The following is a 142,506-nucleotide window of genomic DNA, read 5'->3' on the forward strand; positions in this document are numbered from 1 at the left end:
TAGGGTTGGAAGGGGTTAGGCAGTAGGGATGGAAGGGGTTAGGCAGTAGGGATGGAAGGGGTTAGGCAGTAGGGATGGAAGGGGTTAGGTAGTAGGGATGGAAGGGGTTAGGCAGTAGGGATGGAAGGGGCTTTAGGTAGTAGGGATGGAAGGGGTTAGGCAGTAGGGATGGAAGGGGTTTAGGTAGTAGGGATGGAAGGGGTTAGGCAGTAGGGATGGAAGGGGTTAGGTAGTAGGGGTGGAAGGGTTAGGCAGTAGGGATGGAAGGGGTTAGGCAGTAGGGATGGAAGGGGTTAGGTAGTAGGGGGGACTAGACATTGGGATGGAAGGGGTTAGGCAGTAGGGATGGAAGGGGTTAGGCAGTAGGGATGGAAGGTGTTAGGCAGTAGGGATGGAAGGGGTTAGGCAGTAGGGATGGAAGGGGTTAGGTAGTAGGGGTGGAAGGGGTTAGGCAGTAGGGATGGAAGGGGTTAGGCAGTAGGGATGGAAGGGGTTAGGTAGTAGGGGTGGAAGGGGTTAGGTAGTAGGGATGGAAGGGGTTAGGCAGTAGGGATGGAAGGGGTTAGGTAGTAGGGATGGAAGGGGTTAGGCAGTAGGGATGGAAGGGGTTAGGTAGTAGGGATGGAAGGGGTTAGGTAGTAGGGATGGAAGGGGTTAGGCAGTAGGGATGGAGGGGTAGACATTGGGATGGAAGGGGTTAGGCAGTAGGGATGGAAGGGGTTAGGTAGTTAGGTAGTAGGGATGGAAGGGGTTAGGTAGTAGGGGGGTAGACATTGGGATGGAAGGGGTTAGGCAGTAGGGATGGAAGGGGTTAGGTAGTAGGGAGGGGAGGGGTAGACATGGGGGTGGAAGGGGTTAGGTAGTAGGGATGGAAGGGGTTAGGCAGTAGGGATGGAAGGGGTTAGGTAGTAGGGATGGAAGGGGTTAGGTAGTAGGGATGGAAGGGGTTAGGTACTAGGGACGGGAGGGATAGACATGGGGGTGGAAGGGGTTAGGTAGTAGGGATGGAAGGGGTTAGGCAGTAGGGATGGAAGGGGTTAGGTAGTAGGGATGGAAGGGGTTAGGTAGTAGGGATGGAAGGGGTTAGGTAGTAGGGAGGGAGGGGTAGACATGGGGGTGGAAGGGGTTAGGTAGTAGGGATGGAAGGGGTTAGGTAGTAGGGATGGAAGGGGTTAGGTAGTAGGGAGGGGGAGGGGTAGACATGGGGGTGGAAGGGGTTAGGTAGTAGGGATGGAAGGGGTTAGGCAGTAGGTATGGAAGGGGTTAGGTAGTAGGGATGGAAGGGGTTAGGTAGTAGGGATGGAAGGGGTTAGGTAGGGATGGAAGGGGTTAGGTAGTAGGGAGGGAGGGGTAGACATGGGGGTGGAAGGGGTTAGGTAGTAGGGAGGGAGGGGTAGACATGGGGATGGAAGGGGTTAGGCAGTAGGGAGGGAGGTGCATGGCAGGGAACAGACTGAGACCCAGCAAGACCAGGGCAGAAGCAGAAAAAAATTACCAGACTTCTTCTGTCGGCCACTCTGTGGTCAGGGGGAATAGAAAGGGAGAAGGAGACAGTGGGGGAACCAGAGAGGTCTCTGTGGTCAGAGGGGAATAGAAAGGGAGAAGGAGACAGTGGGGGAACCAGAGAGGTCTCTGTGGTCAGGGGGAATAGAAAGGGAGAAGGGGACAGTGGGGGAACCAGAGAGGTCTCTGTGGTCAGGGGGAATAGAAAGGGAGAAGGAGACAGTGTGGGAACCAGAGAGGTATCTGTGGTCAGGGGGAATAGAAAGGAAGAAGGAGACAGTGGGGGAACCAGAGAGGTCTCTGTGGTCAGGGGGAATAGAAAGGAAGAAGGAGACAGTGGGGGAACCAGAGAGGTATCTGTGGGTCAGGGGGAATAGAAAGGGTAAGGAGAAGGAGACAGTGGGGGAACCAGAGAGGTCTCTGTGGTCAGGGGAATAGAAAGGATAGAAGTGAGGAGGAAGGGATGGGGGACCATTTCAAACACAGACCCTGATGTTCTCTCCCATTGCTGTATTGAAACTCTCCACTGAGATGAAGAGGATTTAAACACTTCACATGACAAGGGGTTCAGGATAGGATAGGGGTTACCCAATTAATTTATCATACTCCAGGGATGACCCAAAACAACTGGTTAAACGGTGAACTTAGTCTCACTTTTACTCTCTCCATTTAGTGTTTTTGATACTGGGAAGATGACTCCATCTAAGGCCATGGGGTTCTTTCTAGAGTCTGGGAATGTTTGTTTCTGCTTCTCCATGAAACAACCCTCCTCCTCCCCAGAGTTCAAGGCACTGCATTCACCCGAACCGGTCAGCGTAGATGGACCGACATTAGTACAAGATCTAGATGAAGAGACCTGAGTAGTAGCGCTCACCAGTAGCCCTCCGCTTACTGATGGGCTCTGGCCTCTTACTGGACATGAATTAACAAAATGTCCAGCAACTCCGGGAGGCTTTCGGTTTCTTCCTCCGTTCCCTCTCCTTAGTCGAGATCGAATCCCTCCCAGCTGCATGGGCTCAGTCTCAAAGCCAGAGGAGGGAGATGGTTGTGATGCGGAGCAGGGAAACAGTTGATGAGCTCTCTTCCACGAGCCCGGTGACGAAGATCTACCCGTCTTCTATGCGGATGGCGAGAGCAATCAAAGGGTCCACATCTGAAGGAACCTCCCGGGAGAGAATCTCATCCTTAACCACTGCGTGGAGTCCCTCCAGAAAACGTTCTTTCCACTCACTAGAGGCAGCAAGAGTGGTTCCTCAATAGAATAATCCGTTATGGACCGTTCACCTTGGCATAATGAAGCCAGGGCCCTAGAAGCCTCCCTACCAAAAACTGAACGGTCAAAAACCCGAATCATCTCCTCTTTAAAGTTCTGGAACTTGTTAGAGCAATCAGCCCTTGCCTCCCAGATAGCTGTTTCTCGAGCCCGGCCAGTAAGGAGTGAAATGGCGTAAGCAACCCGAGCTCTCTCTCTAGAGTATGTGTTGGGTTGGAGAGAGAACACAATCTCACACTGCGTGAGAAAGGAGCGGCACTCAGTGGGCTGCCCGGAGTAGCAAGGTGGGTTATTAACCCTAGGTTCTGGAGACTCGGCAGGCCAGGAAGTAACAGGTGGCACGAGGCGTTGTCCAGAGGGTCGGAAACCTGAGCGGCCAGGTTCTCCACGGCATGGCGAGCAGCAGACAATTCCTGCTCGTGTCTGCCGAGCATAGCTCCTTGGATCTTGACGGGAGTGTAACCGTCTGAAGTCTGGGATTCCTTGGTCGGTTCCTTCTGTCATGCAGGTGAAAGAGGACCCAAAAGTTTTTAACAGAGTTTATTTTATTTAAGTCCAAACAGGGAATAACAGAAATTCTAGACTGTAGAGGGGAAATAACTGGAGAAGCGGCCACAGACTGCAGGTGTAGGGAGGGGAGGCATGCAGGCCAGAAGAGACACCTGCTCACAGCATCTGATGAAGGCAAAAAACACGACAGGACTGGGGGATACACAATCACAGCAAAAACACGACAGGACAGGGGGAAAGAATCACAGCATGGTGAATACAATGGGGGAACCAGGGACAGGAACGGATCACAAAGGAATTAGGGACTCTAATCAGGGGAAAGGATCGGGAACAGGTGTGGGAGACTAAATGATGATTAGGGGAATAGGAACAGCTGGGAGCAGGAACGGAACGATAGAGAGAGAGAGAGAGAGAGGGGGGGGGAGAGAGAGGGATAGAAAAACGAACCTAATAAGACCAGCCGAACAGAAGGAAAAGCAAAAGACAAGATGATATAAGACAAAACATGACAGAGACAGTGGGGGAACCAGAGAGGTCTCTGTGGTCAGGGGGAATAGAAAGGAAGAAGGAGACAGTGGGGGAACCATTTCAAACACAGACCCTGCTGTTCTCTCCCATTGCTGTATTGAAACTCTCCACTGAGATGAAAGGATTTCCCCTCTACCCAGGAGGCCCCACCCCTTTTTCTCTCCTGCTCTCCTGTTTCGCTTTCTTTTTTTTCTCCTCTCCATTTCTGTTTTTCCTCCTCTCCATGTCTTTCTTTCTTTCTCTCTTTCTTTCTTTCTTTCTCTCTTCCTTTCCTCCTCTCCCTTTCTTTCTTTCTTTCTTTCTTTCTTTCTTTCTCTTTCTTTCTTCCTTTCCTCCTCTCCCTTTCTTTCTTTCTTTCTCTTTCTTTCTTTCTTTCTCTTTCCTTTCCTCCTCTCCCTTTCTTTCTTTCTCTCTTTCTTTCTTTCTCTCTTCCTTTCCTCCTCTCCCTTTCTTTCTTTCTCTTTCTTCCTTTCCTCCTCTCCTTTCTTTTTCTTTCTTTCTCTCTTTCTTTCCTCCTCTCCCTTTCTTTCTTTCTTTCTTTCTTTCTATCTTTCTTTCTTTCTTTCTTTCCCTCTGCTTCAAATTCAAAGTGCTTTATTTGCATGACAAGTGCACTTGTGTTGTCAAAGCACCATACATAGACACACTGTTCCTGTTACCGTCTCTCTGTCCCCTGGCTAGTTTTACTCTCCTTCTTCAAGTTCTAGCCCTCTGTTTTGCATGGCTTGGGGGTTAGAGGGGTAGGATGGGAGGAGAGCTTGTATATGACTTAGCCAGAAAGAGGACCACTTCAGTGGGTAGAGACTGAAAATCAGCCAGTCCCTGCCTGGGGGTGAGCTATGGGGGAGTAGACAATGGTGCTTCCAGGCCATGCTACTTCAGAGACATGAAAGCCTCCGTCATGCAGCACTATTGTTGAACATACCAGCATGCCAGCCATGAGTCAGTGTTGCCCAGATAGCCAGGCTATTTAGCACAGCCCGGGCCCCTCTGAGTGAAGACTGGTGTTGAACAAGACTCTCACAGCCAGGCCGACAGTGAAGACTGGGGTTGAATAAGGTGCCCACAGCCAGGCCAACAGTGAAGACTGGGGTTGAATAAGACTCCCACAGCCAGGCCAACAGTGAAGACTGGGGTTGAATAAGACTCCCACAGCTAGGCCAACAGGTAAGACTGGGGTTGAATAAGACTCCCACAGCCAGGCCAACAGTGAAGACTGGGGTTGAATAAGACTCCCACAGCCAGGCCAACAGGTAAGACTGGGGTTGAACAAGACCTCACAGCCAGGCCAACAGGTAAGACTGGGGTTGAATAAGACTCCCACAGCCAGGCCAACAGGTAAGACTGGGGTTGAATAAGACTCCCACAGCCATGCCAACAGGTAAGACTGGGGTTGAACAAGACTCCCACAGCCAGACCAACAGGTAAGACTGGGGTTGAATAAGACTCCCACAGCCAGGCCAACAGTGAAGACTGGGGTTGAATAAGACTCCCACAGCCAGGCCAACAGTGAAGACCTACCAAGGGATTGTTGGTGTGTGTGTGTGTGTGTGTGTGTGTGTGTGTGTGTGTGTGTGTGTGTGTGTGTGTGTGTGTGTGTGTGTGTGTGTGTGTGTGTGTGCGTGCGTGCGTGCGTGCGTGCGTGCGTGCGTGCGTGCGTGCGTGTGTGTGTGTGTGAGGAGAACAACAGGGACCCCCGGGTCAGCATAACAAGGGCTGGGGTTGACCATAATGACGGGTCCTATTCACTAACCCCTGTCTGAGTAGCCCAGTGCTCCTTTCACCGTGCCGGGTAAAGTGCGTCACTAGCCATCATTAGCATCGAGTTCCGTCATAATCACACATTCCTCTGCCCATAACCTCTCTGGTGAAACACTCAGTCACTGTGTTTAGTAGTCACCCTGCCCCCTCGTCTTCTCTCTTGACAAAGTGCATCACACTGATGCCTGTGGGGATCATCCATTCACTCAACAATAGAGTTGAAAAGTCTCCTGAAATGTTTTACACAGATCATGGAACATAAGAGTATGACACACAGAGTATGTTTGACAACAGCGTTTGTATTCCATACTGGGGGGAAAAGGCATTTACAGTAAATAAATAAATGTTGCTTTATTTTTGCCAAATTGATGACATAATGTGTCATTTCCATGTGGATATAGCTATAATGTTATGAAGGGAATGACATACTGTTAAACCATTAGAACCATTTAAACCAAAAATATAGGCACAGTTTCACGAGAGGAGTGTGCTGTCAACATTTGTCATCTTCAACACAGCTGTGCTAGCGCTGCTAATTAGACTAACATGTGTTTTATTGCCACAACTGGTAGCCGGGCTCTGGGGTCCTCCTGATGTTGTTGGCTTCTCTCCCTGGAGAGATGGAACTGTTGAGGTGATGCCTGCAGATAGACAGACAGACTCTACAGACTGACAGACCCTACAGACTGACAGACCCTACAGACAAGACAAGACAGACAGACAGACAGACAGACAGACAGACAGACAGACAGACAGACAGACAGACAGACAGACAGACAGACAGACAGACAGACAGACAGACAGACAGACAGACAGACAGACAGACAGACAGACAGACAGACAGACAGACAGACAGACAGACAGACAGACAGACAGACAGACAGACAGACAGACAGACAGACAGACAGACAGACAGACAGACAGGGGAATACACCTTCTTGCCTGAGGCAAAGGTGATTGTAGATGAGGGTAGAAAGTGCTCAACTATATTTTCTTCAAATGGAGAAGCAAGCCTATATGAAAATCAAATCAAATCAAATCAAATTTATTTATATAGCCCTTCGTACATCAGCTGATATCTCAAAGTGCTGTACAGAAACCCAGCCTAAAACCCCAAACAGCAAGCAATGCAGGTGTAGAAGCACGGTGGCTAGGAAAAACTCCCTAGAAAGGCCAAAACCTAGGAAGAAACCTAGAGAGGAACCAGGCTATGTGGGGTGGCCAGTCCTCTTCTGGCTGTGCCAGGTGGAGATTATAACAGAACATGGCCAAGATGTTCAAATGTTCATAAATGACCAGCATGGTCGAATAATAATAAGGCAGAACAGTTGAAACTGGAGCAGCAGCACAGTCAGGTGGACTGGGGACAGCAAGGAGTCATCATGTCAGGTAGTCCTGGGGCACGGTCCTAGGGCTCAGGTCCTCCAAGAGAGAGAAAGAAAGAGAGAATTAGAGAGAGCATATGTGGGGTGGCCAGTCCTCTTCTGGCTGTGCTGGGTGGAAATTATAACAGAACATGGCCAAGATGTTCAAATGTTCATAAATGACCAGCATGGTCGAATAATAATAAGGCAGAACAGTTGAAACTGGAGCAGCAGCACAGTCAGGTGGACTGGGGACAGCAAGGAGTCATCATGTCAGGTAGTCCTGGGGCATGGTCCTAGGGCTCAGGTCAGAAAAGGAGGCCATCACTCCATTGACAGGGGGGAAACCACGGTAAGATAGAGGGGAGACAGGGGTATGATAGGGGGGAGACCACAGTAAGATAGAGGGGAGACCACAGTAAGATAGAGGGGAGACAGGGGTATGATAGGGGGGAGACAGGAGTTTATAAAAATGGCCGGTAAGTGATCTGGTAATCCAGGCTTTTCAGGCCCGTGTGTGTGTGTGTGTGTGTGTGTGTGTGTGTGTGTGTGTGTGTGTGTGTGTGTGTGTGTGTGTGTGTGTGTGTGTGTGTGTGTGTGTGTGTGTGTGTGTGTGTGTGTGTGTGTGTGTGTGTGTGTGTGTGTGTGTGTGTATTGAGACTCCACGCGGGCACCCAGTCATTGATCCAGGCCATTACAGTATGTGGGTCTTTCTGTCCAGGGTCCTAAATGAGGATGTTCGATACGTCTGAGAATGGTGGCATTGGGAATGTAATGTCCAGTGGATATAAAAGATAATAGCTTTTACAGTGTCTCCAGTGGCAGTCCAGATGAGTCGATATTCAACTGAGTAGAGCTCGCAGACTCTACAGGACAGAGGTTGTCAAAGAGATAGCTGGTGTTTTCCAAGCTAACATTTAGGGGAACTTGTATATTACATGTTTAGATTTTCATCAATTTTAGCAACAAGATCAGTCTATGTGGAAACCTTAGCGATGTTTGTCCTACCGCTGACCTGTGACATCCTGTAACATGTGACCTCTCTAAGTTGCTGTTTACTTACCAACCGTGAGAGGTCACATGTTGCTGTCATAGGTCTCTGCTATAGCTTAATAAGATCAGCTCTTTAGTGGAAGACAGAGCTGGCATCTGCTTACTGACTCTCAGTTCAAGGGTCTTCACCATTAGGTCTATAAGGACAGCATGTGTACTGAACCATTAGGTCTATAAGGACAGCATGTCTACTGAGCCATTAGGTCTATAAGGACAGCATGTCTTCTGAACCATTAGGCCTATAACCACAGCATGTCTACTGAACCATTAGGTCTATAAGGGCAGCATGTCTACTGAACCATTAGGTCTATAACCACAGCATGTCTACTGAACCATTAGGTCTATAAGGACAGCATGTCTACTGAACCATTAGGTCTATAAGGAAGGACAGCATGTCTACTGAACCATTAGGCCTATAACCACAGCATGTCTACTGAACCATTAGGTCTATAAGGACAGCATGTGTACTGAACCATTAGGTCTATAAGGACAGCATGTCTACTGAACCATTAGGTCTATAACTACAGCAAGTCTACTGAACCATTAGGCCTATAACCACAGCATGTCTACTGAACCATTAGGTCTATAAGGACAGCATGTCTACTGAACCATTAGGTCTATAAGGACGGCATGTCTACTGAACCATTAGGCCTATAACCACAGCAAGTATACTGAACCATTAGGCCTATAACCACAGCATGTCTACTGAACCATTAGGTCTATAAGGACAGCATGTGTACTGAACCATTAGGTCTATAAGGACAGCATGTCTACTGAACCATTAGGTCTATAAGGACAGCATGTCTTCTGAACCATTAGGCCTATAACCACAGCATGTCTACTGAACCATTAGGTCTATAAGGAAGGACAGCATGTCTACTGAACCATTAGGTCTATAAAGACAGCATGTCTACTGAACCATTAGGTCTATCAGGACAGCATGGCTACTGAACCATTAGGTCTATAACCACAGCATGTCTACTGAACCATTAGGTCTATAAGGACAGCATGTATACTGAACGATTAGGTATATAAGGACAGCATGTCTACTGAACCATTAGGTCTATAAAGACAGCATGTCTACTGAACCATTAGGTCTATAAGGAAGGACAGCATGTCTACTGAACCATTAGGTCTATAAAGACAGCATGTATACTGAACCATTAGGTCTATAAGGACAGCATGTCTACTGAATCATTAGGTCTATAAAGACAGCATGTCTACTGAACCATTAGGTCTATAAGGACAGCATGTCTACTGAATCATTAGGTCTATAAGGACAGCATGTCTACTGAACCATTAGGTCTATAAGGACAGCATGTCTACTGACTACTAACATTATTCCAAACCCTTACAGTAGAGTATATTAGACACTATGTATGTCATATACTTATGGTGGTATAGTGTGTGTCTCAGCTTCTTTATTTCAAAGAACTTGTTGTAAAATAATTTCTCTGACACTGATATTTTTAGACAACTATAGCTTATGAAATGAACCCCGTTTCCCACAATACAAAACAATTTCACACTTTTTATGGGTCTCTGGATGTGAACTGTTTGGAACGATATTGGCTATTGACAAATTATATTTGAGAGGTTGTCACCATTGTAAAAAATATGATTCATTGGTAACATGAAAGAATTCAGTTCCTGCTCAGTATCGGCCATCCTGGAAAGAGGCTGTAGAGTGCTGACTGCGTGGTAAGTGGACCACGCTGCTCTCTAGTGGCTCAGTTATAATGGACACATTACCCTCTGATGGTTACTCCTGCTCACTGCATGTCAGAAAACCTTACAGATAGAATAAGAGAATCACATTTATACAGTTTGATGCGAAACACATTTTTGTTATTCAAATGAAGGTAACAACAGAAATAAAGCTTACATTTTATTTGAGATCGTCATTGTTGCTACTTTGCAAAATGACCTTGAAGATGATCCTTCCTTGAAAAACAGAATGACCATCAGTAGTTTCCCATTTCAGGAGTGAATTCCAAAAGACAACTACTCTTTACAGAGAACATTTAGTATAAACATGCTTTTACAGTGTCCTCAGGAAATAACCAGGTGAATACTTGGCAATAATTACCTGCAATCTCTAATGATGAAATATACTATTTACCTGCTTATTTCATAAAAATGACACTCTAAAGTGTTAAACTGCAGTAAATGCATGATCACCAGTGTAATATTCATCCCAATGTACTAAGCTATCATGTACAACACTCTCAACTGACATTCATATGATCAGGCAGAGGCATAATGCCCATAGGGGGCGCAGGGGCACGTGCCCCCTCAGATGTGTCCTGTTTTTACAATTAAAAAAATAAATAGCCTCCTAGCAATTTTATGAAGTTGGCTTTAGCTAGCCCAGATTGGTTCCCAATCTCCCAACCTCATAACTAGCTATAAAGAAGGCTCTCAAACAAGTTAGAGTAGCTAGCTTGTCTAACTATCTTAGCTGGCATGTGTGCTGGCAAGGTTGGTAGACTTTAGAAAAGTGAGGAATTATTCAATGTACTGAATAAGACTCACATTCCTTTCAATCTTTTACCCAGATTTTTAGCAGAGATGTAGAGATTAATATTTAGTTTATTGAAAAAAAGAACCACCAATCAGGTGGATACAGACAGTTCAAAAAGTATGCTTAAATATGCAGAAAAATATACATATGTTTCACATAAAATTAAGCATAATGATCATGGCTCTAGATTGCAGGAAAAAGCTTTTTCAGGTGTTTGAAAATTGCTAAATTATCCATAATTTTATATTGAGAGGTCAGAGAAGAGAGGCTTGAGGATTCCTTGGTACCAGTCGTCCAATCTGTTGATGCTGTTTGTCAGAGAGGGTTGGGGCTGTCCTTAGTTCATGAGTTCCCAGTTTTCAGATGGAGGGGGTTGTTCAGTCTTTCTCTATGGTTTGAAGGTGGAGGGGGGTTGTTCTGTCTTTTTCTATAGTTTTCAGATGTAGGGGGTTGTTCAGTCTTTCTCTATGGTTTGAAGGTGGAGGGGGTTGTTCAGTCTTTCTCTATGGTTTTCAGATGGAAGGGGTTGTTCAGTCTTTCTCTATAGTTTTCAGATGGAGGGGGTTGTTCAGTCTTTCTCTATGGTTTTCAGATGGAGGGGGTTGTTCAGTCTTTCTCTATAGTTTTCAGATGGAGGGGGTTGTTCAGTCTTTCTCTATAGTTTTTCAGTTTTCATGGAAGGGGTTGTTCAGTCTTTCTCTATAGTTTTCAGATGGAGGGGTTGTTCAGTCTTTCTCTATGGTTTTCAGATGGAGGGGTTTGTTCAGTCTTTCTCTATAGTTTTCAGATGGAGGGGGTTGTTCAGTCTTTCTCTATGGTTTTCAGATGGAGGGGTTGTTCAGTCTTTCTCTATAGTTTTCAGATGGAGGGGGTTGTTCAGTCTTTCTCTATGGTTTTCAGATGGAGGGGGTTGTTCAGTCTCTCTCTATGGTTTGAAGGTGGAGGGGTTGTACAGTCTTTCTCTATGGTTTGAAGGTGGAGGGGTTGTTCAGTCTTTCTCTATAGTTTTCAGATGGAGGGGGTTGTTCAGTCTTTCTCTATGGTTTTCAGATGGAGGGGTTGTTCAGTCTTTCTCTATGGTTTGAAGGTGGAGGGGTTGTTCAGTCTTTCTCTATGGTTTGAAGGTGGGGGGTTGTTCAGTCTTTTTCTATAGTTTGAAGGTGGAGGGGTTGTTCAGTCTTTCTCTGTGGTTTTCAGATGGAGGGGGTTGGTCTTTCTCTATGGTTTTCAGGTCTTTCTCTATAGTTTTCAGATGGAGGGGTTGTTCATGTTTTCAGATGGAGGGGTTGTTCAGTCTTTCTCTGGTTTTCAGATGGAGGGGTTGTTCAGTCTTCTCTATGGTTTGAAGGTGGAGGGGGTTGTTCACAGTCTTTCTCTATGGTTTGAAGGTGGAGGGGGTTGTACAGTCTTTTTTCTCCATAGTTTGAAGGTGGGGGGGGTTGTTCAGTCTTTCTCTATAGTTTGAAGGTGGAGGGGTTGTACAGTCTTTCTCTATAGTTTGAAAGTGGAGGGGTTGTAAAGTCTTTCTCTATAGTTTGAAGGTGGAGGGGTTGTTCAGTCTTTCTCTATAGTTTTCAGATGGAGGGGGTTGTTCAGTGTTTTCAGATGGAGGGGTTGTTCAGTCTTTCTCTATAGTTTTCAGATGGAGGGGTTGTTCAGTCTTTTCTCTATAGTTTGAAGGTGGAGGGGTTGTACAGTTTTCTTTTGTTCTCTTTCTCTATAATTTTCAGATGGAGGGGGTTGTTCAGTCTTTCTCTATGGTTTTCAGATGGAGGGGGTTGTTCAGTCTTTCTCTCTGGATGGTTTGAAGGTGGAGGGGTTGTACAGTCTTTCTCTATGGTTTGAAGGTGGAGGGGGTTGTTCAGTCTTTCTCTATAGTTTTCAGATGGAGGGGGTTGTTCAGTCTTTCTCTATGGTTTGAAGATGGAGGGGGTTGTTCAGTCTTTCTCTATGGTTTGAAGGTGGAGGGGCTTGTTCAGTCTTTCTCTATGGTTTGAAGGTGGGGGGTTGCACAGTCTTTTTCTATAGTTTATAGTTTGAAGGTGGAGGGGTTGTTCAGTCTTTCTCTGTGGTTTTCAGATGGAGGGGGTTGTACAGTCTTTCTCTATAGTTTTCTGGAGGGGTTGTTCAGTCTTTCTCTATGGTTTTCAGATGGAGGGGTTGTTCAGTCTCTCTCTATGGTTTGAAGGTGGAGGGGTTGTACAGTCTTTCTCTATGGTTTGAAGGTGGAGGGGTTGTACAGTCTTTCTCCATAGTTTGAAGATGGGGGGTTGTACAGTCTTTCTCTATAGTTTGAAGGTGGAGGGGTTGTACAGTCTTTCTCTATAGTTTGAAAGTGGAGGGGTTGTAAAGTCTTTCTTTTTCTATAGTTTGAAGGTGGAGGGGTTGTTCAGTCTTTCTCTATAGTTTTCAGATGGAGGGGTTGTTCAGTCTTTCTCTATAGTTTGAAGATGGAGGGGTTGTACAGTCTTTCTCTATAGTTTTGGAGGGGTTGTACAGGAGGGGTTGTTGTCTTTCTCTATAGTTTGAAGGTGGAGGGGTTGTTCAGTCTTTCTCTATAGTTTTCAGATGGAGGGGGGTTGTACAGTCTTTCTCTATAGTTTGAAGGTGGAGGGGGTTGTACAGTCTTTCTCTATAGTTTTCAGATGGAGGGGGTTGTACAGTCTTTCTCTATAGTTTTCAGATGGAGGGGTTGTACAGTCTTTCTCTATAGTTTTCAGGTGGAGGGGTTGTTCAGTCTTTCTCTATGGTTTGCAGATGTAGGGGTTGTTCAGTCTTTCTCTATAGTTTTAAGGTGGAGGGGGTTGCTCAGTCTTTCTCTATAGTTTTCAGATGGAGGGGTTGTTCAGTCTTTCTCTATAGTTTGAAGGTGGAGGGGTTGCTCAGTCTTTCTCTATAGTTTGAAGGTGGAGGGGTTGTACAGTCTTTCTCTATAGTTTTCAGATGGAGGGGGTTGTTCAGTCTTTCTCTATAGTTTTCAGATGGAGGGGGTTGTTCAGTCTTTCTCTATAGTTTGCAGATGTAGGGGGTTGTACAGTCTTTCTCTATAGTTTGAAGGTGGAGGGGGTTGTACAGTCTTTCTCTATAGTTTTCAGATGGAGGGGGTTGTTCAGTCTTTCTCTATGTAACCCACCAGACGGGCACTCTCCTTCCAAAGCCTCTTGGCCACCGCATCATCCCTCCCCACTGGGGCGGTCTCCGTCATGGCACAGTCACTGAGACGCACACACACACACACACACACACACACACACACACACACACACACACACACACACACACACACACACACACACACACACACACACACACACACACACACACACACACACACACACACACACACACACACACACACACACCAATAACACTTTACAAACCGGAGCTAAACAACCTTAACAACAATCGAAAACAATTAAATACAGTGACTTGATGTCCATGTCCTGTCCAGCACTACTTTCACCACAGAGCTTACCTGAAGTAGCTGCCAGACTTGTGCTCAAGTCCTGGGGTGACAGCACAGTAGATGGAGGTCTGGGCACCCTGGGTGGGGGTCTTCATGAGGAGCACGGAGGGGGCTGACAGGATGGCCCTCAGCATGGGGAACCAGGTCTCCACGTGACGAGTCAGCTCTGTCCTGATCACCCCGGGATGCAGGCTGTAGGATGTCACCCCCGTACCTACCAGGGGATCAGATCCCAGTGTTTCACACCTCTACACCGTGTCTGGGAAAAGTCCTATCTGACAGTCAATTAAAACTCTTATTGGTGACAATATTGTTGTTGTAATAAATGTGCACAAGGCCAAAGACAACCGAGGGTATTTCTGTTTACCTTTCAGCCTTCTGGCCAGCTCTCTGGAGAATAGCACGTTGGCCAGCTTGCTCTGCCTGTAACTGACCAGGGAGTTGTATGGCCTCTTGGCAAAGAAAAGATCATCAAACTGGATCTTACCTAGATGTAGGGAAATAGACTTTGTTTTTTACAGTGCATGGCACCTATGTTATGGAAAGGCAGATAAAAGTCCAATAGGCCGGTTTACCCCCTTTGTGGGCAATGCTAGACACATTGACCACACGGCTAGGGGCGGAGCTCTTGAGCTTCCCCAGAAGGAGATTGGTCAGTAGAAAGTGTCCGAGGTGATTGACAGCCAGTTGTGTCTCGAAGCCGTCCTCTGTTAGCCACTTAGGGCACATCATCACACCTGATGAAGACAACCATCATGATGAAGCGCTATACAACTGGAATCAACCATCCTTATCAGTCATAATGCCATAGAGCCTGCTTCCCATTCTAGGCCCGTATTAACAAAGGGTCTCAGAGTAAGAGTGTTAATCTAGGATCAGATCCCCCCGGTCCATGTAATCTTATTCCTTATAATCTAAAAGGAGGAAAAAAAATTCTAGATCAGCACTTTTCCCTCTGAGACGTTTTGTAAATCTGGACCCAGACATGGCTGTTCCAGTGGTTGCTGATGCTCACCAGCGTTGTTGATGAGTATATCTAGGCGATCCTCACTGGCAATGAACTCTTTGGCCAACTCTCTGACAGAGTACATAGAGGCCAGGTCCAGGTGCCGCACTACGATGTTGCTGTTCCCTGTGGCCTGACGAATCTCATCCGCCGCCCTCGCAGCCCGTGTCAGGTCCCGGCATGCCATCACCACCCGCGCCCCTGCAGCTCCCCAAAGTCAGTTAGAGAAGGCACAAACACACAACACACGCCATCCCCCCACAGAGCACATCCTGTCCAAAGAGGAGGGTACCCTGCTCCCAATATTGCAACCATTTCCTGGGAAGGGATGGTCGAAGGCAGCAATTTAACACCCTGCCTTAAAGTAGGTCAAATTGTGTCTTTACAGTATGACACACACATATTTGTGACATTGTGTACATAGCTACATAATGTGATTGTGCCATACCTCTACGTGCCATGTCATGGCACGTTTCCTTGCCAATGCCGGTGTTGGCACCGGTGACCAACACCGTCTTGCCACGTAATTGGACTGAAGATTGACACACACCCCCAGCAATCCATTTCCTCAACAGAACAACGCCTGTCGGTGCAACAAACAACATAGAGAGAATTGATACCCTCCCACATTATTGCTTGAAAGCTGTACACTTAGAAAAAAGGTGCTATCTAAAACCGAAAAGGGTTCTTCGGTTCTTCTTACTGGTAGAACACTTTGGGTTCCATTTAGAACCCTTTCCACAGAGGGTTCTACATGGAACCCAAAAGTGTTCTAACTAAAACCTAAAAGGGTTCTTTCTACATGGAACCCAAAAGAGTTATCCCATGGGGACAGCCGAAGAACTCCATTTAGAACCCTTTCCACAGAGGGTTCTACATGGAACCCAAAAGAGTTATCCCATGGGGACAGCCGAAGAACTCCATTTAGAACCCTTTCCACAGAGGGTTCTACATGGAACCCAAAAGAGTTATCCCATGGGGACAGCCGAAGAACTCCATTTAGAACCCTTTCCACAGAGGGTTCTACATGGAACCCAAAAGAGTTATCCCATGGGGACAGCCGAAGAACTCCTTTGGAACCTTTTTTTCTAAGAGTGTAGTGGGTTCATTTTAGAGCAACATATTATGGTGACCAGGAATATGGACTAGAACTCTGACAGTGAAGCTCTGATGTCTGAGCTGATGATGTGTTTTTGGAGGAGGCAATGTAGGACACATTTTTCTGGGTAGACTGACAGAAACTCTGAGCATTTTAACATGCTCCTGGAATGTATGAATAGGAGTTAACTGTGCACTTGATATTAAGAGCTGGGATATGTTTGTGATAAATAACTGTTAAAAAAACATTTAATAAGATCAAGATAACATCTTAATAACAGATGTCTGCAAAGAGAGCATAAACATATGCTGGCAAATGTAGTAAGTGTTCTTCACAAATTACAATTAACACAACCAATTTTGTTATTGCCTGTTTAATATTCAATATCACAACTAAGTTATCGCTCTCTCTAATAAAACAATGATAAGAGAGACAAAAAGACAAAACCAAGTTGAATGATAATAGAGAATGAAAATTATCTTTAGAGACTTTTCTTAAAACCGTTAAATCGATTTCATATTCTGAGTGATTTCCTTGCCCCGCCTTCAAATTTAATTCAAAGTCTATTATATATTTTTTTACTTGGTTATTTCATTGTAACAAACACGTTTCAAATAGTACAATGAAAAACAAAGGCCATGACTTACAGATCACTGTGACCGCTATGACAGCGCCATACTTAACCGGCGCAGAAAGAGCAACTTCATCCCACATTTTATCCGTAGCCTTGGTCAAAAACCTGCCAGACCATAGGTGGACGGACCGAATACCGTTCGCCTTGGGAGTCACCTCACTCTAATCGAGGAATATTACGATGTTTTTGTCGGCTATGATGCTCTCATCTGAGAGCGAGGCTATTAATAGGTTTAAAGCAATTTAAATAGAGGGATTTAGCGTCTGTCTTCAGATTACGAAGAGATTACAAACGTATTCTCTAATGTATCATGGGCAATACGAGAGCAGCAGTGGTGTCGAAATGCAAAGTGTTATGTTACATCTCTAGGTGTGAACTGAGTGAGCCCAGTCCAGCGAATGAAAACGCTGCAAACAGATGTAAACATACCAATGCAAATGAATAGGCAGAATGGTATAACAATGCATTTTACTAGAATACAATTCCTAGAACATGATCTGCCATGAAGACTATATCCATGACATGCAATTTAGGCTAATCTGCTGCCTACAATGATACACGTTGACATCACAATGTCGGGCTAATATCTGTGTGTTTATAGGCTGCTGTGATAGTTGCTTGGTTAGGCTATTTGAGGTAAGACCTATTGCTGCATAACCCATGTCCTTTATCAAATGTATAGGGACCAGAGGGAGATAGCACGCCGTATGTGCTGCACTGATGGGTTATGTTGGCTACCTCACAGTAATATTACTGGTCAATCCAGCGTTACAATAGCCTAAACCTATAACCTAAGAGAATCAAATAAAACATATATATACACATTTCCAAATACAGTACCAGTCAAAAGTTTGGACACACCTAGTCATTCCAGGGTTTATTTTTTATTTTTTACTATTTTCTACATTGTAGAATAATAGTGAAGGCATCAAAACTATGAAATGGCACATGTGGAATCATGTAGTAACCAAAAAAAGTTAACCAAATCAAAATATATTTTATATTTGAGATTCTTTAAAGTAGCCACCATGTGCCTTGTTGACAGTCTAGGCCTATAGCCTATAAGCAGTCTTTTTGTAACATTGTTTTGTGGAGTGGACTACATGTACATGAATCCCAAAGTGAATAAATGATCCTGGATGATGACCCCTTCTCTCTTTCTTTTACACACACACACACACACACACACACACACACACACACACACACACACACACACACACACACACACACACACACACACACACACACACACACACACACACACACACACACACACACACACACACACACACACACACACACACACACACACACACACACATTACATTGTTAAGGCATTTTCTTGTGTTACTTTTAGATTTTTATGATTTTTTTTCTCCAATTTAGTTAATTTAGTAAATATTTCCTTAACTCTATTTTTTGAACTGCATTGTTGGTAAATGACCATTTCACACTTGTATTCGGCGAATGTGACAAATATATATATTTTTTATTTGACACGCGCGCACACACATTTCACTCTGTAAAATTGTAATGTGAGAACATAAAATTTCAATGTGAGTATGTAACATTAATCAGCACATCAATAGTTAGTTCTCGAGAACCCAGCCCTTTAGTTCTCAATTGAAAGTATGGAACACAGCTGGATCAAGGAACTACAATCCTGTCACTGTTTTAAAGTTTAGAAACGTTAATAATCTTCACTTCTGATAGGCCTACAGTTTTTTTTATTTCACATCAGGGTGGGAGAATCTTTCAAATACAAAATATACACTTACTGTATGCATTTTTAGCAAAGTTGCATCATTGTTGCAGCCTGCAGAATTTACAAAAACACAGCCCCCAGCCAAAGTACAAAACTTCATCCACAGTTCCGCGCCATTGGAAATTGGAGGGGAGGAAGTGTAGTCTCGGTTTGAGGCAATGTTCTTTCCTAAACTGCACAGTAAATGTAGCTTTTGTATTTCAACAATTATTTCTTGCTTATATGAAAGTACAATTCTCGCGTGTGAGGTGTATTTGCATTTAGACAGCATTTTGTTAGGGACAGAGCGTCTGGGCATTTTTCTCACAAGGCGAAAGAGGAGGTCAAATGGCTCAATGTAATGCAATGGAATTTGAGTCATTGAATAAGGGCTAATAAATAGCATCATGATATAACAAAATGGCTGCTTGCAGCTTCAATGAATTTGCCTTTAGTGGGTGTATGGATATTAGTATTGACACAAATTTGGTTGAAATTAATACTATTTCATGTATTTGAGTATTAATTACCATGTTATAAATTAATTGCATTGAATTAACTACGTTTTTAATTAAATTTATTAAAACAACGCAATTTTAGGACAACCCTACTTCCTGAAACGCTTTGCTCCGCCTCTCTTCTTTACATTGATGGAAGCCAATCACAGTGCAGATTTTTAAAGCGGAAATGACGCAAACTTTGTTTTGACCAATGTCATTTGCTGAAAGAGGTAAACGTCTGCCTACTTCATGCGGATTAATATGCCTCCAATGGGGAACATGTAGCCCGAGAAGAATTTACGTGTGTTCTAGTTTATTAGCGTTCTGTCTTCGTATTGGAAAGGGTAAGAATTTAACTGTAATAGTTTATGGTTTACCTGTAGTTTGTGTGTCACAAATAATATATATATATATTTTGTGCCGTAAATATACCTAATGTGCACGCGAAACGTTACAGTGGAAAGGCATCAATAGCGTAGCCTACACGTTGTGAGTCATTAGTAACATTACGCCGACGCAGAATGTATTTTCCACAAAATGTGAGGGGGGGTTCTTATCTCTTTGGAATGCGACTATTGCATTACGAGATCATCTCTTCTGCAATACATGTATATGACTTGTAAGACTCACGGAACGAACAGCTGTTTTATTTGAGTCATGCACCTCAAATCTGTCATGCATGTAGAGAACTATTTTTGTCCCCCGCCCCTTTCGTAAATTTTCTAGTGGTTGCCAGGGACATTTAGCGAGAAATTCTATCACAATGAGCCAGAGAAGAATAATAGATTAACTCAATTGCGTATATATATTTAAAACAATTGGCCCCCAAAAATTATCATAGAAGCAATGTTTTCATTCAATAGTTTAATATGTATTTTTATATCTTTAGAAATTCAATTTCACAAGATTATTTAAATCCCAATTTTCTATATCTCTGAACCCAAGTCTCTGAGTCACATTGCCAACATTAAATCAATAGGTGTTTTTCCCTTCTTCAATAGTGTAGTTTACGGCAGGTAGCCGGTAGATAGCCTATATTGGTTAGAGCGTTGGACTAGTAACCGAAAGGTTGCAAGATTGAATCCCCGAGCTGACAAGGTAAAAATCTGCTGTCCTGCTCCACTGTTCCTAGGCCGTGTTCTTAACTAACTTGCCTAGTTAAATAAAGGTTACAATATAATAAATGTTTGAAATAAAATACATTTATAGTTTCATACAAACACGTGACACTGATATATACTCAAGCAACAATGGTGTGTTTTCATGTACTGTATGGTGTTCTGACACTGTTCGTAGTTCTCTAGCGATAGATCTACACTTATGAGTTTACACTTACTAGACATTTTAACCGTTCAGTGTGTCTTAGTTGTTTATTAGACATTTGATCCGTTCAGCAATATGGACGGCGATTTATTCATGGAGTGTGAGGAGGAGGAGCTGGAGCCATGGCAACAGATGTATGATGACGTGGAGGAGGAGTTGGAATTCATAGAGGGCGACAACGACAACGGTGAGCATGCCCATTGGCCAACTATTGCCACAGAGACAGACTGACACACCCTTTTGACTGTCATCTTGGTGACGGACTGATCACTGCGTCCCTTATCATGGTCTGAACATGTATGAATGGTCAATGACCCAGTCATATAGTCTGGTAGCATAAGACACGCGTCAAACTCATTCCACGGAGAGCCGAGAATCTGCAGGTTTTCGCTCCTCCCTTGTACTTGATTGATCAAATCAAATTGTATTTGTCACATGCGCCGAATACAACATGTGTAGTAGACCTTACAGTTAAATACTTACTTACAAGCCCTTAACCAACAATGCAGTTTTTTAAAAATAACTGAAAAATAAAAAATAAGAAAAACAAATATTTAAAGAGCAGCAGTGAATAACAATAGCGGGGCGATATACAGGGGGTACCTGTACAGAGTCATTGTGGAGGCTATATACAGGGGGTACCTGTACAGAGTCATTGTGGAGGCTATATACAGGGGGTACCTGTACAGAGTCATTGTGGAGGCTATGTACAGGGGATACCAGTACAGAGTCAATGTGGAGGCTATATACAGGGGGTACCAGTACAGAGTCAATGTGGAGGCTATATACAGGGGGTACCGGTACAGAGTCAATGTGGAGGCTATATACAGGGGGTACCGGTACAGAGTCAATGTGGAGGCTATATACAGGGGGAACCGGTACTGTGTCAATGTGGCTATATACATGGGGTACCAGTACAGAGTCAATGTGTCAATGTGGAGGCTATATTCAGGGGGTACTGGTACAGAGTCTATGTGGAGGCTATATACAGGGGGTACCGGTACTGTGTCAATGTGGAGGCTATATACAGGGGGTACCAGTACAGAGTCAATGTGTCAATGTGGAGGCTATATACAGGGGGTACCGGTACTGTGTCAATGTGGAGGCTATATACAGGGGGTACCAGTACAGAGTCAATGTGTCAATGTGGAGGCTATATTCAGGGGGTACTGGTACAGAGTCAATGTGGAGGCTATATACAGGGGGTACCGGTACAGAGTCAATGTGGAGGCTATATACAGGGGGTACCGGTACAGAGTCAATGTGGAGGCTATATACAGGGGGTACCAGTACAGAGTCAATGTGGAGGCTATATACAGGGGGTATCGGTACAGAGTCAATGTGGAGGCTATATACAGGGGGTATCGGTACAGAGTCAATGTGGAGGCTATATACAGGGGGAACCGGTACTGTGTCAATGTGGCTATATACATGGGGTACCATGTGTCAATGTGGAGGCTATATTCAGGGGGTACTGGTACAGAGTCAATGTGGAGGCTATATGTGTCAATGTGGAGGCTATATACAGGGGGTACCAGTACAGAGTCAATGTGTCAATGTGGAGGCTATATACAGGGGGTACCGGTACTGTGTCAATGTGGAGGCTATATACAGGGGGTACCAGTACAGAGTCAATGTGTCAATGTCAATGTGGAGGCTATATTCAGGGGATACTGGTACAGAGTCAATGTGGAGGCTATATACAGGGGGTACCGGTACAGAGCCAATGTGGAGGCTATATACAGGGGGAGGCTATATACAGGGGGTACAGAGTCAATGTGGAGGCTATATACAGGGGTACCGGTACAGAGTCAATGTGGAGGCTATATACAGGGGGTACCGGTACAGAGTCAATGTGTCAATGTGGAGGCTATATACAGGTGGTCAATGTGGAGGCTATATACAGGGGTACAGTCAGTCAATGTGGAGGCTCAATGTGGAGAGGCTATATACAGGGGTACCGGTACAGTAGAGTCACTGTCAATGTGTGAGCTATATACAGGGGGTACCGGTACAGAGTCAATGTGGAGGCTATATACAGGGGGGTACAGAGTCAATGTGGAGGCTACAGAGTCAATGTGGTGGCTATATACAGGGGGTACCGGTACAGAGTCAATGTGGAGGCTATATACAGGGGGTACCGGTACAGAGTCAATGTGGAGGCTATATGCAGGGGGTACCGGTACAGAGTCAATGTGGAGGCTATATACAGGGGGTACCGGTACAGAGTCAATGTGGAGGCTATATACAGGGGGTACCGGTACAGAGTCAATGTGGAGGCTATATACAGGGGGTACCGGTACAATGTGTCAATGTGCTGGGGCACCGGTGTTGAGGTAATTGACATAATTATGTACATGCAGGTAGGGTTGTTAAGTGGCTATGCATAGATAATAACAGAGTAGTAGCGGGGGTATCTGGGTAGCCATTTGATTAGCTGTTCAGGAGTCTTATGGCTTGGGGGTAGAAGCTGTTTAGAAGCCTCTTGGACCTAGACTTGGCGCTCCGGTACCACTTGCTGTGCTGTAGCAGAGAGAACAGTCTATGACTAGGGTGGGTGGAGTTTTTGACGATTTTTAGGGCCTTCTTCTGACACCGCCTGGTATAGAGATGCTTTCCTGGGCCATACGCACTACCCTCTGAAGTGCCTTGCGGTCGGAGGCCAAGCAGTTGCCATACCAGGCAGTGATGCAATGTTGAGGATCAGCGTGGTGGATGTGTAATCTACCCTTACCACCTGGGGGTGGCCTGTCAGGAAGTCTAGGATCCAGTTGCAGGGGGAGCTGTTTAGTCCCAGGGTCCTTAGCTTAGTGATGAGTTTTGAGGGCACTATGGTGTTGAATGCTGGGCTGTAGTCAATGAACAGCATTCTCACATACGTGTTCCTTTTGTCCAGGTGGGAATGGGCAGTGTGGAGTGCAATAGAGATTGCATCATCTGTGGATCTGTTGGTGCGGTATGCAAATTGGAGTAGGTCTAGGGTTTCTGGGATGATGGTGTTGATGTGAGCCATGACCAACTTTCAAAGCATTTAATGGCTACAGACATGAGTGCTACGGGTCGGTAGTCATTTAGGCAGGTTACCTTAGTCCCTGTGCCCAAGAACACTATGGTGGTCTGCATGAAACATGTTGGTATTACAGACTCAGTCAGGGAGAGTTTGAAAATGTCAGTCAAGACACTTGCCAGTTGGTCAGCTCATGCTCAGAGTACACATCCTGGTAATCGTCTGGCCCAGCGGCCTTGTGAATGTTGACCTGTTTGTAGGTCTTACTCACATTGGCTGCGGAGAGCGTGATCACACAGTCATCCGGAACAGTTGATGCTCTCAAGCATGTTTCAGTGTTATTTGCCTCGAAGCGAGCATAGAAGTTATTTAGCTCGTCTGGTAGGCTCATGTCACTGGGCAGCTCTCGGCTGTGCTTCCCTTTGTTGTCTGTAATGGTTTGCAAGCCAGGCCACATACGACGAGTGTCGGAACAGTCGGTGTAGTTCGATTCGATTGATGAATTAGGGTCAGTAATTAGTAAGGAACTCCCCTCACCTGGTTGTCTAGGTCTTAATTGAAAGGAAACACAAAAAACCAGCAGACACTAGGCCCTCCATGGAGTGAGTTTGACACCCCTGGCATAGGACTATGCTGTGAAGGTGAATAAAATCAAAGTTTATTTGTCCTGTGCACAGGATACAACAAGGGTAAATAGTACAGTGAAATGCTTATTTGCAAGCTTTTCCTCAACAATGGAATATTCAATATCAATGGTCAAGAAGTAAGAAATACAGAATAAGAAACTGAAAAAAACAGCTCAGAATCAATACTAGGTCAGATCAAATAAAAACACAGGAGAATGGATGCTAATTCTCATGTAGTTTAACTGTACCTTGCTGTTCATGCCATTGTGTGTTTCCTGCAGTCTGTGAAGCCTCCTTTTTCTCCTCGACATCCCGAGAGACTCCAATTCCCAGCATACCCTCCCTCACTGCCTCAGCTGCACAACGTGTCCCGGCAACGGTTTCCAACACAATCCTGTCCTCCTCTGTCTTGCAGCGCACCACTAGAGCACGTGAGTTGATGTTTTGGGGGGAAGGATGGTGTCTCAAACGCACACTGCCCAAAGGTTAAAACAGCTGTCGTTACTTTCAGAAACACGGGAAAAGCTCAGGAATTGATTTTCATTATTTGATTGTACAGGAGTATTTATAAATGTGTTATACACCTCAGAGTCGGAAACTAAAGAGAATGCACAAACTGCTCCTTTTTAAAGTGGCAACACTGATTATAATATAGAACCGAGGACTGAAGCTGTTGTAGCAGACATGAGTGGCTCATGGTCTTGTGATGAGGTAGCCCCTGCCTACGACATCAAAATCAGTATTATTCTCAGCAAAGGGGGAACGTCCTCTTGGTCTAACAGTCAAGACATTGGTTTCTCCCTTGGTAGACCTGAGTTCAGATCCCGCCCTGGACACTAACCACTAGGTTGTCCCCCTTCCTCTGTGTCCCTCAGCTCCTGTGTCGTCATCGGTGTTACCTCAATTTCTGGTCCCCACGGGAGTCCCTGGTATGCCCTCTCTGGTACCATCTGGCATGGTCCAGGGACAACAGCTGATCCAGATCCAAACCCCTACAGGTCTGAGCACCATGCTACTGCCCACAGCTGTTAACCCTGGTGCCGGCCCGGCCAATGCCCAGCAGATCTACTTCACCCAGGTACGGACTGCATCAGTGCTCACGGATCTTCTCTGACCTGCTTTGGTTCAGCTCAGCGAGGTGGAATGCATTTAAGATTGTATTTAACTTAATCTCATTACTATATCTACTATATCTCACAGGGTTTCCCGGTCCGAAACGTCAGGCCTGGGCAGAACCCTATGGGGATAGTTCTGAATTTACAGCAAGGCCAGATGATTCGACCCATCACCCTACTCTCTGGTAATTTATATCTTTAATTTCAGCATCTTTATCCAGTGCTGTTTTCACAGAGCTACAATAGAAATACAGGGGTCCCAATGGTATAGTAACACCATTTTGTTAACAGTCCTCTCTCTCCCATGGTAGGACCTGGAGGGCAGTTCTTTGCTCCGTCTATGGGGATGCCTCAGGTTGTGACCCAGCCTGCACAGATTAGGCCCACTGCTGGCCCCAGTGGTGCTTTACGGCAGGCGGTGCCCAGCTCCTTTGCCACTATGCAAATCCCTGCCACCCTCACCATCCGCGGTTCCAGTCACGCCCCCCTCACCACCACGGCTAGCACCATGGGCACCCGGCCCACTCTACTCAACACTTCCTCACAGCCTCAGATTTGTAAATTCTTATTTTATGGGTGGGTCTAAATTCAATGAAGTACAGCTTTTGTCTCTATAGTGACATCTGTTGAACATCCCCTGCTTTCCTTTGTGCTATAGTGAAATGGAACCAAGTCCCAGTCGCTCTCCAATCGCAGCTTCTGCAGATCGTCAAGAGCAACAGCCAGGCCAATGTACCCGTGGCCACGCCCCTGACACAGGGCAACACCAAAGGTACAGTGATTACATCCATATCAGATCTATTGCTCATTATCATATTCCCTCGCTGGTTCTAAGTGTAAAAATGTCGCTGAACAGAACATCGGGCAAATGTTTCCCTGTTCTGTTTGTTTTACAGTTGATCGGGAGGTAAAGATATGCCCCCGATGTGGAGCCCAATTCAAAATGCAAGAAGCACTTCAAGGACATATGTGTGTAAGAAGCTTAATCATATGCACCATAGAACATTCCAGATATTAAACAATGAACATTCACCACTAGTAATGATGAGAATGATGGCAATTTAAACTGTATTGAATTCCCCTTCCCAGTTCTGCTGTCCAGACCTGGTCATTACTGCTGGGCCTTCCAGCAGCAGTGGCACTCAGAACCCCCTGCCAGAACTGGCTCCCAGCTCCAACCCAGACCCTCCGCCTAAGGTGGTTATGCTAGTGGATGATTTCTACTATGGCCACTTCGCGGGCCAACAATCCCTGGTCGACAGCCAGCCCACAAAGCTGAACTATTCCTTCAAATGTGTCATCTGTCCCAAGAGGTCCAATAGCAACATTAGGTGAGGATGGGGTCCCCTGCTCCAGATACACACACACAGTATGTACACATACAGGCTGACCATAAATTGATTTGAAATGACAACATTTAGGGGTAGAAGTATCAATCAAATGTTTGCGTGTGATATATTGCCACAAAAGTATCTGGACCACTTATTCAAGTGTTAGAACTATGCAAATGCATATCTCAATTGATGGAAGGATGTTAACTGTGTGTGCGTGCTCTGCAGGCTGATGGACCACATGAAGCAGCACCCAGAGATGACTAAATGGGTGGACCAGCTGACCTCCTGCCAGCACTGCTTCCGCCAGTTCTCTACCAGCGCCCAGCTCCAGTACCATGTGGAGAATGCCCACGGGCCCACTCAGTCTTCCAGTACACCCTCACATTACCATACTTACATATTCACCTGTTGTTAAATATGCATCCTGTGAGATATATTTTCTTATGATTAAACTAAGTTGCATTTGATGGAGGATTTGTGATTTGTTTTCTCTATTGACCGTGCAGCTTGTTGTAAGATCTGTGAGTGGGCGTTTGAGAGTGAGCCAGTGTTCCTGCATCACATGAAGAACACCCACAAACCAGGAGAGATGCCCTATATTTGTCAGGTTGGTAACCTTTCACCTCCAGTTAAACAGGATAGAATAAATGCTGGCCTTTCCGTTTCCTCTCAGAACCACACCTTCCTGAAGTCCCATCCCTTCTTCTTTTCAAGGTGTGTCGGTACCGGTCTTCTTTCTTTTCTGATGTGTACAACCACTTCTGTACCAATCATGCAAAGACGTGCAACCAGCTGTGTGTCTACTGCCTGAAGGTGTTCAAGAGCCCCAACTCCTACCAGCAGCATTACATACGACACCAGGTAGAGGAACAACCCAGGGCCATTACATTTTATGTCATTTAGCAGACGCTCTTATCCAGAACAATTTACAGTAGTGAGTGCATACATTTTCTCGTACTGGTCCCCCGTGGGAATCAAACCCACAACCCTGGTGTTGCAAGTCCCATGCTCTACCATCTAAGCCACACAGGACCATAAAAAAGTAAGCATCGTTCCCATTTAAAACTGTTGTAAAGAATTTACTTAAAGGAAGGTATTTTCTTAAAGTGCAAAAAATTATTTATGGCCTGGTTTCCCACACTCATATTATACCTAGTCTTAGATTAAACACCAATCTCAACAGAGAATCTTCATTGTAAGTGTGTATTTAGTCCAGGACTAGGATTAATCTGGGTCTGGGAAACCGGTCCCATATGTTTTATAAAGGCAGTGATACTGCAAAGTAGGCGTTGCAAGAAAAAGTGTTTTGTAAACTCTTGTACAAAGACAAAACGAGATCACAATTTCTTCTGCAGTTTATGTATATCCCTGAAACGCTGAACCCAACTCTTGATTTTTCAGGCCAGTAGAGCGAGTCACTGCAACAAGTGCCGTTTGCAGTTCCTCTCTGCCACGGACAGGATGGAGCACAAAACCCACAGCCACAGGACCTTCCGCAAACCCAAGCAGCTGGAGGGGCTCCAAGCTGGGACTAAAGTGAGTTGATGAACAGCTTCATTTCACTGATTAGACCTTCTCTTACTTGTGCCACAAAGTGACATCATCCACAGAAAAATGTCTTGCCACTTTATCTACACTCTTAGTAGAAAAGGTGCTTTCTGCTATTCCCATAGGAGAACCTTTGAAGAACCTTTTTTGGTTCCATGTAGAATCCTTACAGGGGAGGGGGTTCAACATTGGAACCCAAAATAAGGGTTCTACAAGGAACCAAAAGGGTTCTCCTATGGGGATAGCCGAAAAACCCTTTTGGAACCCTTTTTTCTAAGAGCGTAGAGATTCAGGCAATTTACTTGTTGGACAAGGTTAACCAAAAAGAAATGCATGTCCTATATCAAGAAGAGTTATATTAGTATAGGTATAGTATTCATAAGTAGAATGGGGTTAAACACTGTGTTCTGTTCTTGTCTGTGTACTTAGGTGACCATCAGGGCATATTCCCACCACAAGGGACAGTTGCCCAAGAATGTACCTATGGACTATAAGACGACAGGCCCCACTCCTCAGGCGGGCCAGACCTACACAAACATACAACATCAACTCCAAACCACCTCCACAAACAACCAGAACCACCATGAGGAAATCCATCAAGCAGTTGGACCTGCTCACCAAGTTTCAGAAACGGAGGTGAGTAATAGTCATATTGTTGTACATGGAGCGACTACAAATCCCAGGAGCTCTTCTATCATTAATCTCAGACTTAGTTTTTGATTGAGAAGTGTGACAGTAGCGCTAGCTTGCCCTCTGAGAGCATGTATAAACATAATCATCATTTGGTGGGTGTTTGTTATTTTTCACACATGTACACGTGTGTATTAATACGTGTGTGTGAGTTGGAAATATGTTATTTTTTGCATATCCCAACTCACCCTGAAACACCCTTGGAGGGTTGGCTCACGGCCAGGGTGATGTTTAAATGCATATATTGTGGCTGAAGTGTCTGACCTCTGTGTGACCTCTACAGTGTGTCTCTAGTCAAGCAGCGGTGCATGGAGTGCAGCTCAGACGTACCCAGCTTCCCCGACCACTACCCCACCTTCGTCCACTGTGCTGTGTGCCCCTACAGCACCTGCTGTTCGCGCTCCTACGCAGACCACATGATTACGTGAGTCAAGCTTCAATATAGATCATGTTTTATTAGTCAAAGAAACAATGGTTCATTCATTGATCATAGATGACTTGGACAGTTTGATAGTGTTAATTTCTCTTGTTGCAGAAATCATGCACCACGTATGAAACCCAACCGGGTCCCCCTGCACAAGCAGCCTCCTCCTTGGTAATGGACACCTTTTCCGCTGTGTGTTTCGTCTTTTTGGCCTTGCCAGTTACTAGGGACACGTTCCAACCTTCTTTCCCTCTGTTCCACACAGCTATTTGAAGCTGCGGTGTGAGCTCTGTGACTTCAGTTCTCAGACAGGGGACCTTATGGCCAAGCACCTGGCCCAGGACCCAAGTCACGGCTCCAGCACCTGTACACCAAACGGTAGGTGTCTTCAAGCTCCCCACAGAACTCCAAACCGATAGCCTTTGCATGTCAGTTTTACCATGGAAGGAGAAAGATGCTTTATATTTGCAGTTTAGAAAATGTTTTGAAATTGCTAGCACAATGTCTAAAGTGTATACTACTACGTACAATGCATAAGCATTTAGACATCATTTATACACCATTAATCTTATTCATGAAATGTACTATAACGTAGAACCAGGATGGCAACACCCTAACAAAATGTATCTATTCATGGTGACATTTTGTGCAAAATGTGCCAGCAAAAGAGCCCCAAGATTTGACATCTAGTTGTGGTGGGTTGGAGTCGTTATTTGCTTCGTTGTTTAACTTGGCCTGATGCCAAATGTTTTGTTGCACAAGGTGTTGAGCTTATCTCCCCTTGTGAACACTGAAAGACATGGTAGGATTATTGAACAGTGAGACATGGTTCACACCAGATATTGTACAGTGAGACATGGTTCACACCAGATATTGTACAGTGAGAGACAGTACACACCAGATATTGTACAGTGAGACATGGTTCACACCAGATATTGTACAGTGAGAGACAGTACACACCAGATATTGTACAGTGAGAGACATGGTACACACCAGATATTGTACAGTGAGATATGGTTCACACCAGATATTGCACAGTGAGAGACAGTACACACCAGATATTGTACAGTGAGACATGGTTCACACCAGATATTGTACAGTGAGAGACTGTACACACCAGATATTGTACAGTGAGACATGGTTCACACCAGATATTGTACAGTGAGAGACAGTACACACCAGATATTGTACAGTGAGAGACAGTACACACCAGGTATTGTACAGTGAGACATAGTACACATCAGATATTTTACAGTGAGACATGGTTCACACCAGATATTGTACAGTGAGACATGGTTCACACCAGATATTGTACAGTGAGACATGGTTCACACCAGATATTGTACAGTGAGAGATGGTTCACACCAGATATTGTACAGTGAGAGACAGTACACACCAGATATTGTACAGTGAGACATGGTTCACACCAGATATTGTACAGTGAGAGACAGTACACACCAGATATTGTACAGTGAGACATGGTTCACACCAGATATTGTACAGTGAGAGATGGTTCACACCAGATATTGTACAGTGAGAGACAGTACACACCAGATATTGTACAGTGAGAGACATGGTTCACACCAGATATTGTACAGTGAGACATGGTTCACACCAGATATTGTACAGTGAGAGACATGGTTCACACCAGATATTGTACAGTGAGAGATGGTTCACACCAGATATTGTACAGTGAGAGACATGGTTCACACCAGATATTGTGGAGTGCCCATAAAATCCCCTCATATAGGACACCAGAGGTGGCCTTCAATCATAAATATTTGTACATCTATATTCCTTAGAACAAGGCCTTATGTTCTGGTCATGCGGTCGCACTAAAGCTATTGGCCCTACCTAATGTAAAACTATTTTTACAAACTTGTAAACACAAAAAAAATGAAATGGTGAGTGAGTATAGGCCGTGTGTGTGTGTGTGTGTGTGTGTGTGTGTGTGTGTGTGTGTGTGTGTGTGTGTGTGTGTGTGTGTGTGTGTGTGTGTGTGTGTGTGTGTGTGTGTGTGTGTGTGTGTGTGTGTTCTACAAAAAGTAATGTGGCAAAAGATGAACCACACACTTATTCAAAACCACACACAACAGGTGTTTGTTACCACACATTCCCCTTCTCTTCATTAATGAGGTCAAAGAACTCTACATGGCTGCATCCCATGTTGCTCGTTCACACACTATCATCAACTAGATTCAGCCACGGCACCATTTTAGTTTTTCTTGAGGGGATGGTTAGGGGGCCAAAACAAATAATTTGTAGACTGCAAATTGACCTCAAAGCCCAAACAGATATAATATCTAAAACATAATTTCAAACCTTGCTTACATTTGTATAAGATCACATATCTCTCTATTATGCGTGGGAATACGTTGGAACAGGAAATGTAAATCACCTGGCCCTGATTTGCTGGTGTGTTTACAGTCTTATGTCCAACAAAGAGGCCTGCGGGCTGCCACTTGTGGGACCCTGCATTACAGGAACTGACAGATTGTTGTACATCAAGACACACTCCAAAGCATGTTTTGTGCCAAAGTAAATAGGAAAATGTGTGGAGTCTAAAAATGACCCAAGTGCAGAGGAGTAATGTGTTACCAAGGAGACCGTCTGCATACCAATCTGTTTTCCTCTGCCGTTTATGTTGCCTTCAGACTACTGGCCAGTTGAGAAGGTGTTATATTTTACCCTCGTTCCAAACACATGGTGTTGTAAAAGTGGACTTGCGCTGACATAAGAAATGGCCCAGGGTGTTTATAAAAGTAAAGTTGTCAACGTGGCTCTGTGGAGCAGAAGACTAACTGTTGTTCCTGTGATCCCCTTCCCTCCCCCACAGAGTCTCTGGAGTCTGACATTGAGTTCTGCCAAGAGGAGGAGGACAAATCCGGGGGGGGTGTGGAAGTGGGGAGGTCTGAATGGGCGTTAATGGAGAACTGGAGAGAACCTCTGCTGAGAGGCACCAACTCCGCAAACATCCTCGACTTCACAGAGAGCTGCGGTCCTCACCAGTCCTTAAACAAAAACAGCGACGCTGTCGACTACTTCAACCTGCTCTTCCCGTACTCGCTCATGGAGCTCATCGCCAACGAGACCAACGCCAAGGCCAAGACCTGCCAGTTTCTTGGGCAACGTGACCCGGACTGGGTCCCTGTTGCCGCTCACGAGATCAAGGGCTTCATAGGTCTCAGTATCCTCATGGGCCTTCAGAGCCTCCCAGAGCCTGCCAACTACTGGTCCTGGCAGCACTACGACAACTGCCACACCTTCTTCAGGGCCATGTCCATCAAGCGCTTCCAGCAGATCTCCAACAACATCTGGATGGGTAGTCTGCTCACCTCCATGGAGGAGGAGGAGGAGGGGGAGGGCAGTGGCAGCGACAGGCTGCGTCTCTTTAGACCTATGCTGAGCATCCTTGGCGACTCCATGTGGGAAGCCTACCAACCCAACCGGTGCCTTGCCATCGACCGGGCCCTGCTGCCCAGTCTGGAGACGGAGGCTGGCCAAGCCAAAGGGAACCCCAAGGCCCAACCAGGGGTGTGGCTGCTGTGTGACTCCAAGTCGGGCTACTGCCACCGACTGCTCATCCACATGGGGAGGGAGAAGGAGAATGAGCTGGGGTTCAGTGTCGTTCCCCCCTTAGTGGAGGGACTCCAGCAGAAACACCACCAGCTCTTCCTGGGTAGCTCACTGGCCTCTGCCCCTCTCATGCAGAAGCTCTTGGACCAGGGCATTTATGCCTCTAGCTCCTTCCCTCCACCAAGCCCCATCCTCCCCAGGGAGCTGTGGGAGCAGGGTAAGTTGGAGAAGCCTGGGGACTTCCTGCAGAGGCAGTTGGGTCCCCTGCTGGCCACCCGCTGGAAAGACACCAAGGAGATGGGCTGCCTGTCCACCAACGCCAGGCCGGGGCAGCCAGACACAGTGTGGAGGAAGTCTCAAACCAAAGTGGGCGAACTCAGCCCCATCGAGCGGCCCTTAGCCTTCCGACTTCTGCAGGAGAATATGCGAGGAGTTGACATCTGCAAACAGCTGCTTGCCTGCAACCCTCTAGGAGGGCTGCCACTAGACAAGCACTGGCGCAGTCTCTTCTGGTTCCTGGTCAACCTGAGCATAGTCAACGCCTTCATAGTGCTGCGGGAGAGCCGCAAAGAGAACCCACCGTCATGGGTGCAGGGCGGACTCTTTACCCAGGCAAACTTTCGAAAGCGCTTAGGGCATCAGCTAGCCAAGTGTGCAGAGAGACAAGCACGCATCCACTCTGAGAATAAAGAGGGACTAGCGAGCGTGCGAGAAGTTGCCCTGCAAGGCAATCCAAATAAACTAAGGCACAGATTGGTTAAACTCACCGCCAAGACCAAGAGATGCAAGAACTGCAATCTGAAGAACCTGCGCCATGAGAGCGTGTTTGGATGCATCGTTTGCAAAGCCAACCTGTGCAAGCAGCCCAGCTGCTTCTGGGAGTATCATGGCTTCTCACCCCACCACTCAGGTCAATCATTTATTTGATGTTTTGTAGATGCAAACACAATAATGTCATCTCTTGTGATACCAAAACACATACAGTATATAATAAATTCAAGACTAGCTTCATCTCTATGAGTATACAAGCATCAAAGACATTGTCTGTGACTGCTTGACAGGGGAACTGTGAAGGATGATATTAATAATACATTATAACAGGGAAAACAAAGTCTACATAGTTCAACCTGAAACAGAAATGTTTGTAACACTTACATTTGGCTGCGTGCTCTTTCTTTTCAAATCTAAATCTCTTTATCCTCTCTCTCTTTCTTTTTTTAACAGGCTCCCCTAATGTTGGATTCATCATGGAGGACATGAGGTACTTTACGAGACACACTCCAGCCGTTTCACACAATTTACTCCCCCCAAAATATTGTGATTAATTGAGATGTTTTATCTGTCATGCCTCAAATACCACTCATCTTTCTTTCCTGCAGAAACACCATGGGAGCAGACCGCTTTGACGACAGCAGCGAGTGGGGTCCCTTAGGGCCGGAGAGTGACCTGGACGAGGCAATGGCCCCAGTGGAGGACATGGGCTCAGACACAGACAATGAAGAAATGGAGGTTGAAGGTCTTGGCAAGGACGTTGATGAAATTGTTAATGAAGGGGAGTCTAAACAGCAGCCTGCCATATCTGACCCTCCCGTCACCCCTCCGACAGTACGCCCGGTGGTAAAAGAACGAGAGGACACCCTCTCTGTGCGTCTGCTGAGGATAGTGCTGTTCGCTCTGTGCTGCGGGGAACGTCAAGCCGCCAAGCAGCTATCCACCCAGTCTAATCTCATCCGGGCCTGTCTGAAGAACAAGGAGAAGCAGCTGGAACGTGATGGCCGGGGACCCGGCAAGGGAGAGGCGGTGGAGCGCATGGTGGAGTGGGTCATGGCCCAGCGAGAGCAGCAGCTGCCGCTCAACGAGAAGAACCTTTTTCAGAGGGCTTCTGAGATCCACAGCCAGGACGGTCACAGCAGCGCCTTCCGCATCTCTTATGACTGGGCTGTGAGCTTCATGCTGCAGCATAGCCTTGGCTGGCAGGCTGTTGGGCGGACTGCCACGGTCAGCTGCCGCTTGCCACGCTCCATGGAGGACAACGCTAACTCCTTCACCAAGTTCACCCGCAAGCACATCCAGGCCCACAATCTGCCCCACACAGGCATAGCTGCCATGGACGAGTTGTCTGTCTTTGTAGACATTGAGGCGCTTTCGGATCCAGCCAAAGTGGATAAAGAAGAGGCTCTCCAGCTGGTGGGAACCAGGGAACCTCTGGTCACCATCTATCTTTCAGCGCTGGCCGATGGCACCATGCTACGCACCCTGGTCCTAATCAAGGGGCAGCTCCCCAAGATGCAGGGCACAGGCCTCCCCAACTCTGTCCTGCTGGAGGCCAAGGTGGAGGGATTCACCAGGGACGAGGAGTTGGCACTGTGGGAGTCTCAGGTGTGGCGCCAACATATGCTGGACCAGAACAGGAGTGCCAAAGGCATGCTGATCCTGGACGGCCACCGTGGACACGTGTCTAAGGACTTCTTGACCACCCTTGGTGCCACTGGCACCCTTCCAGCCGTGGTCCCCGCTGGCTGCACCTGCCGCCTCCAGCCCTTGGAGATGTGCCTGCGGCCCGTGCTGCAGAGTTTCTTGCTGGCCCGCTGGGCCCGGCTGGCAGCCGAGGGTGGGGCAGCAGGGGCCACACACAAAGACCTAGTGCAGCTGCTAGTGGCCTGGCTAGTGGAGGCTTTGTCCTACCTAGAGGAACAGCCTGATCTGCTGCGACAGTCCTTCCACCTTACTGACTTGGTCCCTGGGCAGCGGGACCAGGAAATGACCAAGACTCTGGCAGAGACCCAGTCAGAGCTGATGAGTACTCTCAGAGAGGCCCTGCTAGGTCCTGAGGTTCTGGAGCCAGAGTCACCAGCAGAGCTTGAGCAGGAAGACAGCAGGGGTACAGAGGACATGGAGGCTGGAGAAGAGAGGGTAGATGAGAAGCAAGAGACTGGAGAAGAGAGGGTAGATGAGGAGCAAGAGGCTGGAGAAGAGAGGGTAGATGAGGAGCAAGAGGCTGGAGAAGAGAGGGTAGATGAGGAGCAAGAGGTTAAAGAAGGGAAGGTAGATGAAGAGCAGGAAAGTGAAGAAGGGACATTAGATGAGAATTACAAGGTAGCTATAGAAATGGACACAAGAAAGGATAACATATTGGAAAAGGGAGAAGAAGAGATGGAGCCGCTGCCAGAGAGCCAGGAGGGCCCCATGAGGATGTCTCCCCCTCTTAGTCCTTCCCTTTCACAAACTCTGAGTTGAATACTTCGGTCCTACTCAAGAACATCTGCCGTGTTGCCTTAGGCCACACAACCTGTAGTTCTTCCCTGCAAATGGCCACAGAAGATTACAGTGCATACTGTTAAAGTACAATTGGTCAACCTTTTTTTTATGTCATCAGTGTGGGGAAACTGAGTGGGGATCCCTTGTTTGACTTGACAGGTTCTATGTTTTGCTTTAATGAACACTATGACGCACAACAGACTGGATCGAAACTCCATCAACCGTAAGGCATGTTCTTGTGGTGTTAGAAATCAAATCTAAACAGTTCATCAACTGAACACAAGACATTTTAAGGTGCTATACTGTACATTAATGCATTCTTAATTCAGTTTGAGAATATTTACTATGCATTGTTTAGTCTTTTCTAAAAGTTCAATGCCTTTTTGACAGATTGGTGTTGGTTTACAAATTTCGCCCCCAACTTTTTCTTCCTTATCTCTTATTGCACTCGAATGACTTTACATATTCTTTCCTTACCTTGAAAGTAGCCTAATCTATGGGCTAGAGAGACTCAGCCATATTGCTAGAAGGCTAGTAATGACGGCCTACAGCTATATAGAGTATTCTATTTATCTTAAGGACTTATAAACAAATGTGATTTGGGTGAACTACCATGTTCTCTTGCCTGTGTCTGTCAGATTGTAGTACTGAGGAAGGGTTGACAAGCTTGAGAAATGTTGGGAATGTTGAATTCCTTATGGAGTTACATAATATCTAATGCATTTCGCAGATGTCCAATATGTTATTTAACAAGTATCTGAACTGTACCTCATTTGTCACAGTCATGGACACACAGAGATGAAATTAAATTCATCCTTTCTTTTCTGACTTGTCTTTGGTCTGCTCAATACTTCCAAAGGGACATGGGGGATATTGAAATCGTGACAAATCCTGAAGATTCTGAATCTCTTGTAAGAAAAACATTTCCTGCATTTGATTAGGCGTGAGAGGCACAATCTGGGATATTTCCTGCAGCTCAGTGGTCATTTTGATTAATGACATAGCCTACCCTTACAATTCTTGATCAAATAGAACTTTAAAAAATGTTTTATGGGTTTGTACAAATATCATAAGGCCTAAATTCAAAATATAAGTTTTTAAAACTACTGTTTCTGTTTTTGATGTCATTTCCGTCTGTAATGTATATCTTCAAAATATGATTTTAAAAAGCAGTCAATATTTTATAGATTTGAAATAGGTTTTTTTTGTCTACGGATTGAAACACAATATTGGTAAAACTCCAGATTGTGGCTTTAATCTCACATGTCCTCATGTCGAGTTACGCAAGAGATGACCCCTTGACTCAGTCTAAGTAGGAAGGTAGCACGAGTTTTACCGTATATCTAATCAGTATGGACCATAGGAAATAAACTAAAACAACACTTTAAACTGCATGTTTATTTTATAGTGCAGAACATGTTACCTTGCTTTGCGCCAGAAACGTGTCAGCTAAATGTTATGTTGCCATCAAAGCAAGTCTTATCAAACTATAACAGAGGACAGGACAATCGCGCGGGGTATCTCTTCTTTCATAAATTAATGGATGAGTTCGTTTGGCATCGCCCTGTGCCCCTGTTGGGTGGGGTTTACATATTTTAGATCATGCCATTGTCTATTGGTCGCAAAACGGAATCTCCACCGCCGGGGCACCGGGCCATGCAAAACGAAATGCACTCAATACTTATTTCTACGTGCAACGTTTTGCTGCCATAAACACTCCCCTTTTTTCCCTCAAGTCATTTACCCTACAAAACCTGCCCAACCATTCCTCCACTCTCATATCAGCTGAAATAATTTATAGAAAGGCCGGATCCCTGTGGATACCTTGGACGAATAAAGTCTGCAGGATGGGTTTGTCCAATCTTCATGCTTTTTCACTCATTTTCGTAGCTTTTAGGAAATCTGTCAAAACACGTTGAAATGGGTAATGACGAAGTTAATGATTGAACGTGGACTAGAACATAATGCTAACCACCTCCATAGTGTCAACTTTTCATTAGTAATTTAACTTCGAGCTGAATGTGTTATTGTGTTATATAAATGCATATTTGAGTAAGACAACCAATGAAATATGTCCAAAACGAAAATAAGTGTGAGTAATTGCGCACGTCCGTGCGGCAGTTCTTATTGAAAATATGTGAATCCGAATTCCATTGCGGAGTAGTCAGTTTAACGGAATTACGTATACAAATGTGTTTACATATTGGCACTCGTGCATTGCCTTACAAATGCAAAAGGACTGGATGAAATGGAAGTTACAGCGACGTCTCAATTAGATTTAATCATGTAATGTTTCCCGTATTAATGCTATGTTTTACTATAGGATACTTTGTTTTTCTCACACCATTATGAATGAATAAAGTAAAAAGTGTTTTCAGCATGGACCTAAACACCTGGTCACACAATTGCATAGGTTTGGTGGTTTAAACCAGTGGTTCCTAGTACCCCTGGTTGGGAAACACTGGTTTAAATGATGCAGCCACCAGACTGCCTGCTTCACATTGCGTAAGTAGCTGTTTATTCTCGTGTGCAGTGACGGGAAATTGGGGTTTGGAGTTCAGTGTGAAAGGTTTCTTACTCTTGTGCTTGTTGCCTTGTTCATCTTAAATTATCCACTTTATCATGATGCTTCAGCAGAACTACAAACAAACTTCTATGCATTATTACATTTTAATTTCTACAATTAAATGAAAATGTCATTTTGACAGTTAGACTAGCCTATTTTCATAACAGAATTTGGTAGATCCATCAATGATGCAAGAGGCTCATCCACGTTTCTTTGGACCTGCAACAGTCAAACCCATTAAATGAACGGAAGCTGAACTTGTGGGCTTGTCTCTTCGAATGAATTATGTTGGGAAATGTTGGACTGGAGACTAGTTTCCTGGAAGATTGTTTGATATCTGACATCTGCTGTGGTTTCCACATGTTTTTTTTTCTTCATTATTGTTTCTCAGCTGCAACAATGGTTTAGGCCAAAACCATTGTTTGTCATGTGTAAGGAAAAAGGCACAGCTTTCATCATGACAAAAGCAATGGTTTATTCCAAGTAAAGGCAGCACTAAATTATGGCAGGATTTGGTACAATGCCAAAGACAACCAGCACTCTGGATCAGAGTCCTAAGTTCCACAGTTATACATAGATATGTCATTATCTCACTTTGCTTTAGCAACAGTAGCCTTACCATTCATGCTAATGAAGCTTATCTGAATTTTTTATTTTTTATTTCACCTTTATTTAACCAGGTAGGCAAGTTGAGAACAAGTTCTCATTTACAATTGCGACCTGGCCAAGATAAAGCAAAGCAGTTCGACAGATACAACGACAGAGTTACACATGGAGTAAAACAAACATACAGTATAAACGAGTCTATATACAATGTGAGCAAATGAGGTGAGAAGGGAGGTAAAGGCAAAAAAGGCCATGGTGGCAAAATAAATACAATATAGCAAGTAGAACACTGGAATGGTAGTTTTGCAATGGAAGAATGTGCAAAGTAGAAATAAAAATAATGGGGTGCAAAGGAGCAAAAGAAATAAAATACAGTTGGGAAAGTGGTGCTTAAAGCTAGTGAGGGAGATAAGTGTTTCCAGTTTCAGAGATTTTTGTAGTTCATTCCAGTCATTTGCAGCAGAGAACTGGAAGGAGAGGCGGCCAAAGAAAGAATTGGTTTTGGGGGTGAATAGAGAGATGTACCTGCTGGAGCGTGTGCTACAGGTGGGAGATGCTATGGTGACCAGCGAGCTGAGATGAGGGGGGGACTTTACCTAACAGGGTCTTGTAGATGACATGGAGACAGTGGGTTTGGCGACGAGTATGAAGCGAGGGCCAGCCAACGAGAGCGTACAGGTCGCAATGGTGGGTAGTATATGGGGCTTTGGTGACAAAACGGATTGCACTGTGATAGACTGCATCCAATTTGTTGAGTAGGGTATTGGAGGCTATTTTGTAAATGACATTGCCAATGTCGAGGATTGGTAGGATGGTATGTTTGGCAGCATGAGTGAAGGATGCTTTGTTGCGAAATAGGAAGCCAATTCTAGATTTAACTTTGGATTGGAGATGTTTGATATGGGTCTGGAAGGAGAGTTTACAGTCTAACCAGACACCTAAGTATTTGTAGTTGTCCACGTATTTGAAGTCAGAGCCGTCCAGAGTAGTGATGTTGGACAGGCGGGTAGGTGCAGGTAGCGATCGGTTGAAGAGCATGCATTTAGTTTTACTTGTATTTAAGAGCAATTGGAGGCCATGGAAGGAGAGTTGTATGGCATTGAAGCTTGCCTGGAGGGTTGTTAACAGTGTCCAAAGAAGGGCCGGAAGTATACAGAATGGTGTCGTCTGCGTAGAGGTGGATCAGGGACTCATCAGCAGCAAGAGTGACCTCATTGATGTATACAGAGAAGAGAGTCGGTCCAAGAATTGAACCCTGTGGCACCCCCATAGAGACTGCCAGAGGTCCGGACAGCAGACCCTCCGATTTGACACACTGAACTCTATCAGAGAAGTAGTTGGTGAAACAGGCGAGGCAATCATTTGAGAAACCAAGGCTGTCGAGTCTGCCGATGAGGATGTGGTGATTGACAGAGTCGAAAGCCTTGGCCAGATCAATGAATACGGCTGCACAGTAATGTTTGCTATCGATGGCAGTTAAGATATCGTTTAGGACCTTGAGCGTGGCTGAGGTGCACCCATGACCAGCTCTGAAACCAGATTGCATAGCAGAGAAGGTATGGTGAGATTCGAAATGGTCGGTAATCTGTTTGTTGACTTGGCTTTCGAAGACCTTAGAAAGGCATGGTAGGATAGATATAGGTCTGTAGCAGTTTGGGTCAAGAGTGTGTCCCCCCCCCCCTTGAAGAGGGGGATGACCGCAGCTGCTTTCCAATCTTTGGGAATCTCAGACGACACGAGAGGTTGAACAGGCTAGTAATAGGCGTGGCAACAATTTCGGCAGATAATTTTAGAAAGAAAGGGTCCAGATTGTCTAGCCCGGCTGATTTGTAGGGGCCCAGTTTTTCAGCTCTTTCAGAAAATCAGCTGAATGGATTTGAGAGAAGGAGAAATGGGGAAGGCTTGGGCGAGTTGCTGTTGGGGATGCAGTGCTGTTGACCGGGGTAGGAGTAGCCAGGTGTAAAGCATGGCCAGCCGTAGAAAAATGCTTATTGAAATTCTCAATTATGGTGGATTTATCAGTGGTGACAGTGTTTCCTATCTTCAGTGCAGTGGGCAGCTGGGAGGAGGTGTTCTTATTCTCCATGGACTTTACAGTGTCCCAGAACTTTTTTGAGTTAGTGTTGCAGGAAGCAAATTTCTGCTTGAAAAAGCTAGCTTTGGCTTTTCTAACTGCCTGTGTATAACGGTTTCTCGCTTCCCTGAACAGCTGCATATCACGGGGGCTGTTCGATGCTAATGCAGAACGCCATAGGATGTTTTTGTGTTGTTTAAGGGCAGTCAGGTCTGGGGAGAACCAAGGGCTGTATCTGTTCCTGGTTCTAAATTTCTTGAATGGGGCATGTTTATTTAAGATGGTTAGGAAGGCATTTAAAAAAATATCCAGGCATCCTCTACTGACGGGATGAGATCAATATCCTTCCAGGATACCCTGGCCAGGTCGATTAGAAAGGCCTGCTCGCTGAAGTGTTTCAGGGAGCGTTTTACAGTGATGAGTGGAGGTCGTTTGACCGCTGACCCATTACGGATGCAGGCAATGAGGCAGTCATCGCTGAGATCTTGGTTGAAGACAGCAGAGGTGTATTTAGAGGGGAAGTTGGTTAGGATGATATCTATGAGGGTGCCCGTGTTTAAGGCTTTGGGGGGGTACCTGGTAGGTTCGTTGATAATTTGTGTGAGATTGAGGGCATCAAGTTTAGATTGTAGGATAGCTGGGGTGTTAAGCATGTTCCAGTTTAGGTCGCCTAGCAGCACGAGCTCTGAAGATAGATGGGGGGCAATCAGTTCACATATGGTGTCCAGAGCACAGCTGGGGGCAGAGGGTGGTCTATAGCAGGCGGCAACGGTGAGCGACTTGTTTTTAGAGAGGTGGATTTTTAAAAGTAGAAGTTCAAATTGTTTGGGTACAGACCTGGATAGTAGGACAGAACTCTGCAGGCTATCTTTGCAGTAGATTGCAACACCGCCCCCTTTGGCAGTTCTATCTTGTCTGAAAATGTTGTAGTTTGGAATTAAAATTTCTGAATTTTTGGTGGTCTTCCTAAGCCAGGATTCAGACACAGCTAGAACATCCGGGTTGGCAGAGTGTGCTAAAGCAGTGAATAGAACAAACTTAGGGAGGAGGCTTCTAATGTTAACATGCATGAAACCAAGGCTATTACGGTTACAGAAGTCATCAAAAGAGAGCGCCTGGGGAATAGGAGTGGAGCTAGGCACTGCAGGGCCTGGATTCACCTCTACATCGCCAGAGAAACATAGGAGAAGAATAAGGGTGCGGCTAAAAGCAATAAGAATTGGTCGTCTGGAACAGAGAGTAAAAGGAGGTTTCTGGGGGCGATAAAATAGCATCAAGGTATAATGTACAGACAAAGGTATGGTAGGATGTGAATACAGTGGAGGTAAACCTAGGTATTGAGTGATGAAGAGAGAGATATTGTCTCTAGAAACATCATTGAAACCAGGAGATGTCATTGCATGTGTGGGTGGTGGAACTAATAGGTTGGATAAGGTATAGTGAGCAGGACTAGAGGCTCTACAGTGAAATAAGCCAATAAACACTAACCAGAACAGCAATGGACAAGACATATTGACATTAAGGAGAGGCATCCTCAATCGAGTGATCAAAAGGGTCCAGTGAGTGGAGAGGTTGTTTGGGGGTCGCGGCGATTTAGACAGCTAGCCAAGCCATCGGTAGCAAGCTAGCATAGGATGGAGGTCTGTTGTTAGCCACCTCTTGCGTTCCGTCAGTAGATTAGTGGGGTTCCGTGTGGTAGAGGGGATTAATCCAAATCACACAACAACAAAAATAAAATAAAAACAATAGATATAGTTATAGAGGCCCAAGAAGAAACATAATAATAAATAAATAAATTGTCTATTCTGAGAGCAGCCGGTAAGACGGCTAACGGTTAGCAGGCCGCAGATGGGCGTTCAGGTAACGTCGCGACGGAGGAGCCAGCCGGATCTCCTTCGGGTAGATAATGTCGGCAGTCCAGTTGTGAAGGCCCGGTGGGGCTCCGCGTAGGCAGTAAAATGGGTCCGGATAGGTGACTGCAGCCCAGGCATGATTGATGAAACTCAGGAGTGATTGACGGAGCTGGCTAGCTCCGGAATAATTGATGTTTGCTACGGAATCGACGAAAGCCGATAGTCACACGGATAAATCTATACAGTCTCTGAACCATTGTTGTCTAGACCCAGTCACCATAAGAGTTTAGGACCCTGAGATTGGCTTTAACCACTGTTCTGTACTCAGCAAACTGGATGGAGTTTATCACAGTGCCATCTGTTTTGTTACTAAAGCACCTTATATTTATACCACCCACCACTGCGACCTGTATGCTCTAGTCGGCTGGCCCTCGCTACATATTCGTTGCCAGACCCACTGGCTCCAGGTCATCTACAAGTCCATGCTAGGTAAAGTTCCGCCTTATCTCAGTTCACTGGTCACGATGGCAACACCCACCCGTAGCACGCGCTCCAGCAGGTGTATCTCACTAATCATCCCTAAAGCCAACACCTCATTTGGCCGCCTTTCGTTCCAGTTCTCTGCTGCCTGTGACTGGAACGAATTGCAAAAATCGCTGAAGTTGGAGACTTATCTCCCTCACCAACTTCAAACATCTGCTATCTGAGCAGCTAACCGATCGCTGCAGCTGTACATAGTCTATGGGTAAATAGCCCATCCAATTTACCTACCTCATCCCCATACTGTTTATATTTATTTACTTTTCTGCTCTTTTGCACACCAGTATCTCTACCTGTACATGACCATCTGATCATTTATCACTCCAGTGTTAATCTGCTAAATTGTAATTATTTGCCTACCTCTTCATGCCTTTTGCACACAATGTATATAGACTCTCTTTTTTTCCTACTATGTTATTGACTTGTTAATTGTTTACTCCATGTGTAACTCTGTCTGTTCACACTGCTATGCTTTATCTTGGCCAGGTCACAGTTGTGAAGGAGAACTTGTTCTCAACTAGCCTACCTGGTTAAGTAAAAAACAAATCATGGTTACTGACCCCACCCTGTCAGTCTCTTGTGAATCGATGTCTGCACTGTTGACTTGAGTGGATGGCTATTATTCTGTAAATCAAGACATATGATTAGGGAGCAGGAACTCTCAGTGGGGTGTTGGCACCATAGTAGGATCGTCAATTTTTCGATTTAATTTGTATTTTTTTTGTTAAATATTACACACAATTGGCCTAAAAATAGTTAACACTGTTTATCTGTACATATCTGTATGACCTTGATATATAATGTTATGATTCTGATGTATTAATGAACAGAATCTGCACACTGATATACTCAACAGTGCTATGTTTATTTATTTTGACCCTAGGGTCAAACATTGGCTGGGTAAGTAAACAGTGCATTTTTGGGACCATGTTGTGCAGATTTGATTTGTTCTCTAACATTCACAATCATAACATTGCATTACAGATTTGTACAGTAAAAGTGCATTTGTGTGTGCATTTATCTACGATTCTGATGGCTGCCAGTAATGGCATCCTTGGGAAAGGAAAACAAAGTGGACAAATTCATGTCTCCTTTCACACACTCATTCTGCAACAGTTTTACAACAAAGAAAGTATGAAGTGTGTCTACATGACTTGCCTGTGATGAAACTTCTTGGTCATGCATATGACTTATAGGTGTGACAGTTCTGTGGTTACCTGCCATATATTCAGCAGTAATAGTAAACACAGAGATTGCTGTGTGTGGTAGTAAAGTTATTTTGAGCTCTCTATGAAAAAGACAGTTGCTGTTTTGTTTTTTTCAGCAACTAAATGCACAGGCTGTGGACCTGGCTACAAAAGCCCACTGGATGCCATGAAGGGTGAGTGTCATTTTCTGGGAAAGACTAGCTTAGCTCACCCCACATGTTTTAGGAGGGATTGACATTAAGGTCTACAGGGCACTTGCCCATTGGACAAGTCGGGACTATTTAAAAATTAAAAATAAAACCTTTTTTTCTTTTTTGGTTCCTTGAGTTTGTCAGTTGCATGAAAATATTTACATGCACAAATGCCATAAATTGTCTATTTTACTGAAACATTGGGAGGAACCACACCCTACTTGTAGGCTACTGGAATTCTTTGTGGTTTGTTTGGTTATATTCAGTTAAAAAAAACTACCTCCCCTGATGGGAAACCCGACTGGTCAGTTGACTAGGAAATAGTGCAACCCTTAATATCAATCCCTCTTTGGGATTTGTGTTTGTCATGGTCCTTGTTCTTGTGGTCAAGGAGGAGTGAATGACAGTAGTGCCTCCTGAAATGGGGCTCTTGTTTTTGAAGGTCCACGTGAGAAGATTGTGTACCTGCCCTGCATTTATCGCAACACTGGAATCCAAAAACCAGACTACCTTGCCACTGTCGATGTGGACCCCAAGTCTCCTACTTATTGTCAGGTACTGCTGATCTACATCAAACAACCACTGTCTTGCCACTGTCGATGTGGACCCCAAGTCTCCTACTTATTGTCAGGTACTGCTGATCTACATCAAACAACCACTGCCTTGCTTTTGATTTCACACCTGTCTTCATTAGTCAGTGGTCGGTAGTTTAAATACTGAAGAGATGACAGTATGATACATGACCTTTGACCTTGTGGATTAAAGAGTGACCTGGTAATGTTTGCACCTACAGGTCATCCACAGACTGCCCATGCCCAACCTGAATGACGAGCTACACCACTCTGGTTGGAACGCCTGCAGCAGCTGTTTTGGCGACTCATCCAAGAAGCGCAACCGACTTATCCTGCCCTCGTTCATCTCCTCCCGGGTCTACATAGTGGACACTGGGACAGACCCCCGCGCGCCACAGATGCACAAGGTAAAGGGTCACCCTTCTACAGCAGGTGATTGATTATAGTGATACTACAGTACTCGATGACCATGTTGCACAGTTGTTATGCAACTTTTTTTTTTCAGAACCTCAACAAATGAAACAGACAACAAATCCAGTCAACACCACACAGTCAGACACATCAAATCCAGTCAACACCACACAGTCAGACACAACAAATCCAGTCGACACCACACAGTCAGACACATCAAATCCAGTCAACCATCAAATCCAGTCACACAACAAATCCAGTCGACACCAACAGTCAGTCACACCACACAGTCAGACACATCAAATCCACACAGTCGGACGTCAACAAAAATCCAGTCAACACCACACAGTCGGACGCATCAAATCCAGTCAACACCACACAGTCGGACGCATCAAATCCAGTCAACACCACACAGTCGGACGCATCAAATCCAGTCAACACCACACAGTCGGACGCATCAAATCCAGTCAACACCACACAGTCGGACGCAACAAATCCAGTCAACACCACACAGTCGGACGCAACAAATCCAGTCAACACCACACAGTCGGACGCAACAAATCCAGTCAACACCACACAGTCGGACGCAACAAATCCAGTCGACACCACACAGTCGGACTCAACAAATCCAGTCGACACCACACAGTCGGACGCAACAAATCCAGTCAACACCACACAATGTCAGACAAGGAGCTCCAGCACACAACGAATCAAAAACAGACAATTGAATGTACAGATTTGGTCAAGCCTCCTACCCATCTCTCACCAACAGCCTGTAGTCATCTTCTCCAATATGCATAATTTGTTTTGTAAAGGAAAGTGTCCTTCCCATGCAGGTCGTAATCTGATTTAAACCAAAGGATTGCTTCCTCACAGATTGTGGAGCCCACAGATATCTTCTGGAAGACTGGCCTGGCCAACCCCCACACCACACACTGCCTGGGCAATGGCCAGATTATGATCAGCAGCATCGGAGATCCATCTGGCAATGGAAAAGGTAGGAGGAGACAACATGCTGCAGTAGGGGGACAGACAGTGTGTTCTGGGGAAAAGAAAGCAGACAATACCTGATGCTTCTCTCCTTGTCCTCAGCCTCATACAATGTATGTGACCTTGAAAAACTTTACTTTGTGTCATAAGGATAGGGATGAATAAAACACGCCTATATTTAAGCAATAAGGCCCGAGGGTGTGTGGTATATGGCCAATATAACACGGCTAAGGGCTATTCGTAGTTCATGACGCAACGTGGAGTGCCTGGATACAGCCCTTAGCCGTGGTAGATTGGCCATATACCAAAAACCCCTGAGGTGCCAAATTGCTATTATCAACCGGTTACATGTGTAATTAGAACAATACAAATAAATGGTTTGTTATACCCGTGGTATACGGTCTGATATACCATAGCTTTCAGCCAGTCAGCATTTAGGGATGGAACCACCCAGTTTATAATAAGGGACTAAGGCTCTACAATCCATAATGATAAAGAATAGTGGGCGGGGCAAGGCAGTGTCATTTAGGCAAGTTAATATTCATTTGGGTTAGATGACTGATGCAGGATGTGTTTCTCTCAGGTGGCTTTATCTTGCTGGATGGTAAAACGTTCGAGGTGGTTGGTAACTGGGAGCTGCCTGGTGAGGCGGCACCTTTTGGTTATGACTTCTGGTACCAGCCCCGACACAACGTCATGATGAGCACCGAATGGGGAGCGCCCAAAGCCCTCGCCTACGGTTTCAACCTGGAACATGTCAAAGAAGGTGTGTAAATAGAGGTGATACATGTGTTTTGTATTACACTTGTTGAGAAGAGAGAAATGTTTCAATGCTGCTTTTCTGTCTGCAGGTCTCTATGGATCGAAGATCCACGTGTGGGACTGGACCACTCACAAGCGGCTACAGTCCCTGGACCTGGGGGAGGAGGGCGCCATTCCTCTGGAGATCCGCTTCCTCCATGATCCTTCCGCCACGGAGGGCTACGTCGGCTGTGCACTCCAAGGAACCGTCTTCCGTTTCTACAGGACACCAGTGAGCAAAACATTCATGCATAGGAAAAAATAGAATAACATGTCTGATCTCTCTTGCGTTTGTTTTTGGCTGAGTGTCTTACAAAATGGTACTGTCTCAACAGAAAGGAGAATGGGCTGCTGAGAAGGTTATCCACGTCCCCAGTAAGAAAGTGGAGGGATGGGCTTTGCCAGTGATGCCAAGTGAGTGTGTGTCTGGGAAAATGTTGATGGGAGAGTACTGCAGATTAGGGATACATTTAACACTTCCAGTACATATTGAACATTTGGAATTGGGTGTAGCTACCCGTTCCATAATCAAATGGAAATGCCAAATTAAATGGGTTTTCCTGAATTTGCTGTGTGATCTGTTCATCTCAGGTTTGATCACAGATATTCTGATCTCCCTGGACGACCGCTTCCTATACTTCAGTAACTGGCTGCATGGAGACATACGACAGTATGACATCACAAACAGGAGGAACCCACGTCTGGCTGGCCAGGTGACATCACAAGTTTACAACATGGCTGATTATTTTAAACCCACCGAAAATGTTTCATCTTACAGGCAATGGTCTTGGACAGAGAAGTATTAAACCTGACAAGTGCAGATGTTATTTTATGTGGATACTTAAATGAATCATCTTCATCAGTCTGCCTATGTGATGCGTACCTGTGTTAGGGTCAAGCAAGTGGCCTCCTACATTTACATGTTGGTCATCTAGCAGACGCTCTTATCCAGAGCGACTTACTCAGTTCATTCAACTTAAGGTAGCTAGGTAGGACAGTCTCCTGAAATTGTTAGTTGTCCACTGACTGTGTTCACGTCTCCCTGTGTATTCAGCTTTTCTTGGGAGGGAGCATCCTAAACGATGGCCCTGTCAAAGTACTGGAGGACCCAGAGAATCAGAGCCAACCACCCCCACGCATAATCAAGGTGTGTAAGAATAACAATCTATGCCCAAACTCACTCTTCACACACTGGCAGAATGTCTGCAGTAGGTCAAAAGTAGGTGTTTAGGTTGTTTGTAAGGTGCAGACAACGACTTGTGTGTACATGTGATCCACATCAGGGGAAGAGGATCCCAGGGAGCCCCCAGATGTTGCAGCTCAGTCTGGATGGGAAGAGACTGTACGTCACCACCTCTCTCTACAGTGGCTGGGACAAGCAGTTCTACCCAGAAATGATCAAGTGAGGACCTGTTAATCGGTCTTAGATTTTTCAATTACTCAGTGGTGTAAAGTATTTTGAAAGTACTACTTAAGTAGATAGTCTTTTGATACTTAAGTATATTTAAAATCAAATACTTTTACTCAAGTAGTATTTTTCTGGGTGACTTTTTTATTTATTATGAAGCTATCTTTTTACTCAAGTATTACATTTTCCCACCACTTTACATACTTGTGGTCAATGCACCCATGTCAGGAACAGGTTTGTTGTAAGCTATCAAAACGTGGATTTGTATGTTATCGCTCTTATAAGTGTTATTCAATATCACGGGCTGCTTCAATAAGATGTTTTGAACACCAGTAGCTAGAAACACTATCAAATGGAATACTTGACTCTATTTCTTATTTTCCCTTGTCTGTTTCTCTCTCTGCCCTAGGGAGGGTTCTGTTATGATGCAGATTGACGTGAACACAGCCAATGGTGGCCTCAAGGTGAATGAGAACTTCCTGGTCGACTTTGGGAAAGAGCCCAATGGCCCGGCCTTGGCCCACGAGCTACGATACCCTGGGGGAGACTGCACCTCTGACATCTGGCTGTAAAGTTACGCAGGAGGCCCCAGTTTTCCCATCATACTTTACATAGACTTCATGTAACTCATATTAGTTGGGAAATGGTGGGGAAGGAGGCATACACTCGAGCCTCATGCCCGATAATGCTGCCTATTCATTCTCATGCCCAATAATGCTGCCTATTCATTCCATGCTGCTTTGCTTTAAATGCATAATTGTGCCTTAAGTCATTATCTCATCTATGGACCAAATGTTCTTTGTTACTTCCAATGCCAGTGGTGAAACTGAGGTTTAAAAAAAATAAACAAATTCTAACGTGGAATTCATAGACTAACATCTGATGGTGACGTACTGTGTATAAGACAGTAGTTAGATTACTTGTTGGTTATTACCGCATTGTCGGAACTAGAAGCACAAGCATTTCGCTACACTCGCATTAACATCTGCTAACCATGTGTATGTGACAAATAAAATTTGATTTGAAGACATTCAAATTTTTCATCATTCCTTAATGGCCTGAGTGTATGTGTGTGTTCAGCAGGGTTGAATGAATCTGTATGTCTGGATTGTTTACTCTTTAATTTAATAGTAAAATAGATTGGTGTAGTGAAACAAGTTGTTTTACAGGGTTGGCCATAGTAGTACAGTGCCCCTATAGTAAATTAGGGTTAAGTGACTTTCTCAAATGCACAACAGGTTTTTCACCTTGTCGGCGCAGGTATTTAAACCAGCAACCTTTCACTTAGTTACTGGCCCAACGCTCTAACTACCTCTAACCACCAGTCTACCAATTCTGCTACGTTAATAATGGTTTACATAATTATTATAGTTCAGTTGATTTAAATACTCATTGACATGTTCATTTGCAAGATATTAATGGTTTGAAATAATACATTGAATAAATGTACTGCATATTCATTCAAGTTTATAGAATGATAATAATTGATCACTGAGTCTCAGAGCTATGGTTCATTACACTACATGTCTGGAATGACCTTGAAGCATGACCCTTAAGCAAGTCTATTAAAAGCTTGGGTGAGTCTGTTACCCACTGGCCCAAATATTATCTAAAGTGTATCACTGCAAGGATTTATTTTAAAGGATGTAACACATTGGCAATACTGGTTTGCATTGGAAAATAACTAACTTTTGATGGTGGCCAGGTTGTGACCTGGAGCAAAGATCCTTTGGCTGGCTGTATTTAGTGGCTAGTGAGCCTTATTCATACTTGCTCAACAGTGCCTGCTACTGCCCATAGGTGCAGGTGACCTATAAACTTTTCTCAATTTTACTCCAGGCATGATTTGGGCAGCTACTTTCCTACATCCCTAAACTGAATCAAACCATACTACTTTCAGATCCAATGATGTGGTTAACATCAGAAGTGAGGACATAAAATTGTCAGATGATGCAAATAGATCATTGCTATCAGCACGGCAATCCTATATTCATGCCAGGCTTGGCCATGTGTGTGTGTGACAGAGTGGAAATTCCAGAGGGGGGCAAACACTCCACACAAACACACCCAAGATGCACCATGGTCTCGGGCAACAATACTTCTAGGTCTCAGTAGTGATGCACCACTACGTCCTCCTGCATCCGCAGCCAGGCAGAGCACAACTATGTGATCCAAGTCAAAGCATTGTGACAAAGTTTTATTTTATTTTACCTTTATTTAACCAGGCAAGTCAGTTAAGAACATATTCTTATTTTCAATGACGGCCTGGGAACAGTGGGTTAACTGCCTGTTCAGGGGCAGAATGACAGATTTGTACCTTGTCAGCTCGGGGGTTTGAACTCACAACCTTCCGGTTACTAGTCCAACGCTCTAACCACTAGGCTACACTGCCGCCCCAAGTGGGGAAACCAAGCATACTATTGACCCATAAAAGGCATGTTTATATCTGTGGCAATAGTACTTCTACATCTCTGGAAGCTTCCAGCGATACACTTAGTCATCCGCTATGACACATTAAACAAGTGTATAGTAATGAAAGGTATATTATCAATACACTGGTAAAGGATAGGCATATTTATTTTTTATTTCACCTTTATTTAACCAGGTAGGCTAGTTGAAGTTCTCATTTGCAACTGCGACCTGGTCAAGATGAAGCATAGCAGTGTGAACAGACAACACAGAGTTACACATGGAGTAAACAATTAACAAGTCAATAGCACAGTAGAAAAAAAGAGAGTCTATATACATTGTGTGCAAAAGGCATGAGGTAGGCGAATAATAAAAATTTTGCAGATTAACACTGGAGTGATAAATGATCAGATGGTCATGTACAGGTATAGATATTGGTGTGCAAAATAGCAGAAAAGTAAGTAAATATAAACAGTATGGGGATGAGGTAGGTCAAATTGGGTGGGCTATTTACCAATAGACTATGTGCAGCTGCAGCGATCGGTTAGCTACTCAGATGTTTGAAGTTGGTGAGGGAGATAAAAGTCTCCAACTTCAGCGATTTTTGCAATTCGTTCCAGTCACAGGCAGCAGAGAACTGGAACGAAAGGCGGCCAAATGAGGTGTTGGCTTTAGGGATGATCAGTGAGATACACCTGCTGGAGCGCGTGCTACGGGTGGGTGTTGCCATCGTGACCAGTGAACTGAGATAAGGCGGAGCTTTACCTAGCATGGACTTGTAGATGATCTGGAGCCAGTGGGTCTGGCGACGAATATGTAGCGAGGGCCAGCCGACTGAGCATACAGGTTGCAGTGGTGGGTGGTATAAGGTGCTTTAGTAACAAAACGGATGGCACTGTGATAAACTGCATCCAGTTTGCTGAGTAGAGTATTGGAAGCTATTTTGTAGATGACATCGCCGAAGTTGAGGATCGGTAGGATAGTCAGTTTTACTAGGGTAAGTTTGGCGGCGTGAGTGAAGGAGGCTTTGTTGCGGAATAGAAATGGCTATGTCAGTGGAGGCTGCTGAGAGGATGACTGGTCATAACAGGAATGGAGTGAATGGAAACCATGTGTTTGATGTTGATCTCTTTCCACCTATTATTTTCCACTCATTACCATATGCCTGTCCTCCCCAATTAAGGTGTCACCAACCTCCTGTCGCCTATGTATAATACACTGGTAGCATAGTGTACCCTACTCTACCCTATTACGCACTTCTGGATGTAGCTAAAATTTTACACGTTCTTCATCCAGTAATTTTCCATGTTTTACAACAATAACACTTATTGTGGAGTAGTTTGTCATAATGGACAAATATATTTTACACAGGCACTAAGCAGGCAGCCCTAGTCTGTCTGTCACCTCTCCAATAAGTTGTTCAGAGAACTCGGCACTTTGAGGGACTGAACGCATTCTAAATGGAGCAGAGATATTGGAGATAACAAAAAAAACTTAAGTAGCTAACCAACCAATACAATTTTAAGGTAGGAGTTATGTTTATAATTGTTCATAGCACTCAGAGTGTCGTGGCCTTAAAGATAACGAGGAGTTTGATACGCAAGTTAGCTGGTGTAACGTTAGCTACTTATGTGCTAGCAAGCGAGCTAGCTAACGTTAATCCCTCAGGTTTAGGTTAGCAGCTAGTCGGCTAGTAACTTGGTAGCTAGCAATTAGATACAAAAACACCCGAGTAAAGCATTTGTCATAATGGTTAATTTAGCTACTATGATAAGACCGGTGTTTCTTATCGTTTAAGGAAGATATGTAGTTAACGTTAGATGGCTAAATCTGACCAGGAATGAGAAGGAGCTAGCTACTAAACTATAGCTAAATTATAGCTAACTTAACTAGAATAAATAGTTTACTAATGGTAGCTACCTAGCAAATAACGTTACGCTCTGAGCTAGTCAGCAAGCTCGACAACTAGCTGGCTAGTGAACTGTTAACTAACTACTGATAGTTAGTTAGATAGCTAGTGTTTGATTTTCTACCTAACGTTACTCGTCTGAAGCGAGTTAGCCATCTCTATCTAACTTTAGCGTTCTAGTAAATGTTTTGCCAACGTTAGTTGCGAGCAAAGTTAATTGCAACTGCAGCATATTTACAACGTTAACCACACGTGTCAAATGTTTGTATACCTATCTCCATGACACACCCCTTGCCTAGACGGTGTTGGCTGGCTAGACACCTGTCTGATTCTGTTTGGACGACTGGGATAACGGTGCTAGCTATGCGTAATTCCCTGCCTTGTCCCTGCTTCTTGAAACGGCTAATTCAACAACAACTTGGCGCAGCCAGCTAGCGAAGGGTTAATTCATATTCCATCTGCTGAACACTGTATACAAACCTGACACTTATGTTCTACACCCACCAGCCCTTTCTGAGTTTAAACTTTTCAGCATATTGATCAAAGAAAAAGACTGATGGATACCAGCCAATGAGGAAGTACTTTGCTCCACCACCCACACAAGTCCTATACAGCAGGACCAGTGTTCTACTGCACCCATTCTCAAAGATCGAGGCCCTTAGCCCACATTGTTGATTCAACAATGTGAAAAATGTATTGGTTTCATCTTCGTAGTCGTGAAGTTTCTGGTAGATCCCTTGATCACTGTGTTCTACGATGGATGGCTTGTGATGTGGTGCTATTAACCATGTTGAAGATTGTTATCCATCAGGTGTCAGAGGTTTCAGAGAGACAACCCTCCCTCTCCCTGCTTTGGGCCTGTAGTGCATGGCACTAGGTAGTGCTGCTGTGGTGCTAATCTGCTCAGTAGAATTAGCAGCTGTGTATGGCCATGTGCATTACATAGCAGGGCCTGCCGGAACACCGTGACCTCAGTCAGACGAACACGTTCATAGACGGACAGACGGATGGACAGTGACTCATAGAAAAGGTCATTGGCCTGCATTTACAGACAGTATGTTAGTTGACTGATGGGAAGACGGACACAGATTGTCAGATCCATTTTACACACAGAGCACTTTGTTCCACTTAGCCCAAACCTGATTCATGTTCAATGTAAATGCTATATGAAGAATCAAAGGAGCTATGGGCTGTGTTTTGCAGACTTGCGGCCTGTCTAGGGCTGTTGAGGTGACCATATTACTGCCACTCTGACAGTCATGATTCATGACCGCAGTAGAATTCCATGTGACCGCTTAGTCACGGTAATCTCCGTTTATGCACTCTGGACATGCTTTGATAGTACCCAACTCGCTAACGACCATCAGGTCGCTAACGGTCTGGTATTCAGGGCTCTATTGTCCCTCCAACCACTCTAATATTGATGAAAATGCAGTCAAAAATCACATCAAAAACTTCTCAAAACAGTATAGTGTTTCTAAAACTCATCTCAATGGTGATTGATTAATTTGAAGAAAGAAGTTCAACAACTGGTTGAAACTGAGTGTAAAACATGATCGTTGTGGATGTTTCAAAGACTAACACAACAAAATGGACAGTGCTTTCTAAGGTGATGATTCATTCAAAACACCCATTCACATATTGCAGCTTATACATACCTATATGCTTCTATTATATAAGCCCAAAACAAATGGAATTAAAATAATGATTGTGCCTTTATACAATACATAACCTACCGCATATTACGCATGGCAGGAAAACGTAAAACAAACTGATTTAAGATGTCTTTGGTACATAATTGGTCTAGCCTATACTCCAAAATTAAATTAATTATAGTGTGGGCTTCATTATTATTATTATGCATACTGGATGGACTGGTTACCTTATGCTACACTCCAACATTTCTATCCATGAGTCTGGGAGAGAACCTATAGGCCTAGGCCATGCTGTTGGTCCCTTGATTGTGCAGGGCAGCTTACAGAGTTAACCAACAATTATTGTGAATTTGTATTTGATTTTGAATAGCCTAGTAATAGGGCATGTTTTATATTTTAATAATGAATAGGTTGACACATTACCTTTAGCTACAGAATATCTCACCATGGTCTGTTTCCATCCTCTCCTCTCTCTCCTTTATTCCTTTCTCCAGCCCGCAGGGAGAGGGTCTGTCTGGCAACAGTTAAATTAAATATGTTTAGTTGTAAACACTTTACTATCAATGTTCATGAACAGATTTCACTTGGTTTCCCAAATGTAAGCACTGGGTAGCTGCAGGAACGGGGTTAGAGAGGCCATGGCATTCAGAGTTTGGGCAGAATATCACCTGTAGCACAGCTGGAGGCTGCATGCTCCTCAAACAGTAGTTGATGTGTGGAGTGAAATAACCGGAGTAGCCTACCTGGCATGATTGAAGCATTTAATGGCAGGTAAGCGGCCTCCAAGTTGCTGTTGACTTTCTCAAGTCATCCATAGCCGATAGTCACACCATGCAGCCCATATGATTTGATTTCTAAGACATTCTAAGGTTTGTATCATTCACAGCTAAAGTTGCCAAGTAACTCTAAATCTAGTGTATAAGACCTGTTTTTCAAATGTTCACTTTTATGCTCGACACAGCCACTTCATATGCACACTCACTCCGGAATGGGGAAAAATATCATTTCTATTTTATTCAGCTCAAGTTCAATTATATTCTTCATACTATAAAATCATATCAAATAATGTCACGGGACATATAAGAATATATTTTCTGCTAAATTAACAAGCCTACAGCCAATGGCATGGCGCATAGCCAGAAAACATGTTCTTCTGAAATACATTTTATTCATATCATATTTCTTAAGACCTGTATAAAATACATAATTGATTCATTGTGATTGTGTATATTAAATAGATTTATTTAACTTTCTATTTAAAAAAAAATGTAGATGTTTCAAAGGCTTTTATGCAGCTTGTATGCGTGGAGGCCTGGATATGCTAAACTTGTTTGTTAATTAACAGTCAATTACCGTGAGACTGGCAGACTTTTGCATGACAATAACCTGCTGACAAAATGTCATGACCTCCACAAACCTAGGTCTGTCACACGTTGAGGGCCAAAACAATGATGAAACCTCTTTCTGTTTCCTATTCTCTCACACTACCACCCCCACCCTTTCTCCCCCTCGTCATCATCCTCTCCTCCCTGTCTGTGTCTGTCTCTGTCTCTGTCTCTCTCCAGTTGGAGTGCGGTGAGCGGCCGTGATGGGTGACACGGAGCTGGGTCTGTCTGCTGTACAGCCAGAGGAACTAGAACCGCAGAGCCCCTCCACAGCCTCCTCCTCTCCCTCCCTTTCTCTGCCCTCCTCCCCTTCCTCTGGATCCTACCACCATCAGCAGACCACCAGTCCCAGCCCCACTCACAGTGATGGTCCAGCTGCCTCCAGCCCACCCCTGGATGTCATCTCAGAGGGCGTGGGCGAGCTGACCCTGGTCATCGATCCCGAGGTGGCCAAGATGGCCTGCCAGGAGGTGCTGCAGAAGGTGAAGTTCCTCAAAGGCGAAAGTGAGGGGTCAGGTCCTGGGTCTGATGGTGGCAATAGCACAGACCAAACACTGGTCAACGGGACTGTACATAGAGAGCCTATCAAGCCCCCAAAAATCCCCGGGGAGGAGGACTCTGAGGCACTGCCTCCAGGCTCGGTGAAAAGCGCGCGGCGGCGCCAGCGCCACAACCCCTCCAAGCAGTCGTGGCTGCTGCGGTTGTTTGAGTCCAAACTCTTCGACGTGTCAATGGCCATCTCCTATCTACACAACTCCAAGGAGCCGGGTGTGCAGGCCTACATCGGCAATCGTCTGTTCAGCTTCCGCCACGAGGAGGTGGACTTCTACCTGCCGCAGCTGCTCAACATGTACATCCACATGGACGAGGACGTGGGAGACGCCATCAAGCCCTACGTGGTGCGTATGTTACCTCCCTGAACTACCTCCGTGGCTAGCTACTCATCAGAGTTAGAAATGTATCCTCTCTATAGCTCCTTTCACATCAAATATTTTTTCCACCACAGGTGCACCGCTGCCGTCAGAGTATCTCCTTCTCGCTGCAGTGTGCCTGGCTGCTGGGCGCCTACTCCTCCGACATGCACATCTCCACACAGCGACACTCGCGCGGCACCAAGCTACGCAAACTCATCTTCTCCGACGAACTCAAACCAGCTGCGGTCCGTGCCCGCCAGCCACTGACGTTGGCCCCTTTCTGCCCACTTCCGACCGCTGCACCATCCCTGCACGGGCACGGCTTGGGCGGAGAGCACGGTCTGTCGCCTACTAAGCGCACGCATCAGCGCTCCAAGTCGGACGCCACCGTCAGCATCAGCCTGAGCAGCAACCTGAAGAGGACAGCGAGCAACCCCAAGGTGGAGAGCAACCAGGACGAGGTGTGCACTGGGAGTATATACACATTTTTGTTTTCCACTAAGTCACTTTGTTTCTCTGTATCTTGGCAGGTATCTCACAAAGTGGGATAGCTAACCTTGGAAGCAACTGCTTGGTGTCCAATGGGGGCATTATACAAGAACAGAAAGAGGTCCAGCACTCTTAATCTGTAGCTGTTATCACCAGTTGTCTGAAAAATAGGCCCGGAGATAACATGCTATTGGGGTTTGAGGTCAGTGGAATGCACATATTCCAGACAGAGCAGGGAATAATACTTCCTCTTCTGTCTCTGTATAGAAGGTGTCATGGTTATGTAACTCCCACGTGGTCCCATGTAGCTCAGTTGGTAGAGCATGGCCAGGGTTATGGGTTCTGTTCCCACGTGGTCCCATGTAGCTCAGTTGGTAGAGCATGGCTAGGGTTATGGGTTCCTTTCCCACTTGGGACCATGTAGCTCATTTGATAGAGCATGGCCAGGGTTATGGGTTCCGTTCCCACTTGGTCCCATGTAGCTCAGTTGGTAGAGCATGGCCAGGGTTATGGGTTCCGTTCCCATGTGGTCCCATGTAGCTCAGTTGGTAGAGCATGAACAGGGTTATGTGTTCTGTTCCCACGTGGTCCCATGTAGCTCAGTTGGTAGAGCATGGCCAGGGTTATGGGTTCTGTTCCCACTTGGTCCCATGTAGCTCAGTTGGTAGAGCATGGCCAGGGTTATGGGTTCCATTCGCACTTCGGACCAGTACGAATAAAGTATAAATATGTGTGCACTCACTGCTGTAAGTTGCTCTGGATAAGAGCGTCTGCTAAATGACTCAAATATAAAAATGTTGAAGAGAGGATCTTTGGCCAATTAAGCTCTGTATGTGTGTGTCCGTGCATGTGTATATGTGACTACCACACCAAACTTAATCAGCAGTTCAGTTTCAAGCTCAGTGACTTCCCTCTGGTCACTTCCTCCTTTCTCTCTTAGCTCCCTCTTCGGTTTACGGTGGCATCATGACACCCTGACAATGTTATACAAACATGGAGACAGTGTTACTGTAGGGTCACAGTGCTTCTAGAAACACCATGCCCAGAGGTCTCTATTGAGGTCTGGTGATATCTTGGAGAAACTAGTTCGCTATGACGACTGACCATGTGGTGACATCATCAGTACTCGGCTATTAACCTGGTAGCTATTGGATACAAAAACACCAGAGTAAAGAATTTGTCATAATGGTTCATTTAGCTACGCTGATAAGACCGGTAGTTCTTGTCGTCATCGTTGAAGGATATATAAATAAATAAAAAATATATTTTCATTGAAAACTCATAGAAAAGATGACAAACATTTTGGTTACTTGTCTGTTAAGACAAAATAAGTCATACATAGAATAAAAAACATACATCTGACCAGTGGTGGAAAAAGTACCCAATTGAGTAAAAGTAAAGATACCTTAATAGAAAATGACTCAAGTAAAAGTCACCCAGTAAAATGCTACTTGAGTAAGTCTAAAAATATTTAGCTAATGTTTACATGCACACAATAGTACAATTATTGTAAATAATGAGATTATTATTATATTAGTTCAATTTAAACATTTACATGCTTCGCAAGAAGAAGGATTCCCCTAATAATCCAGTTTACATGGACACATCTGAAATCAGGCTACCTGATGGGACTTTGATAATCACAAGTCAAAATAAACGTTTGTGAATTATATTTGAGTGAGTTTGGATATAAAAGTTTGAATGTGAACTATTTCTAAGATGCACACTTTCAGTTTTTCTAAAGGAGGAAGCTTGCGCTGCTCGTGCTCAGTAACACTGCTACAACTCTGATTTAAGGTCTTTGCATGTCCTAGTCATTTGAAAGATTGCTCAGAAAACCAGCTGTTTTAATTGGTGTATGTTTACCTTGAATTTGACCGTGTGTCGATTTGAGATATGCAGAGTAATGTGTTCACATGACTCCTGCCGTGCTTGGCCTACTGCCATAATCAGTTTACTATCTAATTGTTAGTGTGCATGTAAAGGTACTCAGTCATCACCACTACAGGGTGCTCAGGGACTGTCCCTGAAACGGCAGAGCTGTCATTATGTAAAAGGACGTGCCCTCCTGATATGGGAGATAATCTAGGATGAGGCAGTCTTCTCATGCATGGAAGGGTCTGTTATCAAACATGTGAACACTTTTAGTTGTATAGGTAGTTGTTGGATACACAATGTAACATTGGGGTGCAAATCTCTTCATGAGTCACTGATGCACCAGTTCAGTTCCTTTAGTCATCGATGAGTCATTGACACAACTTCCTTATCATTGTTATAGAGGTACCCAAAACACAACCTCCCCACTCTCTTATTGAGACTCCACTATAGAGACCTACTGCCCCATTATGGTGCCAGGTCAGAATCAATTCCAGGCCAATTCAGGAAGGGAATTTAAATATACTGTTATGTGATGGGCCAACTTCATGTCATCGTGCAGCAGAAAATGCTGTCTCGGTCTCACGTGACCTTCTGCAAAGGCTGGTAAAACACATGGTGTGAACAAAGACTGCTGTTGCACCATCACTGTTACACTGGGAGGAGAGTTCAAAGAATCTAGTGATTGTGTGGAACCTTAAGAAAATATTCACACCCTTTGACTTTTTCCACATTTTGTTGTGTTACAAGAATTTGCCCCAAACCTAATGCTTTGTATTCAGGACAAGTTAATTTATTTGCAGCATGTTTTGTAGTTTTACTTTAGTGCCTTACTGCAAACAGGTTGCATGTTTTGTAGTTTTACTTTAGTGCCTTACTGCAAACAGGTTGCATGTTTTGTAGTTTTACTTTAGTGCCTTACTGCAAACAGGTTGCATGTTTTGTAGTTTTACTTTAGTGCCTTACTGCAAACAGGTTGCATGTTTTGTAGTTTTACTTTAGTGCCTTACTGCAAACAGGTTGCATGTTTTGTAGTTTTACTTTAGTGCCTTACTGCAAACAGGTTGCATGTTTTGTAGTTTTACTTTAGTGCCTTACTGCAAACAGGTTGCATGTTTTGGAATATTTTTTAAATTCTGTACAGGCTTCTTTTCAGTCTGTTATTTAGGTTAGTATTGTGGAGTAACTATGTTTTCTCTCCTATCACAGCCATTAAACTCTAAGTGTTTTAAAATCACCATTGGCCTCATGGGGAAATCCCTGAGCCATTTCCTTCCTTTCCGGCAGCTAAGTTAGGAAGGACGCCTGTATCTTTGTAGTGACTGGGTGTATTGATACACCATCCAAAGTGTAATTAGTAACTTCACCATGCTCAAAGGAATATTCAATGTCTGCTTTTCAATTTTATTGTACCTTTCTACCAATGGGTGCCTTTGCGAGGCATTGAAAAACCTCCCTGGTCTTTGTTGTTGAATCTGTGTTTGAAATGCGCTGCTCGACTGAGTGACCTTATAGATAATTGTATGTGTGGGGTACAGAGATGAGGTAGTCATTCAGAAATCATGTTGAACACTATTATTACACACAGAGCAACGTATTATGTGACTTGTTCAGCACATTTGTACTCCTGAATTGATTTAGGCTTGCCATAACAAAGGGATTGAATAGTCAACCGATTGACTCAAGTCATTTCAGCTCTTAATTTCTCATTCATTTGTACACATTTCTAAAAACACAATTCCACTTTGACATTATGAGGTATTGTATGTAGGCTAGTGACCCTAAATAATAAAACATTCAGGCTGTAATACAACAAAATGCTGTCAAAAGTCAAGGGGGTGAATAGTTTCTAAAGGCCTGGATCTAGTTTGGACTCTTCCCACCATCATTCCTCCTCCCCCTGATTAATGTGTAGTGAGACACTGTCTGTGAGTAACCATTCATAAACACTGGATGTCACTAGACTTTCATAAAGGAAGCTTTTCTCTGCTCATCTCTCTCAATGTTTTCCTTGTCCTTGCTTCCCCATGCTCTATAGACATAGCTCTCATGTCTCTCTTTCCTCTATTCTATTCCCCATGCTCTGTGACCTTTAGTATCATGTGAGAGTGTTAGTAGTAGTTCACCCAGATAACCGGGATCATTGTAGAGCTGCAGATTTGTTGTCACTCCTCACAACAAGACCCTGGAATAAACAGGCACACAATGCAGCCTCTTCCCATTCACTGGGGGCATACAGTCTGATACTACCTAATTATGATTCTTGTTGTTGGTAGAAAACATTTTAAAATAAGATTTTTTACTTTCTTTCCCTCCACCCCCCTTTCCTTTCCTTACTTTGTACTTTAACCTCTCACCTTTCCCAGGATCTGAGCTCCAGCTCTGAAAGTCTTAATTGTTAGACTAAGACTGGTACAGTAAGTTAACGGCCTCCATCACCACAGACTTCTGTGGTGCATTCTGGGATGATGGCTGCCTGTCTCCATTGGCAGCCGGGTTGTAGACTACTCTGTATGCGAAGTGAGGAGTTGTAAGCATGTATCTCAATATGTAACTTTGGGCTCCAGAGATAAATAGCCTTCAGGGGTCACTTCTTTGTTTTTTTGGGGTCATGATTTTCGGGGTCATATTTCAGTTGTGTATCTATGGTTGTTACGGGTGCAGATTGTGATACATGCTTATAAACCTCTACTCTATTGCTTTAATTTTCTATTTTTCCAAAATATGTTTGTATATGTTTTGGGGCTTTGTGTAAACTTGGACTTCTTTAAACCACTGCTGCAATAATTTAGCCTCAAATGACTGATTTGCTAATGGTTTCAAGTTCTGGTCTTTTTCATGTTTCAACTAGTCTTATCTTCTGACATTTGTGTCAAGTTGGTTGCTGAAGGGTTTCGGGTTTTTAAAAGGCTATTTTGAGACTACAGGCGATTATACACATTTGCTCACTTGAATCAGCCGCAATAATGGGCCTAGACATCTGAATCATTTCAAACTAACTTGACACAAATGGACCAGCGGCTCATGGCTGTACATCTAAGTTGCTGTTGTAATTTGACAAGGGAGTGGTGCTCCCTGTTCTCTGGGGGTCAACACGAGAAGGTGTGTTGTTGTAGAGAGTATTTGGTTCCAACACAGCACTGAACTATTCTTACAAATCACTATTACTCCAAAGGTCATTATGTTCATACATCTGATTTACTCTTGCCATGTTTCCTCCTCCTCTGTAGCCGGCGCGTCTGGCACCGCAGAGAGAGTTCATCAAGTCCCTGATGGGCATTGGGAAGCGGCTGGCCACGCTGCCCACTAAGGAGCAGAAGACGTCCCGGCTCATCTCGGAGCTTTCGCTGCTCAACCACAAGCTGCCCGCCCGCGTCTGGCTGCCCACCGCCGCCTTCGACCACCACGTGGTGCGCGTCCCTCACACACAGGCTGTGGTGCTCAACTCCAAAGACAAGGTGGGGGGGGGATCACACACACACACACAGTGTAGAATGAGACGACGCACCAACACAAACATGTAAACAATCACCTCTACCTGGTCAGGCGCCGTACCTCATCTATGTGGAGGTTCTGGAGTGTGAGGACTTTGAGACGTCCAACGTTCCGGTGCGGATCTCCGAGACCAGGATCCGCAGCACGCGCTCAGTGGAGAACCTTCCGGACTGCGGCATCACGGCAGATCAGCGAGCCGGGGGCTTTTCAACGGTTCACAACTACGATGAGGATAACGAAGCCTGGTCTGTGGACGACATCGGGGATCTGCAGGTGGAGGTAGGGGTCAGGAGCCCACCTACCCTTATCAGGTAGCGAAGGAGTGTGGGCTGTGGACTCACCCTCTCCCCCGTTCTTTCCCCTCCTCTGTTATCCCAGCTCCCAGAGTTCCACACCAACAGCTGTGACAACATCTCCCAGTTCTCAGTGGACAGCATCACCAGTCTGGACAGCAAGGAGCCCATCTTCATCGCTGCTGGAGACATCAGGTACAGAGGAATAGCTGGGAGAGAGCTAGCTTGGGTGGTATAATGTAGCCTTTCAAACTGTGATGTATATGATGCTTCTTCAGTAGTGACGGTGAATGTGTGTGTTTCCCCCCCCCACTACACAGGCGGCGTCTCTCAGAGCAGCTAGCTCACACACCCACCACATTCAAACGGGACCCAGAGGACCCTTCAGCAGTGGCCCTCAAGGAGCCGTGGCAGGAGAAGGTTCAGTGCGTACTCAATCCCCACAGTGGACCGTGGAGGTGTTGCATGCCTTGATGGTAACCTCAAGGCTCGAGGAAAGGTTTGAGCTTTGCTAATTGTATGTGCCTGTACTTGTTGTGTTGTTCTGAACAGGCGGATAAGGGAGGGCTCCCCATATGGACACATCCCTACCTGGAGGTTGTTGTCAGTCATCGTCAAGTGTGGCGACGACCTTCGGCAAGAGCTCCTGGCCTCTCAAGTGCTGCAGCAGCTCCAGGTCATTCTGAATGGAGACTATCTAGCTCCACATACACAGCAAGGATGAAACTCTCTTTCCACACCCAGCATTTACACGACAGTATAATCTCCTGTATATACTTTATCTGGACTAATTATGTACCGCTCACTTCCCTCTCCCAGATCATCTGGGAACAGGAACGTGTGCCTATCTGGATCAAACCCTACAAGATCCTGGTGATCTCCTCTGACAGCGGCATGATTGAACCCATAGTCAACGCAGTGTCCATCCACCAGGTGAGTGGGCTCAGAAAGGCTCCAACAAAATCACACGCAAAAACAAACATTACTATTAGTAGTATTTAACATTACTACCTTTGCCCCTCAGCCAGCTAGATCAATACCTTTTCTCCCAGATATTAGGCTTTTAGCGGCACATGGCAGGTAGTCTACTGGCTAGGACGTTAGAGCGTTGGGCCAGTAACCGAAAGGTCACTAGTTTGAATCCCCAAGCCGAAAATTCTCTTGACGTGCCCATAAGCAAGGCACTAAACCCTAATTGCTCCTGGGTCACCGTTGATAATGCCCTGACCGTGACCCCACTATCCGAGAGTGTCTCAGGGGGAGTTGGGATATGTATAAATAAAAAATGACATTTTTAATTCCCACATGTATATAATAAACATTTGTACATGTGTGAAATAGGGCAAATATATGCACCCACCAAATGATTATTAAATATGTCCTACAAACTTCAATGAGTTGGTCTGATGGGACCTGCCCCGGGCTGTGTCATGACTGGACCACCTATTAAGATGGGCCTTTTGTTAAGTAGAAAAGGTGTTACACGATCTGAAAGGGAGACTGGAGTGGGACTTTAACATTTAAAGTTCTCTGATATCCCTCCGCCAGGTGAAGAAACAGAGCCAGATGTCTCTGCTGGACTACTTCCTGCAGGAACACGGTACCCACACCACCGAGGCCTTCCTCACGGCCCAGCGCAACTTTGTCCAGAGCTGTGCAGGCTACTGTCTCATCTGCTACCTGCTGCAGGTCAAAGACAGGTCCGACACACCCACTACTTCCTCTCATTCACTCCTATATCCTCTTTCTCATCACTTACATTTTGTTCTCATCACTTACATTTTGTTCTAATCTCTCCCCCCTATCATCTCTCTCTCATCACTTACATTTTGTTCTCATCACTTACATTTTGTTCTCATCTCTCCCCCCTATCATCTCTCTCTCATCACTTACATTTTGTTCTCATCTCTCCCCCCTATCATCTCTCTCTCATCACTTACATTTTGTTCTCATCTCTCCCCCCTATCATCTCTCTCTCATCATTTTTTGTTCTCATCTCTCCCATCTCTCTCTATCATTTTCTTCTCATCACTTACATTTTGTTCTCATCACTTACATTTTGTTCTCATCACTTACATTTTGTTCTCATCACTTACATTTTGTTCTCATCACTTCATTTTGTTCTCATCACTTACATTTTGTTCTCATCACTTACATTTTGTTCTCATCATCTCTCTCTCATCACTTACATTTTGTTCTCATCTCTCTCTCATCACTTACATTTTGTTCTCATCTCTCTCTCATCACTTACATTTTGTTCTCATCTCTCCCCCCTATCATCTCTCTCTCATCACTTACATTCTGTTCACTCTCTTATTTTCCCTCTGTCTTTCTGACCATTTCTGTTCTCTCAACTCACTCCTCCCTGTTATCTCTCTCCTGCCTGTCATTTCTCCAGACACAATGGCAACATCCTGTTGGACGCTGAGGGCCACATCATCCACATAGACTTTGGCTTCATTCTGTCCAGCTCGCCCCGCAACCTGGGCTTCGAGACCTCTGCTTTCAAGCTCACCAACGAGTTTGTAGACGTGAGTTAATTGACAGGAACGCTAATGCAACGTTCTTATTCAGATTTGCACTCTGTTGAACCAGGAGTAAAGCAGAGGTTTGAAACACTTTGCCATCTTCAACAAAGCTAATTGATTAATACAACACTTTCTTGTGACTGTCTCTCTAGGTGATGGAGACATGTTTAATTACTATAAGATGCTCTGTCTCTCTAGGTGATGGCGACATGTTTAATTACTATAAGATGCTCTGTCTCTCTAGGTGATGGAGACATGTTTAATTACTATAAGATGCTCTGTCTCTCTAGGTGATGGAGACATGTTTAATTACTATAAGATGCTCTGTCTCTCTGTAGGTGATGGGAGGTCTGGATGGAGACATGTTTAATTACTATAAGATGCTCTGTCTCTCTGATGGGAGGTCTGATGGAGACATGTTTAATTACTATAAGATGCTCTGTCTCTCTAGGTGATGGAGACATGTTTAATTACTATAAGATGCTCTGTCTCTCTAGGTGATGGCCTATAAGATGCTCTGTCTCTCTAGGTGATGGAGACATGTTTAATTACTATAAGATGCTCTGTCTCTCTACATGTTTAATTACTATAAGATGCTCTGTCTCTCTAGGTGATGGAGACTGTTTAATTACTATTCTGTCTCTGTCTCTCTAGGTGATGGAGACATGTTTAATTACTATAAGATGCTCTGTCTCTCTAGGTGATGGAGATGGGAGGTCTGGATGGACATGTTTAATTACTATAAGATGCTCTGTCTCTCTGTAGGTGATGGGAGATGGAGACATGTTTAATTACTGATGCTCTGTCTCTCTAGGTGATGGAGACATGTTTAATTACTATAAGATGCTCTGTCTCTCTAGGTGATGGAGACATGTTTAATTACTATAAGATGCTCTGTCTCTCTAGGTGATGGAGACATGTTTAATTACTATAAGATGCTCTGTCTCTCTAGGTGATGGAGACATGTTTAATTACTATGCTCTGTCTCTCTAGGTGATGGAGACATGTTTAATTACTAAGATGCTCTGTCTCTCTAGGTGATGGAGACATGTTTAATTACTATAAGATGCTCTGTCTCTCTAGGTGATGGAGACATGTTTAATTACTATAAGATGCTCTGTCTCTCTAGGTGATGGAGACATGTTTAATTACTATAAGATGCTCTGTCTCTCTGTAGGTGATGGAGACATGTTTAATTACTATAAGATGCTCTGTCTCTCTAGGTGATGGAGACATGTTTAATTACTATAAGATGCTCTGTCTCTCTAGGTGATGGAGACATGTTTAATTACTATAAGATGCTCTGTCTCTCTAGGTGATGGAGACATGTTTAATTACTATAAGATGCTCTGTCTCTCTAGGTGATGGAGACATGTTTAATTACTATAAGATGCTCTGTCTCTCTGTAGGTGATGGAGACATGTTTAATTACTATAAGATGCTCTGTCTCTCTGTAGGTGATGGAGACATGTTTAATTACTATAAGATGCTCTGTCTCTCTAGGTGAGGAGACATGAATTACTATAAGATGCTCTGTCTCTCTGTAGAGTTTAATTACTATAAGATGCTCTGTCTCTCTAGGTGATGGAGACGTGTTTAATTACTATAAGATGCTCTGTCTCTCTAGGTGATGGAGACATGTTTAATTACTATAAGATGCTCTGTCTCTCTGTAGGTGATGGGAGACATGTTTAATTACTATAAGATGCTCTGTCTCTCTAGGTGATGGAGACATGTTTAATTACTATAAGATGCTCTGTCTCTCTAGGTGACTGTTTATAATAAGATGCTCTGTCTCTCTAGGTGATGGAGACATGTTTAATTACTATAAGATGCTCTGTCTCTCTCTCTGTAGGTGATGGAGACATGTTTAATTACTATAAGATGCTCTGTCTCTCTAGGTGATGGAGACATGTTTAATTACTATAAGATGCTCTGTCTCTCTAGGTGATGGAGACATGTTTAATTACTATAAGATGCTCTGTCTCTCTGTAGGTGATGGAGACATGTTTAATTACTATAAGATGCTCTGTCTCTCTAGGTGATGGAGACATGTTTAATTACTATAAGATGCTCTGTCTCTCTAGGTGATGGAGACATGTTTAATTACTATAAGATGCTCTGTCTCTCTAGGTGATGGAGACATGTTTAATTACTATAAGATGCTCTGTCTCTCTAGGTGATGGAGACATGTTTAATTACTATAAGATGCTCTGTCTCTCTAGGTGATGGGAGGTCTGACATGTTTAATTACTATAAGATGCTCTGTCTCTCTAGGTGATGGGAGATGGAGACATGTTTAATTACTATAAGATGCTCTGTCTCTCTCTAGGTGAGGGAGGTCTGGATGGAGACATGTTTAATTACTATGATGCTCTGTCTCTCTGTAGGTGATGGGAGGTACATGTTTAATACTATAAGATGCTCTGTCTCTCTAGGTGATGGAGACATGTTTAATTACTATAAGATGCTCTGTCTCTCTAGGTGATGGAGACATGTTTAATTACTATAAGATGCTCTGTCTCTCTAGGTGATGGAGACATGTTTAATTACTATAAGATGCTCTGTCTGTTTAATCTGTTTAATTACTATAAGATGCTCTGTCTCTCTAGGTGATGGAGACATGTTTAATTACTATAAGATGCTCTGTCTCTCTAGGTGATGGAGACATGTTTAATTACTATAAGATGCTCTGTCTGTTTAATTACTATAAGATGCTCTGTCTCTAGGTGATGGAGACATGTTTAATTACTATAAGATGCTCTGTCTCTCTAGGTGATGGAGACATGTTTAATTACTATAAGATGCTCTGTCTCTCTAGGTGAGGTGATGGAGACATGTTTAATTACTATATAAGATGCCTGTCTCTCTGTAGGTGATGGAGAGTTTAATTACTATAAGATGCTCTGTCTCTCTAGGTGATGGAGACATGTTTAATTACTATAAGATGCTCTGTCTCTCTAGGATGGAGACATGTTTAATTACTATAAGATGCTCTGTCTCTCTGTAGGTGATGGAGACATGTTTAATTACTATAAGATGCTCTGTCTCTCTAGGTGATGGGAGTTTAATTACTATAAGATGCTGTCTCTCTAGGTGATGGAGACATGTTTAATTACTATAAGATGCTCTGTCTCTCTAGGTGATGGAGACATGTTTAATTACTATAAGATGCTCTGTCTCTCTAGGTGATGGAGATGGAGACATGTTTAATTACTATAAGATGCTCTGTCTCTCTAGGTGATGGGAGGTCTGGATGGAGACATGTTTAATTACTATAAGATGCATGTTTTTAATTAAGATGCTCTGTCTCTCTAGGTAAGATGCTCTGTCTCTCTAGGTGATGGAGACATGTTTAATTACTATAAGATGCTCTGTCTCTCTAGGTGATGGAGACATGTTTAATTACTATAAGATGCTCTGTCTCTCTAGGTGATGGAGACTGTTTAATTACTATAAGATGCTCTGTCTCTCTAGGTGATGGAGACATGTTTAATTACTATAAGATGCTCTGTCTCTCTTACTATAAGATGCTCTGTCTCTCTAATTACTATAAGATGCTCTGTCTCTCTAGGTGATGGGAGACATGTTTAATTACTATAAGATGCTCTGTCTCTCTAGGTGATGGAGACATGTTTAATTACTATAAGATGCTCTGTCTCTCTAGGTGATGGAGACATGTTTAATTACTATAAGATGCTCTGTCTCTCTGTAGGTGATGGAGGTCTGGATGGAGACATGTTTAATTACTATAAGATGCTCTGTCTCTCTAGGTGATGGAGACATGTTTAATTACTATAAGGTTTAATTACTATAAGATGCTCTGTCTCTCTAGGTGATGGAGACATGTTTAATTACTATAAGATGCTCTGTCTCTCTAGGTGATGGAGACATGTTTAATTACTATAAGATGCTCTGTCTCTCTAGGTGATGGAGACATGTTTAATTACTATAAGATGCTCTGTCTCTCTAGGTGATGGAGACATGTTTAATTACTATAAGATGCTCTGTCTCTCTAGGTGATGGAGACATGTTTAATTACTATAAGATGCTCTGTCTCTCTAGGTGATGGAGACATGTTTAATTACTATAAGATGCTCTGTCTCTCTAGGTGATGGAGACATGTATTACTATAAGATGCTCTGTCTCTCTAGGTGATGGAGACATGTTTAATTACTATAAGATGCTCTGTCTCTCTGTAGGTGATGGAGATGGAGACATGTTTAATTACTATAAGATGCTCTGTCTCTCTAGGTGATGGAGACATGTTTAATTACTATAAGATGCTCTGTCTCTCTGTAGGTGATGGGACATGTTTAATTACTATAAGATGCTCTGGATGGAGACATGTTTAATTACTATAAGATGCTCTGTCTCTCTGTAGGTGATGGGAGGTCTGGATGGAGACATGTTTAATTACTATAAGATGCTCTGTCTCTCTGTAGGTGATGGGAGGTCTGGATGGAGACATGTTTAATTACTATAAGATGCTCATGCTGCAGGGCCTGATAGCAGCACGTAAACACATGGACAAAGTCATCCAGATAGTGGAGATCATGCAGCAAGGTAATCACTCTTCATACTTACCTTGTCCTAACCCACAACTGTGTATCAGTCATGACATGTCTCTGGTCCTAGTAGTCATGTTCGCTTTAGTTAGTCCTGTAAAGTAGCTTGATCTTTAAGGAAAGTGCTTTATGGAGAAGTACACTTGGTCGTTATGAGTAACAAACTGTACTACACTTTACTTCATCAGTGTCCCTCTCTTCTCCCTACCAGGCTCCCAGCTGCCCTGCTTCCACGGCTCCAGCACCATCCGGACCCTGAAGGAGCGTTTCCACATGAGCCTGACGGAGGAACAGCTGCAGGTCCTGGTGGAGCAGATGGTGGACGGATCCATGCGCTCCATCACCACCAAGCTCTATGACGGCTTCCAGTACCTCACCAACGGCATCATGTGAACGTGTGCGTGTGCGTGTGCGTGTGTACAGGACGTGTGTATGGAAAGGATACATGAGTGTGTGTGTGTTTCTAAATGTGCAGTGGACATAAATGGACTGGACTGGAGAGGCCGCACCACGGGCAGAGACCACTCCCCTACAAGTCCCCATACCTCTACAGACAGAATACATTCATAGTTAATAGTTGTGTTTCTAACACCACCTCAACCTTGGACTGATGTCTTTCCTCACAGGATTTAGACAGGAGATTGGAGAGGTTTCAGCTGTGGTTTTCATCTATTCCTGCATCTTTATTCATGTCTCTCTGTTTCTCTGTCTGTTTTACCCCCTTATATCTTTCCATGTGCTTTGTTTTCTCCAATAGGAATGTGTTCTGTTTCTCCCCGTCTCTGCAGTATGTAATGGTACAGTTTCTCTGTGCCTCAGATATACATGACACTCACCGGCCCTTTAAATCAATCTGTCTCACCCCAGTGTGTGATGGTGTTCAGTCTCCATATTGACCATTTCATTCCAAACTCTCTATTACAGTGGTTTTCTCTACACTTTCTCAGTCATGGAATGAACACTTAGTGAAATGTCTAGGCACCAGCTCTGTTTCCATTGTCTTTGGACTGCCATACTCATGACTGTTCTTGGTTGTTGAGGAGTGACATTGTTTGCTAGATGCACATAGTTCCCCCAAAATATGATCCGACAATAGTGGTTTGGAATGAGGGAGCGCCACGCTACCGATGTATCTTCTATCAACCTAATTTATTCTGTAAGCTTTTGTGCATCACTTTGTATGAAGGGACATGACTCGACTGTGAAGACTTGTATTTCTACCTGGTATAATTTTGGAGGAAGAAGAAGAGCCTACTGCTGTCTGTATTGAGCCACAAGAAACTGGTACTTGTGGGGAGGGTCTGAATAGACAAAAGGAGAGCAAAGCAGTTTTACAACAACCAGTGTGACTGAAGTACCTCAGAACTCAGTATTTCACAAAAGCAGCAAAGACTTTGAACATTGAGGTAAATAGTCAATTCATGAATGGTTGACTTAGTGTTACTTCAACATTCCTAAATCTGAATGCTTTTGGATGGAGGTTGATAAAGATGGGGTCTATGAACTGTATGGTTGATTTCCTGTGTTTTAGGGCAGGATAGAGATGATGTATGTCCATCCACCACTCTACATTCATCTCAATAGAATCTGGATTCTCACCCCTGTTCCAGATGTCTGAATGTGTAAGGGCAAACCAATTACAAGCTAGAATCCTAATTAAATGTATTTCTCCCAATAGTTTTTCTACTACCTTTAGTGTTTTTGTCAAACCTTTTTATTTCTTTATGAACTGTTATTTAATGGACCAGCTGTTATGATCACGTGACCTCCCATAACTTGTACATTTTTCTTTGTAATAAATTAAATTTGTCTGTCAGGTTGTTGAAAATGACATTTTTACCTGTCTGGATATTTCAATACGTTACTATCTACTACAACTACTTTACACCATTGTACGTGGGTGATAGGCTTTAAAAAAACACCATCATGCTAATCTGAGAGGTATTCCCTTACCTGTCCACACTTCCGCCATTAAGCAAATGTTTAAATTACTTACAAACTGACCACACCTCCTTAGAAGAAGTCAGGCTAGGCTATTCAATCAACGTTGAAGCACCGGGTGAACGTTTTTACATTGATAGAAAACAGCATATAATACCGAATATTAAATGAACCCTCTTTAGATTTATAAGTATGATATTACGTTTCACCTGAGCTCGTGACACTCCTTGCGTAGCTCCCCAAGCTTTCCGTGTAAGGTGGATTTCTCAATCAGGAAGTAATATCAAGTTAAAATGGTAAGTAACCTATACTTTTTCTCAATCACCAACTACACACCGAAAATAATTTAAACATCATTCATCGAATGTTTAGCCTACTCGAAGTTCTCCCGACTGGAGGATATTTCCTTGAGCCAACATGTCCGATAGTCTAGTGTTGGTGATACAGAAACCTGGTGGATGACGAGGATTGTCGACAAATATCCTTGGATGCCTGACCGGAGCTTGAAAAGGTGCTGTCCGTTCTTTGATTCATAAATCACTAACTTTAAACAACTGGCACTGTTGGATCCACACGATGCAAATATTAGTAAGTCTGCGCATTTATCTTTTGCACAGACTTCCTTGTCGTGAACAGGTAGACAGTGTCTACATTTGATTCAATCAGTAGACTATTGCCTCAAATGTCCCAGTACTCCTTGAACTCCTTTCCAATAACTGAAAAGTATGGACAGGTTTTCATCTTAGTGCTGCTTCCACCTGTCAAGTCATGATCAGTGGTGCTAGGTTATAGGAAAGGTGACAAGGAAAGGGGGCTATAGTATATAATAACATTGGAATAGGCACAACGTTTAGGCCTACCCACAGATGGAAACGCAGGACTAGCCTGGGCATACATACACTTTTCCCTGGGGTCATTGCATGCACACCTAAATCACAGCCTAGGCATACCCGTAGTCTACTACACATAGCCACAGAGAGTAGGGGTGCTGCAGCACCCACTGAAAAATCACAATAAGTAATGGTTTCTTTATTTTTTTCTTCTCTCACAAAAGTAGTGCGCTGGGCCTTTAATAATCCTGTCTTAGTGGACCAATTAGAGCATGCAAAACATTGTTTTCTCTGCTGCCACCCTGTCCACCTCTACAAACAATACCCCAACTCCCAATTACTTCCCGTGGCTATGCTACTACTATAGTACATGTTTTGCCTCTAAATGTTACTGCACTCAGCTAGCAAAACTGTTTCCCTGTCAAACTGCAGGTGAAGCTGATTCAAATGAATCAACCAGGAGCAACGTGTCTGGGCAGGGTTATCCCCATTGAACAGGCCCTGGGAGGGAAATGGAATGTAGACAAATCAGGATAGGAAGATTTGAGGTCCACGGGGGACAGACCCCTGTGATGTCATGCCTGGTCATAACTTTGGGATTCAACATCGGGACTCTGTATTGGTTGGACACATTCAGGAGGACAACGTGACAGAATATTCTTCCTCTCCCGATCTCATTTTTCTCAGTACTGATCAAGTTCGAGAAAAGGGGAACAAACTGCTGGTATTCACCCTGTGACCTGTTTGGTTCCTTGTTAAAAATTCCACAGACGCATGACTGTTCTACGAGAACTGGACTGTCTGTTGCAATACTCAAACCATCTGTCTGTCATGGTGATTCATGACTGATAAATCACAAGGTATTTCCCTTCTGACATTGCCTCTTCTTGCCCATCTGACCATCAGTGACTGAACGAAGAAACAACACAGCCTACGGCCTAGAGCCTACGGTCTACAGTCTACGGTCTACAGTCTACGGTCTACAGCCTACAGTCTACACACTATATTGCTGCTTAGCCTTTCTGTTTCTTTTATATGCAGAGTTTCTCATTCAGCACCTTGTATAATGTGATGTGTGTTTGACAACTACTTTACACCACTGAATTGACGAGGGTATTTCAATCATAAACGTTTGTCTCTTGGTAGGCCGTCAAGAAGTTGTTATGAAGTGACTTGCCTAGTTAAATCAAGTTTAAATAATAAATCAAATGATAGTGTTCTGATTCATCCTGGCAGGCACACAGCTATATTATGACATTACCTCACTAACTTGTGGTCAATATGGCAATATTCAAGGTTATTTTGGTAAGAGTGAGTACATTCACGTCAACGGTTGAGACATTTCTTTAGCTGTTTGAGTATGATCATAGTTGTCATCCTCTTTTGAAATAGAGGCTGCTGTAATTGTGTAATACATGTGTTATGGTGGGAACATCTTTATGGTCGTGTGGTGAGGATGAAGACTGTGTTTCTTTACTTTATGTTCATAACACATTCAGCTTATTTGTGGCAGGCACAGTCTAACAAGCACAGTCTAACAAGCACAGTCTAACAAGCACAGTGTAACAAGCACAGTGTAACAAGCACAGTCTAACAAGCACAGTAACAAGCATAGTCTAACAAGCACAGTCTAACATGCACAGTCTAACAAGCACAGTCTAACAAGCACAGTCTAACAAGCACAGTCTAACAAGCACAGTCTAACAAGCACAGTCTAACAAGCACAGTCTAACAAGCACAGTCTAACAAGCAACAGCACAGTCTAACAAGCACAGTCTAACATGCACAGTCTAACAAGTGTATTGATTGCTACTTTTATGTCATTTATTGTGTACAAGGTTGGTGACCACTGGTGTTCACTGTGCGGACATTACTATTTGCACCACACAAACCGTTGTACATTTCCAGAACTCCACAATGCGATCTTGAAGAGCTCACAGCCTCTTGTGTAAAGTAGTTGGTATGTCAGATTCCGGCATATTCAGTTTCCCCTGCTACCAGCCCATCACTGGTCTTTCCAACTCCCACTCCTCAGTCAGATAATGAGGACGTATGAGTGTTCCTTAATGGATGAGGAGAGGAGTTGAAATGGAAAGAGAGCGAATTTGAATTTGCAAAGACTGGTTGCAATAAGTTTCTATCCCCCTCTCTTTCTGTCTGTTTCTCTGTCTCAGGGGAGTAAGGAGCGCTACCACTGGCAGACCCAGAATGTTAAGATCAGCGGGGTGGACGACATGGTCCTGCTCTCCAAGATCAACGAGGATGCCATCACTGACAACCTCAAGAAGAGATACATGGACGACTACATCTTTGTATCCTTCAGCTTCAACTTAGTAGTAGAACCAGGACACACACTGCTATATGTGGCAAATACACTGAGGCTTTGCTGTGCTTTGTAGATGTACATACACCGTGGTCTCTGTCACACACACACACACACACACACACACACACACACACACACACACACACACACACACACACACACACACACACACACACACACACACACACACACACACACACACACACACACTGCTATATGTGGCAAATACACTGAGGCTTTGCTGTGCTTTGTAGATGTACATACACCGTGGTCTCTCTGTCACACACACACACACACACACACACACACACACACACACACACACACACACACACACACACACACACACACACACACACACACACACACACACACACACACACACACACACACACACACACTGCTATATGTGGCAAATACACTGAGGCTTTGCTGTGCTTTGTAGATGTACATACACCGTGGTCTCTCTGTCACACACACACACACACACACACACACACACACACACACACACACACACACACACACACACACACACACACACACACACACACACACACACACACACACACACACACACACACTGCTATATGTGGCAAATACACTGAGGCTTTGCTGTGCTTTGTAGATGTACATACACCGTGGTCTCTCACACACACACACACACACACACACACACACACACACACACACACACACACACACACACACACACACACACACACACACACACACACACACACACACACACACACACACACACACACACACACACACACACACACACTGCTATATGTGGCAAATACACTGAGGCTTTGCTGTGCTTTGTAGATGTACATACACCGTGGTCTCTCTGACACACACACACACACACACACACACACACACACACACACACACACACACACACACACACACACACACACACACACACACACACACACACACACACACACACACACATGGACCTGCACACCTGTGTGATCACTTCACCCACATCAGCCTGTTATGAGATTAGCCTTAATAACATACTTTAAAAAGTGTAGAACAACATGGAAGGATAATATGTTTGTCTCAACCACCATATTTACAGTACACCATGTAGCGTTAGGGAGTAACACTGTGATCACAGCTACACACGTCAACGTTGTTGTGGTCCCTGGCGGTGGATATTCAAGTTCTTCTTAACGTGTCTTCCTCAGACCTACATAGGGTCGGTGCTGATCTCTGTCAACCCCTTTAAACAGCTGCCCTACTTCACTGACAGAGAGGTGGATCTCTACCAGGGAGCTGTGAGTAATATCCAACACCACTAAAGCCGCTGGGCTTGCTGCTGGCTGGCTGCACCTACCTACCTACCAGTTTCAGGATTTGTTTGCGTCTCTCGATCTAGACGGTGAAACTGTAGTGTATAAAATGCTGCTTATCAATAGGTGATGCAAAGTGTGCCCTCCCACATTCCCACTATCATGTAAATGATCTGTTCAATGCCATTAAGTTGTCCATTGTTTACCTCACCTCATAATCACAGAGTTAATGAATAACCCCAAGGCTTCCTGTTTCTCAGTTACCTCCTTCATTTCTTTGGTTTCACTCAGGTCTGAGGGACCAGTAGACACTCCATTAACCACTTCTGTTACAAATATGTGACAATGTATTCTACTGCAGAAGTTTTTGTAAATCTGGATAAGAGCGTCTGCTAAATGACTTAAATGTAATGTAATGTAATGTAAATGCCGTTTTTTTGTATCACTATTTATCTAAAGTCATGTAAGTAAGAAGCGTCATCTATTGCGAATGCTGTTTACCGAGCTGGACAAAATACATGTTGATGTTTGATCACCTAGGGCTTGTAGAAAATATTTATTCTCTTCGAATTAGTAATTTAGCAGGTGCTCTTATCCAAAGTGACTTACAGGAACAAATGGGGCACATCGACAGCTAGTCGGCGTGGAGATTCGAACCAGCGACCTTTTGATTATTGGCCCAATACTCTTAACTGCTAGGCTACCTGCCGTGGACACTGGAATAATGCTTTCTCTTCCTTTTCCAGGCCCAGTATGAGAACCCCCTCACATCTATGCCCTGGCTGACAACATGTACCGCAACATGATGATCGACTGTGAGAACCAGTGTGTCATCATCAGGTCTGACCAATCATCTCACTCCTAGAGATCAAACTGTATACTTCTTGTAACCTGAACTGTCACATAACCCATGCATTCTGTCAATGGGATACCATCACAATGAGTTAGGGTGTTTCCCAAAGCTTTCTGTTGTGTTTGCAGTGGGGAGAGTGGAGCAGGAAAGACTGTAGCAGCTAAATACATAATGGGTTACATCTCCAAGGTGTCGGGCGGAGGTCCCAAAGTCCAGGTATAGGGGATACATTTGACTAATGCTCCCTTCCATTCTCTCATTTCTTCTTCTCAGACACATATGAGTGGGTTCATCTGTTCTCCTTTATTCTTCTTCTTCACAGCACGTAAAAGACATCATCCTCCAATCCAACCCTCTCCTGGAGGCCTTTGGGAATGCCAAGACTGTGCGCAACAATAACTCTAGTCGCTTTGTGAGTAGAACCGGGAATCTGGGAATACTGATAGAATGGATAAGGAATTAGGGGTTGCATTTCATTCCAAAATGTTTTGGCCTTCTGCCATTCACTCCCATTGGCAGAGCTGATGGGACCAGATAGGTGAAGCAATAGGGAGGATTGTAGGTGGAGCTTTGTTGTTGCACTCCTGGTTTAGGCCTTATCTGGACAAGGAACCTTAATCACTGTCTGTTTTTACCACAGGGGAAGTACTTTGAGATCCAGTTCAGCCGTGGAGGAGAGCCAGACGGAGGGAAGATCTCCAACTTCCTGTTGGAGAAGTCCAGGGTGGTGTCACAGAACCAGGGAGAGAGGAACTTCCACATCTACTACCAGGTGGGACAGAATAACAATAACTAATTATGGAGAGAATTCCATCACTTAATTAACCTTTGACCTAATGACCTCTGACCCTTAGCTCCTGGGGGGCGCCACTAAAGAGATGAGGGAGAACCTTGGTGTCACCACACCTGACTACTACCTCTACCTGAATCAGTCTGGCACCTACACCGTGGAGGATGTCAACGATAAGAAGGAATTCTCTGACACCATGGTGAGCTCTCTCTCTCTGTCTCTCTCTCTCTGTCTCTCTCTGTCTCTCTGTCTCTCTGTCTGTCTCTCTCTCTGTCTGTCTGTCTGTCTGTCTGTCTGTCTGTCTGTCTGTCTGTCTGTCTGTCTGTCTGTCTGTCTGTCTGTCTGTCTGTCTGTCTGTCTGTCTGTCTGTCTGTCTGTCTGTCTGTCTGTCTGTCTGTCTCTCTGTCTGTCTCTCTCTGTCTCTCTCTCTGTCTGTCTGTCTGTCTGTCTGTCTCTGTCTCTCTGTCTCTCTCTGTCTCTCTGTCTCTCTGTCTGTCTCTCTGTCTCTCTCTCTGTCTCTGTCTCTGTCTCTCTGTCTCTCTCTCTCTCTCTTTTTTCTCTTTTTTTCACTTGTATAGAGAGGCAGTTTGTCTTCATTGTGTGTCTGTGTTTTAGGAGGCCATGTCAGTGGTGGGCCTGTCTGTAGATGATCAGGACATGGTGATGCAGATCGTAGCAGGCATCCTGCATCTGGGTAACATCGCCTTCAGAGAGGAGGGAAACTACGCTGTGGTGGAGAGTGAGGACTGTGAGTTACATACATACACACACGATCCCAAACCAACCCCTATCCTATACCCTCTTTGCACTTGTGATCTCTCTCGCTGTCCTATATCACTTCCCTTCCTCCATGTTCCGGCAGTCCTGGCGTTCCCGGCCTACCTGTTGGGAATCTCCCAGGAGGGTCTGAAAAACAAGCTGACCAGCCGGATCATGGACAGCAAGTGGGGAGGCAAGACTGAGAGCATCGCTGTCACTCTGAACACAGAGCAGGCCTCCTTCACACGGGACGCCCTCTCCAAAGCCCTCTACTCACGCCTGTTTGACTTTCTGGTGGATGTAAGTGTCCATTTTCATTTCCGAAGGAACCTGTCAGTGAGGTTCCTTTTATCCTCATCAATTTGCTCACCTATATTCTGACTAATTAACTAGTAGAGGGAACATTTAACAGCAAAGCATGGCCAAACATGTTCACAATTACTACAAAGAGTCATCTCTCTTATCGGAACATGTATTGGACTTGCTGTCTGAATTCTTGTCCAGTTGTTTGTCTTTTGACTGCTGGGTTGGGAGCCACACAAGACAGAACACGTCTAGAGATGGGAGCAGTAGGGAGGCAGCACAGCTTACACATGTTCTGTCCTGTTGTCTCACAAGAGGTTTACTGCAGTACTGTTGCTACGACCACCACACATTATTTTATTGTAGTACTGTGTCATGAAAATATAGACTAGCAATTCAACTTCTTCATAGATGTCTTTCTTCTCTCCACTCCCCCAGTCTATCAACAAAGCCATACAGAAAGACCACGAGGAATTCAACATCGGGGTGCTGGACATCTATGGCTTTGAAATCTTCCAGGTGGATATTTCTGTGCTTCCTCATACAGGAGTTCCACTTCTGCTGTTGGACTAGGCTTCATTTCTTTTAACACTGTATTCCACCTATAGGCTGTTAGACCACATCATTTAGTTGAAGATCACATGTGACCTGCACACCTAATCACATGGTGTCCTGCACACCTAATCACATGGTGTCCTGCACACCTAATCACACAGTGTCCTGCACACCTAATCACATGGTGTCCTGCACACCTAATCACATGGTGTCCTGCACACCTAATCACATGGTGTCCTGCACACCTAATCACATGGTGTCCTGCACACCTAATCACATGGTGTCCTGTACACCTAATCACACAGTGTCCTGCACACCTAATCACATGGTGTCCTGTACGCCTAATCACATGGTGTCCTGTACACCTAATCACATGGTGTCCTGTACACCTAATCACATGGTGTCCTGCACACCTAATCACATGGTGTCCTGCACACCTAATCACATGGTGTCCTGTACGCCTAATCACATGGTGTCCTGTACACCTAATCACATGGTGTCCTGCACACCTAATCACATGGTGTCCTGCACACCTAATCACATGGTGTCCTGCACACCTAATCACACGGTGTCCTGCACAATCACATGGTGTCCTGTACGCCTAATCACATGGTGTCCTGCACACCTAATCACATGGTGTCCTGCACACCTAATCACATGGTGTCCTGCACACCTAATCACATGGTGTCCTGCACACCTAATCACATGGTGTCCTGCACACCTAATCATGGTGTCCTGCACACCTGTCCTGTCCTGCACACCTAATCACATGGTGTCCTGCACACCTAATCACATGGTGTCCTGCACACCTAATCACATGTGTCCTGCACACCTAATCACATGGTGTCCTGCACGCCTAATCACACGCGTCCTGCACGCCTAATCACACGCGTCCTGCACGCCTAATCACACGGTGTCCTGCACGCCTAATCACACGGTGTCCTGCACGCCTAATCACACGGTGTCCTGCACACCTAATCACATGGTGTCCTGCACGCCTAATCACACGGTGTCCTGCACGCCTAATCACACGGTGTCCTGCACGCCTAATCACATGGTGTCCTGCACGCCTAATCACACGGTGTCCTGCACGCCTAATCACACGGTGTCCTGCACGCCTAATCACACGGTGTCCTGCACGCCTAATCACACGTGTCCTGCACGCCTAATCACATGGTGTCCTGCACGCCTAATCACACGTGTCCTGCACGCCTAATCACATGGTGTCCTGCACGCCTAATCACATGGTGTCCTGCACGCCTAATCACATGGTGTCCTGCACACCTAATCACATGGTGTCCTGCACACCTAATCACATGGTGTCCTGCACACCTAATCACATGGTGTCCTGCACACCTAATCACATGGTGTCCTGCACACCTAATCACATATGACCTGCACACCTAATCACATGGTGTCCTGCACACCTAATTGCCACCTCCAGTTACGTTGAATTGTAACGGCTTTTTATTCATACAAAATCGTTAATGCTACGTATGCTCTCTGTTGTGGATAATGACCACCAGGGACCCCATGAAGTCAACCTTAAATGAATGATTCTTTATTATCATCAAGCTGGAGAGGTTCCAACAAACACATGCACCAAGTATGATCTCTGCCGGGGCAGTCCGTTGGGTCTGTTAAATACTGCTTACACAGACAAGTATGATCTCTGCCGGGGCAGTCCGTTGGGTCTGTTAAATACTGCTTACACAGACAAGTATGATCTCTGCCGGGGCAGTCCGTTGGGTCTGTTAAATACTGCTTACACAGACAAGTATGATCTCTGCCGGGCAGTCCGTTGGGTCTGTTAAATACTGCTTACACAGACAAGTATGATCTCTGCCGGGCAGTCCGTTGGGTCTGTTAAATACTGCTTACACAGACAAGTATGATCTCTGCCGGGCAGTCCGTTGGGTCTGTTAAATACTGCTTACACAGACGAGTTATATTTCCATCATTTAGCTTATTCATTATTCATTCATCATTATCTTTTGGTTCATGCTTGTGACTGACCAATACCTCACAAGGCTTCTTCTCTCCAAGCTGACACCTTGAAACTGAGATATTGCTTATACTTTGAGGATCTCAAATCCATCAAACTTGGTTGTGGGCGTACTACCACATTGCTTATACTGATAGTGAGGATCCCTCCCAGGCATGATCCATCAGTAACTTGGTTGTGGGCGTACTGCCACATTGCTTATACTGATAGTGAGGATTCCTCCCAGGCATGATCCATCAGTAACTTGGTTGTGGGCGTACTGCCACATTGCTTATACTGATAGTGAGGATTCCTCCCAGGCATGATCCATCAGTAACTTGGTTGTGGGCGTACTGCCACATTGCTTATACTGATAGTGAGGATTCCTCCCAGGCATGATCCATCAGTAACTTGGTTGTGGGCGTACTGCCACATTGCTTATACTGATAGTGAGGATTCCTCCCAGGCATGATCCATCAGTAACTTGGTTGTGATCCATCAGGCGTGGGCGTGCTGCCACATTGCTTATACTGATAGTGAGGATTCCTCCCAGGCATGATCCATCAGTAACTTGGTTGTGGGCGTACTGCCACATTGCTTATACTGATAGTGAGGATTCCTCCCAGGCATGATCCATCAGTAACTTGGTTGTGGGCGTGACTGCCACATTGCTTATACTGATAGTGAGGATTCCTCCCAGGCATGATCCATCAGTAACTTGGTTGTGGGCTTGGTTTATACTGTGAGGCGGCATGATCCATCAGTAACTTGCCACATTGCTTATACTGATAGTGAGGATTCCTCCCAGGCATGATCCATCAGTAACTTGGTTGTGGGCGTACTGCCACATGATCCATCAGCTTTGTGGGCGTATACATGCTTATACTGATAGTGAGGATTCCTCCCAGGCATGATCCATCAGTAACTTGGTTGTGGGCGTACTGCCACATTGCTTATACTGATAGTGAGGATTCCTCCCAGGCATGATCCATCAGTAACTTGGTTGTGGGCGTACTGCCACATTGCTTATACTGATAGTGAGGATTCCTCCCAGGCATGATCCATCAGTAACTTGGTTGTGGGCGTATACCACATTGCTTATACTGATAGTGAGGATTCCTCCCAGGCATGATCCATCAGTAACTTGGTTGTGGGCGTACTGCCACATTGCTTATACTGATAGTGAGGATTCCTCCCAGGCATGATCCATCAGTAACTTGGTTGTGGGCGTACTGCCACATTGCTTATACTGATAGTGAGGATTCCTCCCAGGCATGATCCATCAGTAACTTGGTTGTGGGCGTACTACCACATTGCTTATACTGATAGTGAGGATTCCTCCCAGGCATGATCCATCAGTAACTTGGTTGTGGGCGTACTGCCACATTGCTTATACTGATAGTGAGGATTCCTCCCAGGCATGATCCATCAGTAACTTGGTTGTGGGCGTACTACCACATTGCTTATACTGATAGTGAGGATTCCTCCCAGGCATGATCCATCAGTAACTTGGTTGTGGGCGTACTGCCACATTGCTTATACTGATAGTGAGGATTCCTCCCAGGCATGATCCATCAGTAACTTGGTTGTGGGCGTACTGCCACATTGCTTATACTGATAGTGAGGATTCCTCCCAGGCATGATCCATCAGTAACTTGGTTGTGGGCGTACTGCCACATTGCTTATACTGATAGTGAGGATTCCTCCCAGGCATGATCCATCAGTAACTTGGTTGTGGGCGTACTGCCACATTGCTTATACTGATAGTGAGGATTCCTCCCAGGCATGATCCATCAGTAACTTGGTTGTGGGCGTACTGCCACATTGCTTATACTGATAGTGAGGATTCCTCCCAGGCATGATCCATCAGTAACTTGGTTGTGGCGTACTGCCACATTGCTTATACTGATAGTGAGGATTCCTCCCAGGCATGATCCATCAGTAACTTGGTTGTGGGCGCCACATTGCTTATACTGATAGTGAGGATTCTCCCAGGCATGATCCATCATAACTTGGTTGTGGGCGTTATATACTGATAGTGAGGATTCCTCCCAGGCATGATCCATCAGTAACTTGGTTGTGGGCGTAGGCATGATCCATCAGTAACTTGGTTGTGGGCGTACTGCCACATTGCTTATACTGATAGTGAGGATTCCTCCCAGGCATGATCCATCAGTAACTTGGTTGTGGGCGGCATGATCCATCAGTAACTGCCACATTGCTTATACTGATAGTGAGGATTCCTCCCAGGCATGATCCATCAGTAACTTGGTTGTGGGCGTACTGCCACATTGCTTATACTGATAGTGAGCATTCCATCCCAGGCATGATCCATCAGTAACTTGGTTGTGGGCGTACTACCACATTGCTTATACTGATAGTGAGGATTCCTCCCAGGCATGATCCATCAGTAACTTGCATCAACCCAGTCGTATTGGTTATTAGAAAAGCACAAACATAACATTTTCCTTCACATCTCTATTTAACACTAATAGAAAAACGGCTTTGAGCAGTTCTGCATCAACTTTGTGAATGAGAAGCTGCAGCAGATTTTCATTGAGCTCACGTTAAAGGCTGAGCAGGTAAGTTATAACTCTACATTACTTGTTTCACTCTTTCGTCTTGTGATACGTCTACATTACTTTGGCCTGTTTTCCCAGATACTGACGTTGTTTCTTGTAGGAGGAGTATGTGCAGGAAGGGATCAAGTGGACGCCGATCGAGTACTTTAACAACAAAATCGTGTGTGACCTCATTGAGTCCAAACTGGTGAGTGATCATATTTGGACATTGCTGAAGTTGACCAGACATTTTGCCTGTAATTCAGGTGAACTCGTTACAGTACCAGTAGATGTTGTGCGTGTGTGGTACAGTTCTTGATATACCCTGTTCTTATTACCCAGAACCCCCCAGGCATCATGAGTATCTTGGACGATGTGTGTGCCACCATGCATGCTAAGGGGAGGGCGCAGACCAGACCCTGATCCAGAAGCTACAAGCGGGAATCAGCTCCCATGAGCACTTCAACAGCTGGAATAAAGGCTTCATAGTGCACCACTACGCTGGCAAGGCACGGACACCATACAGTACAACACTATGGGCCTTTTACAATGCATCCTCATTGCAACCTGATCCAACATTCCACAGATTACAGCTCTTTGATTTAATTTGGTACATTGCCCCCTGGTGGGGGTTTGGAGAACATGGAGCCCACATATCCCAAATATCAGAATGTGTTAGAGGGAAAATGCTGAAATGAAAAAACTGATAGCTTCTCTTTCTCTCTCTCTCTCTCTCAGGTGTCCTATGATGTCAGTGGCTTCTGTGAGAGGAACAGAGATGTGCTCTTCAACGACATCATTGAGCTGATGCAGAGCAGTGAATTGTAAGTGTAGTGAGACGTGTTATAATAGGTATACTATATGATAATTACATAGTCTGCCACTGACCAGCCTCTCTCTCTCTGTCTGTCTGTGTTTGGGCAGTGCCTTCATAAAAACCCTTTTCCCAGAAAACCTAGAGGCAGAGAAAAAGGGCCGTCCTACCACCGCCAGTAGCAAGATCAAGGTAAGGATCTGACACGGTTGTGTGCTACTATAATCTCTATAGACCCAGAACAAGGTAAGGATCTGACACGGTTGTGTGCTACTATAATCTCTGTAGACCCAGAACAAGGTAAGGATCTGACACGGTTGTGTGCTACTATAATCTCTGTAGACCCAGAACAAGGTAAGGATCTGACACGGTTGTGTGCTACTATAATCTCTGTAGACCCAGAACAAGGTAAGGATCTGACACGGTTGTGTGCTACTATAATCTCTGTAGACCCAGAACAAGGTAAGGATCTGACACGGTTGTGTGCTACTATAATCTCTGTAGACCCAGAACAAGGTAAGGATCTGACACGGTTGTGTGCTACTATAATCTCTATAGACCCAGATCAAAGTCTCACGTAATTGGTCAGGTGCTTGATTAAGTTCTGGGTCCATACGTGTGAAGAGAAGAGATGGTAGAGCGAGCAGCAGAACAGGTACGAGGAGCGGAACCCTCTGTCTACGGGCCAAATGTCCCCTCCCAAAATTCGAAAGATGTTAACACCTGCAAAATCGTGATTTGTCCAAATAACCAGTGAGGAAAGACCCACACACTGTAAGCACTGCTGCTCATTATCCCACCCATCCCATTCCTTCCCCACAGATACTACCATACCAGTTATGTTTATGTAGATCTGTCCACTAAGTATTATTGTTGCTATGGAAACAGACATGCCAGTCCAATCTCAGATGAGTGACTCCCCCACCCCCCTGTCTTCCATAACATCCCGGCCACGGATCACTGAATGTGTTATTGTTGCTATACATGCCAGTCCAAACATACATGCCAGTCCAATCTCAGATGAGTGACTCCCCCACCCCCTGTCTTCCATAACATCCCGGCCACGGGTCACTGAATGTGTTATTGTTGCTATGGAAACATACATGCCAGTCCAATCTCAGATGAGTGACTCCCCCACCCCCCTGTCTTCCATAACATCCCGGCCACGGGTCACTGAATGTGTTATTGTTGCTATGGAAACAGACATGCCAGTCCAATCTCAGATGAGTGACTCCCCCACCCCCCTGTCTTCCATAACATCCCGGCCACGGGTCACTGAATGTGTTATTGTTGCTATGGAAACAGACATGCCAGTCCAATCTCAGATGAGTGACTCCCCCACCCCCCTGTCTTCCATAACATCCCGGCCACGGGTCACTGAATGTGTTATTGTACGGGGATATATTTTCTTCCATCAGTCTGTTTACTACTCTGAGCGCCTGGTCTGTGCTACCAAGCTGTGATTGAACCTCCATGTCCTTCAGAAACAAGCCAACAACCTGGTCCAGACCCTGATGAAGTGCACCCCCCACTACATCCGCTGTATCAAGCCCAACGAGACCAAGAAGCCTCGGGACTGGGAGGACACTCGGGCCAAACACCAGGTGGAGTACCTGGGCCTGCGGGAGAACATTCGTGTGCGTCGCGCCGGGTACGCATTCCGCCGAGCCTTCGCCAAGTTCCTGCAGAGGTGAGCCCTAAGGTCATAGGGGTCAGGGGTCCAAGAGATGGATTTCCATGCTGGCTTCACAGATTTCAAACGTCAGTACAAATGTATTTGTTCATGTTGTTTTAATCAGCGTTTGGCTTTGATCTGAAGGAATTCCACCCAATACTTTGGTTCCATTTATTTAAAAAATGTAAGTATGACTTGAGGACATTCTGCCAGTCCATTAAAATGGCTTTGTGTGGTCCTACAGGTACGCCATCCTGACCAGGGAGACATGGCCTCGGTGGACAGGGGAGGAGAGGAAGGGGTTCTGCACCTCCTCCACTCTGTCAACATGGACCAGGACCAGTACCAGCTGGGAAAGACTAAGATCTTCATCAAGGCCCCAGAATCAGTACGTCTTTCTCTCGTTACCTAGAAAACCTCTATACTGACACATAACAGTCTGGTTCTTCTTACTATAAAGATGATCATTTCTAGAAGTATTGTGAAATATGTTTCTGTAGTTGTTCTTGCTGGAGGAGATGAGGGAAAGGAAATATAACGGATATGCTCGGGCCATCCAGAAGGCCTGGCGCAAACACATCGCGGTCCGCAAGTACGTCAAGATGAGAGAGGAAGGTAAGGTATGGTTTCTCTCTGTGGGAATCAGCTTTTTGTCATGTACGGTCAGTACTGCATAATAGTGCACTATATCTACTGTATATGTTAAGCCCTGTATCCTGTCAGGTCAGTACTGCATAATAGTGCACTATATCTACTGTATATGTTAAGCCCTGTATCCTGTCAGTTCAGTACTGCATAATAGTGCACTATATCTACTGTATATGTTAAGCCCTGTATCCTGTCAGTTCAGTACTGCATAATAGTGCACTATATCTACTCTATATGTTAAGCCCTGTATCACACTGTGTCCTGTCAGTTCAGTACTGCATAATAGTGCACTATATCTACTCTATATGTTAAGCCCTGTATCCTGTCAGTTCAGTACTGCATAATAGTGCACTATATCTACTCTATATGTTAAGCCCTGTATCACACTGTCCTGTCAGTTCAGTACTGCATAATAGTGCACTATATCTACTCTATATGTTAAGCCCTGTATCACACTGTGTCCTGTCAGTTCAGTACTGCATAATAGTGCACTATATCTACTCTATATGTTAAGCCCTGTATCCTGTCAGTTCAGTACTGCATAATAGTGCACTATATCTACTCTATATGTTAAGCCCTGTATCCTGTCAGTTCAGTACTGCATAATAGTGCACTATATCTACTCTATATGTTAAGCCCTGTATCACACTGTGTCCTGTCAGTTCAGTACTGCATAATAGTGCACTATATCTACTCTATATGTTAAGCCCTGTATCACACTGTGTCCTGTCAGTTCAGTACTGCATAATAGTGCACTATATCTACTCTATATGTTAAGCCCTGTATCCTGTCAGTTCAGTACTGCATAATAGTGCACTATATCTACTCTATATGTTAAGCCCTGTATCACACTGTGTCCTGTCAGTTCAGTACTGCATAATAGTGCACTATATCTACTCTATATGTTAAGCCCTGTATCACACTGTGTCCTGTCAGTTCAGTACTGCATAATAGTGCACTATATCTACTCTATATGTTAAGCCCTGTATCACACTGTGTCCTGTCAGTTCAGTACTGTAGTAGTTCTACTGTATCACACTGTTAGTGTCCTGTCATTCAGTACTGTGTCACACTGTAGTGTCAGTTCAGTACTGTGTCTGTCAGTTCAGTACTGTATATCCTGTCAGTTCCTACTGTATCACACTGTGTCCTGTCAGTTCAGTACTGTATCACACTGTGTGCCTGTCAGTTCAGTACTGTATCACACTGTGTAGTGTCCTGTCAGTTCAGTACTGTGTCCTGTCAGTTCAGTACTGTGTCACACTGTGTCGTGTCCTGTCAGTTCAGTACTGTGTCTCTACTGTAGTGTCCTGTCAGTTCACTACTGTATCACACTGTCCCTGTCAGTTCAGTACTGTATCACACTGTGTCTGTCCTGTCAGTTCAGTACTGTGTCCTGTCAGTTCAGTACTGTTCACACTGTGTCCCTGTCAGTTCAGTACTGTGTCCTGTCAGTTCAGTACTGTATCAACTGTGTAGTGTCCTGTCAGTTCAGTACTGTATCACACTGTGTAGTGTCCTGTCAGTTCAGTACTGTGTCCTGTCAGTTCAGTACTGTCACACTGTGTCGTGTCCTGTCAGTTCAGTACTGTGTCCTGTCAGTTCAGTACTGTATCACACTGTGTAGTGTCCTGTCAGTTCAGTACTGTGTCCTGTCAGTTCAGTACTGTGTCCTGTCAGTTCAGTACTGTGTCACACTGTAGTGTCCTGTCAATTCAGTACTGTGTCACACTGTAGTGTCCTGTCAATTCAGTACTGTAGTGTCCTGTCAGTTCAGTACTGTATCACACTGTGTAGTGTCCTGTCAGTTCACTACTGTATCACACTGTGTCCTGTCCTGTCAGTTCACTACTGTATCACACTGTGTCGTGTCCTGTCAGTTCAGTACTGTATCACACTGTGTCCTGTCAGTTCAGTACTGTGTCAGTTCAGTACTGTGTCACACTGTGTCGTGTCCTGTCAGTTCTATGTCCTGTCAGTTCAGTACTGTAGTGTCCTGTCAGTTCACTACTGTATCACACTGTGTCGTGTCCTGTCAGTTCAGTACTGTATCACACTGTGTCGTGTCCTGTCAGTTCAGTACTGTGTCCTGTCAGTTCAGTACTGTGTCACACTGTGTCGTGTCCTGTCAGTTCAGTACTGTGTCCTGTCAGTTCAGTACTGTATCACACTGTGTAGTGTCCTGTCAGTTCAGTACTGTATCACACTGTGTCGTGTCCTGTACTGTGTCCTGTCAGTTCAGTACTGTGTCACACTGTGTCGTGTCCTGTCAGTTCAGTACTGTGTCCTGTCAGTTCAGTACTGTGTCCTGTCAGTTCAGTACTGTATCACACTGTGTAGTGTCCTGTCAGTTCAGTACTGTGTCCTGTCAGTTCAGTACTGTGTCCTGTCAGTTCAGTACTGTGTCACACTGTAGTGTCCTGTCAGTTCAGTACTGTGTCACACTGTAGTGTCCTGTCAGTTCAGTACTGTGTCACACTGTAGTGTCCTGTCAGTTCACTACTGTGTCACACTGTAGTGTCCTGTCAGTTCACTACTGTGTCACACTGTAGTGTCCTGTCAGTTCACTACTGTGTCACACTGTGTCGTGTCCTGTCAGTTCACTACTGTGTCACACTGTGTCGTGTCCTGTCAGTTCACTACTGTGTCACACTGTGTCGTGTCCTGTCAGTTCACGACTGTGTCACACTGTGTCGTGTCCTGTCAGTTCACGGCTGTGTCACACTGTGTCGTGTCCTGTCAGTTCACTACTGTGTCACACTGTGTCGTGTCCTGTCAGTTCAGTACTGTATCACACTGTGTCGTGTCCTGTCAGTTCAGTACTGTATCACACTGTGTCGTGTGCTGTAGCCTCAGACATCCTACTGAATAAGAAGGAGAGGAGGAGGAACAGCCTCAACAGGAACTTTGTGGGCGACTACATCGGCACTGACAACCACCCAGAGATCCGGCAGTTCGTGGGCCGCCGGGAGAAGATCGATTTTGCAGATGTGGTTGCCAAATATGACCGCAGGTTTAGGGTAAGTGTCAAGTATGACCACAGTAACAAACCAACATTAACATTGTCACAGAACGCATAATGCTATTGTTATTCATGTTAGATAGACAAGACAGTGTTTCTACTCCCTCGATGGTTTGGTGGATACTGCCAATGCTTGTCTGCTCAATGAACAACAACCTGTCAGTCAGTCTATATATTGTGGTTCCTGGTCAGTAAGCCTATAATAGCAACAAGTTATATAATATCCCCCTCTCCATCTTGCAGACTGTGAAGCGTGACCTCATCCTGACCCCTAAGTTCCTGTATCTGATTGGTCGTGAGAAGGTGAAACAGGGACCAGATAAGGGACAGATCCACGAGGTTCTGAAGAGACAGATAGAAGTGGAGAAGATTCAGTCAGTCTCTCTCAGGTGCCGGTTTAGATACTCTGGAAGTGTTATACCAGTTGATGGTCATGATGCACAGTAGTAGAAATGGGCTTTTCATTGAAAAGATGTCTCCTTTCCTCCCTCAGTACCCTGCAGGATGACTTCTTCATCATCCACGAGGAGCATTACGACAGTGTCCTGCAGTGCATCTTCAAGACGGAGTTCCTCAGTCTGCTCTACAAACGTTATGATGAGAAGACCCAGAGGAAGCTACCGCTCAAGTTCAACAACCTGTCAGTCAGTCTTTACTCTGAGCTTAGCCTTAGACCAGTCAGTGGGGTCTTACTGTTAAACAGTTGAAACCATAACAGTGGTTTTCTATAAAAAGCTGAGGGCTGGGGAAATAAAAGCACTCTCTCATAGACCGATATGGATGCAAGGACTGATCATCCATGATATCATAAAGAGCTTTAACCATGTTTTGAGGCTATACAGTTTTACATTTACTTTGTATACAAACATTGGAGTAAAGTAAGCCTATATTTTGGGTTCTGACTCCAGTGTATTGATTTATCAGCGACTTAAATGACTAAAACCACATATATAAAGTATGTATAAAAGATGATGGAGCTATATCTTTATAAGATCATGTACAACCACCAAAATGAAAACTAGACAGTCAGGGAGAATCTAAAATTCCAAAGATGTCATGTCATGGGTCTCGCTGTGATTTTGTTATAATGTTTGAGTCACCCAGATAGCATAAGAACATGGCATAAGCCCTGGAAAAATGTGGAGAATTGTACGAAATTTGCTATTAAAACAAAAAAAATCTCCCCACATATTGAAATGTGTAGAATGGCACGAAATTTGCTTTAAAACAGCAAGACCTGTGGCCAAGAGGAGGGCCTTTAAACATTTTGGCGGGAGACGCCCAAGCTAAATTATTATATTCTTAGAGAATCAATTAAATCATTAATTTATAAGTCCAAAAAGGGATGTTGCAACTGATGATTTCCCCTTAAAACATACCAGTGTCATGCTTTACGTCAACGATCATGAATAATCTCAAAGATACATAACGCAAAAGTTATCCAGTTTGAGTCTTTTAAGCCATATCTTAACCCATTGCGCTTCTCTCTCCCCTCTCCGTTCCTCGTTTAGACTGGAGTTTAAGGTGAAGAAGGGAGGTTGGGGGCCGTTCTCAGCTGCTGGCTCCAGGCAGATCCAGTTCCAGCCGGGCCAAGGAGAAGAGGCGGTTGTGAAGCCCAGCAGCAAGGTCCTCATAGTCACCATCGGACCCGGGCTCCCAAAGAACTCCAGTGAGTCTAAGCACTTTGAATGGAGACTTCTATTAGTAGGCTTTATCTGAGTCTGCAACCGTCCCATAGCATTTCAGACACATCACACCTTTTTGTCATGTGTTCCCCAGGACCGACCCGCAGGGACAACAGGAAAAGTCGCTACATGGGAAACCAGACTCCAGGCTCAGGACAGCAGTCACAAGGTGGGAGAACTAGATATCTGAGCCTCTCCAATGATGGCACTCATTTCACTTTTGACCTGACTCAACATCTGTCTCATCTGTCTCAGGTGCCCCCAGGGGCAGAGGCCGAGGTGGGGGTGGTGGTCAGCGGGGTGGGCCACCCTCGTCCAGGGCGTCCAGGGTCTCTCTGCTCCGCCGGCAGTCCAGTATGGAGCAGCCTACACTACCCCGACAACAGAGGTCCCGGCAGACCAACAACCGCTCCAACAACCAGAGCCAGGCAGACACCGCTTTCATGAACGTGCCTGACCAGGGAGTGGCTGGGTGAGTTCTCAGGTCCTGTTTGAATACTTGTTAGGTTGTTAAAATTGATATTCTTCCTGTTGTTGCTGGTGTTTCGAAAAAAAAAACTCAAATGGTATTATATACTGTAAACCAAGAAAGGCACTTTTTATAAATCTCTCTGTCTCTCCTCCCAATTTCGCTCAGTGTTCATCGTAGACGCTCGAAGGAGGTCAAGCCTTCCCCAGGAGCGGGCCGCCCCAAGCCTGCCCCCAAGCCCAAGCCTCGCTCCCCAGAATGCAGAGCGCTGTATGCTTACGACGCCCAGGACACTGATGAGCTGAGCTTCAACGCGGAGGATGTCATTGAAATCCTCACTGAAGGTACTAAACTCTTACAGTAGATCATCTCTGAAGTTATAGTTATATAAACTGAGTATATTAATTACAGTAGTATAAAACTGCTATTAGCATTATTAAAGGCATTCTATAACCACATGTTCAACTGTGATGCAGTCTTCCTGTGCTTCACCTGTAATTCCCTCTGAGGATAGAAAAGGGCAATATAGTCTATAATGGCTAGATTGACCTGTTTTCTCACCCATCCTCCCTCCAGATCCATCAGGCTGGTGGTACGGTCGTCTTCGCGGGAGGGAAGGCATGTTTCCTGGGAATTATGTAAAGAAGATTTAGGCTGCAGCGATGAGGGACATGTCCAATGAGAGAAGATCTAGACTGGAGCGATGAGGGACATGTCCAATGAGAGAAGATCTAGACTGGAGCGATGAGGGACATGTCCAATGAGAGAAGATCTAGACTGGAGCGATGAGGGACATGTCCAATGAGAGGAGATCTAGACTGGAGCGATGAGGGACATGTCCAATGAGAGAAGATCTAGACTGGAGCGATGAGGGACATGTCCAATGAGAGGAGATCTAGACTGGAGCGATGAGGGACATGTCCAATGAGAGCAAGGAGTCAGGTGGCAACAGTAGAATTACAACCATACCAAGTGCATTACTACAGAGACAAAACAAAAAAGCATCATTAAAGCATTTCTCCATTACCATCTCTCTTTGGAGTCCAAGACAAGGGAATGTGATGATTTTTGCCAAAGATGGTTTGAAGTGCAAATACTACTAATTTTTATCAATGGATTGTATCTATTGTTTTAGCATGGGTTAGCTTTTTTTAAAGACTGAACAAAAAGATGTTTTATTTTATCCTGCATCTTTTTATAGCCATTGCTCTTTCACATTTGTTTAATACATAGGACCAAATGTCCATAATAATCTCAGTTCAGGTGGAGTTGGGATAGAATGGGTAATTACAAAACATTTTTGACAAGATATATATTGTAAAATATATATTAGTTGTGTATTTTAAGTGATTATCCATGTCTTAGGTAGATATTTCACTATTCTATATTAGTGAAGATTTGTAAGGCTGAGTTTACACAGGCAGCCCAATTCTGATGTTTTACCCAATTATCAGCAAAAGGGCTGGTCTGATTGGCCAAAAGACCAATTAATGGGAAAATAATCAGAATTGGGCTGCCTGTGTAAACCCAGCCTTACTGATCTTCACTGATATAGAATTGTGAAATATCTACCTAAGATGATGATGAACCATAAAAGACATTAACAGAGCCTACCATTTCCCATGTTTTATAATAGGCTACATGGTACATGTTATTACCCAGAGATAGTCTGATAAAAAAAAGAAAGAAAAGACAGTTGATTGTTTGTCGACAGTTGACGTAAGGTCCTAATGAACAAAAAATTAAAGAAATTGTAAACCATCATATATTGAGGGGTTGTTTCTTTGGGGGGGGGGGGTGGAGTCTGTAAAAAGAGTGGTCCCATGACACTCTTTTTACAGCCTATGGGACACTGGTCATGTCTAGAAGGGATGACACTGATGTCAAAGTGACTATTGAGTTGCATCAGGTTTAATTATAGCTCACCCTAACCCTTTTCATAACCTTAACCTATTCTCCTAAACTAACTGCGTAAGTTGTCCTAACCTGCTTAGTAAGTTACCCTAAATGTTTAAATGTGAAGCATCCGCTTAGCGTTTCCAATCACCACCAATGAAACATTTGATCTCAATATAGTTTTCTGTTCCCAAAACTGGAATATGTTATGAACAGAGTGGACTACGGTTTGTAGACTTTACCCTTTGCAAAAGTTTTCAAAAGTCGCGTTGTTTAGAAGGAGTGCAAAATGCAAAGTAAGTTATTGCACACGCGCATTTGAGAGTAGGCGTTCCCTGGCGGAAATATGAAGATAACGCTAGAACGGGCCAATAGGATCCCGCTAGCTCGTATTTGGCTCTGCCCCCTTGGCCCATTTGTTCCCATTGGAAACGAGAGCCTGTGGTCTATCTTGGTTTAGTTATAAAACATCTTTGCTACAACCTCTTTGAAACTACCAGTTTGTAAACCAATATTTGATACTACACTACCCACAATACTACGTCACGTCTTTGAACGTCACGTCAGCCCAAGACGAGTCACGCACGACTCTTGGGCATTAACATTTCAAACTTACAGTGCAGTCTTTTCATTCCTGAGACGTGCAGATACAGCTAACGTTAGCTATATGCAACAAAGACAACTAGCAAACTCATTTCAGACTGTCTTTACGTAGTGCATCCAATAACCATGGATATATTTTTAAAAAGCTGTCGCAATGAGCTGAAGGTAGGAACATAGACGGTTTCTGGTGGTCGCGCCGTTTGTTTGCTTTATCCATTTTCATTGTTTAGTTTGTCTTAACGGCTACCGTTAGCTAGTTATGTAGTCTTCTAAATAACTTCGACATGTACATTTGATGCACAAATTAGTGGGGTTTTCAGAGATATCAGGAGAAAGGTAGCTAGACATTAAATTCCGACTAGATCAAGTCGAAAGACTTGTCATTGAAAAACAGTAGGGCAATGTGACAGCAGCCTGCCGCATGGTCCCGGTGTTGCGTGTGGGCTCGTGCATGCGCATCAAATTAGATCAGACTGAGACAGTTGTCACCGTACACTAACTACATTTGAACTGTACTGTACATAGACTGTAATTACAGCTAGCTAGTTGGCTAGCCAGGCAAATTAGCATTGTCACGTGATCACCTAATTGTGTTAAATGTAAATCATACACTGCTTCATTATGTTGCATGATATATATGCATTAATATATTTAAGTGATATTCAAACAAATATAATTGTTCAATTGTAATGGGCCATGAAAGTACATTTCTTGTAGGGTCAGCTGCCTGTCAGGTGCCTGTCAGGTGTCAATATGCCCACGTGCATTTTTTTGCTTTGCATGTCTGCCATACTTACAGTTACACGGTGGCTTTAATTTCAGGGTCTTGATGTCGTGCTCTTGACCTTAAGTGAAAAGAGCACTGTTTGGGTTCAAAACAAGCCCTATCAAGATTAGTGAGATCAGATGGTGTTTATAGCGCCTCAGAGCGTCACACCTTATTTACTCGGTGTTCAGTGACGGGGAAGAGAAGTCAGCACCAGCACAGATGTACTATCCAGTGTGTACATGGGGAGGCTGGGTTGAGAGAGAAGTCTAATGGGAACTGAAAGACAGGTGAGGTGCATTTCAATAGTTAACAGTGGCTTCCACTCCTTCTGTATCAATCTGAAAACATCATGGATAGATGAGACTGGGTTGTATCGTGGATAGATGAGACTGGGTTGTATCGTGGATAGATGAGACTGGGTTGTATCGTGGATAGATGAGACTGGGTTGTATCGTGGATAGATGAGACTGGGTTGTATCGTGGATAGATGAGACTGGGTTGTATCGTGGATAGATGAGACTGGGTTGTATCGTGGATAGATGAGACTGGGTTGTATCGTGGATAGATGAGACTGGGTTGTATCGTGGATAGATGAGACTGGGTTGTATCGTGGATAGATGAGACTGGGTTGTATCGTGGATAGATGAGACTGGGTTGTATCGTGGATAGATGAGACTGGGTTGTATCGTGGATAGATGAGACTGGGTTGTATCGTGGATAGATGAGACTGGGTTGTATCGTGGATAGATGAGACTGGGTTGTATCGTGGATAGATGAGACTGGGTTGTACCGTGGATAGATGAGACTGGGTTGTACCGTGGATAGATGAGACTGGGTTGTACCGTGGATAGATGAGACTGGGTTGTACCGTGGATAGATGAGACTGGGTTGTACCGTGGATAGATGAGACTGGGTTGTACCGTGGATAGATGAGACTGGGTTGTACCGTGGATAGATGAGACTGGGTTGTACCGTGGATAGATGAGACTGGGTTGTACCGTGGGTAGATGAGACTGGGTTGTACCGTGGGTAGATGAGACTGGGTTGTACCGTGGGTAGATGAGACTGGGTTGTACCGTGGGTAGATGAGACTGGGTTGTACCGTGGATAGATGAGACTGGGTTGTATTGTGGATAGATGAGACTGGGTTATATTGTGGATAGATGAGACTGGGTTATATCGTAGATAGATGAGACTTGGTTATATCGTAGATGGATGAGACTGGGTTATATCGTAGATGGATGAGACTGGGTTTTATCGTAGATAGATGAGACTTGGTTATATCGTAGATAGATGAGACTGGGTTATATCGTAGATGGATGAGACTGGGTTATATCGTAGATGGATGAGACTGGGTTATATCGTAGATGCTCCCTGAGAATTTTCTTTCACCTGTCTAGTTGAGTTACTTCAGTACTCTGTTTACTCTTGATCTGCAACAGATGGCTGATGTCCCTTCCCTATACCTCCATACAGTACTACTGAGTGTTGGGGGGGGGGGTGTTAATGATCCCCTCTCACTGACTGGGAACATTTTAGCAGACACTCTTATACAGAGCGATTTACAGGACCAATTAGGATTAAGTGCCTTGCTCTAAGGGCACATCGATTTTATTTTTTTCACCTAGTCTGCTTGTAGATTTGAACGAGCAATGTTTCGATTACTGGCCCAATGCTCTTAACTGCTAGGCTACCTGCTGCTAGGCTTCAGGCTGTAGACTGGCTAATTGTCACATGGCTTTTGTTATCGCAACAAGCTGCCTCTGTTAGCCCCTAGCTCTGTCACCCATGACTCGTGCTGCTGTCACAGACGGCCGTGCTCTGGGAAACACCCTACTTGTTTCTCAACTCCACATTAAAAACATTCAACAAAAACACGTAGTGGAGTTAACAGGCCGTCATGTAGCTTAGCCATTACATCACAGTCTGCTCTACTGAGGTCATTGATGGAATTAGCCGAAGGCTGTTTGACAAAGAGCTAGCCAAAGCCTTCAGGCAGGGGAATGAAGTCAGCCCTTAGCTCATCCACTTTAGGCTACACTGGGATCTGCCATTGACCCTTCAGAAGGCTATTCAAACAGGGTTTTACTCTAGGATGGGGGACATTGTGCAGAACCGAGAGTACCTAATCTCCTGTGATCAGCATCATCATGACGTGCATTGACATTACAACACACACACAACCTGTCCACATAGCACTGTCCACATAGCACTGTCCACATAGCACTGTCCACATAGCACTGTCCACATAGCACTGTCCACATAGCACTGTCCACATAGCACTGTCCACATAGCACTGTCCACTCACTAAGACACATCTGATAGCCTTAGAAGGCTCATTGCAAGAGTAATGGATAGACTGACCTGTATTTTCTCATGGTAAATTCCCTCATAGGAGTTGGATATTCTTGTGACTGTATTCATCCCACTCTACCCTCCACAGGGGAACGCAGAGGGCAGCCCAGGGTTCCATGTGGTTCTGGGGAACGAGGCCTGTGACCTGGACTCCATGGTGTCAGCTCTGGCCTACGCATACTTCCTGTCCAAGGTGAGAGTAACCCACCCCATCATTTGGACCCGACCCATGTGTTGAGAATGGTTCAACAGAGAAAGCGTCAGGTGTTATAACACCTCTCTCTCCCCTCCCAGACACTTGATTCTGGGAAAGTTCCTCTTCCCGTTCTGAACATTCCCCGGCAAGAGTTCCCGCTACGCACGGACAATGCCTTCCTGCTGAGAGAGAGTGGCCTCTCCCAGGATGACCTGGTGTTCCGGGACGAGGTGGACCTGGGGAGTCTACACCGGGCCGGCCGGCTGGACCTCACACTGGTGGACCACAATGTGCTGCCCAGGTCAGGGTCAACCGTGACCCTCTAACCTCTGTCCACTGACAGTCATCCAGGATGTAAACACTTCCCCATGTGATCATCACCTGTGTCTCTATAAAACAACACTGACCTAGAGACTCCTTGAAATAGCTTGACTGAAGTCTGACTGTGTGGCTGTCTGTTGCAGCTCTGACTGTGTGGCTGTCTGTTGCAGCTCTGACTGTGTGGCTGTCTGTTGCAGCTCTGACTGTGATCTAGAAGAGGCGGTGTTGGAGGTGATCGACCATCACCTCCTGGAGAGGAAGCCCTCTCCCTCCTGTCCCGTTACCGTGGAGACGGTGGGCTCCTGCTCCACCCTGGTGGCAGAACGGATCATCCAGAAAGCCCCTGAAGTCCTCGACCAACAGGTGGCCCAGCTCTTATATGGTAACCAGAAATATAACTGATGTATGTGGAAATCATGTCAGTATTAAGTGAACTATGCCTTTAACTGCATCACTGTGTGACGAGACTGACATCCTGTTCTTTGTGATCACAGGCACCATAGTGTTAGACTGTGTGAACATGGCCCCAGAGGCAGGGAAAGTCACCCCTAAAGACAGCCAGTACGCTGGCCTCCTGGAGACGCACTTCCCCAACCTGCCACCAAGGGGCGTCCTCTTCCAGTCCTTGCAGAATGCTAAATTTGACGTGTCAGGTAAACACCCCAGGATTAATACCTGAAGCTCAGCCTTGTGGATGTGGTTTTTGCCTCTCAGATTAGAACGATGGGCATCCCATGATATCAATGCCATATTTAAGTATGAAGGAGAGGGAGACCGACAATGTTTTTAGCTCGTATTCCCTTGTTCCCAGGTCTTACCACAGAACAGATGCTTCTGAAAGACATGAAGGTGGCATCAGAAGGAGATTTAAGACTGGCAGTCAGTGTGATATATATGACACTGGAGGTGGGTGTGCATCTTAACTATTCAATATGTGATACAACACAAGGTTACACGTACTACTGGTGGATAATAACATGGTTCAAATACTATCATGTACCCAGTTCTACTGCAGTATACCATCTCACAATGCATGTTTCACCTATGAATTCTTTACAGAATCTCATTTTCAGATCTAAACTGAACACAGTCCTCAAGTTATCAGAGCCTTTCCCCATGCTACTGCCTGACACACCCTTCAGACACTTCCCTGTTGTTACTGCCTGACGCACCCTTCAGACACTTCCCCGAGTTACTGCCTGACACACCCTTCAGACACTTCCCTGTTGTTACTGCCTGACACACCCTTCAGACACTCCCCTGTTGTTACTGCCTGACACACCCTTCAGACACTTCCCTGTTGTTACTGCCTGACGCACCCTTCAGACACTTCCCTGAGTTTTTTTTATTTATTTTTTAGATGCACTATTGTTAAGTGACTGTCCCACTGGATGTCATAAGGTGAATGCACCAATTTGTAAGTCGCTCTGGATAAGAGCGTCTGCTAAATGACTTAAATGTAATGTAAATGTAGTTACTGCCTGACGCACCCTTCAGACACCACTGTTGTTACTGCCTGATGCACCCTTCAGACACTTCCCTGAGTTACTGCCTGACACACCCTTCAGACACTTCCCTGTTGTTACTGCCTGACACACCCGTCAGACACTTCCCTGTTGTTACTGCCTGACGCACCCTTCAGACACTTCCCTGTTGTTACTGCCTGACACACCCTTCAGACACTTCCCTGTTGTTACTGCCTGACGCACCCTTCAGACACTTCCCTGAGTTACTGCCTGACACACCCTTCAGACACCACTGTTGTTACTGCCTGACGCACCCTTCAGACACTTCCCTGTTGTTACTGCCTGACACACCCTTCAGACACTTCCCTGTTGTTACTGCCTGACACACCCTTCAGACACATCCCCATGCTACTGCCTGACGCACCCTTCAGACACTTCCCCATGCTACTGCCTGACACACCCTTCAGACACTTCCCCATGCTACTGCCTGACACACCCTTCAGACACTTCCCCATGTTACTGCCTGACACACCCTTCAGACACTTCCCCATGCTACTGCCTGACGCACCCTTCAGACACTTCCCTGTTGTTACTGCCTGACACACCCTTCAGACACCACTGTTGTTACTGCCTGACGCACCCTTCAGACACTTCCCTGAGTTACTGCCTGACACACCCTTCAGACACTTCCCTGTTGTTACTGCCTGACACACCCGTCAGACACTTCCCTGTTGTTACTGCCTGACACACCCTTCAGACACTTCCCTGTTGTTACTGCCTGACGCACCCTTCAGACACTTCCCTGAGTTACTGCCTGACGCACCCTTCAGACACCACTGTTGTTACTGCCTGACGCACCCTTCAGACACTTCCCTGTTGTTACTGCCTGACACACCCTTCAGACACTTCCCTGTTGTTACTGCCTGACGCACCCTTCAGACACTTCCCTGAGTTACTGCCTGACGCACCCTTCAGACACCACTGTTGTTACTGCCTGACACACCCTTCAGACACTTCCCTGTTGTTACTGCCTGACACACCCTTCAGACACTTCCCTGTTGTTACTGCCTGACGCACCCTTCAGACACTTCCCTGAGTTACTGCCTGACGCACCCTTCAGACACCACTGTTGTTACTGCCTGACGCACCCTTCAGACACTTCCCTGAGTTACTGCCTGACACACCCTTCAGACACTTCCCCATGCTACTGCCTGACACACCCTTCAGACACTTCCCCATGCTACTGCCTGACACACCCTTCAGACACTTCCCTGTTGTTACTGCCTGACGCACCCTTCAGACACTTCCCTGTTGTTACTTCCCATTGCCTGCCTGATGCACCCTTCAGACACTTCCCTGTTGTTACTGCCTGATGCACCCTTCAGACACTTCCCTGTTGTTACTGCCTGATGCACCCTTCAGACACTTCCCTGTTGTTACTGCCTGATGCACCCTTCAGACACTTCCCTGTTGACACTTCCCTGTTGTTACTGCCTGATGCACCCTTCAGACACTTCCCTGTTGTTACTGCCTGATGCACCCTTCAGACACTTCACTGTTGTTACTGCCTGATGCACCCTTCAGACACTTCCCTGTTGTTACTGCCTGATGCACCCTTCAGACACTTCACTGTTGTTACTGCCTGATGCACCCTTCAGACACTTCCCTGTTGTTACTGCCTGATGCACCCTTCAGACACTTCACTGTTGTTACTGCCTGACGCACCCTTCAGACACTTCCCTGTTGTTACTGCCTGACGCACCCTTCAGACACTTCACTGTTGTTACTGCCTGATGCACCCTTCAGACACTTCACTGTTGTTACTGCCTGACGCACCCTTCAGACACTCAAAATGTGAAGGTGGGATGTTTCACCTAGTTCATAAAGATCACCCCCCCACATGTGCAATCAGGTGGAACCACCCACAAGTAAAAAGGCACTAACCCTGTGCCTGTCTCTTCATGTGAACTTATAAAGGGACTCAACAGCTGCACTTGAGTTCATACTGAGATTTACAAACAAACTGTAATATCTATAAATGTTGTCCCTCAGGCTTTTCTACAGAGACGAAGCTTACAGCAAGAGCTATGTGAGTTCTGCCACAAGCACAGCTACAACCTGGTGGTGGCCATGACGATCTCCTTCAATGATAACAAGGAGCCCTTCAGGCAGCTGGCCGTCTACAGCTCCAGCACCCTCTACAGGGGGGAGGTAGGATCTACACCATCCCAATCAGACATGATCCCATAGTGTTGACTATCTAGAGTTAAAGTAAGTCATTACGAAGAGTTGATAGTAAGCTTTGGGTTGCCAGGGTTGTTTTTTACATGGTCTTTGTTGTCCTGCAGATGAGCCAAGCCTTGGAGCAAGCCCAGAGACCCAGTCTGAGCCTGAGTCCAATGAGCAGCCCTTACTCAGACATCAGGGCTTACCTCCAGGGCAACACGTTGGCCTCCAGGAAGAAGGTGCTGCCCATCATCAAGGACTTCCTGAGGGACAGGGAGCGAAGAGAGGTGCATTGTGGGACCCTAGAGGAGAGTTACGAGGTACCACAGCAACGAGCGTACACTGAGGACGCTGGGATAGAGGACTCCTACTTCCCCCCCACCCCTATGAACAGTCTGGTGGAGGGCTGTCCCCTTGACAACGGACTGCCCAAGATCAGCGCTGAAGCTCTGACGGAGAAGTTCAGCAAGATGGCCAGCGAAGAGGAGAACGCAGGGGGACTCTGATGTCACTCACACTCCTGGTGGTCAGCGGAGCACCCAAGCTCACTAACCTGTATAACAGCTGGATGGCCAGAGTTCTCGCAACAGGATTCAGACCAGTCAGAACAGATTGTTTGTGACTGTGCAGGGTGTTGAGCTCGGCACAACATTGATCCGCTGGAATGAGGACTGGGAGGCACACTGTTCCCAATCCAGAGGAATAAACAATCCACTGGCAATCATATTGGAGATGATGGATATGCATTGAAAATATTAGTGACACCCGTGCTTTACGTTAGTGACACCCGTGCTTTACGTTAGTGACACCCGTGCTTTACGTTAGTGACACCCGTGCTTTACGTTAGTGACACCCGTGCTTTACGTTAGTGACACCCGTGCTTTATATGGGGGGAGGGGGTTCCCGAGTGGCGTAGCGGTCCAAGGCACTGCATCTCAGTGCTAGAGGCGTCACTACATACCCTGGTTTGATTCCTGGCTGTATCACAACTGGTCGTGATTGGGAGTCCCGTAGGGCGGCGCACAATTGTCCCAACGTCGTCTGGGTTAAGGTTTGGTCGGGGTAGGCCGATATTGTAATAAGAATTTGTTCTTAACTGACTTGCCTAGTTAAATAAAGGTTAAATAAAAAAATATTAGTGACACCGATGCTTTCATCCTTGAATGGGAATAATTTAATTGGGAACTCTGTTAATGGAAAAATACTCCCAGTTGTTATGTTTCCGGGAAATAGATTTTGCTGTCTCTCTCTTCTCCCCAAGAGTGTGTGTGCAGCCTAGACTAATGTGTATATGAACATTTTTGTGATAGATGCCTAAACCAATATGTGGCCCCACTTTATTTGGATAGTCCAGCTGTAGAACGATCTGTTGATAAGCAACTGCTTACTAAGCTTAGGGTAAGGGTTAATAGTTAGTTGGGGATAGGGTCAAAGTTAAGTTTAGGGTTTGGTTAAGGTTGGCGTTTAGTACATAGTTAGTTGAAATGTGATAGTCTGTAGAGCATCTACAAATGGACTGTCCAAATGAAGTGTTACTCTGCATGATATGCAGTGTTGATTTGACATAATTGATAAGCAGTTTGACGTTGAAGTAAAGTGTTTGTGTTGAATAGTTATTGCTAGAGATAGCTAGACATTATTCCTTGACGGTTTTATTGATAATAAATCAGTTCTGAATGTTCTTCTGATTCAAAACACCATTATAATACTGATTCTTCCCCAAATGAAAGATTTTGTATACTGCAAATGTATGTAAACAATTTATTTAAGAATTATCTGATTATATGCAATTGTATCGCACGAAGATACAGTAACTTCCGTTGGATTGTGTTAAAACACTTGGTACCAATGATATTCCTGATGTTATTTAGAATATAATACTTTGATCTCTTATCTGAAACTAGGACTCCTCAGAACCAAGGTACTTCCAGGCCTGATGTAGTCTAGTTAAATAACTATTTATTTCATAAAATGCTCTAAAACTGATGAGAACAGTGTTTGAGATGTAGCCATAATCTGCACTGAAAGGTAGAGTAGATTTCAGTCAAGGTTAGACCATTAGCAGATGTTATGTTATGAAGGACAATCAAGTGAAAAATGTCAGTTTGACCTTTTTAATAATTTGGAAATGTAATGGTTTCACCTGAAATGTTTGAAAATGATTTAATAGTATTAAAGTTTCTTATCCTGTTTTGTCCATGTTATTTCAACTCAGTAGTTGTGATGTTGGGACCATGGAAGTTCCTCCCAGTGTGGGATCTACTGTCTACCTTCCTCTAGAGTTTGGCCGTATCCAAATGTTCATACCGTTTCTGTACCACACTGGGGTTTGTTGTACCGGAAGTGCTCACTTATTCTTTACGCACAAAATAAATTAGGCAACAGGGTTCTTGATCCAGGAGTGCATTGAATGTTTCTATTGTAACCAAGAAGCTTGATCTTGACATCTAGCCACTTAGCAAGTTAGCAAACCAAATGCATAGCTGGAGCCCAGAGCTGGATATCATGTATTTCTTATACTTATACTTAAGTTTCAACGTGGCAGGCCCTGCGAGGCGCTGGTGGCCCCAACCCAAATAATGGTATTGAAAATCATGCCGTTGGTATTTTCTAAATACCCTGGTATAAAAGGAATATCGCCCAAGCCTACCTCCCTATTGTCCTTAACTCCTCCCTGACTGGGAGAACTGAGGCACATTCAATGGGATGCAATGTTTAGAACGCTGCAGATAGAAATGAAATGTATAGACTGGACAAGCCTCCATTATGCAGAGTGCAAATGTTTCTGTTTATTCTATGCAGTGCATTTCTATCTGCGAGGCTCTAGCTAAACATGTTTCAATCTGCCGACTAAGCACCATAGCTGCCCAGGTGAGCTTAGCCTTAGGCAATAGGGAAGCAACCACAACAGGTCCTGCTGAAATGCAGAAAAACCTGTAGGGACAGGAAGAGGGTGAATTCACTGACATACAAACACACCCACCCACATCAACAGACTTCCTCATGAGAAAGGCAGATGAGCCAGCAGGCTGTCTTGTTTTGCAAGAAACACTAGTTCCTGGAGGTACCCATTCAGTGCTGAAATAATCATCTGATCTCACTCACAGGGTGGATGATATGGGGACCTATACAGAGCAGGGGGACCAGTACATGCTAAATGGGTAAGTGATTAAACCACTTTGCCAGTTTATTCTGTGGAAACCCACAGTTTCACAACCAGTGTGTGTAGCAAATGTGAAGTGACGCTCATAGCGGTGTGGGTTTCCTGAAACTAAAACAGTGGTGTCAGTGTTTCAGCTCATTTCAATTGCTAGAGGGAAAGATGGAGTGGATTTCAATTGTTAGAGGGAAAGATGGAGTGGATTTCAATTGTTAGAGGGAAATATGGAGTGGATTTCAATTGTTAGAGGGAAAGATGGAGTGGATTTCAATTGTTAGAGGGAAAGATGGAGTGGATTTCAATTGTCAGAGGGAAATATGGAGTGGATTTCAATTGTTAGAGGGAAATATGGAGTGGATTTCAATTGCTAGAGGGAAATATGAGGTGGATTTCAATTGTTAGAGGGAAATATGGAGTGGATTTCAATTGTTAGAGGGAAAGATGTAGTGGATTTCAATTGTTAGAGGGAAAGATGTAGTGGATTTCAATTGTTAGAGGGAAAGATGGAGTGGATTTCAATTGTTAGAGGGAAATATGGAGTGGATTTCAATTGTTAGAGGGAAAGATGGAGTGGATTTCAATTGTTAGAGGGAAATATGGAGTGGATTTCAATTGTTAGAGGGAAATATGGAGTGGATTTCAATTGTTAGAGGGAAAGATGTAGTGGATTTCAATTGTTAGAGGGAAAGATGTAGTGGATTTCAATTGTTAGAGGGAAAGATGTAGTGGATTTCAATTGCTAGAGGGAAAGATGTAGATTTCAATTGTTAGAGGGAAAGATTTCAATTGCTAGAGGGAAAGATGTAATTTCAATTGCTAGAGGGAAAGATGTAGTGGATTTCAATTGTTAGAGGGAAAGATGTAGTGGATTTCAATTGTTAGAGGGAAAGATGTAGTGGATTTCAATTGCTAGAGGGAAAGATGTAGTGGATTTCAATTGTTAGAGGGAAAGATGTAGTGGATTTCAATTGTTAGAGGGAAAGATGTAGTGGATTTCAATTGTTAGAGGGAAAGATGTAGTGGATTTCAATTGTTAGAGGGAAAGATGTAGTGGATTTCAATTGTTAGAGGGAAAGATGTAGTGGATTTCAATTGTTAGAGGGAAAGATGTAGTGGACTTCAATTGCTAGAGGGAAAGATGGAGTTTGAAGTGTGAGTGTTGTATCTATCCCATTTACACCCCTCTAGACTCCATGTCATATGACCTACTCTCTGAACAATGGACAGGGGTTAACAAAAGGAGAAATGGGAAGTCACAAGCCACTCTGACACTAACCAGGCCAGTAGTGACGATAAAGATGCCATCCGTCCTGGGAGTCTCTGCTCTAATGACTTCCTCAATGCTGAATCGCTGGCTTTGCAAAGCTGACAAAGCCTTGATTCATGCATGTGCTTAGTAATTGCAAAGGTTGTTTTATAACTAAGATTTACATGGACTAAAGGGCAACTTCCACCACTGGATTTTGTGAGCTGTTCACAAGATTCACGAACAGTGTCTGGGGTGATGTAATAATGCCCCTAGATATACTTTGATTTAGGCCTATAATTATTATACTGGTAATTGGAAAGAAACATACTGATCTTAGTCTCTGTCTGATACTTGTACTGCGAGGTACAGAAAGACAGCCACTGTATCTCTGATGTCATCATTAGTTGCCTCCGAATTCCTTCCATATCCCTTCTGTATATTGTCATCAATCTATCTGCCGGAGGTGGATAGATTGGAGTTGGAGGTATAGATAGATTATTGGCGTTAAAGAGGCATTTTTTTCCAGTTGCTTTTTGGAAGTAGGCTACATACCGGCTGTAACGGGAGGAAATGAGATGGTTGCTCAGCGTAACTCCATATTTGGTGATCAATGAACATATTTTGACATAATGCTGGCGGAAAGGGAGTTTGAATCTGAGTTTTCTTTGCGTTAGGTTAATCCCTGCTATCTATTCCTGTCCTCTTATAGGCAGAGGCTTCAATAACTGCCTCTACAGGCCGTGGCCATTACAATATCAGGTTTCCTTAACACAGAGTAGGCATGCTTCATCGGGAACAATGCAAGAGCACAGAGGTTGTCTTCCCTTCCCACCACGAGCAGCTATTAACATATTGTTTTACACGCGTCTACAGGTAACTGCCAAAATACACAAAACGTGTCCTAATATTGCGTTGGGCCAGAACAACTTCAATGCGCCGTGGCAAAGATTCTTCAGGTGTCTGGAACGCTATTGGAGGGATGCGACACTATTATTCAACGAGACATTGCATAATTTGGTGTTTTGTAGATGGTGGTGGGAAACGCGCCGCTCAGAATCTCCCTTAAGTGTTCAATTGAGTTGAGATCTGTTCACTGGTTGGTTGCAACACAGAAACACACAAACACATACACACCCTTTAAACCCCCTATATTCTAATCTCACAAGATGTTCAGGTGTTCAGTGCCACAACGATCACGTCATAACGGGACGCCCACATTTTAAATAATTAAATAGATAATGAGTTTATACTCAGACCACATCTCACAAACCAACGCAGCTAAACTTTACTGTCACGAGTTCAGCTGGGTTGACTCATTAAACCATAGACATACAGGCTCTCGAGAGGGACCTATTGATGTGTCATTCTCGTTTTAAAAAATCAGGAGAAGGCAATACCGTTTTTTTAATGATAGTTGAGTAAACAGGAACTGTTATTGTTGCCGAAATGTGTTTCCTTTCAGTGTGGTAAGAGTTTGAGACTACTGCATTGAGATACTCAACAATTTATCTACGGATCTGCTCATTTTGATGTGTTTACAAGTTGCGATGAGTGATAGATCAGAAAGTTCTCACTCACTCAGGTGTGGTGAAGGTGTCACCTGCCGAGCACGTACAAAGCCCTCTGATTGGCTAAGATAATGTATTGTTTGCTGTGTGGTTGGGTCGTCAAGAACACTGCACTTGTGCGAACGTCGGAGTGTTTACAATTGACGACTTTTAAATGACTTATCTTCTTGATAAACATTTTTTTTAACGTTTTTTTACTCATATTTTAATCATGATGTCTGCATGAGTGCGCGTTTATACAGAGGAAAGGGTGAAAGGTAGGCTATGCTCAGTCGCTTTGTGTATCAGCGTGTCTCTTTATTTACAAAGGCATTGTGTAACTACAGTAGAACGAGGTTGTTGGAGACGGGGAAACTGATGTGGAAGCAATGTATAATCCAGTTGACGGCTTGAACACAGTTGTGCAAAGTTAGTTTACAACATGTTAATACTGTGCAATGACACTAAAAGTGCTTAAACTATATGGATAAACTTACTGTAGTTTCATGATTCTTCATTTGTTTTTACATAGGGCCTACAGTTGGACATATTATAATTATTTTTTTCTTTGCCAATTTATTGGTGCACCTAGCATTTGCTTATCACTCTGTTTTAATTTTTCTAAGTGACAGCTGGTGGTCTTCTAAACCAAGACTATTCCCCTTTTTGACAATTTACAAATGAGTCTATATTCTTTATTTGTATGTATTTATAGTGTGGTGCTATATGAACGTCATTATTTTAAAAGCCCTATTTCCTTTTACGGTGCGTAAAGTCTAATTCATATGACAGGTGAGCACTAATGAAACGTTAACACAATATAGGGAAGTGATCAGCAGACATACTGTACATATGTGCCAAGGGTGCATTGTGCATGCAGCTGGTGGGTCTAAGGGTGTGTTGGCCACTTTGTGAACCACTCTTCCATGGAGTACTGGAGGCACAGTCACAGAGGGTGCTGTTTGACTCTTGCAGTGGTCCTGAAACCCTGTCTAGTGTGTCCACTGGCAGAGGCAGTCTAGACCAATGACAGCCAGAGGACACACATGAGGCAGTCTAGACCAATGACAGCCAGAGGACACACATGGAGTAAGACAAGTTGCAAGCCTACATTGTTAGTTTTGTCTCTCGCTCTTCTGCACTTGGACGTGATTGTGTCTTTGTACTCTCTGAGCACTGGAGTGAGGTGAGGGAGAACTTGAAGACTCTTCTCAGTGTGTGTGGGGCGGGTGCTTGTTTGCAAGGTGTGTCTTGACTGTGCTAAGGGCTCGGCAAGTAAGAGTGGCTTGTCTGTTAAATGAACAAAACAATGCTATGCCGTTGCCCAGCCATTGGCTTCTATACAAGCGGCCCTGCTGAGGTTACTGCCTTTTAGAACATTGTGTTCCACAGTACAATATAACCAGTTGATTTTACAGTTTCAATAAATCCATCTTAAATAGTACTAATGGTTATGATAAATTAGGTATTGTTTCACACTGGTGGCATATAGATAAATGCACACTATGTGTGTACAAGAACAATCAAAAAATGTCAAATGCCCATCCCTATAATCCTGTTTTCTGCCAACACAATGCCTGCAGTACCACAGTCAGCCTTGAACTTCCTGGTTCCAATGAGAGGGGGCAGTCATTCTCCCCTGGTAACCAATGAACATATTGCAATGACTCGACCTTGTGATTCATGCGTGATGTTTGACAGGCACTTTACAAAGACTTTATTAATTTGGTATCATCACATTAAAAACATGGTACATGCATTTGGGCAGTGGCCTTCATCAGAGTGTATGTCAGACTGTGTCTTATTTGAGCTCTTAAGGACTATAGACTGTTGTTGAATCTTTTGATTATTACAGCATGTACAGCAAGACTATTGAATGTACTGTGACATGCTGTCTGTTCTGTAGGAGTCCAGAGGGGGCGAAGGCTGCTTCCTACATCCAGGACATGGAGCTGAGGGAGGAATGGCAGGATGAGGAGTTCCCCAGGTCAGAGACAAACCTAATCCTGACCTTTAACCTTACCCCCTGACCTCATGAACTGTAAACCCCAGCCTGTTCACGATGACAATCTTAAATGATATTTTAGGTCCCTGCAAAGAATGCTTTTTGGTTATGACCGGGTAAGAAAGCAGTACTAAGCTTTTTGGTTATGACCGGGTAAGAAAGCAGTACTAAGCTTTTTGGTTATGACCGGGTAAGAAAGCAGTACTAAGCTTTTTGGTTATGACCGGGTAAGAAAGCAGTACTAAGCTTTTTGGTTATGACCGGGTAAGAAAGCAGTACTAAGCTTTTTCAACTATTTTATATTCCCCCCCTAGACCTCTTTCTGAAGATTCCCATAGTCCTGAGACCCAAGGAGAAAATGCAGAGAGACCAGGTATATCCCTAATACCATATGTCTGCAAAGGCCTAATTCCAAAAGTACTGCACCATATCCCACAATACCTGTTTGTGTGCTACTTCCCCAGCTCCACCCACCAGCCTGGCCCTGTCAGAAAACCCCATAAGGAAGAAGCGTCTGGTGGCGCCCACCCTCAGCCTGACCCTGTCCCGTACCGACTCAGTGGACCGCAGTGTGAAGTCAGGGGACACTGGGTACTCTGCCGCCGCCCTCTCACCCGACGAAGATGACACGGAGCTGGACATCAACCTGGAGGCCCTGGAGACGCCCTCGGACAGCGAGTCCTGCAACTTCCCTGACAGCATGCACGAACTGGAGTGGGAGGGTGAGGGGAGACAAGAACTGGAGTGGGAGGGTGAGAGGGGAGACAAGAACTGGAGTGGGAGGGTGAGAGGGGAGACAAGAACTGGAGTGGGAGGGTGAGAGGGGAGACAAGAACTGGAGTGGGAGGGTGAGAGAGGAGACAAGAACTGGAGTGGGACAAGAACTGGAGTGGGAGGGTGAGAGGGGACAAGAACTGGAGTGGGAGGGTGAGAGGGGACAAGAACTGGAGTGGGAGGGTGAGAGGGGAGACAAGAACAGAAGTGGGAGGGTGAGAGGGGAGACAAGAACTGGAGTGGGAGGGTGAGAGAGAACTGGAGTGGGAGGGTGAGAGAGGAGACAAGAACAGAGTGGGAGGGTGAGAGGGGAGACAAGAACTGGAGGGAGGGTGGGAGAACTGGTGGGAGGGTGAGAGGGAGACAAGAACTGGAGTGGGAGGGTGAGAGGGGAGACAAGAACTGGAGTCGGAGGGTGAGAGGGGAGACAAGAACTGGAGTGGGAGGGTGAGAGAGGGGACAAGAACTGGAGTGGGTGAGAGGGGACAAGAACAGAAGTGGGAGGGTGAGAGGGGAGACAAGAACTGGAGTGGGAGGGTGAGAGAGGAGACAAGAACTGGAGTGGGAGGGTGAGAGGGGACAAGAACTGGAGTGGGAGGGTGAGAGGGGAGACAAGAACAGAAGTGGGAGGGTGAGAGGGGAGACAAGAACTGGAGTGGGAGGGTGAGAGAGGAGACAAGAACTGGAGTGGGAGGGTGAGAGGGGACAAGAACTGGAGTGGGAGGGTGAGAGGGGAGACAAGAACAGAAGTGGGAGGGTGAGAGGGGAGACAAGAACTGGAGTGGGAGGGTGAGAGAGAACTGGAGTGGGAGGGTGAGAGAGGAGACAAGAACAGAAGTGGGAGGGTGAGAGGGGAGACAAGAACTGGATTGGGAGGGTGAGAGAGAACTGGAGTGGGAGGGTGAGAGAGGGGACAAGAACTGGAGTGGGTGAGAGGGGACAAGAACAGAAGTGGGAGGGTGAGAGGGGAGACAAGAACTGGAGTGGGAGGGTGAGAGAGAACTGGAGTGGGAGGGTGAGAGAGGAGACAAGAACTGGAGTGAGAGGGTGAGAGGGGAGACAAGAACTGGAGTGGGAGGGTGAGAGAGGAGACAAGAACTGGAGTTGGAGGGTGAGAGGGGAGACAAGAACTGGAGTGGGAGGGTGAGAGGGGAGACAAGAACTGGAGTGGGAGGGTGAGAGGGGAGACAAGAACTGGAGTGGGAGGGTGAGAGAGAACTGGAGTGGGAGGGTGGAGGGTGAGAACTGGAGGGGAGACAAGAACTGGAGTGGGAGGGTGAGAGAGAACTGGAGTGGGAGGGTGAGAGGGGAGACAAGAACTGGAGTGGGAGGGTGAGAGAGAACTGAAGTGGGAGGGTGAGAGAGGAGACAAGAACTGGAGTGGGAGGGTGAGAGAGAACTGGAGTGGGAGGGTGAGAGGGGAGACAAGAACTGGAGTGGGAGGGTGAGAGAGAACTGGAGTGGGAGGGTGAGAGAGGAGACAAGAACTGGAGTGGGAGGGTGAGAGGGGAGACAAGAACTGGAGTGGGAGGGTGAGAGAGGAGACAAGAACTGGAGTGGAGGGTGAGAGGGGAGACAAGAACTGGAGTGGGAGGGTGAGAGGGGAGACAAGAACTGGAGTGGGAGGGTGAGAGGGGAGACAAGAACTGGAGTGGGAGGGTGAGAGGGGAGACAAGAACTGGAGTGGGAGGGTGAGAGAGGAGACAAGAACTGGAGTGGGAGGGTGAGAGGGGAGACAAGAACTGGAGTGGGAGGGTGAGAGAGGAGACAAGAACTGGAGTGGGAGGGTGAGAGGGGAGACAAGAACTGGAGTGGGAGGGTGAGAGGGGAGACAAGAACTGGAGTGGGAGGGTGAGAGGGGAGACAAGAATAGAAGTGGGAGGATGAGGGGAGACAACAACTGGAGTGGAAGGGTGAGAGAGGAGACAAGAACTGGAGTGGGAGGGTGAGAGGGAACTGGAGTGGGAGGGTGAGAGGGGAGACAAGAACTGGAGGGGTGAGAGAGGGGAAAGAATAGAAGTGAGGGGAGACAACAACTGGGAACGGTGGGAGTGGGAGGGTGAGAGGGAACTGGAGTGGGAGGGTGAGAGAGAACTGGAGTGGGAGGGTGAGAGAGAACTGGAGTGGGAGGGTGAGAGAGAACTGGAGTGGGAGGATGACAGAGAAAGACGGCTTGCACGAACTGGAGTGGGAAGGTAAAAGTGAGAGTGGGATGTATGAGGGTTTTGAGAGAGACTGAGGGGGTGTGGGGGTAGAATGAACTGTAGTGGGAGGTCAGAAAACAGAGAGTAGGAGAGAGACTGAGGGGGTGTGGGGGTAGAATGAACTGTAGTGGGAGGTCAGAAAACAGAGAGTAGGAGAGAGACTGAGGGGGTGTGGGGGTAGAATGAACTGTATTGGGAGGTCAGAAAACAGAGAGTAGGAGAGAGACTGAGGGGGTGTGGGGTAGAATGAACTGTAGTGGGAGGTCAGAAAACAGAGAGTAGGAGAGAGATGACGGGGTGTGGGGGTAGAATGAACTGTAGTGGGAGGTCAGAAAACAAAGAGTAGGAGAGAGATGACGGGGTGTGGGGGTAGAATGAACTGTAGTGGGAGGTCAGAAAACAGAGAGTAGGAGAGAGACTGAGGGGGTGTGGGGGTAGAATGAACTGTAGTGGGAGGTCAGAAAACAGAGAGTAGGAGAGAGACTGAGGGGGTGGGGGGTAGAATGAACTGTAGTGGGAGGTCAGAAAACAGAGAGTAGGAGAGAGACTGAGGGGGTGTGGGGGTAGAATGAACTGTAGTGGGAGGTCAGAAAACAGAGAGTAGGAGAGAGACTGAGGGGGTGTGGGGGTAGAATGAACTGTAGTGGGAGGTCAGAAAACAGAGAGTAGGAGAGAGACTGAGGGGGTGTGGGGGTAGAATGAACTGTAGTGGGAGATCAGAAAACAGAGAGTAGGAGAGAGACTGAGGGGTGTGGGGGTAGAATGAACTGTAGTGGGAGGTCAGAAAACAGAGAGTAGGAGAGAGACTGAGGGGGTGTGGGGGTAGAATGAACTGTAGTGGGAGGTCAGAAAACAGAGAGTAGGAGAGAGACTGAGGGGGTGTGGGGGTAGAATGAACTGTAGTGGGAGGTCAGAAAACAGAGAGTAGGAGAGAGACTGAGGGGGTGTGGGGGTAGAATGAACTGTAGTGGGAGGTCAGAAAACAGAGAGTAGGAGAGAGATAAAGAGAAATTCCAATTTGGAACATAGTATTCTTCTATTCCATTCCATTTTCTATTTTGAATTCCATTCTGAAATGGAATGGTATGATGCTTGCACAATCTAATCCCACTATTCTTGACCTTCATCTGACCTCTGATGACCCTCCAGATGACCTGCCACGGCTGGGCCGGAGGGAGGATGGTGTCTCAGGCACCACGGTGATGGAGCATGCAGAGATGGGCTCCATGGAGCTAGACCAGGTGGACCACAGGGGGCGCCGCTGGAGAAGGTTCTGCGTCGCAGGACAGGAGTACCACGTCAACATGAGTGTCCTGGAGCCATACCTCCAGGTGCTCTCTCACGGAGGTGAGACACAGCTGAAGCTGACTGTCAAGTAGCCACTTGACCAACCTGTAAAATCAATGCTTCCATAACTGAGTCCAGCTGAGTGCATATGACACAGCATCTGTTGTGTAGCTCCCACTATATGCATTTGCTGAAAATGACAGGCCTCAGTGAAAGGGAATGATTTTCAGTTGCACTATGTAATTCTATCTGATATACCAAACATCAAGAACTGCTCTTTCTGTCAATGACAGTCTGACCAGGTGAATCCAGGTGAAAGCTATGATCCCTTATTGATGTCACTTGTTAAATCCACTTCAATCAGTGTAGATGAAGGGGAGGAGCCAGGTTAAAGTAGGATTTTTCAGCCTTGAGACAATTGAGACATGGGATTGTATATGTGTGCCATTCAGAAGGTGAATGGGAAAGACAAAAGATTTAAGTGCCTTTGAACGGGGTATGGTTGTTCCCGAGTGGCGCAGCGATCTAAGGCACTGCACTCCCTGGTTAGAATCCAGGCTGCATCACATCCGGCCGTGAGTGTCCCAGCGTCATCTGGGATTGGCCGGGGTAGGCTGTCATTTTAAATAAGAATTTGTTCTTAACTGACTTGCCTAGTTAAATAAAGGTTACATTTAAAAAAAACAAAAAATCTTTCAATAGTAGGATAGAAGGTGCCAGGCGCACCGGTTTGTGTCAAGAACTACAACGCTGCTGTGTTTTTCACGCTCAACAGTTTCCCATGTGTATCCCAGGTCCACCACCCAAAGGACATCCAACCAACTTCATACAACTGTGGGAAGCATTGGAGTCAACATGGGCCAGTGTCCCTGTGGAATGCCTTCGACACCTTGTAGAGTCCATCCCCCATCTATATATTACTGTATATACCCCTAAAATAATAGTATGTTAGGTTGAGGAGGATGGCTTCCTTTGACTCTAAGATTGTATCTATTTTATGAATAGCCTTACTGGGCTCAATCAAGTTACCTCATCATGATGTCAAACAACAACAGAGTTCAAACAGAAATACATTTACCTTAAATATTTCAGTATTTTATTAGGACCCCCATTAGCAGTACTGAACACTATAGCAGTTGAACATGTACTCCGTCTACCCTCCCACAGTTGGAACTTGTCATTCTTCACTATGTAATTCTATGTGATATACATGTGCCATATCTCATGAGGTATGCCTCTGTGTTTCCTAGGTTATTACGGGGAGGCTATGAACGCCATCATCACGTTCTCCTCCTGTTACCTACCAGAGAACACGGTGGAGAACTATGAGTACGTCATGGACAATCTCTTCAGGTCAGTGTAGACGGACAAACACCCTCTGGTGTGGAGGTCTCAATGAAAGATGACAATCAAAGTAGTTTTAGTTTGTTATTTGGGTGTGTGTACGCTGCAGGTACATAGTGGGGACGCTGGACCTGATGGTGTCAGAAGGCTATGTCATGGTGTACCTGTGCAGCATGGCTCCCAGGAATAAGATGCCCGCCATCAAATGGCTGCGACAGTGTTACACCTCCATTGACAGAAGGTACAGTATGTTCCTCTTGCTCTCTCTCTCACAAGGTTCCCTCTGCTGTTGTACTGAAAGAGTCCAGAGGAGGGGGCAAGTGGCCCTATGGTTCTCTGTATAGCACTTCTGTGGTCCAGGTATTGGACAGAATGGGAGGACGTAATGGGAGGGCTCTTATTCCTGTCCTATCTCTGCTTCTCCTCCCCGCGTGTGGAATATCACAGGAATGCTATAATGATTCAGGGCTGTGAGGATCTCTACCACAGGGTAGTGTAATGATTCAGGGCTGTGAGGATCTCTACCACATGGTAGTATAATGATTCAGGGCTGTGAGGATCTCTACCACAGGGTAGTATAATGATTCAGGGCTGTGAGGATCTCTACCACATGGTAGTGCAATGATTCAGGGCTGTGAGGATCTCTACCACAGGGTAGTATAATGATTCAGGGCTGTGAGGATCTCTACCACAGGGTAGTGTAATGATTCAGGGCTGTGAGGATCTCTACCACAGGGTAGTGTAATGATTCAGGGCTGTGAGGATCTCTACCACAGGGTAGTATAATGATTCAGGGCTGTGAGGATCTCTACCACAGGGTAGTATAATGCTTCAGGGCTGTGAGGATCTCTACCACAGGGTAGTATAATGATTCAGGGCTGTGAGGATCTCTACCACAGGGTAGTATAATGATTCAGGGCTGTGAGGATCTCTACCACAGGGTAGTATAATGATTCAGGGCTGTGAGGATCTCTACCACAGGGTAGTATAATGATTCAGGGCTGTGAGGATCTCTACCACAGGGTAGTGTAATGATTCAGGGCTGTGAGGATCTCTACCACAGGGTAGTGTAATGATTCAGGGCTGTGAGGATCTCTACCACAGGGAAGTGCCCCCTCCGGACATTCCTCAGATAACCCTCTGATCCCTGACTGTGTGCGTGTGCCAAATCAGAATCAAATTGTATTCGTCACGTACACAGTTTCCAGCAGGTATAAAAGGTGCAGTGAGATGCTTGTGTGCTGACTCTCAACATCGCAGTACAATTATCAATATCAATAATACAAAGTCCAATCAAAAATAAGTGTACTAAAGTATATCCACGTGTCGGTATATTTGCCATTTGTCTCATACTGTATCTGTGCTGTTGGTTCTACTGTAATGTGGTCCTCCTTATCATTGAGATGTTTCCATAGCCCTTATAAAGGCAGCTCAGTGCTCAGTCTCTGCAAGCTTGGCCACTGGCCACACTCCACAGCATAATGTTCCCATACATAAACCACCACATTCACTGTGCATACCACAGTGGCCTCCCAAACATCAGGATGACCATCATCTTGCTCCTAATATACCTTAGGGTGTGGTTTCCCAAACCCGGGTGCACGTTGTGGTTGTTGACATAGCACTACACAGATGATTCAAATAACCTACTCATCACCAAGCTTTGATTATCGGAATCAGCTGTGTAGTGTAAGGGCAAAAACCAAAACGTTCTCCCAGGGAGGGGGGGGGGCAGGATCAAGTTTGGGAAACCTTGCCTTAGGGAATTATAATACCAAAGGTACAGATGTAGTATCTTAATTTGAACCAGTTTGCTACAATACAAAAATAATCTTGAAGCAACCGGAAATGTGAATTATTATGTGGATTTTAATTGATGGACATTTGTGTAAGGGTTGATATATTTTTCGTAAGGGAAAATCAAGTCAAAACGTCAGAAGCCTTTTTAAACCTCAAATACACTACGTAAAAAATGTCCTGCATTGCAGGAACGGTATCCTGCAAAAGGGTGATCCAATTTAGATCCTACATCTGTAGCATGTCTTCTGGTGAACTTGGACGAGACCAGACCTATTTCCAGACACTGGTGTCTTTGAGAAAACCAGCCCTCAGACGTTACCTCACGCGCTCAATTTGGAGGCAAATGCGGTTGCTATGCGACCGTGAGCTTTTGAGTCATATCATCAGAATCAGGTCTCAACGCTGTATATCATGGCACTCTTCCCAGGGCATTAAGAGGAGAACTACACATAGGATGAACATTCTTATTGTATTCAACTAAGGTTGGTGTTTACTGAGGCGTCTAAGTGTATGATTGTCTTCAGACATTGATGTCAGGTTTCTTCCCAGGGGATTGTTTATGAAATCAGACATTGATCTGCCTCAGGCACTTTCTTCATGTGGTTGTTTCTGCCCAGGCCCAGGGGATTGTTTATGAAATCAGACATTCGCCGTGTTCGCTGAGAATCTGCCTCAGGCACTATGTTACTCATCATGTGGTTGTTTCTGCCCAGGCCCAGGGGATTGTTTATGAAATCAGACAGTCGCCGTGTTCGCTGAGAATCTGCCTCAGGCACTATGTTACTCATCATGTGGTTGTTTCCACCTACGTATTTGACACGTATTGTAACTCGCCCTGAATGATGTGGATTAAATGAGTCATGTAAATGTAATGCCTGTGGAGTCATGGTGATGGTTCTCCTGGCAGGTTGAGGAAGGATCTGAAGGGGCTCTTTGTGGTCCACCCTGCCTGGTACATCAAAGCACTCATCACTGTCGTCAAGCCTTTCATCAGGTGAGCTGAACCATTAAAGTCAGATTTCATTTGAACCACATCAGTCCTCAGATGACTCAACGAGTCACACTGATTCAGTGAGTCCCACTCCATCTGTCGTGAAGATCCAGCTGCAGCATATGCCTTGACCATGCTGATGTTCTCTCAGACCTCTGACCTCTCTGTGCCCTCCACAGTGAGAAGTTCAGCCGGAAGATCCGCTTCATTCACAGCCTGCAGGAGCTGTCTGAGTACATCCCCATGGAACGCCTGCAGATTCCCGACAGTATCCGAGAGTGAGTGACTGGGTTCTCGAGAGCTACATTAGCCTGGAAGTTATTACAATTGTACTTTTACGTTGTAGGATAATTATTCCCCTATTAAAAGTGCTTTTTTCTCTAGGTATGATGCGAGGATGAACGGGTGAGGGACATATCGCGGGAAGCCAAAGAGCGGACATTGAGAGTGGATAGGCGAAGGAGGGGAAGACAGCAGATGACTGGGAACTATGGACTGAATTACCATCAAAGTTCAAAAGTTAACTAGTCCAAATGTCACCCTGCAGGTATGCTTGGACGTGCAGCACTTTTGTTGTACAGAAAATGAAAGACTTTTAGTGTGTACAGACACACCTTTAATTTATTCATCGTTGAATGTAATGTCACTAAAGGAGTTCACTTCCCCAAGCCACTGGCTTTGCAACAGTTTCAGAACTGCCCCTATTTTGTGGTACTTGAATGCAACCCTATCATATGTATTGATGCCAGAGTGATCTGTGGGACCTGTCGTCAAGGAGCAACCTACAGTCAGTTTGAACACAACACTTAGATGAAAGGTCCAGATGGTTCTGTTACAGTTACCTTCACTGGAGCTCACATAGACATTTACTGCTGCTTTATCTGTAAGGGCTTACTGCACTCTAGTGCCAAGTACAACACTTTGGGATGTCACCTTTTAATGTTTACTCAAATGTGATTGATGCACAACAAATACTTTAGGTTAAGATGGAGACAGTCTATTTAATCAAATAAATCAGAATTGACATCATGACATAAATTCTGACGTATTTGACTGTATTATTCTGACCTTGTAAACCTAAGCCTTTTTAAAGCCTACCCTCAGAGCAAATATTTATGGAAGAGAACTCTTGAACAACCTGTACTTATAGAATTGTCATTTTCTAACCATACTTTCTATAGCTGAATGATCTTCTCACTTTAAGACATTTGTTTTAGAGCACTGCTTACCACATGTGTAAGGGCTTTTACACTATTTTAAAGGAAGGGGTGTCACCATGGAAACGCTGCAGGCATTCAGGAAATGGCAGCCACAGGAAGTGAGGTAGCTATGGAAGAAGAATACTGCTGCCTGCATTTACTGTAACTCGTACACAGGAACAGTGACATGTCCATTAATTAGGGATGATGAAGAATATTCATCTGAAAATGAAAAACATTTTTCTGAAAAAGGGAGCTATTGAATGTATTGTTTTGTTAGTCCTTTATGCTGATTAAAAAACATGAGCTGGCGCACACCCAGAATTTTTTTTTGTGTGGAGGTGCAGACTAACAACAATTTTTTTTTTATAAGCTATCAAAATAAAGTCGCACACACTCCATATATAAACTCCCAGTAATTTATTGGGTATTTACCAACGTTTCGGCATCACTGTGCCTTCTTCAGGGTAATGTCATGAGTACTTCAAACAGGTTATGTAGACAAACAGTGCAACCAATGACAATTCTACCACAGGAAATTGTGGGTTTTTCAATGTTACTGCTACTGAATTATAACACCATATCGGGGATGTTTTTAAATCTACAGAAGTCCTCAAAAGACTCCTTTAAAAAACTGGTGGTAGTTAACAGATCTTAAATACATGAGACGATGATGCATTCAGTATTAAATCAGATTAGTATTCAGTAAGATTATATGGTGGTGGTTGGTATCGCTCATGTCAGCTGGGTGTTCTGAAATACTCTGAATTGTGTTGCATTGTGGAGGAGGAAACTGAATGGCCTCAGATAGATATGGTGTCCTTCGTTAACACGACTGGAGTCTGACTGCTTGTTTTTCAGGGATTATTTTGTACCCCTCTGCATTCACATCTTTGTCCCAGTGGTCTGTCTGCTTGCCAGTTGTTCATGTAAATAAAGTTGTCATCATGGGACTTGTCTTTGGGCTTTTTTTTTTTTTGAAGAAACTTATGTAAATAAGTGAAGATGGAATCATTCATCTTCAGGTATCAAATAAAGACTGCTGGTTATTCTGAGAAGAGCTAGGACTGGAGTTATAGGTGATGATACAAAGTACATCCAGTGAATATTACTATTCAAAAACACTAGACACCCCATAGCCTTCGCACGTCTTCTACTAAACACCCCGTCGCACGTCTTCTACTAAACACCCCGTCGCACGTCCTCTACTAAACACCCCTTCGCACGTCCTCTACTAAACACCCCGTCGCACGTCCTCTACTAGACACCCCTGTCGCACGTCCTCTACTAAACACCCCGTCGCACGTCCTCTACTAGACACCCCGTCGCACGTCCTCTACTAAACACCCCGTAGACTTCGCACGTCCTCTACTAAACACCCCGTCGCACGTCCTCTACTAAACACCCCGTCGCACGTCCTCTACTAAACACCCCTTCGACGTCCTCTACTGGACACCCCTCGCACTAAACACCCCGTCCTCCTCTACTGGACACCCCGTCTCACGTCCTCTACTAAACACCCCGTCGCACGTCCTCTACTAAACACCCCGTCGCACGTCCTCTACTAAACACCCCGTAGACTTCGCACGTCTTCTAAACACCCCGTAGACTTCACAACCCCTCTACTAGAACCCTGTAGACTTCACAAGTCCTCTACTAAACACCCCGTAGAATTCACAACCCCTCTACTAGAACCCCGTAGACTTCAAGTCCTCTACTAAACACCCCGAAGACTTCACACGTCCTCTACTAGACACCCCGTAGACTTCACACGTCTTCTACTAGACACCCCGTAGACTTCACAACCCCTCTACTAAACACCCCGTAGACTTCACAACCCCTCTACTAAACACCCCGTAGACTTCACACGTCTTCTACTGGACACCCCTTCGCACGTCCTCTACTGGACACCCCTACTAGCCTTCACAACCCCTCTACTAAACACCCCGTAGTCCTCTACTAAACACCCCGTAGACTTCACAACCCCTCTACTAAACACCCCGTAGACTTCACACGTCCTCTACTAAACACCCCGTAGACTTCACACGTCTTCTACTAAACACCCCGTAGACTTCACACGTCCTCTACTAAACACCCCGTAGACTTCACACGTCCTCTACTAAACACCCCGTAGACTTCACATGTCCTCTACTAGACACCCCTTTGCAGCCTTCTGGACACGTCTCTACTAAACACCCCGTAGCCTTCACACGTCCTCTACTAAACACCCCGTAGACTTCACACGTCCTCTACTAAACACCCCGTAGACTTCACACGTCTTCTACTAAACACCCCGTAGACTTCACACGTCCTCTACTAAACACCCCGTAGACTTCACACGTCCTCTACTAAACACCCCGTAGCCTTCACACGTCCTCTACTAAACACCCCTTAGCCTTCGCACGTCTTCTACTAAACACCCCTTAGCCTTCGCACGTCTTCTACTAGACACCCCGTAGACTTCACATGTCCTCTACTAGACACCCTGTAGCCTTTGCACGTCCTCTACTGGACACCCCCATAGCCTTTGCACATCCTCTACTAAACACCCCGTAGACTTCACACATCTTCTACTAAACACCCCGTAGACTTCACAACCCCTCTACTAGACACCCCGTAGACTTCACACCCCGTAGACTTCACACGTCTTCTACTAAACACCCCGTAGACTTCACACCCCGTAGACTTCACACGTCTTCTACTAAACACCCCGTAGACTTCACACCCCGTAGACTTCACACCCCGTAGACTTCACACGTCCTCTACTTAGGACTGTATTTCACATGGTCAGACAGTTCATGGAGTCCACTTCCGTTAAATTGTAATCTTCTGTTCCAGTGGGTTTTGCTGCTGGAACATGATCCTTGCACCCATCTATTCACTCAACCCTGGGCTGCTCTTAGAACAACATTTACATACCAACTATTTGCATTGTTAGTGGCATCATTTAACATTTGTTATGCATGTTTTTTTAAAGCGAGACGTACACACAGACTATAGTGTACATTCCATTTATTTTAGGGCATTTGTTTAGATTGCAATATTTGTGCTATACCAGCTGGATTTCAGTGAGATATGCATTTGTTGAAGTAGTTTGAGATTAAAACTAGAATCCTTAATTGAAACAATGACAAAGCAGTCACCCAGACTGTGTTTTGGTAAAAAGCTGAAGGATGGGCCTGGAGAAATGTAACTGCTCTCAAATTCATAGACAGAGCTGTGGATGCAAGGACTGACCATCCATTATATCAACATGGTAGTTCAACTAAGCTCGTGAGGCATTTATAAGATATTCAAGAATCAATGGGTATATATATCATTTATAAATCCCAAAATGGATGTAGCAACTACAGATTCCCACTAACTTCAATGAAAATGATACAATCTCCCAGAAATGTTCACAGCAGAGCCCACAGGGGCCACTGAAACCAGTTGGTTGAGATGCTAGCATTTCTGTACCAGGCAGTGAAAATTGAGTAACACATTTGGTGATAACATTCACCATCAGCAACAGAAGAGATTAATCACACAGAAGTCTATTCAGAATGTGAACTGTATTTCAGGAAAAATCAACAGATTGCACAAATCATTTCTAATGAACTTGAGTTTTGGTCTGACAACAACCATGATAAAGATGGGAAAGAAACTGAAATGCCAACAGACTCAAGTTACTGACGTTACCAATGTACATTGTTCCAGAAACTTCAAGGCAGCAGTCATTCTGTTGGGCTGAGAATGTACTCAGTATTACAAGCTCTACCAAAGATAGGAAAGCCACCAAGCAGTATGCAAAGTCCCACCTTCAGCATTAAGTCAACTTTAAGCCCAGTGTATAAAACAGATAAGGTATTAGTGAAGGGACAACATACAACATGTGCAACACCATCCATACGCCATATGTTCTGGTATAGGATAACTGGTATAGGAAATCACATAAGATACAAGATTTAAAAAACATCCCATTTCAGAGTTTTTCCCCGTATGGACACACTTAGCAAAAAACCTACAGAGTGAGGAGTTATTCACAACAGATTGTGTATAGTAATCACGTCAGAAATACAGTTGTGTACAGGAAACAAACTTTCATTTCTACTGCATGATTTAAATCAGATATTTAAAACTCCCACCTGGTTTCAGAATCGTGTGGATGTCATGTGGGACACAAGCCAGCTTGGAGTGCACGTCACCGACAACAAGCTCAAGTGGGAGGCCATTTAGAAATGACAAGGGAAATGCACAGTGAAATGGTTGGAATTTTCCACTCAGATCAAGGGGGTGGACCCCCCCCCCGACAAGAGAACAAACTACCTTATGGAATGTTCCTTCGATGCAGTTGATTTAATGAGTGGCATTCCCCAGTAATTCCAGGATAGATCACTGGAAAGCCCCGTAACGGTCAGGGTGTTTCGAACTTCAACAACAACCACCCCTGTTACTAACAGACTCTTCCTGCTGACTAATAGTTAGGGCTTTTCAGAGTAGGTGCTAGTAAATTGTGTATCACAGTGACCAGCTACAGGTAACTGCTCAAATAAAAGGACACACCAGTAAATGAGGGTACTTATTGGCAGCTCTTATGGTGTGGAGGTGCATTTTCCTGGCATGGTTTAGGTCCATCCACTCAACCCCATAGAGGACAAGGTCAACTCCAGTAAATACACAGCTATTCTGAGTGATCCCCTGCTACCTACTGTAGGGTGATACAGATCGACCTTGATGGGAGTGGTCTCTTCCAGGATGACATTGACCCCATCCACAGGGCACGAGTGGTCACAATGGTTTGATGAGTATGAAAACTATGTAAACCATATACCATGGCCGTCTCAGTCACCAGATCTCAACCCAATTGAACAATTATGGGAGATTCTGGAGCGGAGCCTGAGACAGGCGTTTTCCACCACCATCAACAAAACACCAAATGATGGAATTTCTGGTTGAAGAATGATGTCACATCCCTCCAAGAGTTCCAGACACCTAGAATCTATGCCAAGGTGCATTGAAGCTGTTCTGACTCGTGGTGCCCAGTGACCTATTAAGACACCATGCTGGGGTTTCCTTTATCTTGGCAGTTACCTGTATGCTTGCACCTGGGTAGCAGTCCAAATGGGGTTCTATGGCACCTGGGTAGCAGTCCAAATGGGGTTCTATGGCAACTGGGTAGCAGTCCAAATGGGGTTCTATGGCAACTGGGTAGCAGTCCAAATGTGGTTCTATGGCAACTGGGTAGCAGTCCAAATGTGGTTCTATTTCAACTGGGTAGCAGTCCAAATGGGGCTCTATGGCAACTGGGTAGCAGTCCAAATGGGGTTCTATGGCAACTGGGTAGCAGTCCAAATGGGGCTCTATAGCAACTGGTACAATCAAAATAACACTACTCAGTACTAGTATCTAAACAGCAACAAAATCACATAGCATTTTGCACTTATAAACACACAAAGACACCTTTAACTATGCACTGTAGGAAAATAAAGGTGCATCCTCATTCATTAGACAGATACACAAAATAGTGTGTTTGGCAGTAGGTCAATGGTTTGCAACATTCAGGTGATCCTTGAGAACATAATCTTCACTTCCTGAAATGGAATCAGCCATGTTAGTCAACAAATTTAGCTAAACACTCTCACCGGCTCTATCCCATACGCTCTCACCGGCTCTATCCCATACGCTCTCACCGGCTCTATCCCATACGCTCTCACCGGCTCTATCCCATACGCTCTCACCGGCTCTATCCCATACGCTCTCACCGGCTCTATCCCATACGCTCTCACCGGCTCTATCCCATACGCTCTCACCGGCTCTATCACATACGCTCTCACCGGCTCTATCCCATACGCTCTCACCGGCTCTATCACATACGCTCTCACCGGCTCTATCACATACACTCTCACCGGCTCTATCCCATACGCTCTCACCGGCTCTATCCCATACGCTTGCTGGCACAGACAGAGTAACGTTGTTGGCTGAAATAAAGTGGAAGTCCAAAGTCCATCAGAAAGACAAATACTTTTCTTTAAAAAGCATAAAAAACATGTCAGTCTATCCTCCTCTGAGCAGGGCGATTCTTGTGGTGACCACAGAAAGGCCATCGTCCCGTTTGTCTAAATAGATCCTGCAGACGTCAGGAAGAGCCTCTCTGCTCTCTATTAGGGTCCGCTCTCAGGTTTGTCAGGAAGAGCCTCTCTGCTCTCTATTAGGGTCCGCTCTCAGGTTTGTCAGGAAGAGCCTCTCTGCTCTCTATTAGGGTCCGCTCTCAGGTTTGTCAGGAAGAGCCTCTCTGCTCTCTATTAGGGTCCGCTCTCAGGTTTGTCAGGAAGAGCCTCTCTGCTCTCTATTAGGGTCCGCTCTCAGGTTTGTCAGGATGAGCCTCTCTGCTCTCTATTAGGGTCCGCTCTCAGGTTTGTCAGGAAGAGCCTCTCTGCTCTCTATTAGGGTCCGCTCTCAGGTTTGTCAGGAAGAGCCTCTCTGCTCTCTATTAGGGTCCGCTCTCAGGTTTGCCAAGTGCTCCATTGGAAACAGGTTACGCTGCAGTGACTGCTTTTGATTTGGGATGGAGGGGCGCATAGAGGAGGATGGAAATGGTTCTCCATGCCTAGAGGAGGATGGAAATGGTTCTCCATGCCTACAGAGAGAAATTAAAACTGTTAGTTCTACAAGTCCAGAGAGGTGAAGGTGGTTAGTTCCAGAGAGGTGAAGGTAGTTAGTTCCAGAGAGGTGAAGGTGGTTCGTTCCAGAGAGGTGAAGGTGGTTCGTTCCAGAGAGGTGAAGGTGGTTCGTTCCAGAGAGGTGAAGGTGGTTCGTTCCAGAGAGGTGAAGGTGGTTCGTTCCAGAGAGGTGAAGGTGGTTCGTTCCAGAGAGGTGAAGGTGGTTAGTTCCAGAGAGGTGAAGGTGGTTAGTTCCAGAGAGGTGAAGGTGGTTAGTTCCAGAGAGGTGAAGGTGGTTAGTTCCAGAGAGGTGAAGGTGGTTAGTTCCAGAGAGGTGAAGGTGGTTAGTTCCAGAGAGGTGAAGGTGGTTAGTTCCAGAGAGGTGAAGGTGGTTAGTTCCAGAGAGGTGAAGGTGGTTAGTTCCAGAGAGGTGAAGAAGGTTAGTTCCAGAGAGGTGAAGAAGGTTAGTTCCAGAGAGGTGAAGGTGGATAGTTCCAGAGAGGTGAAGGTGGTTAGTTCCAGTGGTGGTTAGTTCCAGTGGTGAAGGTCAGTTCCAGTGGTGAAGGTCAGTTCCAGAAGTGAAGGTCAGTTCCATTGAAGCTATTGCATTGCAGATATGGTGATAGCTTCATTAACTAGGTACTTACTTGGTAGGCAGCAGCTATAACATGCTCTTGCAGCCGTTGGCACTGGGTCCTTTTGACCTCATCTTATCCTGGACCGGCCCCGACTACAGGACAGGAAGATAACGACTGTTAGAGTTTCTACAGATACTTAGTCATTTTCATATCAAGAAGGGAGGTCATGACCTCTTCATGATAAGATATGGATGGAGAGGCAGGATCCGAAGCCAGAATTAGAACTATGTTTCTATACTGTATCATTGTATGTAACATATTTAACAGTGTTTCTGTGGGGTTCATATGAAACATGATCCCATTTGGACTGCTGACAACATTTGATCCATTTGGCCAGCAGCATTACTCATAACCTACGTCTTTACATAATGATAGTGACCATATGATGGGATGGAGTGAGGAGGAATGGGACTTGCTTTAGGCTGTGGGTTTTTTTCTTTACTTTTTAAAACGAAGCAGTTCAGAGTTGAACGAACGCACAGGTGTTGATCAATCATTCTGACGTAAAGCATTGCAGAAATGGCACGTGCTTGACGAGCACTAGAATAACTACAGTCTGACAGCTATGGGTCATAACAGAACAATGGACATTAGAGGGTTACGCAATAGCAGTTGAGGAAATGGAATTATGTAACACGGAGGGCAGAAACATGTTTCAGCAACATACTCCTCCACCTGACTGTTCTCAGACCACGTCATGATACAATGTGCAAATGTATCATTTCATTTGAAAAATCTGTTGACTTTCGCAATTGGAGGTCATGATCACGACTGAACAGTCAGTTGTTTAGTGAGACATTGGAGTCATTTAGCAGAGCGATTTACAGTAGTCCATACATTTCAGTCATTTAGCAGAGCGATTTACAGTAGTCCATACATTTCAGTCATTTAGCAGAGCGACTTACAGTAGTCCATACATTTCAGTCATTTAGCAGAGCGATTTACAGTAGTCCATACATTTCAGTCATTTAGCAGAGCGATTTACAGTAGTCCATACATTTCAGTCATTTAGCAGAGCGACTTACAGTAGTAGATACATTGGAGTCATTTAGCAGAGCAACATACAGTAGTCCATACATTTGAGTCATTTAGCAGAGCTATTTACAGTAGTCCATACATTTGAGTCATTTAGCAGAGTGACATACAGTAGTCCATACATTTTAGTACTGAAAGCATCAACATCATGTAATAAATTCAGAAATGGACTATCACTCAGTTTAACCTACCACTTTCCATACAGTGATTTAAACAGTGACCAGACTAGTGATTGGCTAGTCTTCTGATAGTACTGTACACAGCTTTATCAATCATAGCGTAACAGGTTTCAAACTAAAGTTAATATTCATATCCTACTAATAGGTGAATGAATTGAGAAACAATTCCCAGCGTTTCTACATTTCCTCCTCTCATTCCCTGTCCAACATGACTGTATTCCGTAGGAAACCAGGCCAACATTCCTAGCGGGAGGTTGGAAGCTGCAAAGCCCAGCCCATGTTCTGAGGAGTAACACACACTACCTTCACAATATCTCTACACATTTTAACACACACCAGCCCCAGTCAGTCTAGGTATCATCTCTCTTACCGGGGCCCGGCCCTCTGCCATCTCCCCAGAGCCAATGTGTGTCAAGTGGACAAAGTTTGTGGGCTCGCCGATCATGCTGCGGTCGATTTTCCTGCGCTTCTTCCTCTGGAAATAATAGAAAATATATAGAAATAGAAAATGGGGACTTAGACAGATATTATGCAATTAAGCCCAGTGGAGGTACAGACTTTACAGTGTACACACACACACACACACACACACACACACACACACACACACACACACACACACACACACACACACACACACACACACACACACACACACACACACACACACACACACACACACACACACACACACACACACACACACACACACACCAGCCTAGCAGCGGGTCAGGCAGCCTAGCGGCGGGTCAGGCAGCCTAGCGGCGGGTCAGGCAGCCTAGCGGCGGGTCAGGCCGTCTAGTGGCGGGTCAGGCCGTCTAGTGGCGGGTCAGGCCGTCTAGTGGCGGGTCAGGCCGTCTAGTGGCGGGTCAGGCCGTCTAGTGGCGGGTCAGGCAGTCAAGTGGCGGGTCAGGCCGTCTAGTGGCGGGTCAGGCAGTCTAGTGGCGGGTCAGGCCGTCTAGTGGCGGGTCAGGCAGGTCAGGCCGTCTAGTGGCGGGTCAGGCCGTCTAGTGGCGGGTCAGGCCGGTCAGGCGGGTCAGGCCGTCTAGTGGCGGGTCAGGCAGTCTAGTGGCGGGTCAGGCAGTCTAGGCGGCGCGGTCAGGTCAGGCCGTCTCAGGCAGCCTAGTGGCGGGTCAGGCAGCCTAGTGGCGGGTCAGGCCGCCTAGTGGCGGGTCAGGCCGTCTAGTGGCGGGTCAGGCCGTCTAGTGGCGGGTCAGGCCGTCTAGTGGCGGGTCAGGCAGTCTAGTGGCGGGTCAGGCAGTCTAGTGGCGGGTCAGGCAGTCTAGTGGCGGGTCAGGCAGTCTAGTGGCGGGTCAGGCAGTCTAGTGGCGGGTCAGGCAGTCTAGTGGCGGGTCAGGCAGTCTAGTGGCGGGTCAGGCAGTCTAGTGGCGGGTCAGGCAGTCTAGTGGCGGGTCAGGCAGTCTAGCGGCGGGTCAGGCAGTCTAGTGGCGGGTCAGGCAGTCTAGTGGCGGGTCAGGCAGCCTAGCGGCGGTTAAGAGATTTGGGCTAGTAACTGAAAGGTCGCTGGTTCGAATCCCCCAAACCAGGTGAAAAATATCCCCGATGTGCCCTTGAGCAAGGCACTTAACAATAATTGCTCCTGTAAGTTGTTCTGGACATGAGTGTAAGTGGAATGTTGAACATCCCCTTCTCTAATAGTCGTTTTATTAGAGCATGTTCAGTTCTGTCAGTGTAAGGGCATGTCATCACCTGTCAGCAGGACTGTGAATAAGCCCCACTTGTTACAACAGGCTACGCTGGGTGCCGACAGAGATGACCCAGAACTGACAGGAATGAATGAGCCATTTCACATTAAGGATCATGACCAGTATCAATATTCTGACTGTATAGTGCAAATGCCACATAGCAATTGTTAATTTGAATAATTAGGGATTTATAAAAACTAAAAAGAATGTTAATTAAATTATACACAGGTCCAACGACATGTAGTCATTGCACTGTTATCAGAAATAAACTATTTACAAAGCAAGCCTTTCTGAGAAGTATCACTTGTTAGTATGCCACCACAACGCTATACACACATTCTAGTCTGGCCTTCTCTCGTCCCAACAATACAATAACACTTGTTAGTATGCCACCACACGCTATACACACATTCTAGTCTGGCCTTCTCTCGTCCCAACAATAGAATAACACTTGTTAGTATGCCACCACACGCTATACACACATTCTAGTCTGGCCTTCTCTCGTCCCAACAATAGAATAAACAAGGACCTAAAAATAAAGGAGGGGGGAGGAAGGGAGGGAAAAGAATGAGCTCAATAGCAGCACATGCCAGAAGCCCACTTCCCCTCAGAGACCCCATTAATTGTTAGGGGAGGGTTCTGAAGTTACTATAGAGACATGCTGTAGAGGGATACAATCTCCTTATTTGACTTAATGCGAATTCTACGACGACGACACTGACGTGACTACTACTACTACAACAATCGTTTTACAGTCCCCTTCAGGTTAAACACAAGGTGAAAGTGTATGGGTGCTTGCTACTACTACAACAATAGTTTTACAGTCCCCTTCAGGTTAAACACAAGGTGAAAGTGTATGGGTGCTTGCTACTACTACAACAATAGTTTTACAGTCCCCTTCAGGTTAAACACAAGGTGAAAGTTTATGGGTGCTTGGGACAGACTTGATATTTTCTGATCTGGTAATAGTGGAGTGTTTATTTTTATGAAGTTACACGTCTATGAGCTAGACTAAGGTTGAACCCGGCCTAACCTATGTCTTCTTAATCATGATTCAAGAGGTAATGTCTAATGACAGAGCAGTCTTTGTCTGGACTGAAGTCTAGCCCTCCAGATAGGCAGACCTCCGGGACTATGTGGGTCACCCACTTCAAAACAACAGAAAAGGCCTGAGTCATTCCTTCTTCCACTCCCTCACCATCTACCGGACCTATTTCTCAGGCCACTGACAGGAGCAGAGGGCTCTCTTCTCACTAGTGTTGTTGACTGGCTGAAGAATCAGCTAATGATACCCATGTCATCCCATGCCATGCATCTTAAGGATCCACAGCTGGCATGGCTGAACTAACTTCAACTAGTGAAGTTGTAGATATGGTGGTGTGGTCAATCTAATATCCAAACTCTTGGGAGGCAGGTAAACATCTTAAAATCAGGCAAACCCTTCATCTTGACCTATTGACCTTGGAGCTGTAAAAGCAGGGCTAGCACGGCAGCTAAAAAGTTACTGTGTTCCAGTCATTTCTCAGAAGGGACAAACTCACCGGTGGAGGTTTGGCCACTACGCAGCAGCCAATCTTGTGCCAGAACTCACTCATCCCTACTGTGCTGCTGCTTTGCTCTGAGTGGGTCCAGAGGCCCTGGTTGTCTGGACGCCCTGCAGGCAGAGGAGGACGTGTTGGAGAACAAGAACGCCGCTTAGGGTGGAATGGTGAGGGCGTTGCAACCAGTCCAGTCCCCAAAAAAGATGGGTGTCCCCAAGGCTCAGTGCCAAGTCCGGTTCTATTCCTTTCTCTTAACGTTTACAATGTCACCTCTTCCCTCTCACTGAATCTCCTGTGGATGCTCGTCTCCCCAGATTTCCACTGCCTCAGGTACTGTAGGGCCTGTTGAGTCAAAACCAGATTCCATTAGTTGAACGCTGACAAGGTATAGGAAGTGAAACAATCTCCACCTGCTAGAATAGCACAATCAATTCAGATACAGTATTATGGGCATGTTAATTTCTACATTTCAGCATCCCCATGCCAAATAGGCCTACATCTCTACAGGCCTATTTGCTGTCAGTCAACATGCGTCCCCCACACACTTGCTCATCACTTCCTGTCTGTGACAGTCATGCAAGACTAGGGATTCACGCTGCAGTGGCAAGGGACTTCCTGTCATAATGGCAACACCCACTGAAAGATCAGGACCCGGGTCAACTGTCCCTCAGAAAAGAGCTGCAGGCATACTACGGGGATGCTCTCCTCCCTCCAGTCACCGTTAACACTATTCAACTGTCACCAAATCCTTATCTAATGTAAGCTACATTGACCAGTCAGTCTTACAAACGGATTTGATTCAGGATTGAAAGACAGACATTTAGGACTGTGACATACAAGACCTAAGAGCCCTGTGCAACATGATGGTTTCAATAGGAGATTGATTAATAATTACACTTTTATTTTGATTAAAGTCATCAGTATTAGCATTGAATTCAACTAGGTTGAGTAAGATCTCAACTATGCTTTGATGTACTGGTAATCAGATTAGTTCAGTCTTGTAAAATACTGGTAAATGACCAGACAAGGACATTCTTTCCCCAAACGAAACCCAAACCCTCTTGCATCTTTGTAAAACTCAAAAAAATAGAGCTGAAAGAAAGAGGTTTGGGTTTACTGTTTCTCTTTACAAACCGAACTCGACTTTGAACCAGGAGATCAAGGTAGTGTGTGTGAGAGAGTGAGAGGAGGAAGAGAGTGAGTGAGAGAGTGGTGAAAATGTGTAGTATATGTAGATCTCCAGCTTTTTAACTGTAGGTCTACTTAAAGATGCCTGGCCTGAGAACAACACCGGCCATTGATTTACAGTGTTCTGTTATAGCCTGAATTCAACAGGGCGACAGGCATGTTAAATCAAACTGAGTTACTATCCAATTGAATATCCTGAAAAGAGATGGTCATTGAACGTGTATTAATGTGATTTTTAAAGAGTAGGGACATTGAATGTAGCCTAATTATCAAATGAACATTCTCAATATTTTCTATTGAGGCATTATTTTTGTCATCCAGTACGCCACCGTCTCGACGGAAACATCTGTATGGCAACAACGTAAAGTAACATCTGCATTTAACATTTTACTAACGAAAAACACTGACGCGAGTTCTCAACCCAAAAACCGCTCACTCAATCCAGTCACTCCGAAATTAGCAAAGCAATACATTTACATCTAGATCCCTGCCACAATTAAACAACCAATTTGCCTTTACCGTAACATCAGTGTGGAATCCGCTTTCTCCCCCAAACGAACATGATATCTTTAAAACGGTCAGCTCCTGAGTCGCGATGTGGTAATGTAAAACGTCTCCTATGTTCTGCGGTAGGCTATACACTCCTCGTTCTCAGGCTTTTACGGTGGCAGAACAATAGCGCCACAACTGGAAGAAAATCAACAGGCCAATGAAAGCATCTGCTACGCTGCAACCTGGTCTCAGAGCATTTCCTATTACTCTGTACATACATCTGAGACTCTTAATTTAGTATGATATGTTATGTTTCGTATGGTATGTATTAATTTGTGAGTGTCCATCACCCATTTCGTATTATATGTTACGAAGTTGCAAAACAAACTATATGTTAAGAATGAGTCAAACGTATATGTTACAAATTCTAGCCAGGTGGCGAGCTGGCTAGCTGGCTAACGTTAGCTAGGCTAGGAGTTAGGGGTTGGGGTTAAGTTTAGGAGTTAGGATTAGGGTTAGGTTAGGGTTAGGTTAGCTACGGTTAGGGGAAGGGTTAGCTAACCCGCTAAGTACATTACATTACCAAAATTATGTGGACACCTGCTTGTCGAACATCTCATTCCAAAAATAATGGACATTAATCCCAATTTTGCTGCTATAACAGCCTCCACTCTTCTAGGAAGGCTTTCCATTAGATGTTGGAACATTGCTGCTGGGACTTGCTTCCATTCATCCACAAGAGCATTAGCACTGATGTTGGGAAATTAGGCCTGGCTCGCAATTGGCATCCAATTAATTCGAAAGGTGTTCGATGGGGTTGAGGTCAGCGCTCTGTGCAGGCCAGTCAAGTTCTGTGCAGGCCAGTCAAACTTTACAGTTGTCACTATGCATTGGGGAAGGTAGCATTCTCCTGGTATCCGCCAAACCCAGATTTGTCCGTCGGACTGCCAGGTGATGAAGCGTGATTTATCACTCCAGAGAAAGCATTTCCACTGCTCCAGAGTTCAATGGCTCTGAGCTTTACACTACTCCAGCTGAGGCTTGGCATTGCAGATGGTAATCTCAGGCTTGTGTGCGGCTGTTCAGCCATGGAAACCCATTTAGTGAAGCTCTCGGCGAACAGTTCTTGTGCTGACATTGCTTCCAGAGGCAGTTTGGAATTCGGTAGTGAGTGTTGCAACTGAGGACAGACAATTTTGAAGCTTACGCGCTTCAGCACTTGGCGGTCCCGTGGTGTAGTTGCTAGTAGTTTAAAATGAGCTAATTAGCTAAAATGCTAAAGTTGTCCGTGATGAGATTCAAACTTGCAACGTTTGGATGGCTAGACTTTCACGTTATACACCCACCCATCCATCCAGCCCTACCAACCATCCTACTTTAAATAACCATATGTTTTATGTAACCATACCAAACATAATATATCATACTAATCTGAGCATCCCGGATTTACTTTTACTATGTTATGTCTAGTCTATGAGACCAGACTGCAATGCAAGGCTCATTTCAATAATAGTAGGTCTATCTACAGTGCATTCGGGAAAGTAGTCAGTCCCCTTGACCTTTTCCACATTCTAAAATTGATTAAATGGTTGGTTCACCTTCCAACAGGACAACGACCCTAAGCACACAGCCAAGACAACACAGGAGAGCTTCAGGACAAGTCTCTGAATGTCCTTGAGTGGCCCAACCAGAACCCGGACTTGAACCCGATTGAACATCTCTGGAGAGACCTGAAAATAATTGTGCAGCAATGCTCCCCATCCAACCTGGCAGAGTTTGAGAGGATTTGCAGATACAGGTGTGCCACGCTTGTAGCGTCATACTTAAGAAGACACGAGGCTGTAATCTCTGCCAAAGGTGCTTCAACAAAGTACTGAGAAAAGGGTCTGAATACTTATGTAAATGTGATATTTACGTTTTTAAAATTTGTAATACATTTCTAAGCCAGTTTTTGCTTTGTCATTATGGCGTATTGTGTGCAGATTGAGGGGGAAAAAACTATTTAATACATTTTAGGATAAGGCTGTAACATAACAAAATGTGGAAAATTGTCATTGTCTATATTCTTGAAGAATATGACTTAGGTTAGTTAGCCAGCCTACAGATGTCTCATACAACTCCGTTCCACGTTAGAAGAGAATAGAGTATCCGTGTAGTCTTCTGGTCAAATGCATTGTCATGAGAATTGAGACTAAAACTCCCTATCCCAGAAGGCTCTTCACTGACACCTGGTGAAATAAAAGGATATAATGAAAGGGAGACAATATGTTTCCTATTACCATAGGAACAAGAGTAAACACGGAAGTTAATACAGTAGGCTATGGATGTTTTAAACTGGTGGAAATAGCCAACACCTATCTGCTAACAGGTGAGTTTGTTTGATAAAGTGGCAATAGTGAAGTAGAATAAGCTAGCCAGGACTCTGCTTTCAGTAATCCTACACTGTAACAAGTGCGACGTGCTGCTATCTGACTCTGTCTCCCCTGTAAAATATGTATTTATTTATTTTCATCTGAATTGGGCAAAAGTGCATAAAATAAGGAAAAGCAACATGTTTGTGTTTTGCTGAATTTTGCAGTTAATTCTCCTGTAAGAATCCCGCAACAAGATGCCCAAGTTTGAGGAGCTAGAAGCCCATTCATCCTGCCGTGTCCACTGCCCATCCACACCTATAATTCCTGTACCCAGCGACCTGATTGCCAAAAGATACAGCATCCTACAGAGATTGGGCAGAGGGAGTTTCAGCACTGTTTACCTCGTTCAAGACACTAGAGCAGGGGATGGGGAGAAACTGTGAGTATGTCTCCTGCTGTTGTCCTCCGCTGCTCTTCACATGTCAACTGCCCAGTGCCCACTTTGCCCTCTATTAGAAATGGGTAAAATCGTTCATATTGCTTACATCTCTCCAATCCTTTTAGATAAGTGTGTTGGGGGTCGAGACCAATGACTAGGAGTGTAGGGGTGGTTCCTCTACCGATGGTGCTCAATTAAAACAGCAGTTCTGTGTTCATCCTCTGGGTGGCAGCATTAGCCTGGGTATACAGACGCCTGAGAGCACCTCACATCTCTTCTCTTCCCCTCTCTCTTCTCTCTCTCTCCCTCCCTCATCATATCCCCATGTATGGGGGAGAGAATGTTTGCTCTGAGCAGCTGGCTCTGTGCTAATCAAACACATTTTAGATTTTATTAGGATCCCCATTAGCTGACACAAATGGTGACAGCTAGTCTTCCTGGGGTCTGATACATAATGAGAAAGACATTATGGACAAAAAGACACACAGACACGGTGTGTCTGTGTGTGTGTGTGTGTGTGTGTGTGTGTGTGTGTGTGTGTGTGTGTGTGTGTGTGTGTGTGTGTGTGTGTGTGTGTGTGTGTGTGTGTGTGTGTGTGTGTGTGTGTGTGTGTGTGGGGGGGGTGTATGGGTCTGTGTGTGTGTGTGTGTGTGTGTGTGTGTGTGGTGTGTGTGTGTGTGTGTGTGTGTGTGTGTGGGGGGGGGTGTATGGGTCTGTGTGTGTGTCTGTGTCTGTGTGCGTGTTTGCATGTGTGTGTGTGTGTGTGTGCCAGTGTGTGTTTGCATGTGTGTGTGTGTGTGTGTGTGTGTGTGTGTGTGTGTGTGTGTGTGTGTGTGTGTGTGTGTGTGTGTGTGTGTGTGTGTGTGTGTGTGTGTGTGTGTGTGTGTGTGTGTGTGTGTGTGTGTGTGTGTGCCAGTCATGTTTACCTCCTGACCTTGACATAACTAACTCCTGGCTTACTGCTCAAATACTGACCGCCCAAATCAAAACAGCACCAGGAGTTCATCTACTATGTCTATAAATACACATGTTTGGATAAGCTTAAATGAGCACTGCAAGCACACAATGGTCTCACGACAAAGGACATACATGATGAAACTGTGTCTTGCCTAACCAGCATTGAAGCATGATGCCTGCTGGCACAGTCCAGCGAGCCGGGCCCAGAGTCCCGTGCCTCTGAGCACACAGATGCCACAGCAGGTACGCTTGGCTCCTGGGCAAGTATCAAGCCCCTGCAAGGTGCCAGACAGTAGGCTCTTTGGCATTTAATGCAGTGTGCTGCATTCATAGGGTCTCAGTCATTAAGGAGAGCGTGACAGTAGCCCATCTTTAATCATGGGCCAGAATCCAATCGTTGCAGATGGCAGATTTGAATTGGAAAAAGTCTTCATTCTCTGTCTCTCTGCCACACACACACACACACACACACACACACACACACACACACACACACACACACACACACACACACACACACACACACACACACACACACACACACACACACACACACACACACACACACACACACACACACACACACACACACACACACACACACACACACACACACACACACACATGCCCTCCTTCCCACTCAACACCTCATCACATCTTTTAGATTTCAAAGAAATGGAGGGAATGGGACTACCATCCTTCCACCCAGAGAGTAAAGAAAGGGAGTGAGAGATAGTGAGTAAAGACAGAAATGGAGGGAATGAGACTACCATCCTTCCACCCAGAGAGTAAAGAGAGGGAGTGAGAGATAGTGAGTAAAGACAGAAATGGAGGGAATGAGACTACCATCCTTCCACCCAGAGAGTAAAGAGAGGGAGTGAGAGATAGTGAGTAAAGACAGAAATGGAGGGAATGAGACTACCATCCTTCCACCCAGAGAGTAAAGAGAGGGAGTGAGAGATAGTGAGTAAAGAAGACAGAAATGGAGGGAATGAGATCACCATCCTTCTACCCAGAGAGTAAAGAGAGGGAGTGACAGATAGTGAGTAAAGAAAGACAGAAATGGAGGGAGATAGTGAGGTAAAAAGGGAAAGAGGGAGACATACCCTTTTCAGAGAATGCAGCACCAATTAGTTATGGCACCTAGAGGCAAGAGACAACATGCCACGGGTCATTACACCCACGCTCCAGGCTCAGGGCAAGGCTTTCAACTTGTTACCACAACCCAGCGGTGCCCACTAACCCCCTAACCCACCACACACTGGCACAGCACTGCCACTCAAAACCCTGCCATCCATGGGCAGACAGCTCACCTCACTCACAGCACACATTAGCAACTTAGCTACTACCAGGGAGGGAGGGAGAGTTCTCTAAATGGTTTTTGTAGTCCAGATGAAATCCACTAAACATCTGAAATGAAATCCCTATCTTTTTGGGGGAATAATTACAATAACATAACTCTTTTATAGCCAGATGTATAAAGAGTGCTAGCCAAGGGGCTGTATTTAGGATAACAAAGCTGTATAGTTAATAGACCGATCATAGAGCATCTGCTTCATACAATTCCTCCCTTCCTGTGTGTGTGTGTGTGTGTTTGTGAGTGAGTGAGTGAGTGAGTGAGTGAGTGAGTGAGTGAGTGAGTGAGTGAGTGCAGAACGTATTCTTAAGCAGTTTGAACTTCTGAGTCACTGCCTGAATTGGCTTTGTTCTGCCCATTGTAGCATATGGCTCCAGCTTAACAGATGCTGTGGTATTTCTACTCTGACTCATTACGACTCCGCTAAACAGCAGTCAAATGAGCCCTCCAACAACTGATTGTCAGTTAGCAGTATTCAAGCTATATTTGAGATATATAGAGATATATGTGCCAAGGATGCATTTAAAGCAGTGCATTCACATACAGTATACACATTAATTTCTCACATTTTTCTCAGATCATATGACTGCAGATTGTGGGTTGGTGTTGGAAGCCACAGCCTTTCCCTTACTGAAGACATCAGGCATCACCAGCCCCTCTGCAGTAAAAATACATATCAAATCGTCATCTGCTATGAGGATCAATGTTATCACTCTGCTCATGGATCACACCTGCTTTGAGCAAGAGGAGTTTCTGAATGTCTGATGTTGGTTCCCCTGGGGCAGGGTGTCAAACTCATTCCATGGATGGCCTAGTGTCTGTGGGTTTTTGGTTTTTCTTTTCAATGAAGGCCTAGACAACCAGCTGAGAGGAGATCCTCACTCATTTGTGACCAGAATTCAACAATCAAGTACCAAAAGTGCAGAAACTCAGCCCTCCGTGGAATGAGTTTGACATGTGATTCTGTTACCTGGACTGTCCATCAGACAGACACATCCACACGGAGAGACGACTGATAGCTTTCCTTTCATAGAACTCTTTTGGGTTCAATGTTCAAAAATGGTTCTACCTGGAACCAAATGGGTTCTACTTGGAACCAAAAGGGATTCTTCAAAGGGTTCTCCTGTGGAAACAGGCTCTAGATAGCACCTTTTTTTCTAAGAGTGTTTTGTCTTCCACATAGTGTACATGTGTCATTGACAGTGTAACATCAGTGTATTCATACAGTGTGTGTACACATACAGTGCTGCACATACAGTGTACACATACAGTACAGTGTACATACACAGTGTACACATACAGTGTGCACATACAGTGTATACATACAGTGTGTGTACACATACAGTGTGCACATACAGTGTATACATACAGTGTGCACATACAGTGTGCACATACAGTGTACACATACAGTGTTACAGTGTGCACATACAGTGTGCACATACAGTGTGCACATACAGTGTAAAACAGTGTGCACATACAGTATACTGTCCACATACAACAGACATACAGTGTGCAGTGTACACATACAGTGTGCACATACAGTGTACACATACAGTGTGCACATACAGTGTACACATACAGTGTATACATACAGTGTGCACATACAGTGTGCACATACACAGTGTACACATACAGTGTATACATACAGTGTGCACATACAGTGTACACATACAGTGTGCACATACAGTGTACACATACAGTGTGCACATACAGTGTATACACAGTGTGTTCAGTGTACACATACAGTGTGCACATACAGTGTGTGTACATACAGTGTGCACAAATGTGCACATACAGTGTACATACAGTGTACACATACAGTGTGCCATACAGTGTACACATAAGTGTGCACATACAGTGTACACATACAGTGACATACAGTGTGCACATACAGTGTACACATACAGTGTACACATACTGTACACATACAGTGTACAGTGTACACATACAGTGTGTGTACACATACAGTGTGCAAGTGTACACATACAGTGTACACATACAGTGTATACATACAGTGTGCACACACATACAGTGTACACATACAGTGTATACATACAGTGTGCACATACAGTGTACACATACAGTGTGCACATACAGTGTACACATACAGTGTGCACATACAGTGTACACATACAGTGTACACATACAGTGTATACATACAGTGTGCACATACAGTGTACACATACAGTGTGCACATACAGTGTACACATACAGTGTGCACATACAGTGTACACATACAGTGTACACATACAGTGTGCACATACAGTGTACACATACAGTGTGCACATACAGTGTACACATACAGTGTACACATACAGTGTATACATACAGTGTGCACATACAGTGTGCACATACAGTGTACACATACAGTGTACACATACAGTGTATACATACAGTGTGCACATACAGTGTACACATACAGTGTGCACATACAGTAGCAGTGTCCACATACAGTGTATACATACAGTGTCACATACAGTGTACATACAGTGTGCACATACAGTGTGCACATACAGTGTACACATACAGTGTGCACATACAGTGTGCACATACAGTGTGTGTGCATACAGTGTGCACATACAGCTACATACAGTACACATACAGTGTGCACATACAGTGTACACATACAGTGTGCACATACAGTGTCCGTACACATACAGTGTACATACAGTGTGCAGTGTGCACATACAGTGTATACATACAGTGTGCTTTGTGCGTTATGTGACTTACTTACTCTGGTCAACAAGCCCCTCAAGCTGACCTCTATTCCACTGTGTAATCACAGACAGTAGATGGCTTTGAACAAGAAGAAACTGGTCTTTAAAAAGAGCAGACTTCAAGGCTACAACAGAGAGAGCTGCCTCGGGGATACAGCTGTTTCACATCAGCCCAAGACAAATGGCCTTGTCTTCTTCCCCTTTATTAACAATCTCCTCCTTATCGTTTCATTCCAACGTTAAAATGATTAACTCTGAATGACGAGCGATGTGTTCTTCTGCCTGTTTCGGAAACAAGAGTGACAGGCAGCCAAGATTGTCAGAAATAGTTTCCCCCCTTATTTGTTTATTCATTTAGTTCCCCCACCCATTCACTTAGTGTGTGCAGCATTCTGGGAAACCCGATAGCTACCCGATAGCTACCCGCTAGGTACCCGCTAGCTACCCGCTAGCTACCTGCTAGCTACCCGCTAGCTACCCGCTAGCTACCCGCTAGCTACCCGCTAGCTACCCGCTAGGTACCCACTAGGTACCCGCTAGCTACCCGCTAGGTACCCACTAGGTACCCACTAGGTACCCGCTAGCTACCCACTAGGTACCCGCTAGGTACCCGCTAGGTACCCGCTAGCTACCCGCTAGGTACCCACTAGGTACCCACTAGCTAGGTACCCACTAGGTACCCACTAGGTACCCACTAGGTACCCGCTAGCTACCCACTAGGTACCCACTAGGTACCCGC

At 45.0% G+C, this 142,506-nt stretch overlaps 7 protein-coding genes and 2 pseudogenes across 15 annotated transcripts; 7 read left to right on the forward strand and 2 right to left on the reverse strand.

The window, feature by feature from the left end:
* Positions 1 to 13,138: 13,138 nt before the first annotated feature.
* Positions 13,139 to 17,013, reverse strand: si:dkey-23o4.6 (retinol dehydrogenase 12). The gene is made up of 7 exons (XM_046315276.1): positions 16,735 to 17,013; positions 15,437 to 15,571; positions 14,998 to 15,189; positions 14,558 to 14,719; positions 14,350 to 14,469; positions 13,992 to 14,196; positions 13,139 to 13,731 (listed from the first exon to the last, which is right to left on the reverse strand). Exons 1-7 carry the CDS (start codon positions 16,799 to 16,801, stop codon positions 13,626 to 13,628), a joined length of 987 nt encoding a protein of 328 aa, XP_046171232.1. The 5' UTR covers positions 16,802 to 17,013; the 3' UTR covers positions 13,139 to 13,625.
* A 2,175-nt stretch (positions 17,014 to 19,188) lies between these two features.
* Positions 19,189 to 36,697, forward strand: pogzb (pogo transposable element derived with ZNF domain b). The gene is made up of 21 exons (XM_046315554.1): positions 19,189 to 19,312; positions 20,363 to 20,478; positions 24,206 to 24,355; positions 24,800 to 25,002; positions 25,125 to 25,224; positions 25,351 to 25,596; positions 25,698 to 25,811; positions 25,936 to 26,012; positions 26,129 to 26,370; positions 26,599 to 26,744; positions 26,880 to 26,980; positions 27,088 to 27,234; positions 27,775 to 27,909; positions 28,351 to 28,557; positions 28,650 to 28,684; positions 28,895 to 29,035; positions 29,147 to 29,206; positions 29,301 to 29,413; positions 31,872 to 33,521; positions 33,836 to 33,872; positions 33,991 to 36,697. Exons 2-21 carry the CDS (start codon positions 20,367 to 20,369, stop codon positions 35,846 to 35,848), a joined length of 5,874 nt encoding a protein of 1,957 aa, XP_046171510.1. The 5' UTR covers positions 19,189 to 19,312; positions 20,363 to 20,366; the 3' UTR covers positions 35,849 to 36,697.
* Positions 36,698 to 37,579: 882 nt separating this feature from the next.
* selenbp1 (selenium binding protein 1) lies at positions 37,580 to 50,120 on the forward strand. 2 transcript variants are annotated; one of them, XM_046315274.1, is made up of 12 exons: positions 37,580 to 37,720; positions 44,833 to 44,889; positions 45,350 to 45,462; positions 45,701 to 45,886; positions 46,767 to 46,887; positions 47,464 to 47,646; positions 47,732 to 47,913; positions 48,017 to 48,095; positions 48,273 to 48,394; positions 48,736 to 48,828; positions 48,965 to 49,083; positions 49,499 to 50,119. In XM_046315274.1, the coding sequence occupies exons 1-12, from the start codon at positions 37,717 to 37,719 to the stop codon at positions 49,659 to 49,661; spliced, it is 1,422 nt and encodes a 473-aa protein (XP_046171230.1). In that variant the 5' UTR covers positions 37,580 to 37,716; the 3' UTR covers positions 49,662 to 50,119. The 2 variants fall into 2 exon arrangements, with proteins under 2 accessions (XP_046171230.1, XP_046171231.1); XM_046315275.1 differs by lacking the exons at positions 37,580 to 37,720; positions 44,833 to 44,889 and having other exon boundaries at positions 45,400 to 45,538; positions 49,499 to 50,120.
* Positions 50,121 to 52,894: 2,774 nt separating this feature from the next.
* On the forward strand, positions 52,895 to 72,425 carry pi4kb (phosphatidylinositol 4-kinase, catalytic, beta). Of its 3 annotated transcripts, none has more exons than XM_046314478.1 (13): positions 52,895 to 53,024; positions 56,628 to 57,346; positions 57,454 to 57,822; positions 62,956 to 63,183; positions 63,272 to 63,499; positions 63,599 to 63,708; positions 63,834 to 63,938; positions 64,066 to 64,189; positions 64,333 to 64,446; positions 65,062 to 65,213; positions 65,912 to 66,044; positions 70,487 to 70,607; positions 70,821 to 72,425. In XM_046314478.1, the coding sequence occupies exons 2-13, from the start codon at positions 56,651 to 56,653 to the stop codon at positions 71,000 to 71,002; spliced, it is 2,562 nt and encodes an 853-aa protein (XP_046170434.1). In that variant the 5' UTR covers positions 52,895 to 53,024; positions 56,628 to 56,650; the 3' UTR covers positions 71,003 to 72,425. The 3 variants fall into 3 exon arrangements, with proteins under 3 accessions (XP_046170434.1, XP_046170435.1, XP_046170437.1); XM_046314479.1 differs by having other exon boundaries at positions 70,544 to 70,607; XM_046314481.1 differs by lacking the exons at positions 52,895 to 53,024; positions 56,628 to 57,346; positions 57,454 to 57,822 and adding an exon at positions 62,119 to 62,142.
* A 167-nt stretch (positions 72,426 to 72,592) lies between these two features.
* On the forward strand, positions 72,593 to 94,895 carry LOC124005520 (annotated as a pseudogene).
* Positions 94,896 to 95,588: 693 nt separating this feature from the next.
* prune (prune exopolyphosphatase) lies at positions 95,589 to 105,153 on the forward strand. Of its 2 annotated transcripts, none has more exons than XM_046314617.1 (8): positions 95,589 to 95,795; positions 98,843 to 98,947; positions 99,049 to 99,251; positions 99,469 to 99,653; positions 99,766 to 99,924; positions 100,083 to 100,177; positions 102,790 to 102,948; positions 103,086 to 105,153. In XM_046314617.1, exons 1-8 carry the CDS (start codon positions 95,757 to 95,759, stop codon positions 103,467 to 103,469), a joined length of 1,329 nt encoding a protein of 442 aa, XP_046170573.1. In that variant the 5' UTR covers positions 95,589 to 95,756; the 3' UTR covers positions 103,470 to 105,153. The 2 variants fall into 2 exon arrangements, with proteins under 2 accessions (XP_046170573.1, XP_046170574.1); XM_046314618.1 differs by lacking the exon at positions 95,589 to 95,795 and adding an exon at positions 96,425 to 96,686.
* Positions 105,154 to 105,973: 820 nt separating this feature from the next.
* On the forward strand, positions 105,974 to 121,476 carry bnipl (BCL2 interacting protein like). 4 transcript variants are annotated; one of them, XM_046315118.1, is made up of 10 exons: positions 105,974 to 106,124; positions 110,826 to 110,906; positions 111,239 to 111,297; positions 111,389 to 111,646; positions 115,052 to 115,249; positions 116,440 to 116,542; positions 116,643 to 116,774; positions 119,241 to 119,327; positions 119,504 to 119,602; positions 119,709 to 121,476. In XM_046315118.1, the coding sequence occupies exons 1-10, from the start codon at positions 106,081 to 106,083 to the stop codon at positions 119,731 to 119,733; spliced, it is 1,086 nt and encodes a 361-aa protein (XP_046171074.1). In that variant the 5' UTR covers positions 105,974 to 106,080; the 3' UTR covers positions 119,734 to 121,476. The 4 variants fall into 4 exon arrangements, 3 of the variants coding, with proteins under 3 accessions (XP_046171074.1, XP_046171075.1, XP_046171073.1); XM_046315119.1 differs by lacking the exon at positions 105,974 to 106,124 and adding an exon at positions 108,888 to 109,197; XM_046315117.1 differs by lacking the exon at positions 105,974 to 106,124 and adding an exon at positions 109,836 to 110,105.
* A 2,582-nt stretch (positions 121,477 to 124,058) lies between these two features.
* On the reverse strand, positions 124,059 to 134,113 carry cdc42se1 (CDC42 small effector 1). Of its 2 annotated transcripts, none has more exons than XM_046315255.1 (5): positions 133,971 to 134,113; positions 132,264 to 132,605; positions 129,387 to 129,491; positions 127,812 to 127,894; positions 124,059 to 127,112 (listed from the first exon to the last, which is right to left on the reverse strand). In XM_046315255.1, the coding sequence occupies exons 2-4, from the start codon at positions 132,315 to 132,317 to the stop codon at positions 127,826 to 127,828; spliced, it is 228 nt and encodes a 75-aa protein (XP_046171211.1). In that variant the 5' UTR covers positions 132,318 to 132,605; positions 133,971 to 134,113; the 3' UTR covers positions 124,059 to 127,112; positions 127,812 to 127,825. The 2 variants fall into 2 exon arrangements, with proteins under 2 accessions (XP_046171211.1, XP_046171212.1); XM_046315256.1 differs by lacking the exon at positions 124,059 to 127,112 and adding an exon at positions 127,114 to 127,142.
* A 2,059-nt stretch (positions 134,114 to 136,172) lies between these two features.
* The window catches only part of LOC124005912, a 67,358-nt pseudogene continuing 61,024 nt past the window's right edge, over positions 136,173 to 142,506 (forward strand).

The sequence above is a fragment of the Oncorhynchus gorbuscha genome, linkage group LG19 (assembly GCF_021184085.1).
Source record: "Oncorhynchus gorbuscha isolate QuinsamMale2020 ecotype Even-year linkage group LG19, OgorEven_v1.0, whole genome shotgun sequence".
In the NCBI taxonomy this organism is placed as follows: Eukaryota; Metazoa; Chordata; class Actinopteri; order Salmoniformes; family Salmonidae; genus Oncorhynchus; species Oncorhynchus gorbuscha.

What these genes read in the sequence shown, in the direction of transcription:
- si:dkey-23o4.6 (XM_046315276.1), bottom strand. Translation starts at nt 16,801, where the DNA reads ATGTGGGATGAAGTTGCTCTTTCTGCGCCGGTTAAGTATGGCGCTGTC. An exon ending in TATACTCATCAACAACGCTG is followed by an intron (nt 14,720 to 14,997) that starts GTGAGCATCAGC and finishes TGTCTTCATCAG; the next exon opens with GTGTGATGATGTGCCCTAAG. An exon ending in GCTGGCCAGAAGGCTGAAAG is followed by an intron (nt 14,197 to 14,349) that starts GTAAACAGAAAT and finishes ATCCCCTGGTAG; the next exon opens with GTACGGGGGTGACATCCTAC.
- pogzb (XM_046315554.1), top strand. Translation starts at nt 20,367, where the DNA reads ATGGACGGCGATTTATTCATGGAGTGTGAGGAGGAGGAGCTGGAGCCA. An exon ending in ACCCATCACCCTACTCTCTG is followed by an intron (nt 25,225 to 25,350) that starts GTAATTTATATC and finishes CTCCCATGGTAG; the next exon opens with GACCTGGAGGGCAGTTCTTT. An exon ending in CTTCTCACCCCACCACTCAG is followed by an intron (nt 33,522 to 33,835) that starts GTCAATCATTTA and finishes TTTTTTTAACAG; the next exon opens with GCTCCCCTAATGTTGGATTC.
- selenbp1 (XM_046315274.1), top strand. An exon ending in AGTCTCCTACTTATTGTCAG is followed by an intron (nt 45,463 to 45,700) that starts GTACTGCTGATC and finishes TTGCACCTACAG; the next exon opens with GTCATCCACAGACTGCCCAT. An exon ending in TCCGTTTCTACAGGACACCA is followed by an intron (nt 47,914 to 48,016) that starts GTGAGCAAAACA and finishes CTGTCTCAACAG; the next exon opens with AAAGGAGAATGGGCTGCTGA.
- pi4kb (XM_046314478.1), top strand. Translation starts at nt 56,651, where the DNA reads ATGGGTGACACGGAGCTGGGTCTGTCTGCTGTACAGCCAGAGGAACTA. An exon ending in TGGAGAGCAACCAGGACGAG is followed by an intron (nt 57,823 to 62,955) that starts GTGTGCACTGGG and finishes CCTCCTCTGTAG; the next exon opens with CCGGCGCGTCTGGCACCGCA. An exon ending in TCGGGGATCTGCAGGTGGAG is followed by an intron (nt 63,500 to 63,598) that starts GTAGGGGTCAGG and finishes CTGTTATCCCAG; the next exon opens with CTCCCAGAGTTCCACACCAA.
- prune (XM_046314617.1), top strand. Translation starts at nt 95,757, where the DNA reads ATGGATATATTTTTAAAAAGCTGTCGCAATGAGCTGAAG. An exon ending in GCTGTCGCAATGAGCTGAAG is followed by an intron (nt 95,796 to 98,842) that starts GTAGGAACATAG and finishes TACCCTCCACAG; the next exon opens with GGGAACGCAGAGGGCAGCCC. An exon ending in TGATATATATGACACTGGAG is followed by an intron (nt 100,178 to 102,789) that starts GTGGGTGTGCAT and finishes GTTGTCCCTCAG; the next exon opens with GCTTTTCTACAGAGACGAAG.
- bnipl (XM_046315117.1), top strand. Translation starts at nt 109,966, where the DNA reads ATGAGGCAGTCTAGACCAATGACAGCCAGAGGACACACATGGAGTAAG. An exon ending in GCACGAACTGGAGTGGGAGG is followed by an intron (nt 111,647 to 115,051) that starts GTGAGGGGAGAC and finishes ATGACCCTCCAG; the next exon opens with ATGACCTGCCACGGCTGGGC. An exon ending in TACACCTCCATTGACAGAAG is followed by an intron (nt 116,775 to 119,240) that starts GTACAGTATGTT and finishes TTCTCCTGGCAG; the next exon opens with GTTGAGGAAGGATCTGAAGG.
- cdc42se1 (XM_046315255.1), bottom strand. Translation starts at nt 132,317, where the DNA reads ATGAGTGAGTTCTGGCACAAGATTGGCTGCTGCGTAGTGGCCAAACCT. An exon ending in TAGTGGCCAAACCTCCACCG is followed by an intron (nt 129,492 to 132,263) that starts GTGAGTTTGTCC and finishes TATTATTTCCAG; the next exon opens with AGGAAGAAGCGCAGGAAAAT. An exon ending in TGGCAGAGGGCCGGGCCCCG is followed by an intron (nt 127,895 to 129,386) that starts GTAAGAGAGATG and finishes CCTGTCCTGTAG; the next exon opens with TCGGGGCCGGTCCAGGATAA.